This window comes from Scardinius erythrophthalmus (assembly GCF_964197995.2).
Source record: "Scardinius erythrophthalmus genome assembly, chromosome: 2".
Taxonomy (NCBI): domain Eukaryota; kingdom Metazoa; phylum Chordata; class Actinopteri; order Cypriniformes; family Leuciscidae; genus Scardinius; species Scardinius erythrophthalmus.
In genome coordinates this window covers 65,322,599-65,466,777 of record NC_138222.1, presented here as the reverse complement: position 1 = coordinate 65,466,777, position 144,179 = coordinate 65,322,599, and the positions used below count along the sequence as shown (strand labels likewise).

The 144,179-nt window shown below is 40.0% G+C and overlaps 2 protein-coding genes and 1 pseudogene across 6 annotated transcripts; 1 reads left to right on the top strand and 2 right to left on the bottom strand.

Moving 5' to 3' along the window:
- Positions 1-9,566: 9,566 nt before the first annotated feature.
- LOC308687004 (interferon-inducible GTPase 5-like) lies at positions 9,567-10,886 on the top strand (annotated as a pseudogene). Its single transcript has 2 exons — positions 9,567-9,658; positions 9,746-10,886. The product of its transcript is annotated as an interferon-inducible GTPase 5-like (transcript).
- Positions 10,887-32,389: 21,503 nt separating this feature from the next.
- On the bottom strand, positions 32,390-39,064 carry LOC308685839 (uncharacterized protein; the record flags this gene model as incomplete). The annotated part of the gene is made up of 7 exons (XM_081357886.1): positions 32,390-32,458; positions 32,710-32,793; positions 33,745-33,842; positions 36,314-36,383; positions 36,458-36,601; positions 36,970-37,960; positions 39,018-39,064. 7 exons carry the CDS (start codon positions 39,062-39,064, stop codon positions 32,390-32,392), a joined length of 1,503 nt encoding a protein of 500 aa, XP_081214012.1.
- Positions 39,065-57,662: 18,598 nt separating this feature from the next.
- On the bottom strand, positions 57,663-116,467 carry LOC308686994 (uncharacterized protein). Of its 4 annotated transcripts, XM_081359155.1 has the most exons (13): positions 116,351-116,467; positions 104,218-104,275; positions 98,052-98,151; positions 81,180-81,221; positions 80,499-80,620; positions 79,151-79,247; positions 75,542-75,636; positions 68,454-68,537; positions 68,302-68,369; positions 68,130-68,216; positions 66,377-66,431; positions 65,732-65,949; positions 57,663-59,813 (listed from the first exon to the last, which is right to left on the bottom strand). In XM_081359155.1, exons 2-13 carry the CDS (start codon positions 104,230-104,232, stop codon positions 58,145-58,147), a joined length of 2,652 nt encoding a protein of 883 aa, XP_081215281.1. In that variant the 5' UTR covers positions 104,233-104,275; positions 116,351-116,467; the 3' UTR covers positions 57,663-58,144. The 4 variants fall into 4 exon arrangements, with proteins under 4 accessions (XP_081215281.1, XP_081215282.1, XP_081215283.1 ...); XM_081359156.1 differs by lacking the exons at positions 80,499-80,620; positions 81,180-81,221 and having other exon boundaries at positions 57,669-59,813; XM_081359157.1 differs by lacking the exons at positions 66,377-66,431; positions 68,130-68,216; positions 68,302-68,369; positions 68,454-68,537 and having other exon boundaries at positions 57,669-59,813.
- Between the last annotated feature and the right edge of the window lie 27,712 nt (positions 116,468-144,179).

Here is a 144,179-nt window from a genome sequence, read left to right as displayed (position 1 = left end):
GAATTTAAATATACGAGCTTGATAAAAATGATCATTCTATAAGAAAATTTCAGATGGCATTTAAAGGCTTTTGCATCTGAACTCTTCATATCTAGACAGAAATCCACATTAGCACTGTCTTAGTAGCACTTCACTCTCTCTAGGATCGGGGAATCTATAAAATGAAAGCTCTGCCATCATGTTGCTTTTTGTCATTTTTTTCTGCATTGGACACTGAACGAATCTATTTCTTTCGTTCTCCATAAATTAATGAGAACATTTAATTTAATTGAAAGGAGGGTCACACTTATTTATTTATTTAGTTAGAATTCAGTCAGCTTAACTGTTAATGCAATAAAATAATCAATGAAAAAAATAAAAAAAACAATATAAAATTGTTTCTTAACTTGCCTGTGACGTAGCCTATGCAGTGCCCAAATTATTATTTTGGACACACAAATGAAACCCGCCGCTCAATTAAATGAAATGTTCTCATTCACTTATGGAGAACGAAAGAAATAGATTCGTTCAAGTGTAGACATAATCACTAATTTAGTCATTTCGCATGAGTCCGATGCAGAAAAAAATGACAAAAAGCAACATATGATGGCAGAGCTTTCAGCTTATAGATTCCCCGATCCTAGAGAGAGTGAAGTGTTAAGTGCTAATGTGGATTTCTGTCTAGATGCAATAAACATTTTGCAAGAGAAAACCTCAAAAAGGTTAATTATAGATCAAATAAGACAGAAACACACTCATTCACCGGTCATTTTCCTCAGCTGTAGGCAAAGGCAAGTTTCAAATCAGTGCTTCTCCTGGGAGACTAGCGTTAAATTAGTGTTACAGGGTATCCTGTTGTACTGGTTAGGCAGCAGCTCCACCTTGTGGAAAACTTGGGTATGTTAACATGTAACAGGAAGTCAGCAGTTTTTGTGCTATGTGTGCATGTGAGTTCTGCAAGAGATAAATACACGGATCTTAACCCACTGTATGTGTAGCGTCCTTATTCACCAACCTGCAACATGGTGTCAGATAGATTAGGACCCAAAAGTGAGCTTATGTAGCCCATCGCTAACGCGACGCGTTTTGTTTGTTTACTGGAAAGTTAAGTTCGCGGCAAACCAGTTCACATTAGACATAACATTGTGACTGTAATATGGCGTCATCCATTCCGCCACCGGAGCCGATGAAGATGTCTGGTGACCTGAGCAGCAATTGGGCAAGATTTCGAGCAGAGTTTGATGATTACTTGCTGGCGACCGGACTATGTGAGAAAGATGCGGACGTGCAAGCGGCAACACTGAGACGGCTAATGGGCAGTGAGTGCCGACACTTATACAAGCACAACCTGGGTCTCACACAAGACCAGCAGAAAGATGTAAAAGCCATATTGGAAGCACTTGAAGACTACTTTACACCCACTAAAAATGTCATCTTTGAAAGGTACGTCTTTGGAAATCTTAGACAAGAGGAGGGTGAGACTATTGATGCATTTGTTACGAGACTGAGAGAAAAGGCGGCAACATGTGAATATGGAACTTTAAGAGACCAGCTTATAAGAGACAGGCTTGTTCTTGGAATAACTGATGAGGGCGCGAGACGCCGCCTGCTTAGAGAAAAAGACCTCACATTGGCAATGGCGGTTGAGATTTGCCGCGCTGCAGAGATTATGGACAGTAAGTTGAAAACTATGGCGCTGGACACCTCTAGGCCTGGGGAAAGCCTTAATGTGGCAGAGGGACAGCGACGGCGGCCTACCAGCAGGCCATTTGAGCAGACCATCAAACCTGCACAGAGCATGAGAGGGACAGGCGAGTGCAGGTACTGTGGAACTCAACACAGACGTGGGCGGGACCAGTGCCCCGCTTTTGGGAAAACATGCCGCTCGTGCGGCACCCCCAATCACTTCGCTAAAGTGTGCATGAAAAGAGGCCAAAACACACGCCAGTTGCACACTATGGACGCCCCCTCTGAAGAGGACCAAGATGATGATGGTGGCAATCTGGGCCAGATCTACACAGCAATGAGCATAGGAGCAGTGAACACACAGGGTAAGAAGTGGTTTGTCAACCTCCCACTGCAGAATGGGCCCCAGAGATGCCAGCTAGACTCTGGAGCAACCTGCAACGTAATGAGCATTAAGGACAAAATGAGACTATCACCTACGACGGCTCTTCAGCCTAGTCTCACCAGACTGAAACTTTACAACAGTGCTTGGATGAACTCAATGGGTCTGTTCAGTACTCAGTGCGTCATTAGAGGCAAGAGACACAAACTTGACTTTGAAATCGTGAAATCCGACCAGAGGCCACTGCTTTCGGGTTCTACATGCGAGGATCTCGGTCTGATACGCTTCACTATTCCAGAGGAGCTGAATAGTGTAGAGCACATCAAGTTGAGCATGCTGACTAAAGAGAGGTTAATCAGCACGTACCATGATGTCTTCAACGGCCCCATTGACTCTCTGCCTGGCGACCTTCACTTTGAGCTGGACAGCACTGTGGCCCCTGTGCAGTGCGCTCCCAGAAACGTACCAGTGGCCCTCAAAGCAGCCGTTAAAGCGCAGTTGGACCAGTATGAAAGGGATGGGCACTTAGTCACAGTCACACAACCCACTGACTGGATAAGTAATCTGGTCATAGTGAAGAAGCCAGAGAAACTTAGGCTCTGCATTGACCCCAGACCCCTGAACCGAGCTCTCAAGCGGTCCCATTACCTTATGCCCACCTTAGATGATGTGCTGTACAAACTGCCAAAAGCACGTATCTTCACGCTGGTGGACGCGCGGGACGCGTTTCTACAGTGCCGCCTGGATGAGGAGAGCAGCCTGATGACTACATTTTGGACGCCGTGGGGCAGGAAACGCTGGCTGAAACTCCCTTTCGGCGTGTCGGTTGCACCAGAGCTGTATCAGAGGAAGCAGCACGAGCTCCTGGTGGGCTTGAAAGGAATTGAGCCTATAGCTGACGACATCTTAATTGTGGGCTGTGGCGACACAGAGGAGGAGGCCATTCGAGACCATGATGCAAACCTCACCGCATTGATGGACAGATGCAGAGAAGTAAAATTGAGGCTGAGTCTGAAGAAACTGCAATTTCGAGTTAAGGAAGTCCGCTTTCACGGCCACGTCCTCTCGGCCGAGGGCCTCAAAGCTGACCCTGACAAGGTCAGAGCAGTTCTGGACATGCCCAACCCCACAGACACTAAAGGCGTGCAGCGTTTTGTGGGGTTTGTGAACTACCTGTCCAAGTTCATGCCACGCTTATCAGAGGTCTGCAAACCACTGAGGAGGCTGTTGGATAAAGATGTACAGTGGCACTGGCTGCCAAAACACGACACGGCCATGAAGGAGATCAAGACGCTGATTACAGCTGTACCTGTTTTGAGGTATTATGACATTAACAGGCCGGTCACCATACAGAGCGACTCCAGCCAGACAGGCCTGGGCTGCTGCTTGCTGCAGGACGGGCAGCCAGTTGCATTTGCATCCCGTGCATTGTCCCAAACAGAGCAAAATTATGCTCAAATAGAAAAAGAATGCCTGAGCATTGTGTTTGCCTGTCAGCGATTTCACTACTACCTGTATGGGAGAGGTGATGTTACAGCAGAGACAGATCACCGCCCGTTGGTGTCCATTTTCATTAAGCCCCTCCTCAGTGCACCAAAGCGTCTCCAGAGCATGCTCCTTACGCTTCAGAACTATTGCCTCAAAGTGGTGTACAAGCCAGGCCCGGAAATGTACATCAGTGACACGCTCAGCAGAGCTGCTACCCCACCACAGAGCACAGACACACAGTACAGGCGGGAAATGGTCTGCAGCCTGCAGCAGGAACAGTACGACACCGCAGCAATTCAGCAGACAGACTATCTGAACGTCACCAGCCAACGCCTCACACAAATCCGACAACACACAGAGAAGGATGAGTGCCTTCAGATGCTCAAGACTGTCGTGCTTGAAGGATGGCCAGACTGCAGAGAGGAGACGCCCATAGTGATTAGAGGGTACTGGGCCATCAGAGACGAAATTAGTGTGCAAGACGGCATACTCTTCAGAAGCCAGCGTGTTATCATTCCTAAAACTTTGCGACCGGAAATGCTGAGACGGATCCACTACAGCCACATAGGGGGAGAGGCTTGCTACAGGCAAGCTCGTGACACTCTATTCTGGCCCAACATGCAGGGGGAAATCAAAGACTTTGTGCAGCAATGCTCTGTGTGTAATGAGTACGCACATGAACAACAGAAGGAGACCATGATGTCACACCCACTACCCACACGTCCCTGGCAGATAGTGAGCATGGACCTGTTCAACCATGCAGGAAAGGATTTCCTGCTCGTGGTGGACCATTACTCTGACTTCTGGGAGGTCGATCTGCTTCCTGACCTCTCAGCTGAAACTACGGTCCTGAGGTGCAAGGCTCAATTTGCACGCCATGGCATACCAGACCGGGTCATTTCTGACCGTGGATGTCAGTTTGCATGTGGAGCTTTCAGGACATTTGCAAAAGAGTGGTCATTTGAGCATGTTACCTCATCGCCAAGACACCCAAAAGCCAATGGGAAAGCAGAGTCGGCAGTAAAGATTGTAAAAAACCTGTGCAGAAGAGCCACGTTTGCTGGCGAGGACCCATGGAAAGCTATTCTCCATTGGAGAAACACACCCACCGAAGGACTGCACTGCAGTCCTGCACAGCGGCTGATGTCTCGGAGACTGAGGACGCACCTCCCTGTGGCGGACCAGCTCCTGATGCCCCGGGTCATCAATGAGATACCGGACAAACTGTGTGTGAAACGCCAGATGGCGAAACTGAGCTATGACAGATCAGCCAAAGATTTACCTGAGCTGAACATTGGCCAGCCCATCAGGATGAAGCCACTCCCTGGGGACAGGACTGGCCGGTGGAGAAAAGGGGTGTGCCTGCAGCAGGCGGGCCCCAGGTCCTATGTTGTTAATGTGGAGGGGACAACATACCGTCGCAACAGGGTCGATCTTAGACCTGCGGAGAGAGTCCCCTCGTTGTCATCAGGGCATCTAGAACATTCCCCTGAGCATCCCGGGGACGCACATGCCACAGAGGAGGGCTCTGCGAGCGAGGACAGCAGTGAAGAGACAGGCACCAGTCATGGGGGTGCAACCCATTCATCACAACCCAGTTGCACGCCACACCGAGCGGAGCAGGGCCAGGCATACTCCCGGAGTGGCAGGCTAATTAAGCCTCGGGATAGATTGAACCTGTAAGTGGGGCAAACTGAACAAGGAAAACAAGAACACTGCTAATAGCTGTCATATCGGTATTTGTTTCAACAGCTGTGTTGGGTAACTTAGGTTTTGTTCTGTTCATGGTAATAGCCTGTTAATAAGTTGGGGTGTTCTTTGCAGAGTTAACAGGTAGAGTTTAATTACGTTCAGGTTTGTGGGCAATGCCATTTAATGTTTGGATATCTTACTACAGGAAGGGAGATGTTACAGGGTATCCTGTTGTACTGGTTAGGCAGCAGCTCCACCTTGTGGAAAACTTGGGTATGTTAACATGTAACAGGAAGTCAGCAGTTTTTGTGCTATGTGTGCATGTGAGTTCTGCAAGAGATAAATACACGGATCTTAACCCACTGTATGTGTAGCGTCCTTATTCACCAACCTGCAACAATTAGCCTCTAGTTTAGCGCCATCTACTGTTTTAGAAGAGGAAGTTGCTCAACTGCATTTGTGAGAAAATCTGCCTGGACGCATCTCCATAGATGAACCGCTAACAAAATAATCTATTCACATTATGTTCTCTCTTTTAAAATGTAAGCGAGTGTAAATGTCAGCATTATCATATGTCTAAAGAATTGAAGTCTGTCAGGTAAAATAAGAGTTTATTGATGCAGTTCAGTCTGTCTGCTATTTTATTCCAAGTTCCAACCGTTACTCCTGATCGGAGGCTGCCGTAAATATTTAGTTTATGCGTAGAGTTACGCTTCAACTAAGTTTAATGGTGCAACACAAAAATATTTAGAAGTGCGTAAGTCGTAACTTAGTGCCCATTTACGTCAAAACTAGGCTAAGTTGTAACTTACGCACAGCCAGTGGTGGAATGTAATGAAGTAGCCTACAAATACTTCGTTACTTTACTTAAGTAATTTTTTCACGTATCTGTACTTTACTTAAGTAGAATCAATAGCGCATACTTTTGACTTTTACTTTGTTACATTTTGCAGCAATTATTATACTTTCCACTCCACTACATTTCTACAACATCCTGTTACATTTTTGTTACATTTTCTGATCAGTTTTACTTTTCCCCCTGCCAAAACGTCTTCCTGACCGTCCGTTACACTCACCAGTGAAGTTTGGTTGCCATAGATCAGCTTTTCCTAACTGGGCTGCCGCGTGTCATCCTTTGGCTAGCGTTACATTATATAATCACGTTCTTCTTCATGCAAATGCTTTTAAACCATGCAAGGGCGAAAAGCATCGACTGTCCTGCTGACACACACACAGGACGCACAAAACGACGCGCGCCAGAACGCTCTTTAGCGCGTGAACAAATAATAGGCTAACACGCAGTTATGGACACCAAAATGTCCGTTTTGTTGAGTATGCTCATGAGAGCAGTCTTAAATTAGTTAAAGTATTAAATAAACGTAAAATGCAACACGTATCAGATCCACATGTGCAGCAGTGACAGCAGAATCAATGCAGCCTTCATTCACAAAAAGATGCCATTAAACAATTATTTAAAATATACTGTATTTATGTTGTTTCTACATTAATTTGGAGATTATCTGTGAAATTATTACATTATAAAATATATAAAAAACAATATATTTTGTGCAATTATAACAAAATTATCCCAAAATAAAAACACAAATACACTGTGATGCAGGGGCGTGTCTAGAAGGGGGGCACAGGGTGGCACTGGAATATGATTGGCCCTCCCTGGTTCCCCACCAACATCATTGGGCTAGATTTACTGTAAACCTGACATTGCCCAAAGCCATTGGATCAGAGTGCTGTCAATCACTGCATGATTTGCGATCCGCAATTTATCGCAAAGTGGAATCACAGGTCCGTGTTTTTCAAGCAGTAGTAGAGACGAGAGACACCTCCTCGATATGTCACTGTTAATGGTAGGCTATATACACACACTCAATTACAGTATATATTTTGAAATATCGCACCGTGTTAGATTACTTTCATGTGTGGCTGATCAAGCTCTTGTATGTGGCCAGTAACGTTAGATTAGCTAACATAACTTCGGCAGAGTAGCCTACTGAATAGAGATGACTTGTCAGTGTTATTCAGCGGCAGCGCACACCACCACCAATATAAAATAGATAAATATTACTTTATCTGGTGTTTTGAAGACTAAAGGCACAATCATCTTTTTCCAAAAAAAGCTGTGATTTACCACGGTAAACATTAAAATGTGAAAACGCTAACTAACACCAAAGCTACGTGCAACTGTGTAATTTAGGCTAAGTTACTTAATGGATTTTTGTTTATTTTTAGGCAGAATTGGGTTGGGGGGTTGCACACACACACACACACACACACACACACTCTCTCTCTCTCTCTCTCTCTCTCTCTCTCTCTCTCTCTCTCTCTCTCTCTCTCTCTCTCTCTCAATGCTTGTGTTGAGAATAAAGAATTTTAAATGATTAATTAATGCCTATTTTATGTTTATTTATTTATTAGAACAAAAATGTGTGACCCAGTCCATGCAAAATACAAAATTATTTTCAGGTTATTGTGCAGTGCCACATTTAATACCATCTATATTAGGCCACTGGGCATTAGAAAGCATTGTGAAATTGTTTTTAATATTTTCCAAACAAGTAGGCCTATTTATTTCCAGTTGAATTTTCTGATTTCCTATGGTCCCCCCCTCACTGGTTCTTGCGGTCCCCCCTGTGCACTTTAAATAAGTTGTTTTAACTTAAAAAAATATAGATTAAATATATGCATCATTAGTCTTTAACAAATAAGTTAATTTGCATTATTTGGCTGAGGATGAGAAACTCCTCCTCCTATGTGGTTTGATCAACAAAAACTCCCTGCACAAACTTAAAGGGTCATGAAACCCTAAGCCAAATTTTCTGAGATTTTAACAGAGGTATGTGGGTTGAAAACCAATGAAGACAATGTTAGCATCTGTTAGATTTAATAGGTGGGGGAAAATGGTTAAATCTGAGTTTTCTTTCGCTATTTTCGTCTTCCAGTTTTAAAATCTTCATCGCGTCCACGTCACAGGCTGTGAGGTGGCAGAGCGCTATAGTACCTTGATGACTCATCGGTGTCTCATAATTATTCATGAGATGAGTTTTCTTATCCTATGAGAAGACACTGTCTCTTAATTATTCATGACACCACGTGGATCTTTCCAATGACAGATGTCAAACTGTGATATCGCGTAGTGGATGAGAGGGGCAATCATGGGCTAAAATGTTTCCGTGGTGCAAAAGTTCCAGTGCATTGCATATGTTTCCCCGCGATGCTGCCAGGGCTACTCTGGCTGCGGGCGGTCGTTGGCCATCAACAACGGACACATCTAAACTATATATGTGTAGCAAGCATTTTTCTCGAGAGTGCTTCGAGAACTGGACTGCGTGGACTTCGGCCTTGTTCACCAATGCAGGTCGCGTCTCGCGAGTGATGGGGTAGGCTACCAAGCTACCTGAGGACTTTTCTATCCCTTCAGAAGTATGTGTGTGTCTAAAATGTAACCCTGACAGTTTTACTTGCCTTAAGCACTCGTTATTAAAATTTAGACATTTCGATAATACCTCAATTGTACGCTTAATTCATGTTATTAAATATGTCATATATTTAAATTTGTTTGGGCATATGTCTTTGGAAATTAATAATTTTAAAATATATGCATTTATAGTGTGTATATAAACAAATATATATTTTATAATGACGTAATTATACTTGTACATTCATTTGTTTTACATATAATTACGATTACTGTAGCAGGGCATTCAGTTACCTTTAAAAGGACTAAAAATAAGGTGTCAGTGTATTTCATTAGACTTTAACTTTGCCAGCTATAAAAAAATCTAGCATTTCCTCACGTTTTACCACTGATTTTTAGTGACAGTCGATATTATCCCCCCTGCCGTACGTACCACACCCACTCCCCTCCCTTCTTCTCAAAGCCATGCACGCCCATTTAAGTTGCATTTTTCAAAAAGATTGTGAGCTAGACTTGAGCTGAAAGAGCGGGGTTTCATGACCCTTTAAGAAGGCATTTTTACATTTGGAGTGTTACAGTACACAAGTTATGGAAATCCCATGTGTGTTTCGAAATAGTTTGAGGTACGTTGAAAATGCATCTTAATAACACCTTATCATATTACCAAATAATATATGACAAATGTCATTTGAGAAAAACAATTTTCATTGAAATAAAATAATAATAGTTACAAATAATTTACACTTCAATAATGTTAAAATACATGTAAAATAATAACTGCTTTTGACCTCTGTGATTGTCTTTTGATTTTGTAGTTAGATTTGTTGTTCTTTTGTTTCATATTGGTTCATAGTTGTTTCATATTGGTTTCAGATGCAGATTTTTTCCTAAAAACGTTGCCAGCGTTTTCTCAAGCCTCTCCTGTAACTGAAGACAGACACACTATAAACAGGTCTCCTGCTGGATCCAATAAATTACAGTAATTACAATTCATTGTTGTAAGTTGCATTACTAAATGATCTAAATAATTATTATGTCACTAATTCTGAGCAGTTGTTAAATGAATGTATAAATGTGTTGTTTAGATCATGGCAACTCAAGATCCTGCTGTTGCTGAGGCAGTAAAGGCATCAGGCGAGTCCACCCTGGAAAAAGCTACAGCAAAAGCTAAAGCAACATTTGATCAGTTCTTAAATGTGTCACTTAGCATCGCCGTGACTGGAATGCACTTAGAGAGATAAGTGAAGATGATGAAGGAGCAGCACCTACTGGAGTTACCGAAACTACAATGGAAGCCACCATGTATGAACATCCTACAATGCCAAATGTGAAGATCTGGGACCTGCCTGGAATAGGATCACCAAACTTCAAAGCAGATAAATACCTTAAAGATGTCAAATTTAAGGACTATGATTTCTTCTTTATCCTTACCTCAGAAAGGTTCACACAGAATGACATCATGCTGGCTAAAGAAATAAGAAAACAGAAGAAAAACTTTTACTTTGTTCGTACCAAGATTGACTATAGCATCAAAGAAGAGAAAAGGAAAAAGGGATTTGATAAGCAGAAAGTTCTTTCCAAAATAAGAGAGGACTGTCAAAAAAACCTAAAAGAAATGGGAGAACCTAAAGTCTTCTTGATATCGTCTTATGGCTTGGAGAAATATGATTTTGAAATACTTCAAGACACTCTCGAAGAAGAGCTTCCAGCCCATAAGAGATCTGCTCTTCTACAAGCCTGGCCAGTGTGCTCTGCAGCAACTCTTGAGAAGAAGATCAAATACTTCGAACGCATGATCTGGGCTGCATCTCTTGCCTCTGGTGGTATAGCAGTGGTCCCTGTGCCTGGTCTATCAGTAGCATGTGATGCAGGCATAGTGTTGGGTTTCTTCTCAAGGTGCTACTATTCATTTGGTTTGGATGACAGATCACTGTCAAGGCTTTCAGAAAAAGTGAACAAGCCCCATCTGAAAGATATGGCCAATTCAAAGTTAGTTGCAGCCATCAAAGAAAAAGCTGTGACCAGAGTTTCTGTTTCTGCTTCACTCACTGCCGTTGCTGCTGTTGAATATTTAGTTAGTCTCGTTCCAGGTGTGGGCAGTGCCGTTGCAGCAGGAATATCCTTCAGTACGACTCAGTACCTCTTGAGAGAAGGATTGAACGATCTGGCAGAAACTGCTCGAAATATCAGAAAAGAAGCTGGCCTGAATACAGCCTAAAACGACAAGCTCCTTGAACATAATTAATCCTAAGAATGTATGTGGTCCTAGTTTGTTCTCTTCACTGATTTATGTCCAATAAAGTATGAATTGTTTTCTTTTAGAGTGTGTGGGGGTTTAGCAAAGAGAATACACCTCCTCATAATATTAAAACAACCTATGCTAATGTGCATGTAAACTATATACTGGAATATATGATAACGTTAAATAGTTGACAATTGCTCTTTGAATTTTTCCATTGTTTTTTTTTTTTTTTTTCATTACTTTTTTCCAGTCATTTATAATGTCTCATTTATCATAAAAATAATAATAAAAATGACGTAGGGGCCTACTTTCAGTTGAAATCTGGATTCTTTTCCACATTTAATCATGTAATAATGTCTCATACTGTTAAGTGAGCATGCAATTTATTCTGTTATAATGCCTCATATATAGGCTGATATGATATTAACCACAAATGTAACCTTGTAAGTGGAACATATATGCAATTTATTCTGTATTAACATGTATTAATGCCTTTCATGTATAAGCATGTTACTAACCAAGTTTATGACTTAGTAAGAAAGAGTGTTGTATAAGAAAGACACTACAACTTGTTTTGTAAGAGTTTTTATTGTAATAATGCATGCAAGAAACGACAATAATGTACTCATGTTTAAGCATTTAATAAGTAGATAGAAATATCACTAAGTAGTGAAAAGCATATATCGTAGTGAAGTAGAAATGGAAAGTATTACCTGTTCCTTTACAGACCAAGCGTAGAAGATGACAAAGAATCCGAGCAAGGAAAAGAAGAACAAAAGCAGAGGAAGGCTTTTTATAAGAAGTTCTTGGAGTAACTGAAAGGGTTAACAATAGATCAAGATTTTGGATTGGATAAATTGTCTATAAGTGATTGAATATGTGATAGAAGTATTAAAGTACAGTATAATATGTCAACGTCAGATGCTGTAAATACCCTGACAGCCTCTCCTCAGTTCAATTGTCCCAGCCTGCCACCTATTGCTGAAGCTTGTGAACTGCTTATTGTATGCTTTGTTTTTTATTTTATTTCTTTTTATTATTTAGTATGTAAACCAATTGATTTTGAAATAATAAAAAAACTTTTTAATCAGTATAAAATAACCAGCCTGCTGTGATTCTCTACTGTATAAAGAGTTGAGCTGAACTAAACCACGGAGCAGTCTTTCGAATGAATTGTAAGTATGGAAATTCATATACTTATTGTTTAGAATGAATTCGACTTACTTTACCTAACCTGAGAATAAATAAAATAAGGTAGAAGGTGTTTGAGAATACGCACCATAAAACATATATATTATAATATTGGCAGAGGGGGATTACAAATTAATTTAAAAATTTGTAAATTAATTTCAAGAAATTAAGAAAAGACAGATAATGTTCCTAATAGTTAATCTTAAAGATTTGTATTCAAACAATGATGAAATATTTTATTTATTCAATAGAAAACAATTGTAGAACTAGTTTGAACACTATAAAAGCCAGATGTGTTTGAGGCCTCAATGGCGTGTGATTACAAAGGTCAAGAGTATCTGAGAAGTTTGTGTGGCCACTGCACAGTTTTTGCTTAGTCAGTGATTTTTTCAGTAAATAACCCTAAAAATGCTAAGTATACTTGCAGCCAGAATAATTATCATTATACTTCAAGTGTGTTAATGATTAGTTAACTTGAAGTGTGCTATTTTGAAACAACTAATTTGTACTAAGTATATTTTAGTTGTAATAAAATTGTATTAAAGCATAACTTTAACCCTCCTATTACCTTTGGGGTCGAATTGACCCCATTCAGTGTTTAACGTATCTAAATACATACTTTAAAAAAAATAATAATAATTGCTTCATATTTAAAGACGTTTCCTAATTTAATGGGGACATAAAATTAACATGATGATAGGTTTTCAATGTTCTGTACGTACTTTTGTAACATCTGTGTTTTTTGGGGTCAATTTGACCCCAGGCTCATTTTGCAGTATGTAGCGACAATGACTGACATAAGGTCACATGCTGTTCAAATTAGTATATCCTGTCTCCAAACACATCTTTTTGTGTGCTTACGGGTTAATAATCACCCCACAACCAAATTGCCCCATGGGGGACAATAAAGCTAAACTAAACACAAAGACCAATTCGCCAGCGCCGGTCTGACTGACTTCCCCCCATTTCAGCGTGGAACCCTGGTGATTTTATAACTGCGTGACCAGCTTCAAAGACATTCTTTGAAATGTTACACACACACACACACACAAAACACCCTCGGGACTCTGCAAACCCACATTCCAACACATACAAGTCACTAAAAGTTGATATGTATTCCTATGTTTCTTTAAAGTGTCGTCGTTTGCCATAACGGAAACACTGACAATTTTATTGTATGTTTAATCAAGCTTTATTTGTGTGTAATGATCAATATGAACGTAACGTTATGTGTGTCCAAAATCTACCTGTAATTCTTGGTATCTGTCTGACCGTCCTGTTTTAATTCAATCAGTCCCACCTAAGTTATATATGTAACATCTTTAGTTCAATATGTATAATCTTAAGAGGAAATATGAATTATTTCATTCAGAAGACATATGGTGAAAGTAGGCGTTTTCTTCTTCACACAAAGAGAATTTCCCCGCCTCAGAAAAGACAATCTGATTCGCTGTCGTTCCAAGAGAAGGCGTAAACAGATGTTTGCTTAAAAGGAAGAAACCCCCTCATCACACTCTCTTGGCTCTTCCTCTCTTCCTCCCTCTTCCTGGATCTTCATCCTCTTCTCCACGGCTCCAAGAAACATCTGAAAGGCTCCGGCCTTCTCCTCGCTCGAACAAATGTTCGAGCCATAGCAGCTGTTCTTTGCAACTAAGTTATATCTTGCCTCTTCCTTCACGGAAGACGAAGACGAACTTTCTCGGTAACGTTACATTTCAGTGAGCCTTTTCAAGCTTCCCGCGACACCGGAAGACGCAGCGGCAAACAGGACCTCGTCCACGCTTTCAGCATCAACCAAACAGAGAACAGACGTGCAAGTATAGGTTATTTATCTGATAAAAGCTGTTTTCCCGGTGTCTCGTAACTTTAGGTTTCTGTATGTAACAATTACTAGCTTTCCATTTTCTTTCTTTCTTTCTTTCTTTCATGTCATTTTATTCTTATCACGTATGTTATTATTGTTTAAATGTTTGTTGTGTTTATTGTTTGCATTTTTACGTACGTTTCTATTCGTAGCTCATATAATCTAGTTAAGTTACACTTATTAAAATCCATTCATACTTTTCACTGTCTTTGTGTTTGAAAACCCACCATTCTAAAGTCACTGAAATAAAAGGTCTTAAGCTACAAGCTCGATATTAGACTACATTCCGTAGTTTTAATTAATAAACTCATAAAGTTTACTGTTCGTGGCCAGAACCTAAACTTTATTGGAGTTTGTTCTTGACTGTGATGATCTTACAGTTATTCGCTGGACGAATAACTGATGATTAGACCAGTCATAGAACGAGGTAATCTCGATAATTGATAAAATAAATGTACATGCGACTTATGAATTATGACCATGAGTTATGATTGTTAATATTTCCAAAATTCCCTATATCCTTGAGCTAATTCAAATTAACCCAGAGTCGTATTCGTTACAAGTATAAAACATATAAGAAATATCACATTTTTTGTTGTTCACACATTGGTGATTAGGCACATATCCCACATTTATTTTGGATGATATTGAGGTCATTATAAGTTGAGATTTTATGATCTTCAAAAACCTTCCCTATGCTTTAGGGCCCTAACCTGACATTACCATATATGCCTACTTGAAGTATGCAAGAACCACTGATAGTTCACACGATATAGTGGAGGGGGGAATCATAATTCTCACAAGAAATTAGATATTTCCAGTGCCAATTATATATTTCCTGGGAAGGGAAAACATAATTATTGCAAGAACTTTGATATTTTGTTCCGTGGGGGAGGGGGAAACAATATAGGGGAGGAGCAAATGTATGAAAGCTTCCACAGAAGCCTTATAAACTATTTCTCTTTGTGCTTTGTGAGCTCTCTCTTTATGCTCTTTCTCAATTGAAAATTACCTCTTAGCAAAGTTTTTTGTTTTTTTGGGGGGGTTCTATATGGACCTGTTCGCCAGCAAGACACCAGTCGACCTGCCTGAAATGCAGGACAACGCCATACCAGCCATCCCGTCAGTGTTGACCAGTGAGGTCAGGCATGCAATCCAGAACATCCAGAAAGACCGGGCGCCAGGGCTGGACGGAATCAAGGCCGAGCTGCTCAAAGAGGGTGGACCGATGCTTTGGGCAGCATTGGCCAGCCATTTCAGCCGCTACATGGCGCAGAGAAGAACACCAGATCAATGGAAGACGGCCAAGACAGTGCTGTTGTACAAGAAGGGTGACCGCGAACAGCTGAGGAATTATCGGCCAATCTGGCTCCTGCCGACCGTGTACAAGGTTTTCACCAAGGTGCTGTACAACCGACTAGCCAGGCAGTTGGACGAACAACAGCCACCCGAACAGGCCGGCTTCCGGTCTGGCTACAGCACAATGGACCACATCCACGAGCTGAACCAACTGCTCGAATGCTGCCGTACAAGATGCCCTTGGTGCTGGCTTTCGTAGACAACGAGAAGGCCTTCGACAGCGTAGAGATCAATGCTGTACTGCTCACCCTACAACAACAGAGCATCTCCTACGAGTACGTGGACCTTTTGCGGGAGCTGAACAGCGGATGCACCACCAACATCACCTTGTTTGACTGGACACTTCCCACTTGAAAGACAGGGTACAGCTGTGGCCAAATTAGAAATTTTTGCTGCTTCAGTTGCTATGATGTTGATTCACATTATTCTAGATTATTGTGCATCAGAGGCATTTTACATCATTTCAAAAAGCTTTATCACAAAACCCCAAATTTCACTGTTTTTGTCCTTGGCACCAAATTACCAGCTAACATCATTTTACTAATCATATCATCAGCACATGATTGCTATAAAAGGAAGGAAGAAGTGCTTCCAATCATTGTGTTCTTCTGTTAGCAATGGTTTCCTCCAAAGAAAGATGGAGGATAATCTTTGCATCAAAATGGCCTCCATTTACCAGATCATCAAGAGCTTCAAGTATAGAGGTTCGGCTGCAGTGAAGAAGGCTTTAGGATGTCCCAGAGTGTCCAGCAAGTACCAGGAACTTCTCCTCCTGAGGAATCAGCTAGGGAATTGTGTCACCACCAGTGCAGAACTGCTCAATATTGGCAGCAGGAGGGTGTGAGAGCATCTGCACACACAGCGAGGCCAAGACTTTTGGACAATGACCTGGTGTCAAGAAGGGCAGCAAAGAAGCCACTTCTCTCCAATAAAAACATCAAAGATTGGCTGAAATTCTGCAGGAAGTACAAGAATTGGACAGCAGAAGACTGGTGCAAAGTTAATGTATCTGATTAGAATCTAAAAATCGATTGTCCAGAGAAGAAAAGGTGAACGCTACCATGAGTCCTGTGTCGTGCCAACAGTGAGGCATCCTGAGACTATCAATGGGAGTGTCATATTGACCCCAAACCTATCCTTGATAAAATATATTATTTAATAAATAAAAAGCTATTAAAACACCAAATATATATATATATATATATAATTTGAGTTTTAGATCAATCAGTGACATTTTATAGTGATTTGCTAATTTGGTCATATAAAAAATATTTTCATGATTTGTTATCACAACTTTTAATCTTTTGTCAAATCAACTTAGATAATTAATGTGGTTCAGATAACATATTTTGAAGTTCTATTTATTAAACTCATTTTTTTAATTTCAATGAACTCAAAATTTTAAGGCAACCAGGTAACTTACATTTTTAAGTTAAAAATGTAAGTTACCTGGTTGCCTTAAAATTTTGAGTTCATTGAAATTAAAAAAATGAGTTAATGCAACAAAGAGATTGGTTTAATAAATAGAAACTCAAAATATATGTTATCTGAACAACATTATCTAAGTTGATTTGACAAAAGATTATGGTTTAATAAATAGAACTTTAAAATATATGTTATCTGAACCACATTAATTATCTAAGTTGATTTGACAAAAGATTAAAAGTTAAGATAACAAATCATGAAAATATTTTTTTACAGTGTAGTTGTGCAATAGGTATTCTGGATGTATAAGGGGTGAGGTTGGGGGGTTGGTAGTGTTTTATTTAAAGGGCTATTTAAGTAGTCAACAAAGAAACATAAAGTACCTGAAACCTTTGGGGAAAAAATCTAATTGTGGGGGTTTAAATTGCTGGGGTCAAATTGACCCCAGAGGGTAAAAAATGTTGGCAGATTTGAGGGTAACCGGAGGGTTAAGAAACTTCAAGTTTTTAATGTGTAATTATTACTGTGATTTTTGATATTATACACTTTATATTATTTGTAGCACTTTGTGTATAAGAAAGGGCCATTACAAATAACAAGTATTATTAAAACAAACACCGTCCAAATGATTCTTATTAATGCTTTAATTGACTGTTAATTTGAATGACAAATACATTTATATTTTCCAGAAAATTGACATCCCTAATTGCAATTACACTGCAGAGGGAAAATATAAATATAAAAAACATTGACACTCACAAAGACTTGCATACACAAGTGGACAAACACTTTGGCCTTACATGTTTCCCTTTTGTCCTAGTTCTAAAAACATTAAGAAACAAAAACTCTACTCTAAATAGAAAAAGCCCAAATATATTCCCAACATGCTTAATCACTGGAGAATAGCAAGTGCATCAAGATCGAAATAAAGATAACCAAACTAGAAATTACTTTATCATGAAAAACCAGAATATATTTAAGAGAAAGTATTCACAGTGCTTCACTTTTTCCACTTTTTTTTTATGTTACAGCCTTATTCCAAAATGGATTAAATTCATTATTTTCCTCAATTCTACAAACAATACCTCATAATGACAGTGTGAAAGAAGTTTGTTTGAACTCTTTGCAAATTTATACAAAAAAAAAAAAAAAAAAAAAAAAACATATGTACATAAGTATTCACAGCCTTTGCTCAATACTTTGTTGAAGCACCTTTGGCACCAATTACAGCCTCAAGTCTTTTTAAATATGATACAAGCTTGGCACACCTATTTTTGGGCAGTTTCTCCCATTCTTCTTTGCAGAACCTTTCAAGCTCCATCAGGTTGGATGGGGAGCGTCGGTGCACAGCCATTTTCAGATTTCTCCAGAGATGTTCAATCGGGTTCACGTCTGGGCTCTGGCTGGGCCACTCAAGGACATTCACAGAGTCGTCCCGTAGCCACACCTTTGTTATCTTGGCTGTGTGCTTAGGGTCATTGTCCTGTTGTAAGATGAACCGTCTCTCCAGTCTCTGGAGCAGGTTTTCATCAAGGATGTCTCTGTACATTGCTGCATTCATCTTTCCCTCGATCCTGACTAGTCTCCCAGTTCCTGCCGCTGAAAAACATCCCAACAGCATGATGCTGCCACCACCATGCTTCACTGTAGGGATGGTATTTGCCAGGTGATGAGCGGTGCCTGGTTTTTGCCAGACATGACGCTTGCCATTCAGGCCAAAGAGTTCAATCTTTGTTTTATCAGACCAGAGAATTCGGTTTCTCATGGTCAGAGTCCTTCAGGTGCCTTTTGGCAAACTCCAGGTGGGCTGTCATGAACCTTTAGCTGAGGATTGGCTTCCATCTGGACACTCTACCATACAGGCCTGATTGGTGGAGAGCTGCACAGATGGTTGTTCTTCTGGAAGGTTCTCCTCTCTCCACAGAGAAACACTGGAGCTCTGTCAGAGTGACTATCGGGTTCTTGGTCTCCTCCCTGACTAAGGCCCTTCTCCCCCGATCGCTCAGTTTGGCCGGGCGGACGGCTCTAGGAAGAGTCCTGGTGGTTCCAAACTTCTTCCATTTATGGATGATGGAGGCCACTGTACTTAGTGATGTGACATTTGAAGCGAGGCGTCGGAGCGTGTGTCGAGAAAAAGTGGGCGTTCCAGATGAAGCCACGATTCGAGGCTTGTGTTGTTAACGTGAAAATCACGTGACTAATGACAAACGAGGCCTCGGTTTGTGTGGATACGTCATCGGTTCGGTCTGAGTGTCGCTTCCGGATTAAAGCCGGTTCGAAACTCACGCCACCTTGTGGGTGTTGTCAGCAGTAGTAGAAGCAGTTGTAATAGTGTCAGAGAGTTAGAAAACTATCATTGTATTGTGTCATATGTGAGGGCTGTATATTATTACATTATCAGGTTAGAATAGTTATAGTATATTATTATTATAGTAGGCCTCACTATATTATAGTCTTGTTATATTAATTAGATAAGATTATTTGGATTGCTCTGGATTTTTGGATCTGGACTGGACTGCTTTTTGATTTGGATTGCCCTTTTGGATTTGTTTGCTTTGACTCTTCCTTTTTCCTGGTAATGGAGGAGCAAGAAAGAGGGAATCCTCCCCTGTCTGGGCTCAACAGAAGCATCAGTGTCCTCATTTGTACCACTGCCATTTTTACATTTCCCTGCATCCTCTGTTCCTTGTGAAAGGATCTTTTCCAAGGCTAGAGAGATTTTGTCCAAGAAGAGGAATCATCTAAACCCCAACACACTTGAAATAATTCTGTTTCTCAATAAAAAAAAATCTATTTTTATTTTCCTTCCTTCCGGACTATTCTGTTGCAGTTTACTTTAATCTGTTATCTATAATCTGTTAAATTAATAAATGTACTTTATTACACTCCCTCTAACATAAGCACTGCACTCAACAGTGTCACTGTTGTTGTTCATACTGTCCCTATCCAAAAAAATTATGAATAATTAATGAACTGTGTGTGTTACTCTGGACAAGTAAATTCAGACAGAGAAAGATAAAAAAAAAATTATTATACACAGTAATGGACAAATGTCTGATCATGTATTTTTATTATTGCAAATAAAAGGTTACAAACATCAACAGTGAGTACAAAATAAATAAATAAATATTTTTATTTATAAAAGCATTTTTATAAAATATATATTTTTTTAATACATTTTTTTTTTTTTTATAAAATTAGGGAGTTAGGGAGGGAGGGAGGGAGGGCGCGACACTGGTTCAGAATGAATTAATTTTTTGTCTGCTATTTCTTTGCACAGTAGCTAGGTGTCAGTAGTGAGCAATGCTGAATGAAGCTTCGAGTAATGAACCTTTAGCTGAAGCAATGGGCTGCGAGGTCTCAGTGGTTCAGGAAGCCTCATTTTGCCATCACTAACTGTACTCACTCGGACCTTCAATGGTGCAGAATTTTTTTCTTTACCCTCCCCCAGATCTGTGCCTCAATACAATCCTGTTTTGGCAGTCTACAGATAATTCCTTGGACTTCATGGATTGGTTTATGCTCTGACATGCACTCTTAACTGTGGGACCTTATATAGACAGGTGTGTGCCTTTCCAAATCATGTCCAATCAACTGAATTCACCACAGGTGGACTCCAATCAAGTTGTAGAAACATCTCAAGGATGATCAGTGGAAACAGGAGGCTCCTGAGCTCAGTTTTGAGTGTCATTGCAAAGGCTGTGAATACTCATGAATGTGATTTATTTTTATTTTTTTTATACATTTGCAAAGATTTCAAACAAACTTCTTACATGTTGTCATTATTGGATATTGTTTGTAGAATTTTGAGGAAAATAATTAATTTAATCCATCTTGGAATAAGGCTGTAACAACAAATTGTGGATAAAGTGAAGTGCTGTGAATACTTCCCGGATGCATACTGAGCACTAAAATAACATACTGAGCATTATAAACTCTCGCAATTCCTAGTAATCTGTGTTTATCTGCCCAGTTCTAGGTTTTGCAGTTCGACATTTAATTCATCAAGAAACTTTTTTAGCTCCTCTTTTGTCTCCTTTATTTTTCTCACAAATCTCATGATCTCAGACCGCAGCTCTTGCACATTTCTTGCATTGTTAGTTGACCCAGTGGTTTGGTTGCTTTCAGACTCTGTATTGGTTGCGGCAATTTCTGATTCTTGTTGAGTCGCTATTAAAGCATAATCTCTGCGGAGGTTGTGAATTTCTTTGGCGTCGAGGGCAATAAAGAAGATATCAAGAGCTACAAAAAGTCCAGTCAAAATCCCTGCTGCTGCTTCAGCCACACGAACGATTCTTGCAGCCTGAGCTGCAACTCTCCCAACACTTGAGACTTGAATTAAACGGACAAGCTCTGAAATCCCCCCCAGACCTCGTCCAAGTCGAGCTCCGACATTTGCCCAATCTACCCCAGATTGTGCATTGGACCATGATTCCCTGCTTTCAGAAAGCACCTTTCGAGTTATCACTGCTATTTGGATGTTTTGGATGCAGCTGCTTGTGGAGATTATTTTTTCCTGTAACTCTGTTATGATCATTTTGATCTTTTGGCGGTCTATGTGCTGGTTAACCATCTTTGTTATGTTGCTCACACCAGCTGTTACTCCACCAGCTACCGCTACACCGACTCCCACTCCTGTTACTATCAGAGAAGCTCCAAGAGTCAACGGAGCCAGAATAAGCCCCACTGCAGATGTGATTCCTCCAGCCAATCCTACTACACCTCCTGCAAGGCTGCCTACGGTTGTGTTGAAGTGGACCTTCTTCAAACTATTGGCCAGCTCTTCAAGTACATTTAGCCTCCCATAAAGCTCTTTAATAGTTTGTTTGCTCTGAAAAAAATCAAGTTTAATGAAATAAAAAATTTGTTTGACGGTTCAGTGTTTTGTTTAATTTCATTTTGCCTGTGTCTAAAACATGGTTACTTTATGACTTTAGTAGACTACAGCAAAACGTATGAAAGTTACATTTTAATTACTCAACTCACCTTTTCATAAAGGTGTTTAATGATAAAGGGCCTCATCAAGATCTCACTGACAGACGGGCGGTTCGCTGGATTGATCTGAAGTGTGTCTTTTACCAGCTGACGAAGGTCCTCAGAGAAGCTCTCAGGAAGAGCTTCATAGGAGCATTTGAGAATCTTTGAAATAATCTCAACTGTGCTTATTCCTGTAAACTAAATACAGACAAACATATGAGGTCACTAGTTGTCACAATACAGATTGTATCAAAGCAGTTTTAAAGAAAAAGCACGTTTCAAGATCCACGTCATGTTCAAGTTTTTCCTTAGCCCTTGTCAAGACCCAAATTAGCGTTTGATTACTGTAATCAAGGGGTTTTCAAAGTGTGGTGCGTGCCTCCCCCTGACATAGAATTTTTTTTAATGGATCGTTCACCCAAAAATTAAAGATCTGTCATTTACTCACTCTAGTGTCATTCCAAATCCATGAGACTTTCGTTCATCTTCTAAACACAAATGAAGATATCTTTAATGAAATCAGAGTGATTTCTGTCCATCCATTGACAGATACGCAACTACCACTTTGACGTTTTAAAAGTCCATAAAGGCTACGTTCAGACTGCAGGTAAATGTGGCCCAAATCTGATTATTTTTGCTCACATGTGACTTAGGTCTGTTTTCTTATGACAGTGTGAACAGAATCTGATGTATTCAATTTTGATTTATGCCACTTCCATACGTGGTCCAAAATCAGATGCAACCTGATCAGAATTATTGCGGCAAAAATGCAGGTTAAGTTGTTCTCGGGTGGACAATGTACAACAAAAGCAGGCATTATCTATATGTATCTTCCAGTGATGTACAACATCACGCAGTGGGATTTGAATAACAAACAAATTGTATAGGCGATTCTATCTTTTGGAAGACCAGGGGCCCGTTCTTCGTACATTGCTTATTACATCCGAGATCAAATGACACATCCAAGATGATATCATCGTGCGAATCATGATCCGGCTAACTCGGATCTTCAAACACACTTGCCGGATATGATTAGTATCGCTGGATCGAGTTATCTGAGATAATTGCGCGTTCATGCGCTGGTTAAAAGGGGATATGTATCGATAGTAGAAACATTGATCAGCATCGCTGCTATTGGCACCTCAGCGTGGACAAAGAGCGCGCACAGTTTTTCTCCTCAGCAGAGCAAGAACTAATAGTCGAAGTTTATTCGGAATTTTAATGTTTAATCAAAACACCAGGGAACACCTCAAAGTCTGCAAAAGCCAGGAGAGAGGGCTGGCAAAAAGTAGCAGACAATTTAAATCCGTTAGAAGTGGCCATGTTAGATGTTTTTTATCACTTATTAGCCTATATTTTTGTATTTTAATAATTGCATAATTACTTTGTTCATTGTAATGTCAGAGTCACCACACTAGAACATGGGAACAAATAAAAGTGAAGTACAAAAAATATTCTACATAATGGTCATTTTTAGTTATTATAGTCTCTTTTATAAAAGGCACTGTTAAATAAATGGTGTTCTGTTTATAAAAGCAACCAAGAAAAAGGCTGAAAAAAAGAAAAGATCTTAGCCTACACTATAAAATAATATTTGCTGCATTATATTAAGGCTGTATAGTCATTTCAACTGTTAAATCTTTAGTAATTATGAATTGCTTTGATTTGTGAAAGTGAAAACTGATAAACTTATGTTAATGTAAAAATATTTTGCCATGAGTTATAGATCACATTTTCCCCAGTGTAGTTCATTGTAATTACATTGTGTTTTCCTCTTTTGTGCACTTTTACATAATACACCAACACTTGTATCTGTTACCAAGAAAGTGGTGGCTGAAATATGTGCAGTAAGTGGACATTTTCTAACTTTGCAAAGGAAAGAAAGTATAAGACTTTTTAATGTCCATTTGTTTCCATTGCACTGGACAGTGAATACACCCTCTCAGATAACTGTCATATGGAGGAACTAGCCTACCTGCAAGTGCATAAATAACTTTACTTCATTTATACTTGTATGCTTTATGGCTGCAATATAAGTTGCAGGATTTCACATCTCCAGAAAGGCCTACAGAAGAGTCTGCACAGACAGAGGAGACATAGGCCTACAGGTGGGCAGTGTATAGACAACTTTTCCTTTTTATTTGTTGCATGAGGCATGTGTCTAATATCTCTTGTTGCAGGCACTTGACCACTGGCTTTTCTTTACAAAGAACAAATAAAACTCAAGGAACTAAGCATATTTGTCTTTTATTAAACATTTAATGAAAAGGGTTTTTTTTTTTTTTTTTTTTTTTTTTTTTTTTGGCAATGTTGTGTAATATGGCACATGCAACAATGTCACAGGCCCTGTCAGGTGTGCAACCCTCAGACTTTTCAGACACTGAAATCTTCCCTTTAGCCAAAGTTCATTTCATTGTGTGCCCTTGTCCTGGCTAGAGCTGCATTGTAACTGGTTTGGGTCAGGGAATGGAGTCATAAAACACCTGTCTGCAGGAATATGTCATAATCACCTATGAAAAAATGCAGTTCTGTTAGGATCAGCATAAGTGTATGTAATACAGTGAGCTTGATATTTAATTGTGGAACTTTCCTACCACTTTCAAATAATGTGCATAAATGTGAATCTCTGAAAATTCTTAAGTCATGCAGATCCTGGCCATTTTGCTTTCACTTTTTTTTAATTTGATATAATATTACTAATCTGGAATATTAAGAATCACAGTAGTAACTGGGCTGCACATTTACATTGTGAACCCCCTTTCTGTTCACATAATGCCCTTCATTGAGGCCTTGATGGCAGTCTATGGTTTAGCCTATAGTCTATGGTACCAACCAATCACGTTAGTGAAGCCTGAGTGACATATAATGTAATCGGCATGGTCATGATTGCATGATCTTCATAAAAAATTATGATAGACTAAAAAAAAAATGCTTAAGGGGCTTGGAAATGTCACAAAAAAAAAACACTAAAACCGTTTTAAAATAAATGTGCGTCTCCAACAAATTAATAATGTAAACGACAATCTCACGAGTCACTAGAAAAAAAATATATCTCAGAAAGTGCACTATCGCGCTGCGCTGGACTTCCCGTATCAGCTCCGCTTATGAAGCCGGGATCTAATCCTGTTAACATGAAATAAGCTGCTCCGAGCAGGTTTAAGTTTGCGCACTTGTTGCTATGACAGCAAGTCCAGGATGAGCTTTGAAGAACCGAACAATCCAAGATCATGCCAAATCGCCAACAATCAAATCCAGCTAACTGAGTTAGCGACGTACGAAGAACGGGCCCCTGGGCTGCATTTCCTGATAACGTTGTCTCTCAGCGCGCTACGAAGACTCTTCAAGGTATAACTTAACTAAAGGTATACCATTTCTAGGCGTGTTCCCCGAACCATACCTTAGGAAGCTGCTTAAGATATACATTCTTACGTGTGACGTTGCCGGGTGCTGTCCGTGGCGATGCTGCTGAATTTGTTTATATATCGATGGCTCTTGAATCAATAATTATCTTGTGCAGTAGTCAGGTCCGAATCTTCAAGATTGTGTAACCTTGTAGGCTTTTTTGAGGAAAAGTTGTTATACCACATTTTTAGAAAGTTCAATGTCTCCTGAATAAGGATCCACCGTATAACATTGAAATAAGGGTCCCATTTTCTTGTAATTGTTATTGAAACAATAGGTGCATTATTCACAGCCGAAACACTAGAGGTGGATAGGGTAAAATCTAAAAGTTATAGATATCACCATAAAACCTTTCCAGTTTTTCACTTACATAGCGACAGACATTTTTTGTATTACAAGTTTTCTGAAATGTCATGTTCACATATGCAAATGAGGCATACCAGTATACACATATATATATATATATATATATATATATATATATATATATATATATATATATATATATATATATATATATAATTCTAGGGTCAGGCATACCAGTACGCGGTTCTCCCTTTCGGGCTAGCCCTGTCTCCTCGCATCTTCATGAAGGTTGTCGAGGCAGCCCTTGTTCCTCTCGACGACTGGCTGATCCTAGCTCACTATCGAGACAAGGTTTGCGAACACAGGGACCTAGTGCTCCGGCACCTAGCTTGTCTGGGCCTTCGGGTCAACTGGGAGAAGAGCAAACCCTGATCCGTGCAGAGGATCTCTTTTCTCGGTATGGAAATCGACTCGGTCGCCATGTGCGCACAGCTTACGAGCGAGCGCGCGCAGTCACTGCTAACTTACCTTCGTCAGTTCGAGGGCAAGAGTGCGGTTCCACTGAAACTATTTCAGAGGCTCCTGGGGCATATGGCATCCACAGCTGCAGTAACGCCACTCGGTTTGCTTCATATGAGACCGCTTCAGCTTTGGCTTCGCAATCAAGTCCCGAGGTGGGCATGGCAACACGGCACGCTCCGAGTCCCAGTGACTTCGACCTGCTGTCAGACCTTCACCCCGTGGACGAACCTTAGTTTTCTATGGGCTGGAGTGCCCATAGAACGAGTTTCCTGGCATGTTGTTGTATCAACAGATGCCTCCACAATGGGCTGGGGCGCCATGTGCAATGATCATGCTGCCGCAGGCTCCTGGACAGGACCCCAGCGCCTTTGGCATGTCAATTGCCTCGAGTTGCAGGCTGGACGTCTTGCCCTGCACCGCTTCTGTGCGTTGCTCAGGGGTCAGCACGTATTAGTCCGAACAGACAATACCACGACAGTAGCGTACATCAACTGACAAGGTGGTCTGCGCTCCCGCCGTATGTCACAACTCGCCCGCCACCTCCTCATATGGAGTCAGAATCATCTGAGGTCGCTTCAAGCCATTTATATCCCGGGAGACCTGAACCGTGCAGCTGATCTGTCTCGGTTTCGGCCTCTCGCTGGAGAATGGAGACTCCATCCCCAGTCAGTTCAGCTGATTTGGGATCAGTTCGGGGACGCACAGGTAGATCTGTTTGCCTCCTACGACTCGTCCCACTGCGACCTGTTTTATTCTCTGACCGAGGGCACGCTCGGCACGGATGCACTGGCACACAGCTGGCCGCGGGGCCTCTGCAAGTATGCGTTTCCCCCAGTGAGCCTTCTTGCGCAGACCTTGCGCAAGATCAGGGAGGACGAGGAGCAAGTAATTTTGGTTGCCCCGCATTGGCACAAACGTACCTGGTTCCAAGAACTAGTACTCCTCGCGACAGCACCTCCCTGGCCAATTCCTCTGAGAAAGAATCTGCTTTCTCAGGGACGGGGCACCCTATGGCATCATCGTCCCGATCTTTGAAACCTCCATGTGTGGTTCCTGGATGGGACGAGGCAGGTTTGAGTACCCTATCACCAGCGGTGGTGGCTACCATCACTTCCGCTAGAGCATCGTCCACGAGACATGCCTATGCGTTGAAGTGGAACCTCTTCGTCAACTGGTGCTCTTCTAAACTTCAAGAACCCACGAAAGGCCCGATCAGTGTCGTGCTTTCCTTCCTGCAAGAAGGGTTGGAGCGAAGGTTGTCTCCCTCCACCCTGAAAGTGTATGGTGCCGCCATTGCCACACATCATGATGCAGTTGATGGTAAGTCCATTGGAAAGCACGACCTGATCATCACTTTCCTGAGAGGAGCGAGGAGACTGAATCCTCCTCGCCCTCCTCTCGGTCCCTCTTGGGACCTCTCAGTGGTTTTAACTGCCCTACAGAGTGCTCCCTTTGAGCCTCTGCAATCAGTGGAGCTTAAGTTCCTGTCAATGAAGACAGTGCTCCTGGTTGCATTGGCCTCCATCAAGAGGGTAGGGGACCTGCAGGCATTTTCGGTTGACGAAGCGTGCCTGGAATTCGGGCCGGCTGACTCTCACGTGATCCTGAGACCCCGGCCTGGATATGTGCCCAAGGTTCCCACCACACCCTTTCGAGACCAGGTAGTGAACCTGCAAGCGCTGCCCTTGGAGGAGGCAGACCCAGCCTTGGCACTGCTCTGTCCAGTACGCACCCTCCATGCTTACGTAGACAGAACGCATTGTTTCAGGACTTCAGACCAGCTCTTTGTCTGTCATGGTGGGAAGCTGAAGGGAAAGGCTCTCTCCAAGCAAAGGTTGTCTCACTGGATAGTGGTCGCCATTGCTTTGGCTTACCAGCAGCAAGGTCGACCATGCCCCCTTGGTGTGACGGCCCACTCCACCCGGAGTGTGGCATCCTCTTGGGCTCTAGCGCATGGCGCCTCGCTAACAGACATCTGTAGAGCTGCAGGCTGGGCGACACCTAACACGGCCTCTGGGCGACCCCCACGTGTGTAGTCCACTGTAAGCCTCTCTGAGCATGTGTCTTTCCACCTGATATTCCACCTGCGGCTGGACACCCCAGTGATTCTCAATATGCAGCCCCCTGGGGTCATGTGTATTCCAAGTCCCCCCCTTCGGGCTGGGCATAATTGCATATTTCCACTGATATATGCTTCCCAGTGTACCTTGGTACCTTGGCATAATTCCAGCAGCCATTAAAAACTGTCCCTTTCATGTTAATGTTGTTTTTTTTCATTGTTTACATGTTTAAATATTCTGAGAATGCATACTTTAGTTCTAATGTTGAATGTATAAACTGCAATAAATGCATTAAAATGTTTTTTTTTTTTTTTTTGGCAGCTATTTTGTTTTTATTGTTTATGCCAAAACAGTGATGTTTACAACTTGTTATACGGCAGAAATGGATTCAGCACCTAAAAATCATATAGAAACAACACTTGAAGTACTTTTCCTCAAAAATGCCTACTGCATCTTATCCAGGGCTATTTATCTATTTTGGGACTCGACTACAGGGGCTGTTTATGTGAGAAAGCGGTGTTCTTTACAAAAGAATCAATTTATGAAATAGTTGAAATTGCATTTATTAGGACTCATGGGATATTATAAAAAATAATACAAACTATAATAGCCTAGCCTACATATTTTAAAATTGTATCATATATTGCTGCCATAATAACCATTTCAAATTTGTACATGTTATCTTCTCTTTCCCATTTTTGTTCGCTGAGGTGGAGCTGCGATGAAATATTGTTCTTGGAAATACTTTCCAGCATTTCAGTAATCAAAACGTACATCTTACGTATGGTGCTCGGCAATGATCAAAAAGGATTTAAACTTCTTAATTTAACTTCTAAATTTCTAAACTTCTTCGTTTTAGGTCTTAGTTTTTGCCGTTTTAGTCTGGACGGGAGGTACAAACGTAGCAAAAGGTCTCCATTTCTAAAAGAAAACGCAGTAGTGTGGATGGGGCCTAAGAGGGGTCCAGACCAACCTTCCGAATGTATGACTTACAGAAGGTTAAAGCTGAAGTCGGCAAGATTTTTGTGATCATATTCAGTGAAACCAAAAGTATGTTCTGACAGAACAACATAAATCAGATGGTTTTCTACCTCTACCTAGAGCCTATTTGTTTGGCAAAAATCCACCGCTCCCAGTTCTTCTAGTCCAATCAGTGCAGGGCTCTGTGAAATCTGACTGTCAATCACAGTTCACGCACACGCCACAGATCCCCCCTCCCCCCACATGTACACGTCTGAAGTTCGCAGGTGTGTTGGATTGTATGCAAAGCGTGATGGCGGAGAGAAAATCTACTAACAAGCTTCCAATTCCTCGGATAACAACCAGAGCTAGGAGGCCCAAAACAACCAAGGAAAAGAAAACACATGTAGAAAAGAAGATCGATGCTGAAGAAACGGGCGCTTTCACAGAAAATCTGGTGACGAGCGGCGGAGCACGAACTCGATGGGAGGGTGCTCGGTGGTAGTGGGGGAGGGGCATGAGAGTTGTAAACATTAAACATTTTGACTAAGTCCCCTCAATATGCCAGTCTTGCCGACTGCAACTTTAACTAAGAACGTTTGGGAAACACGTATTAACGATAAGGTACAGCTTAAGGTGTAACTTCAGAACGACGTAGCATTAAGAAGGTTTCGGGAAACGCAGCTCAGAACTTTATTTACATTCACAAACACACATGCATGAAAGGGAATACAGTACAGGTCAAAAGTTTGGAAACATTACTTTTTTTATATTTTTGAAAGAAGTCTCTAATGCTTATCAAGGCTGCATTTAATTACATGTATATAATAGTTTTCTATTTGAATATACTTTAAAAAATAATTTATTCCTGTGATGCAAAGCTGAATTTACAGCATCATTACTCCAGTGTATCACATGATCCTTCAGAAATCATTCTAATATTCTGATTTATTATGAGTGTTGGAAACATTTCTGCTGCCTAATATATTTGATGAATAAAAGGTTAAAAAGAACTGCATTTATATATATATATATATATATAATATAAATATATTAAAAAAAGTCTAATAAAATAAATCTTCTTTACTATCACTTTTTATAAATTGAACACATCCTTGCTGAATAAAAGTATTAATTTATTTCAAAAAAAGAAAGAAAAAAATTACTTACCCCAAATTACTGACCAGTATTGTATATTGTTGTTACAAAATATTTCTATTTTTAAAAAAATTCTTTTTTTATTATTATTATTATTATTTACTTTTGATTCATCAAAGTATCCTAAAAAAGTATCATATGTTATTAAAAAATATGAAGCAGCAGAACTTTTTCAACTTTCAACTGTTTCCAACTTTGATAATGAATCATCATATTAGAATGATTTCTAAATGATCATGTGATAGACTGGAGTAATGATCCTGAAAATTCAGCTTTGCATCACAGAAATAAATGATAATTTAAAGTATAATAAATTGAAAACCAATAATCACAATATTACTTTTTTTTCTGTATTTTTGATCAAATAAATGCAGGCTTGATGAGCAGAAGAAACTTCTTTCAAAAACATTAAAAATATGTTTCCAAACTTTTGACCTGTACTGTTTATGAAAAACTATTATGGGGCACTTTAAACCCAGATGAGATACGTCCCTAAGGTACTTTCTCCCCTCTACTGAGGGAGAACAGACTCCACACCAGCTTTGCCCTCTTCGGGCCCTTAGGGTGTACATAGAGCACTTTAGCCAATTCAGGCCGACTGCTATTGAGGTGTGGGCCCACTCCACCAGGGGAATGGCCTCCTCTTGGGCTTGGCCTAGTGGAATATCCATCACTGATATCTGTTCAGAGGCTGGTTGGTCCTTGCCGAAACCATATCGAAAGTGACATTTCCGGTTACTGATGTTACTTTGGTTAGAGTCGACACTGCTGCTTAATTGTGTTTTAGCACAATTTTGTACCATACCATACAAATTATTGTATGGCTCAAATACAATAGTGGCTCAAAAACATAAGTGTTGAATAGGGGTTGAATAATTATGACATAACTATATTACAAAAAATATATTACAAAAAATCCTATATAATGACATTATCACATTTGCCACTAAACTGCTATAAACTGCTTAAAATATTTTTTTAGAAAAGCGTTTACATTCATAAGTTATTACAGAGTGCATTATTACAGGGGTTGATTATTTTTTGATTGCAAGTTTGAACCAAACATAAATTCAAACCAAAATATATTCAAACACCTTCAACATTTCTCACATTATCACAGTTTATTCGCTATAGTTTAGAAAATCAAGCGTAGCGTTAGTTCTGGCGGGTCACGTTAGTCAAGCTCGCATCAGCCTACTCTCAGCTGATCTACATCTACCTATAGGAACATGACGCCTATCACCGTATACATATATAAGCTCCTTCAGTATTATCAGCAGCTATCACGTTTCTCAGGAGCGAATTACCCTCCTCCATCCCCAGCTCCTCCTCTCGTCCAGTCAGGATTTGGCATTCTGATTTCCCTTGAATCAGAATAAATTCTCAAATTATGTTGTACTTTAAAATATTGAATTAATTATATCTGCATGCATTTGTTGGTTCTGTTCTGTTTACCCCAAAGGGGGGTTATTGCTGCTCTCCCTGCTCTTATCCATGCTAGGCTGCATGGATGCGCAGGGAGTTCTCGCCCAGAACAGAATCATACCGCCAATCCAAACTGTATGCTAATTGTCAATCATATTTGACGACAGTGGTCCTGACAGAAATGGTAATACAATATGACAAGAACTCAGATTTAAACTGTGTTCAAATTTATCTTGATAATGTCAGATAACTTTGAGCAAAACATGGTCAGGTCAAAGTGTCAGAAACATTTTTGGTACCAACATTTTTATACATTTTACTGGTAGTCACTGTATGAAGAATGTTTGGGTATAATATGTCACGGTTTACTTTATTTTGCTCTCCACACTTACATAAATGAACTATAGTGTCCTGCACCCACTAGTAAAAAAATATCACAAATCTGGTATCTGAATCATTTTTTTTTGACTGTATCTGATAAAAGAAAATCTTACCGCACACTTCCGCATCCACATCTCATAGATGACACATCCCAGACTCCAAATTTCCCTGCGAAAAAGCGAAGGTTACATTATCAGTGTTCATTCATGGAAAATATATAATAATAATAATAATAATAATATAAACATTGATAATTTAATATGTTATTACGATTTCTCATCATAAGGGTTGCCACTCAAATTCTCAGGTGCAACGTATGAGAGAGCTTCAGTTTCTGCTGTCTGTGCATTATTGGACCTGACAAAAACAGAAATACATGGTTCAGATCACAATGGACTATTTATTTTATTACGTGTTATTTAACGTACAAGTCATGTCTTAAATCAAAGGAGCACATTCAGTACCATTCACGAATCTCTCCAAACTCTCCAAGGCGAATGGTTCCACATGCAGAGAAAAATATGCTCTGCCATAAGAAAACACACATTGAGTTTGTTATAGCTGCAATATTAGTTTGAAATAATAAAAATGACAATCTGATTAAAGACTGTGATTAATTAAACAAAATTATTTAAAAACAAATGTATGCATGAAATTATATACACAAGAAGATCTGTAGATGAAAATTCACCTCTATTTTCTAAATCCGTGTTAATATATAAACATGCATTTAGGAAATTTCATTTCATGCCAACTTTAACTGTATTGCATTTATACCTTGGGCTGCAGGTTTTTATGTAGAATCTGTTGATCATGAAGGTGCTTTAATGCCATGCAGATCGTCACAGTCCAGTCCAGAATCTAGAAACATGAAATACGTGAAAAATGTGAAATTAAAAATGTGGAAAATAGAATTGCAGTAGTTCTGTATTTTTAAGGCTATGGAGAAATACCAACATATACATATATACATACATACGTATAACAAATATTGTTATACGTATGTATTGTTGTTATGTAATAATACATAACAAATATTTTAACATAACTAATAACAAAAACAAATCATATTCAGTGTTTTACATAAACGTTTATGGCAGTAATGGATTCCTTTTTTTTTGTTGTTGTTGTTAAGCATGTTCCTTCCTAATTACTGTCACGGCTTCACCAAGCTCTCCCTCAACTTCCACACATTCACCATTCACAAACTCTTCACTCTCTACACCTTATTACCACACTCATCAAGGACTGGACTCATACTCAGCACACTCTCATACCAAAACCAAAGTATTATTTTCAACAAAACATCAACAACAAAATCTCTGTTAATTCTCAGTAAGAACTTATGTGGACTTCAGACAGAAATAAAGTCAGTCTAATCAGTAATAAGTGAAGCTGGTAATGCTGTTTGTGGAGTTGTTTAATCCTCCTCTACTGAGATCTTGAGAGATGTAATGTGTTGCCATGCATTTTACCCTTTTTTGCAGTGCCGTGCTAAAATTCAACATCTGTCTGACGTTGGAGCGTTTCGACGTCAACCCGAGTTTCATTTTCCACCTCAGTCCGACTGACTTTGGATTAGTTGAAGACTTTAAAGATTCCAATAAGAAAAACAGAATATAGAAAACAACCACAACACACAAACACTGCAACAAAATCCCAATATTAGTTCATATTTACAGATAACATGTTAAATTTGTAGATAAATGCTTTAATTTAGGGGGAAAATGGGGAAAACCGTTAGTTTAACAGTTAGTTCTCTAAATCATGGTAATGGGTTAAATTTCACCATCTGTAAATCTACAAACATACCTCAGAATATACAACTGTTTCCTGCAATGAAAGTTTTGTTTTCTCTGCGAGATCTCCACCCTCACAGTGCTCCAGTAAAAGGTACAAGCAGTCACGATCTGAAAACAGATTCATTCATCACAGTGTGCTTTAAAGATATTTATTAATATCTACACCTAATTGTGAATACTATGGAAGTAAAATAATGTCAAATGTTTTTGAAACAAAAAGCCTGTTGAATTGCACTACTTGAAAAAAAATAGGCATTGCATTAACCATGCTTGCATTTTAATGCATTGTATTTTTAGGGCTTGCATTTTTATGGGCTGAAATTCAACATGGTTGAATATTTAAGCTGTGAATATTTCAATTAAAAACATTTCAAACACATTTTCATTATTAAAAATTCAATAATCCATATTCACCTTTCATATTTCACTTCCAAAATATTCAAACTGTTTAAAAATACAACCTATAATATTCAACAGGCGATTTTCGGTCCATTTTATTTCGCTTTGCAAATTCGCTTCCACAAATTCAGTGGTTCAAATTCGACAGTAAATTCAACGGAACTGCAGGAAAAGCAGTAGATTGCCGAGCATACTCTTCATCTGCTGTTAGTCTATCTCACCAGCAGGGGGTGCAAAAGCGCGTGTTGTTGACGAAGACCAGCAACAGTTAGAGCAAGCCATTCATTCATAAAATGAAAATGATTATCTGTGTCAGTAGCCTATGCGGAAAAGATGATAAAGACACAAAAGCTGTGTTTATGTTTCATTCAATAACTTCATTGTTACTTTCCCTGTGTAGCCTACATGTCATCAGCTTTCTCTACATGAACAGGATTATAATCGGTTTCCCTCAATCACGCTCGAGGATTCCCTTTCTGTCGGGACAAAACGCTTAGTTGATGGACTAATACAGTGATATAAAAGACCAAACTCGCACCTTATTGGGGATGTAGGTTGTAGGCTACTATATAGGCTAGATCGACTAAGAATACGAACGTAACGCGCAAAGTTTCATGCAGAGCGTTTCGTGATATACTGGCATAAAATCAACACTTGATCAATACTAACACTTTCTCTTCTCTTTTCTCTCTCTCTCTCTCTCTCTCTCTCTCTCTCTCTCTCTCTCTCTCTCTCTCTCTCTACAGTATGCCTACGTGTATTGCATTAGCTTAAACTGGGAAGAGTCATAGCACTTGCATATTGTTGTCCTCCTATTGTTAGTTTAACTGTAAATCGCTTTGGATAAAAGCGTCTGCTAAATAAATGACTAAATTTAGCCTAATAAATGTAAAATTGGCTTGACATTGGACATTCGCACATTTAGGGACCGTCTCAAAAGTTGCATAAAACATTGGCATACACGTTTCTAACTTCAATAGCAAACTTTAATTTATTTGAATAAATATCAAAAATCCAAAGGGTGCGCAGTATGCCTGACACTACATGAACACTTTACAGTTGGTTTTATGACTGTCGTTCTATTCAAATGCTGAAGTTAGAAACGTGTATACCAAAGTGGTACACACTATAGAGATGGTCCCTAAATGTGCGAATGTCCAACGTCAAGCCAACTTTATGCCAGTCTATCACTGGGAAACACTCAGCATTAAACTTTGCGCATTATTCTGAGTCCATCTGCTTGCCTGCGAGTTTGGTCTTTTATATCACTTAATTAGTCCATTAAGCTACGTTAAGCATTTTATATGTCCAGCAGGGGAATCCTTAAGTATTGAGGGAAACCCTAATAGCCTGCATGCAGCACATTGCCACAATATAAAGTTAAGGCAACTAAACAACCAAGAGAAATATATGTCAACCTCAAAAATGTAAAATTGGATCTGTACATCCGCATCGGGGAATAACATTATAATCTCGTTCACGGTAGAGAAAGATGCTTGTAGGCTACACAGGGAAAGTAACCGTGAAGGCACTGAATTTAACATAAAACAGCCGTCATAATAATCACAAATACACTTACATTACTGTAAATGAGTTAAATGAATGAATGACTTGCTCTAACTGTTGCTGGTCTTCGTCAACAACACGCGCTTTTGCACCACCTGCTGGTGAGGTCGACTAACAGCAGATGAAGAGTATGCTCGGTAATCTACTGCTTTTCCTGCAGTTCCGTTGAATTTACTGTCGAATTTGAACCACTGAATTTGTGGAAGCGAATTTGCAAAGCGAAATAAAATGGACCGAAAATTGCCTGTTGGATATTATAGGTTGTATTTTTAAACAGTTTGAATATTTTGGAAGTGAAATATGAAAGGTGAATATGGATTATTGAATTTTTAATAATGAAAATGTGTTTGAAATGTTTTTAATTGAAATATTCACAGCTTAAATATTCAACCATGTTGAATTTCAGCCCATAAAAATGCAAGCCCTAAAAATACAATGCATTAAAATGCAAGCATGGTTAATGCAATGCCTATTTTTTTTCAAGTATAGTGCAATTCAACAGGCTTTTTGTTTCAAAAACATTTGACATTATTTTACTTCCATAGAATACTGTATAGCTCTGGATGTAGATTAAGATGTGTTAACAAAGTGTGACTTTTAAAGTTTCTTTTAACCTCTGATGATTTCCTTGTGATGGACGATGTGTGGATGATTGAGCTTTTGGAGAAAGTTTGATACGGCATCCTAAAAACAGACACAGACTGTGTGTATCAGAATTTCAGTCTTTAAATTCATTAGAAACAAAGTATCCATCTTACCTGGTTAGCATTCAGCTTTTTAATGACAAACTGATCACCACCTTCATTTTTCACCAGCATCATCTTGTCTTGTTCACTCACTAGTTCGTAACCATGATCTTTTAGAACTAACTGTTTGCTCCCCATCTCTGAAAGTGTCTGCAACTGTTGAAGAAAAGCATTGGTAAGAAGATTCACTGACATTTTTATTTTTTATTATTATTAAACAGGTCATGAAAAGCATTTAATTCTGTACTTTTGTAAGATTTTTTAAAGACCATAACAAACAAATTGTTGATGTTGTCACCAGATTAAAATGGAACACCAGAATAAGTTTTTATGATTAAACTGTAAAATCAATTCAGCTATTGGTACTCAAATGCAGAAATTAATACTTCAATAATGTTGGTACATTCTGTCTGAATTTTAAAATCACTATTTATAATCAGAGAGAGAGAGAGAGAGAGAGAGAGAGAGAGAGAGAGAGAGAGAGAGAGATCAGGGGGAAGTCACTTCAAAAATAGATTAATGACTCTCTCGATTGTAAACTCAAAGTTTTCAAATTTCTTGATCTCGTCTCTGTTCTGTCTGAGAGCTTCCTGAATCTGAGTCAATTCATCAGTTTTTAACTCCTTCTCAAAGATTCTCTTCCTCAGATTAGAGACACAGGCCTCAAGTCGTCTTCGCTCTTTCAGAACATCTAATGTCACCTGAACACTTTTTCTGTTCTCTTCTTCCAGGAGTTTGAAGAAGTCGTTCATGCTTTCGTCTCCCATTCCCCAGGCTGATCTGTAGAGATTATAATACTGTTTGTCTCTTTCTTCTTTCTGTCGGTTGTTGAATAAGAAGTGAACAGGTTCGTTGTCTTCATCTCTTCTGCAGGGTATTTCTGCAGTGTTAATGGCATTGAGAGCATCTGTTGGAGGTCCTCCATCTGAGTGTGTGAGTAGAAACACTATGTTGTTCTCTATATCTCTACCAAACAGAGACAGAACTGAGTGAAATATGTAAAGCTCTTTTCCAGAGAGACGATTCTGAGACGCCTTCATCACAAAACACACTGCATCAATATAACCAATCCCATCATCCTTATCTGAAAATAATCTGGTCAGATACTCATCAATCTCTCTGTCTTTCTTATATCCTTCAGTGTGTCCGTATCCTGGAGTGTCAATGATGGTCAGAGATGTTGGGTTTTCTTCAGCAAACGCCTCATAAACAGTGATCTCAGACGTCTGGGATTGTGACTGATCGTGATGTTCTTCTTCTTCTGTGATTTGATAAAACTCTTGATCCTCAAACTTCACTCCCAGTAAGTAGTTGATCATGGTGTTGATCATGGTGGTTTTCCCAGAGCCGGTTTCTCCCACCATCAGGATGACTTTGTTCTGCTTGTTTCTGTCTCTTCTTCCATATGTCCACTGTCTGACCTTTATCTCAGTCTCATCAAGATATTTTCTTTCAGTGTTCAGACGGTAAAGTGCTGGAGGACCTGGACTCACTAGTTCGGCATCATGACGTGATCTACACAAGAGAGAATTGATTTAGAATTTATATGTTATGATTTTAATCAGTCATAATTACTCAGTTATTATAATAGGGGTTGATAAAGGATTGTTATTGGCTCGTGGTCAGTATAAGAGTGTTGGCCCGATTGACAGAACAGCCTTTTGGACCAGTTCAGTGCTAAACATTTCACAATCCTTTATCTTGTATGATGTTTATTATTTTTTTGCTGATTCGACAACAAGTTTATGTTATTTATGTGGCTAACACAGATTCAGGAAGAAGATCTTACCGCTTCCCCTCTGGTCGATTCCCATCACCTGTATTTGATAGTAAGCATTTTCAAAGATTTTAATAATGAATAACAGACAAAATAAATAACTTTTGACTTATTTTAATTTTATTCATGACATTCGATTTCTGTGATTACAAAATAATAATGTGGTAATTTACAGACTCACATTTAAAATTAATAGGACGGTCTTTACTGTGATCTGAAGCACCGCTGTCATCACTGCAGTCAGAGTCATTGTGAAGTTGATCCTTCTTAAAAAAACAAACAAACAAAAAAAAAATTTACTGTCTCTTAAGCAGTGTTGGGCAGTAGCGTTGCTACAAGTAGTGACGTTACTAGTTTACATTTCTCTAGTGTAGTTGTAGTGTCGCTGAATCAAATAGCTTTTCAGAAGCTAAGCTCTACATTAGCTACAGAACCAAGCATTTCTAAATCTCAAATCGGACATACGCCTGCTAAGTATCACTGATGCTGGATCAGTAAGTGACGGTGATTTCTTCTTGTTGTTTTTTTTAACACACACACACACACACACACACACACACACACACACACACACACGCACGCACACACGCACACACGCACACACACACACAGCCTTGTTTTCAGCCTAGGACATGAATGCATGAACTTCATCATTTGAGAAAAACGATCGTCATATCATAAAAAAACACATACATAATAAATACATAGATGCCCTATTGACCTGCTTCGTGTGCTGCTTGGGGCTGTCGGCTGTACAAATCACCACACAATTGAAAACAGGTCTCAGGGAATTACCTTTCACAAGCAAGACTGAAGATTTGTTTCTGGTTGTATTTGGTCATGATATAATTAGTAATAGTAACATTAGTTGGCCAACGGAGTCAGTCAGACTTAAATAGCTAGCGATGTCGGTATATAGTTAACTTGGCTGTAAAAGTTGAAACATGAGTTCACATGATTTATATTATAGTTTTAGCTTACATTATATTTGATGTTATAAAGTAAATTTCCTGAAATCTAAATATTCATCTATATTTTCTTAAAAAACGATGACAAGTGCTCGTTTCGGGTACTAGTCACTATATCATTTACTATTTTTATTTTCAGAGGAGAAAGGCCGCAAAATTTAAAAATACTACTGTTATTGTGCCACAAAATGTAGTTTTAAGAGTTTTTCAGTCAACAATGTAGTTGTTTAAAGCTCAAATCTGTGGTTTATTTATAAATATAGCACCTATTTAAAATTTGAACAAAAAGTTGTGAGATCCAGACGATCAGAAGGCGCTCAGCGCTCATGTTCACCGCCTGGAACAGCCTTTCCTCGGTTAGTGCTTCTGACGTTTGCTGCTGGCTCTGATGGTCTAGTGGTTAAACATTGTGTATATCTAACTTTAACGTTGTAGCCTGCTATATGTGTGACTAAATGTTTAACTGAATCATTTACTTTATTTCTTGACTTGTATAGCTTCTTATACCTTTTAGTCTACTTATAATGTTATAATGGCTATTACTGATCAATAAAACTGAAATTTAACAAAAAGAGACAAGGTTGTGTAATTTTATTTTATATAATGTTAGCCTATGTAAGAATATTTTAAAATATATGAATTAGTTTTATATAAATTCTCTTCACTGTATGTAGGCCTACATAAAATAAAATGAAACAAATCGATTTTTGTTAAATGTCAGTTTAATAATGAATATTATAATGTTTCTTTTTTTTTCATATTGTCTATATTATTCTGCAATTGATATTACATTATATTTGCTGTTCTTCTTCTTATTATTGTTATTATAATATTATACCACTTGTGATTATCAATCTATTATAGTTATGCTGTTAAATTATTGTACCAGCAGTCACTATTTAACTTATTTTTTCTTGTCTATATTGTTTAATTTATATTTCATACTCTATTGCTATTATTATAGTATTATACATAAACTATATGCTATTATCAAAATATTATTATTGTACTTATGATATTAAATAATTATACTATTCATTACTATTTTATTTGCTGTACTGTTTGTTTATTTTATTGACTATACACTAAACTATTTACTATTACTTCTCTCTTTATATTATATTTACTATTTGCATTGCACTGTAGTTGTACCATATCATATGTAGGCCTATTACCATAAAGGATCCATATATTATCTTTGTTATTTCTAAAATCGGGTCAATGACTGAAAATGCTTTTTCCACAATAAGAAAAGTTTATTTAATTTAACGTGAAAATTAAATTATATATCAGTATGGGGGTCTTCACAATTCTTATCCAAGAATTAAAAGCCAAATACATGACAAGCCTGACAAGTACGGAGCCCCTGAGGGGACCTGTGAAAAAAAAAAATATATATAGGCTAGGACTTTACCGCACGAGAAACTTTCGGTTTGCGTTATAGCGTCATTAATACAAATGTGGAAATATGGATGATGTATATATCATTTATGTTGTTGTTTGACGTTTTGAAGTGTATATTTTAGCAAAAATCTCTCAAGCAAGGTGCTATTAAAGACAATACTTAGAGGCATATTTTAGTCACAATTCAAATAATTGTATTAACTTTGAATATAGGCCTACTTTTAATAAACTTTGTATTTGTATGTGTATTGATAACATAAACAACAGGCTAATAATATTCTGCTATTGAGATGAAGGAAACATTTTTTTTTTAAAAGAAGTAAAGTTCACAAGATTGCTATTTATCTTGATCATACTGTTCATACCGTCATCAGCTCTTCCTCAGTTCCGCACTGCAGAATAAAATAGTCATCCTCTGCTGCAGTTGTACGGATTCTTAGAGCATTTATTGCAACTACATTTCATATTTTTCTCATCAAACAACCAGATTAACGAATGGTTCGACACAACCCGTACCGAAGAGCCTACAGGTCTTTCTTCTGTATAGATATACTGTATTCAGGGTAAATGACGACTGTCTACCATGGTCGCCCTCGTCCAGTAAGTTTTAAATAATAATAATAATAATAATAATAATAATAATAATAAATTAAGATATAAATAAATATAATTCGTTGTAAATTCAATATTTTAAACAATTGCTACAAAAAGGTAATAATTGACTGTATAGTCCTAACGTTCATGCATGAACTGTCATTCAGACTTACTGTCTAACAACCAGAGAACAGAGAACATCAGAGATATTAAAATACATACTCTTCAGAGTTTTATGATGTAGGCCTTTTTTTATTAAAATGTATCGGCCTATAATTTAAATCTCAAGGATGCGCGCTTGTGCGTGGCACGCTCAGTCATGTTGAGAGGGAAGCCCCTGTATAGGGCACAATGGGCACAATAAAGGGCACAATGGGCTATTTTTATAGACTACTATGTATTTATTATTATTATTATTATTATTATTATTATTATTATTATAAGTGGTTACTTATTTTTCATTTCTTGTTGTTTTCTGATTCCATTCATTTAAGGATTTGGCTATGGGGAAGTAAAATACCAATAGCCTATATGTTATAGTGTTTATAATGTTAATGTTGCATTTTATTTACAGGTCTTTTACACTATTTCTGAATAGACTAGCCTAATAATATAATGCATGTTTCCCTCTCAACATGACACAAGCGCGCATCCTTATAAATTCTAGGCTAATACATTTTTAATAAAAAAAGGCCTACATCATAAAACGCAGAAGAGTATGTATTTTAATATCTCTGATGTTCTCTGTTCTCTGGTTGTTAGACAGTAAGTCTGAATGACAGTTCATGCATGAACGTTAGGACTATACAGTCAATTATTACCTTTTTGTAGCTATTGTTTAAAATATTTAATTTACAACGAATTATATTGATTTATATCTTAATTTATTATTATTATTATTATTATTATTTAAAACTTACTGGACGAGGGCGACCATGGTAGACAAACAGTCGTCATTTACCCTGAATATAGTATATCTATACAGAAGAAAGACCTGTCTAGGCTCTTCGGTACGGGTTGTGTCGAACCATTCGTTAATCTGGTTGTTTGATGAGAAAAATATGAAATGTAGTTGCAATAAATGCGTTAAGAATCCGTACAACTGCAGCAGAGGATGACTATTTTATTCTGCAGTGCGGAACTGAGGAAGAGCTGATGACGGTATGAACAGTAGGCTATGATCAAGATAAATAGCAATCTTGTGAACTTTACTTCTTTAAAAAAATGTTTCCTTCATCTCAATAGCAGAATATTATTAGCCTGTTGTTTATTTTTTATCAATACACATACAAATACAAAGTTTATTAAAAGTAGGCCTATATTCAAAGTTAATACAATTATTTGAATTGTGACTAAAATATGCCTCTAAGTCTTGTCTTTAATAGCACCTTGCTTGAGATTTTTGCTAAAATATAGCCTACACTTCAAAACGTCAAACAACAACATAAATGATATATACATCATCCATATTTCCACATTTGTATTAATGACGCTATAATGCAAACCGAAAGTTTCTCGTGCGCACGCGAAAGTCCTATATATATATTTTTTTTTCTACAGGTCCCCTCAGGGGCTCCGTAGACAAGACATTTGACAAGTCCTTAAAAAAATATTTTATAAGTCTATAACTATCGACATTTTAAATAACTAGAGATTAAAGAAATTTAAAGATTAAATAACTTTTTGTACACCACATACAAACCACTGAAATCGGTTGATACATTTCATTTTTTTGTTGTTATTATTCAGAAAAACCGCAGCTCACTCGTTTACTTGCATTTAATTGCAGCGCAGTCTTGCCGTCAGCAAAATGGCGGACGCGTTGACGTATCGCAGCAACCATAGGCATCATATATCTCTATATAATATCAGCAACGGTCCAAAGCGGCCAATAGGGTTTCTATGTATTTATTATGTCTATGATAAAAACACAGAGAGACTCAAAGGTCTGCATGGCAACCCGTCAAAATAAAAGTTTGGTTTAACCTTTGAAGAAAGTTTTGCTTAAATCATTACACTTGAAATAACTGGTTATTGAAATTTGATTAAACCATTAAAATGGAATCAAGAAAACAAAAAAAGAAACGAAAACAGTAGGCTATTTGGTATTAAAAAAATATATAAATAAATAAATAAACAAAATTCATAACTATAATTATGAAATTAAAATATTTTTTTTAACATATTTCATAGTGCCCATAACATGTTTGAGCCAGTTACAAAGCTCAAAGTGTCAAACCTAAAGAGATATTCTTTATAAAAAGTTAAGGCCACGCCTTCCTAAAACGCTTTGCCGGTGCCGCCATTTCGTGGAGACGCTGTGTTTTTCGTTGTGGAAGGGAAATAGGCTAAATTTGGTGGTTAAAAGTACTATTTCAGCAACAAATTACAAATTTCAGCAGTAAATTTAGAGTCAGCGTGAAGCTTATTTGATTGGCTACATAAAGAAGAAGGACTCGACCCTCCTCTTCACGCTTGCAAAACACAATGAGTCGTAATTCGTGATTCGTGCCAAAACTGGAAGCACAGCTAAAAGAAAGACGCAACTGTACAAATAACAGTAAAATGCTGCGAATATTTTTCTTACACTTGAAAGGCAATTTACACCTTTACAAATCTTCTCTTTCGAATGCAAATTTAATTTACGCTTACAATCTTATGTACAATTTCCCAAATCTTTCCCTGCGCTTGGGATTCTTTATGACATCATATTATCTTCATTAAAAAAAAACCCTTTTAGTAATGATTATGACACAAAAAGAAATACAAATAATAATGTATGGCCTTTTGTGTCTCGTATACAAAAAAGTATTCCCAAAGAGAAAATAAATCATCTTACCTGGAGAATAAAAGCAGATGACATGATGACCGATTCTAATAGATTTCCATCCGTTTTCTAACAGTATATTGTCAGTAATGTAGACTTATGTCCAGTGATATCTGCGTGTGTCTGAGCAATCTCTAAGGAAATAGTTACTGCTCTCTCCTTTCCTGTGAGTCAATGCTACAGTTGGTTAATGATCTACTGCAATTAAACTATAGCACACTCACTATCATGACTCTCTTCATCAGGACAGTTGTGATTGGGTCCAAAGGGAAATTTCAGATCAACAGAATGTGTTATATTGCCTTTATCATATTATATATGTAGGCTATATCATGTTATATATATATATATATATATATATATATATATATATATATATATATATATATATATATATATATATATATATATATATATATATATATATATATATATATGTGTGTGTGTATGATTATGATTATAATGATACAGCTTTTTTCTCTGAAGTCACTGAATTAGAACGAATGTATTGCCACACCAATCAACGTCCTTCCGTAAATTCAATACATTGCATTATTGTGATATTGTTCATTATGATACAGTATATAGACTCATCATTTAAAGCATCCTAGATCAATTTTCCACTGAGGAAGAATTTGTTAGGAGATTTGTGAGATGTTTTCAGTCACTGGTTTTATTTGATTTCATCGCATGACTTACATCAATGAGAGTCTGACTATCATTCTCACAGTTTACTTTCAACATCGTGCATTTCCTTATAAAGAAACTGCATTTTATATCTCATGTATCTCTGCTTGAGGTTTGACTTTGGACCCTGGATGAAAATGAAAGCATTTATAGGTGTTTTGAAGCAGTATAATATATTTTATTATGAAACTTTGAACCTTTGTTTATTTATAATATGTAGCTTATCTGATAATACAAAAGACAAACTGCAACGTATGATTCTGACAATAATTAACCACATTTCTCTGTCCTCAGATCACTGCAATAGGTTCCACCGCTGTACATTATTGTGCACAGATACTGTTCTTATGTACATCAACATTTATTATTATTTCTATAATACATTCAGAGCTATTTAAAGCAGCCCCTTATAAAAATAAGTATACTTCAAATTCAAATAATATTTTTAAGAATACTTTATGTAGTAGTAAGAATACTTATTATAGTAATATAAATGCACTAGAAGTATACTGGTAAGTTTTCAATACTGCTAGGGACAGATGGCTACTATCATACTAGCAGCACATTTTTTATTTTATCAAAGTACACTTTTAAGTATACTCTTAGTAAACTACAAATTAAGTAGACAAAGTTCGGGAGGAGCACATTCAAATAATTGATCCAATTATCACATCATTCCAACCAGCTCTCAACAATCAGTAATCAACATGTCTATCCAATCAGCACGAGTGGAGACATTTATACTCATTTGACTCACCAATGTTCCTCGAGTTTTTCAGCATTTGGTCCTACGAAATTGCCACGAGATGTCAGAGATTCAGCTCTTCCCGTCTGATGACGAGTCTCTTCTCTCCCAGGATTCTACACCTCAGTCCACCGATGTCAGGAGCACCCCCGCTCCACTGGACATCGTCGAGGAATCCCCGGAGCCACTATTCGGGCCACTTCCCGTACACCACGACGCTGAGTCTTACCCTCACCTCCTCCAGCAAGACACCCACCAGCACCTCCAGCATCCTCTTATACCTCAGCCCACCCAATGATTCCTGCAATAGAGAAATGGACAGTAGTAAGTCTAGGACAAGCGCTCATCAACGCAGATGTCCATTTTTCTAGGAGATTGACAAAAGCTCAACTGTACGACTTGTATGTCTCCCTTCAACCAACCTTTTCATCTCCAAAATCAACTTCTCCATCCAAGATCGCCAACAACTCAAGCACAAGCCACAAAGCCCCATCTTCACACACTCAAAAAATTCCCCACCTCGCTAGACCGAGCCTCCCTCGAGCACAAGGCCGCGGTCGCAGGCCTTCAGAAAGCTTGGGCCGCACCCTAGATTCTCCGGCTGCTAGGCCTCTCTCTCCTCTTCCTTCCACCCAGCTACGAACCGCAGCTTTCCCCAGCATGGAGCATCCATCGGCTATTTCAGCCCCCCTCGATACAAGGAGTATGACTCCGCTAGTGGCACGTGCCCAGCCACCACAACCACTTCCTCAAGCTTTCTCTAATCCTCTCCCTTGTCCGTGGCCTGCAGCCCCACCATCAGATCCTAGCGTGAGGCTGCCTCCGCTATCGGTGCAGGCCCAGATGTCCTATTTCCACCAATTTCCCTCTTTCTCTAACTACCCTGTTCCTTCCGAGGCTTCAGGGGCCAATCTGAGCGTGAGTCTGCCTCCGCTAGCGGCTTCGGTCCCGGCCCAGCTTCCTCTTAACACTGCCCCACAAGCAAAAACGCCGTTCTCTCTATACTCCGCAACACCGATGCCCATCCCACCAAATGCTACAGCCTTGGAACCAACCCCAGTAGCCAACAATATCAGATCACAGATCCTATCAGAAATTCAAGCTATTGGCACCAGAGGCGGACTCATTCCCAACCCCAGTACCTCGTTATTCAGAGATGATATTCCCATAAACCACCCACTGAAAACGCTCCATGACGCCTCCCTCAACTACATTCTTCAAGCTGTCTTGCCCCAAACCTTACAATCATATTTGACAACATTGAGATGTTTTAAGTCATTCCACCTCACTTACAGTCTGCCTTTTCCCGATTTCTCTCTCCTCACCATTACTTCATTCATATCTTATTTAAATGGCTTTAAACCTCCAAGCCAGCTCCATTAAGGGCTACCTAAGTGGAATACAGTTCTTCCATAAACTTATTTTCGGCTCACCATCTTCTGAAATAGCAAATTCACAAACATCTCTTCTCATCAAAGGCATCCAAAGAACCCAACCCACCTGCCAGGACACCAGGAAACCCATAACGCTAGACCTCCTTAATACAAGGATACTCGATACTACTCCATCAATACAGCACGCATTCTTGACACTATGTTCATACTGGCTTTCTTTGGTTTTCTCAGATGTTCAGAACTCACCATCACATCCAGCTTCAATCCAAAAAATCCACCCCAGAATGACAGATCTTTCAGTGCTAGACGGCGACACCATCTCTTACCTCATTAAACAAAGACAGACAAAATGAAAAAAGGCCATTTGATTTACATCTTTAATCTGCCTGCACCAATTCAGCCGTATTAAAACCCTCTCAGCCTATCTATATTTAAGAAACGTACAGGCTGACCCACTCTTCGTCGATGACTCCAACCGCCCTGTCACTTGTTTTTGGTTTCAAAAAATCCTTAACAATATCTTAATTAAATCCGGTATTCCAGCTGATGTTGTGGTTTAATTATTTTCAGGGGAATGACTTCAAAGATATTTGATATCAGAAAAAATTTGACTTTATTAAAAAAACAAAGCCGAGTGTCCCTCTGCAGAAAAGACCCTCCAGAAAGACCCTCCTGCAAACGTATATACCTACATCCTTCTCCCAAATATGGTAATGCATTCTATAGATTATTTTGAAAAATAGTTTGTACCATGTGACTTTACTGAAATAGAATTATCTGCTGCAACAACACAGCTCTCAGGTTCTAAAGTCAAGCAAAAGTCACTCATAGACAAGGAAATAATAGTGTACAAAAACCAGCTGAATTACTTATTTTCTAAATAATAAAATCTTCAACACTGACCACTTCTCCAGTCATTCATTCCGATAGAAGCAGCAACCACAGCCGTGCAAAAAGGCCTCTCCCAGCACCAAATTCAAACGCTTGGTCGCTGGTCATCAGAAGATTTCAAGAATTACATCCGATCCAACCGCTTCCACATCAAAGAAGCTCAATAAACACTTATCAGATAAACTTCAGCTCCAGCTCGTTCTCCCACTCAAATCCACAAGCTATATTTTCCAACTCAAACCACTAAAGTAGAGGCTATTCAATTCCAGCACCACAGCAGAGATGTCCCTTCCGCTCCCGCAGGAGCTCAGTTTCTCTGGAAACTTCCTCAACTTCCGCAGCAGTGATGTTCTCACCCTTCTGACGCCACGGCCATCAAAAAACTATTCCCATGATGCAAGAAACCCTCCTGATCCAGTGACCAAATTCCCTCTATACGATAGGCACAACTTCAGCTTTGCACACTGCAAAGTTTTGGGGGATCAACATCATTTCTGGTGGCTGTCCCGCGTTAGTTTGCAAATTTTGGGGCAGTACTCTGGGTTTGGGCCCAATATCCGAGCTCGGAGCCCTCTATCCGGACAGCACGCCAAATATGCATACCATTTATTCTATCTAACTTATTTGTAAGTGTGAACTTGTGAAATGAGTAATGGGTGTGTTTTGGGCTTTACGTGCAATAAACCAATCGGAGTCTCTTCTCCCATTCCCTTTAAATGCCAGTTGCGCTTGCACCATCGTGGATCCGTTATTTACATGGAGGAATTTGATACTGAATGCGTCTCCAGAGCGCAAACGGATCTGCTTGTGTGTGTGTGTGTGTGTGTGTGTGTGTGTGTGTGTGTGTGTGTGTGTGTGTGCGTGTGTGTGTGTGTGTGTGAGAGGTTAAAGCTCAAGCAGATCATCTACGTGACAAGCTGGATTCCACCATATGTACACAAAATTAACCTTTTATATTTTAATCCTTTTTTTATATATATTTGGCATGTTTGTGTGCAACTGCGCATCCCTGTGTGTGTAATAAGCAGAGTGTGTGTAATAAGCAGGGTGTACGCACGTTGTGGACCCGCCTATAGGTGCATATTACTAATGCACCCATTAAATGAAAAAAAAGATATTGCACCATTGACTTTAGACCAGAGACTTTTGTCCAGATGGGATTCAGAACGTTGATCAAAACACAGATGTTGTAGATCGAGTTCATCAACAACCCAAAGCTTAACAGTCCTGTAGCTCGTCCTGGATTGACATATCATTCAGCAACCTTAGGCAGTTTTGATTTACATGCTGTTTAATGTTGATGACTGCATTATTTTGATGAAGCATGCATATAGACCAATTGAATGGTGATCAAAACAAATAATTCAGTCAGTGGAACTAACTTTACTCTGCCAGTAAAGGACACTGGTGTAACGTTAGCAATGATGTACATCTGAGACGGAGAGAAGTTATCAAGAGAAGGACATAAAAACTAGAACACAGCCTCTTTAGCCAATGAATAGGCTAAATGCCGCGCACTTCCGTTCTGATGCTTCCGGACTCTTCAGCCAGCTTTAGTACTTCCGGTTCACGTTAACGTTTGCCGCAGCCATGTCGTTTTTTACGCGATCGCTTCAGGACCTGCCGAGTATGACGGCTAACGATGTACATCGGATCATCCAGGCCACATCGAAGACACCAACATCAAAAAAGGACAAAGGTTTTAAATTGTATGTGTCCAGCTATATAAACAACTACGAAGGTAAGTTAACAAGCCTGTTTTGTTTACAAAAAAAATTATACATGCTAACGTTAGCTCCTTGGCTCTTTACTAGCCAAAGTTATCACAGTGAGGAAGCAACGTTAATAATGTTAGCAGAGTGATAGGTTAACGTCATGAATATTTTGTGTTTCTGAAATGCAATACCCTAATCTCTATGTTAATCACAGTTTCAAACAAGGAGTCAGGAGAGGTCACGATTAGGTCTGAGTGCTTCAGATCTATGAGGAAAAGCCAGAAGCCTCACTGTCTGAGTGTAAGGGAAAGTCATTCTGCAGGTTCAGTGCAGGTTCAGTTCAGGTTCAGAAGAAACAGGTTCCTTTTTTTGTCAAAATAAAGTTTCTGTGAGTCATATCATTGCTGTGAATTAGATCCAGATAAACACCACCATATTGCACTGAATCATATGGTACCTGAGATATCATGTGAAATATGAATACAGTGTGCAAGAAAGAATGCAAAATTAATGACTCCCACAGAAGCTATATTTTGTTAAGAGTTCTCATAGTTTCTTCATTACTTATTCTGCACTGCTATTTTAAAATGAGTAAAGTGAGATTAATCATGATCTATTATATATGACATGGTCAACTATAAGCTAAATAAATTGTAACAATCCCTGTATCACTTTACACATTTTAAAGTTCACTAACAGAAGTTCACAAATTTATTGTGTAAAAAGCTGTCTCTCTTTAATTGCAGTTGTAGCTGGTACATTTTTCTAACAAATATTTGTTGTTGTAACAGATTGTGCTGAGGGATTCAAAGCCGGTGGAGTTACTGAGGTGCCAGTGTACCTGTGTGGCAGGTACAGCCTTGTGCAGTCATGTGGCAGCTCTACTGTACCAGACGGCGCACTACTCCCAGCTGAGGCTTACGTCAGTTCCCCCAGTGTTCAGCTGCACAGAAACTGAACAAAAGTGGCACAAACCAAGGACCATGGTAGCAAGCCTTTTAATGACTCTTTCATTTTATGTATTAATAACCAGAGGTGTCAAAAGTATTCACATTCATTACTCAAGTAGAAGTATAGATACTAGGGTTTAAAAAGACTTCTGTAGAAGTTGAAGTATCAACTCAAGCTTTTTACTCAAGTAAAAGTATAAAAGTACTGGTTTCAAAACTACTTAAAGTATAAAAGTAAAAGTAATGTAAGGAAAAAAATGCCATTAAGGACAAAAGCTTAGGCCGCGCCACAGGGGCCTTTATAGAGCACTACCCCAGCTCCTCAAAAAAACACATTTTTCTAAAGGCCATATTTGACTATAATTATATTAAAATGTTGATGTTGAAAAATGTGGGATGATGCACTAGGCTACCTGTTTCAGCCGTATATGCCCATAGAAAATTAATTTTCTAAATAAATAAGCTAAATAAGTGGAGGAATCAGGAAATTAATAGGATAATGTATTAAGGTTTTTAGTCTATATTGACCTTAACTATATGTAAATTAATTAATTCTGTAATGTTGCAAATAACTAATAAAGACATGGTGGCAGTTTAACAGAGACTTGACTTTACTCCGCTCATAGTGCAATGCAATAGTGCAATACTGTCTTGTTCCTTGCTTTTTGAAGAAGCCAAACACATGTCTGCATCTTTCATTAAAGGGATATAGTTCACCCAAAAATGAAAATCATTTACTCACCCTCAAACTGTTTCAATCCTGTATGAATTTATTTCTTCTGATGAACACAAAAGAATATATTTTGAAGAATGTCGATAACCAGACAGTGGATGGACCCCATTGACTTCCATAGTAGGAAAAAAAAAATACTATGGAAGTCAATGGCTACCATCAACTGTCTGGTTATCAACATTCTTCAAAATATATTCTTTTGTGTTCAGCAGGAGAAATAAAATGGTTTGAAACAACTCGAGAGTGAGTAAATGATGACAGAATTTTCATTTTTAACTAAGTGAACTAATCATTTACAGAAATTAACTGTTGGCATACGTTTCACATCAATACTGTCCAGTTTGTCCTGTTGGACACGACACACAGCAATACTGTCAAGTGTCACTTGTGACCATTGCTCTGAGCCATGTTTTCAGTGTCCTAAGAGCACTGAAACTTCTTTCAGTCCAGCTGATGAGCCTGGGATGATTTGATCAACAGGCCTCTCATTTCATCAAGACCAACATCCTTCAACAGACCAAGCAATGTTATTGTTTTATGTTTTATGGGGACTTTCCATAGACATAATGATTTTTATACTGTACAAACAAACTGTGTATTCTACCCCCTATAGACTAACCTTACGTATCACAGAAAACTGTCTGCATTTTTACATTTTCAAAAAACAAAAGTCTGATTTATAAGCTGTTTTCTGAAGAAAAAAAGAAAAGAAAAAAAATTCCCCAGAAGGACAAGGATTTCGGATATTGACATCTTTGTGGGGATATTTTGACCCTATAATGTAGACAGATGATGATGATGATGATGATGATGATGATGTGAAACTTGTGCTCCAGTAATGCTGGGATTTACACACATGATCATGTCAACATTCACATCTTCCTCCACCAAACACAAACCACAGATCAGATTTCCACTGTGAGTAACATTTATTATGAGCTTCATAATGAAACCATTGACACTTTATTTTTTTCTTAGTTGTCTAGCCTTTTTAATTCAATTGTTTGTTCTATGTGTCATGTGTGTATGACTATGTATAGTTGTAAAACATGTTTCTATGTATTCCTGTAGCCTCTTGGCCAGGTCATGTTTGTACATGAGAAGTGGTTCTCAAACAGTTTACCTGGATAAATAAAGGATAAAAAAATTATAATAATTACTATAATTTTACCCAAAGCTTCTCTTTTAGTCTCTTAGTCAAGCCAAAAAAATCTAAATAAATTAACAAAGTAATTTGATTATAGTCTTGATCAGAGGCAAGTATTGGTTCAACTCTTTCTGAGTGTTTGAGTCTGTTATAAACTGCTGTCAAATACATTTATTTTCTTTGTCCCAGAGGTTCTTTAAAGGGAAACTGTCAACAAATAATTTGAGTGAGGAAATGCTTACAAATGATTTAATTACAGACACTAAATATATAAATATTTATTATTCAATTATGACTGAAACATTAAAACATAGTTTTTGAATTAGATGATGGTTTATAAATGTGAAAAGCCAAGAAAAACACCTCTAATAAACACTTAATAATTTCAACAGTTCTTCATTTATACAGAATATTTGATACAGAATAAAACTATGTTATGTAATTACTCAAACAAGCGAACTAGAACAAGCAACAGTATCATTGTCAAGCTTTCACTAACAGACTAACAACACAAGGTTATGACAAATATAAAGCTCATATAAAGAAGAACGAACTAAAATACTTTCAAACCATGTTAAAGGACAAATAAATGCTGACAGAACATTCACACATGTGGACAGAATTAACTCTTTAATATCAGATTGAAGTTTCTTCCTCTGTTACGGCGTACTGACTCTGGTCTTCAGCAGATGAGACTGAAATACACACAAATCATTCATTCAGTGAGAGAGAGAGAGAGAGAGAGAGAGAGAGAGAGAGAGAGAGAGAGAGACAGAGAGAGAGAGAGAGAGAGAGAGAGAGAGAGAGAGAGAGAGACAGAGAGAGAGACGGAGAGGGAGAGGGGGAGAGAGAGAGGGAGAGAGAGAGAGAAGTGTTACCTCTCGCTCTGTAACATTTGTAAAGCAGCACGACTGTTGCTAGCAGATACGGAGAAGCGGCCAGAAGAGAACTGAGGATTTTGAGGACAGAAATCTGAGCTGAACGAGACACTGGAAAACAGAAACACAAGAACATTATTGAGCAACATTACAGAGCTCTGAAGGGCTTTCAGAAAGTTTCTCCAGGAACCCAAAGTTTGTGAGTGAATATAAAAGCTCATATTATTCAACCACCATTCCCCTCTTACAGCTCTGTGTTAAAGGAAGAGTTCATTCACAAATATATATTCTGCCAATTTACTGACCTTCATGTTGTTCAACCCTGTTTCAATTTCTGTCTTGTGTGGAAAATAAAAGATATTTTGAAGGAACTTTTAATTTCATTGAATTGTGTGATGTTTTTTTATTAGGTGTTGATTTCACTATATTTCAGCATATTTTGCATGTGGTAGCTTTTGATAGTTCAACTTAGCTATGTAAAACAAACACAGTTCTGTCATGAACAACTGTCATCATAGAGGATGATGTGATTGCAGACTGAGTTAAAGACCGGTCCGCCAGCGCCATCTAGAGTTTCATGACAGAACTTTGTATTTGTCAACACCTGATTGTCTCCAGCAGAAATAAGAGACAGAGACTCATATATATGAATAGTGTGGCGTATCTCATCAGATGCTCATGAATAAAATAACCTCTGACTGAGATCCAGCTGTGGAGTGACTGTCCTCTCTCTGTTTTACAGTAGTAGAAACCCTCATGTGACTTTGAGACAGTAGTGATGCTCATCTCTCCTGTCGTCTGATCCTGGATCAGTGATCCGTCTTTATAGAAATCAGCGCTGAGGATCGGGGAGTTTGTAGATCGATGTAAACAGTGTAGAGTCAGAGTCTCTCCCTCAATCACAGGATCAACAGAACTCTCCAGAATCACCTCACCGTCTACAAACACAAGAAACACATCAACAGATGTAGTGACGACACAGGCTGTGTTAATCAGAGCCATACTTCAGTTATTAATAAGATCTGGAGGGTCAAAATATTCACTACCTTTAATCTGAGAAACTTTTATTCAAGGATTCATGATCAAATGTGACGCATTGATCAAAAAAGACATTTATGTTACAAAAGATTTATATTTCAAATAAATGCTGTTCTTCAAACTTTCTTTTCATCAAAGAAAAAAGCATCACGTTTCCCACAACATTTTTTTTTCAACATTGATAATAATCATAAATGTTTCTTGAGAAGCAAATCATCATAATAGACTGATTTCTGAAGGATCATGTGACACTGAAGACTGGAGTAATGATGCTGAACATTCAGCTTTGAATAAATCACACTTTACAATATATTCACATAGAATTTTAGTTTTATTGTAATATTTCATATCTACTAACACTGGAAAATGAACGTTTGCATGCATTTTTGATCAAATAAATACCAGCCCTGGTGAACAAACATATTTCCAAAACAAAAATACCAATCCCAAACTTCTGAATATTGTATTTTATTATAGAGTTTAAATCTTGATATTCACTATATTGATATTCTTGATATTCTGATATTCAGTTAGTTTATGCATAATCATATGACTGAAAATTACATTATATTCACATAGAAAAGTGTTATTATAAAATATAAGGGTTATTATATAATCCAATACTTAATGACAATGTAGTGTATTTTATTTTATTATAGAGTTGATATTCAATGTGCTGGGGGTTAAAAATATGATATTTTCAGTTAGTTTAATGCATAATCACATGACTGAATTCTCAATTATAATAATTTTTAATCTGAACAGATTGTTATTTATTATGTTATATAGTTGTAAGAGTGATTGGACTCACCATGTACAGTGATGTTTCGAGGATGCCGTTTCTCTCCAGATTCAGACTCACACCAGTACACTCCAGTGTCAGATGTGCTGAGAGAGTCCATTACACATCCAGATCCTGTTTGATTTGCACAAGTTTGTGTGTGTTTGTCTGTGTATCTTCTCACTGTCCATCCAGCAGAGTTACTGTGATCCTCACAGCTCAGAGAGAGAGAGTCGGATGAGAAGTGTTGACTTCTGCTGGGCTTGATGACCAGAGACACTGAAGCAGAAACTCCTTTAACATTTACCCACAGTGCATCACTGTATTGTGTGTAATAGACTGGTTTCCCTCTTCCAGCTCTACACCAGTACTGGCCTCCATCAGACACTGAATCAATCTTCAGGCTGTAGGAGTTTGTTTTCTTCTTCTCTGTCTCAGGGTTCAGTGTGTGTTTAAGTGTGTACATCACTTTTAGTGAGGCACAGATATTATTAAACCCTTTCATTTATGGAGTCAGATGAATTAATGAGAGAATACATAACTAAATGTATTGTAAATTTAACCAACCAATACTTTGCACGAGTAAGGACAGAACACGTGATAACCTTCCCTGTGTATTGGCGGACCGGCAGATTGGACCAATTTCACGGGCCTTACACAACCTAACACTTTTTGACTTTCTCAGTTTGTGTAAATCCACTTGTGGTTCAGAGTATTTTTTTTTTTTTCACACATTAATTTCACACATCTAGTACAATTATGTGTATACTTTATAGTAATACAGTGTATACTTTTTGAAAGTGAAATATGACAAAAGTACTCACAATTAATCAATTAATAATTTCGGAACATTGACTCTCAGTCTTTATTCAACTTTTCTTCAAGTTTCTCAATATAATTAATGTAAAGTGCCTTTGCATCCCCCTTCCATTATTATTAATTCATACAACTAGGCCTATAGAATATAATCGCATAGTTCCAGTAGAGGCTCATTGTAACGCAGTGTGACAACATTGAGTAGTGAACCGATTTATTTATTTTGCACTACAAAAATCCTTAATAACTTTTTAATTAATTAGTCTTTTTTCAAGAGTAGCCTAGCATTGGGTTTTTTTTAATGTATGAATGTTTTTTTAGCGATTTATTGATTTTTCAATTACAAAATTGTGAGACTTTTCTAATTGTTTATAAATTGTAATGTCCTAATTAAAGCTCCAATATGTAGGAATTTTGTAATAAAATTTCCGAAAATAAGTTGCACAGTGTGATATATTTCCTCCAGTTGTGTACTTACAATATTACAAAAGTCTCCAAAGATTTTTTATTTCAGAGAAATTCCGATTATAAATAACTGGCCGTCCCGGAAAAGAAATGAAGTGCCAACAAAACGAAAGCGTCCATATTCTGATACACGCAGACTGTGTGACAAACGGAGGAATAAAACCCGGATAAATATCGGCAGGCGTTTTCGAGAGGGAGAGAGCTGCGCGACAATCTTGGACTTGACAGAGACGATCTGCTCTCGCGAGTGTATTGTAGACAGGTAAGACATGCAACTGTCAATAATAGCACTTATAAACAAAGTTATATTGCTCTTTGTACTTTGGTAAGGCTTTTTATCACGTGTGGTGACCGAGATTATGGCAGTACAATTAAATACAATCGGATATGATGTTAAAACAATATATTTAGTCATTACTTGCAAATGTTCGTTCAAATTTACTTTTAGATATTGGTTTGAACACGTTAAACAACACGGCATTAACCATAAAAACGTAAAACTGCACAACATTAACCTTGACAAATAGCTGTATGTTGTAACGGGATAATATAGCATAACATTTCACATTCCTTGCAGTTCATTAATTATGATGCCATAAAATAATACGATCAGACATACAGGTAATACAAAAACGAATAAATTACCTCATCCGTGATCATGATTCATTAATTTCATTTAGATACATCGCTAGATGGTGAAAACGCATTAAAAACGACATCTCACATCGTCACCTCCTTCATAGCGTCATCAAGCTTCGCCTTTGTTATTGTTGGAAACTGCGCCCTCTTGTGGTCAAAATCAAAAATCACATAGTGGAGCTTTAAGTAGTTGAGGCCAGGAAGAAAACTTAAATTTAGGGATCGTTGAGGAAAATTTAGTTTCACTTTTGATGGTCTTTTTAACACATTCTGTTGACTATAAGTAACATTACACTTACATGTCCACTAGCTCTCATTACAGTATTATTAGAGTATTAGTAGAGATTAGTATACAGTATTAGTAGAGTGGGGTTAGGGTTAGTAAAATAAGTTGTAGTAGTTGCAAAGTTACTTATATTCAGTGAATGTTCAAAAGGGACCAACAAAATAAAGTGTTACCGCACATTTACATTTACAGTATGAATATATTTTGCCAATAAAATAATTACATTCTCTATATATTCTAAATTATAATTATAATGAGAAAAAATGCAATTATCACACAATGTTAATGCAATCTCTGATTCAGTTTTTGAAGTGAATAATTTTGACAGATTTAACCAAAATTAATAAGGGGACATTTAAAAAAAAGATGATCAATTTCCTCAAGACAGTTTTGATATGTCCCACAGTTAGAGAACTGCTGAAACTGTGGATTGATCACCAGAACAGACTCAAACCAGATTAACCAGTAAAGCACAAGTCAAAAAATGTAAATTCGCGTCAGATTTATTTGTACAGTTGTTCATTACGATACACAAAGCAGATTTAGATCTGGACATTAGAGAGAAAGAGCACAGAGAACTACATCATACTGTTAAATGATTATTATCATATCCAATTTATCATATAAGCGCAACAAAACACATTACTGTAAGACAGAGATACAAGAGTACGCTGGAGTAATACATGAGAACTAGAGAAGAAGTGAAATGCCTGAATAAAAGAAAGTATTTTTAAAAGAAAATATTTATAGGACATTAGTGATAATGTGGTGAAAGTAGGCATTATGATTATAAACCTGTTACGTGATAATATCTAAAGTTAAAATAAAGACACAAAATAACAGTGCCAACTTAAATTGTTATAATCATTTGTCATTTTCAATATATTCATATATTCAATAATTTCATCATTAAACTCAACAGACCCTCTTTTTATTTGCTTTAATGAAACAGCATCTGTTCTGCTTATTCATCTTGCATTTTCATATTTGTTGTATTTTTTTTACCCGTGAAACGATCTAATAAACCCCTCAGCTGATTTACAGCTCCCTTGTTTTTCCTTTCTTCTTCAGCTTTCTTCAGCTCCTCCAGGTTCTTCGTCCATTCATCTTTTCCCTCCTCCTTCAGTCTGTCAATCAGGAAATCCAGATGTTGAAGAGTGAAAGCGCTGTCTGCTTTTAATGCGATCTTAGACAGACTCATGATGATGGTATAAGCTTCACGGAGCAGGAGGGACTTTTCTTTTATTTTCTTCTCCAGATCGCTCTTCAGTTTTTCTTCTATTTTCATTTTTTCATAAGACTCTTCACTTTCTTTCTTAAGACTTTCAAATTTCTTTTTATCAAAGTTGGTGTCATTCTGGTCACCAGTGCGTTCATACTCCTGTTTGAGCTCGTCAAATGTCATAATGACATCCTTTGTCTTCGTCACATATTTTTTGTCCTCTTTGACATGTACACTGGAAGGACACTTTCCTGAACACACAGTGCAGTGGCCGTTACTCATGACCCAACACTCTGAGAGATTATCGGAAGAGACCCAACAACATCTCCACTCATGACAGTTTTCCTCACAGACGGAGCAGCAGGTTGCCTCACTGTTCCACCACCACTCATTTACAATGGGGACTTTTTCTCTGAAAACTCTCTTGACTGGAAACTCAAAGTTTTCACATTTCTCAATCTTGTCTCTGTTCTGTCTGAGGGCTTCCTGAATCTGAGACAGTTCATTCATTTTTGACTCCTTCAGATCTATTCTGTCTATCAGATTAGAGACACAGGCTTCAAGTCGTCTTCGCTCTATCAGAACATCTAATGTCATATCAACACTTTTTCTGTTCTTTTCTTCCAGGAGTTTGAAGAACTCATTCATGCTTTCTTCTCCCATTTCCCAGGCTGATCTCAAAACTCGATTATTCCGTTTGTCTCTTTTGTCTTTCTGTCGGTTGTTGAATAAGAAGTGAACAGGTTCTTTGTCTTCATCTCTTCTGCAGGGTATTTCTGCAGTGTTAATGGCATTGAGAGCATCTGTTGGAGTTAGTCCATCTGACTGTGTGAGTAGAAACACTATGTTGTTCTCTATATCTCTACCAAACAGAGACAGAACTGAGTGAAATATGTAATGCTCTTTTCCAGAGAGACGATTCTGAGACGCCTTCATCACAAAACACACTGCATCAATATAATGAATCCCATCATCCTTATCTGAAAATAATCTGGTCAGATACTCATCAATCTCTCTGTCTTTCTCGAATCCTCCAGTGTTTCCGTATCCTGGAGTGTCAATGATGGTCAGAGATATTGGGTTTTCTTCAGCAAACGCCTCATAAACAGTGATCTCAGACGTCAGAGATTGTGTCTGATCTTGATGTTCTGCTTCTTCTGTGATTTGATAAAACTCTTGATCCTCAAACTTCACTCCCAGTAAGTAGTTGATCATGGTGTTGATCATGGTGGTTTTTCCAGCGCCGGTTTCTCCCACCATCAGGATGACTTTGTTCTGCTTGTTTCTGTCTCTTCTTCCATATGTCCACTGTCTGACCTTTTCATCAGTCCCATCAAGATATTTTCTTTCAGTGTTCAGTCGGTAAAGTGCTGGAGGACCTGGATTAATCCGTGTGGCATCATGACGTGATCTACAAAAGAGAGAATTGATTTAGCATCAACATATTATTTAAATCAGCTATTGATTACTATATTTCCTGGTTTGCAGTGACTTCATGGGCCCTATTTTAACGATCTGAAACGCAAGTGTCAAAGCGCAAGTAACTTTGTGGGCGGGTCTTGGGCGCTGTTGCTATTTTCCCGGCGGGATAAATGACTCTTGAACCAGGCCCAAATCTAAAATGGGTTGGTCTGAAGTAGCTTCATTATTCATAGGTGTGGTTTGGGCGTAACGTGAAATAAACCAATCAGAGCATCATCTCACATTCCCTTTAAGAGCAGGCGCGCTTGTTCTAAAGCGGATTCCTATCATAACGGCATTGTCTATCTATCTATCTATCTATCTATCTATCTATCTATCTATCTATCTATCTATCTATCTATCTATCTATCTATCTATCTATCTATCTATCTATCTATCTATCTATCTATCTATCTAAATAATGTATGATTTGCAAAAATGAAAACTGCTGCTTCTGTGTAGATGAGAGAATCAAAGTGTATGCGCGTTGTGCACACGCTACATTGATTATGGCCAAGCATGCGCCCTTAAAATAGCATATGAATAACATGCGCAACGCGCCACTGACTTTAAACTATTTTTTCCTGGTTAGTGGCGCAATTGTTTTTTAAACCTGCAAAATAGCACCAGGGATTGTTTGTGCCTTAACACGCCACCTTTTTTGCGCTGAACCGCCCAGGGAGCGCAAGTTCATTCCCTAGTTTAGCGACGTGCTTCTGTGGAGGGAAAAGCGCGCTTTGCGCGGGTGCAAAATAGGAATGATACATGCGGCGGTGTACAAAGTCAATTGCGCTGGGTGCAAGATAGGGCCCCATAACTGTTAGTGGAGTACTTTTTTTTTTTTTTTTTTTTTTTTTTTACATTCGTTTCCATACACTGATTATTATTTTTCATTCTCTTTTTTGGAGTTTTGAAGTTTTTGAGAAGCTTGTAACTTTTTTTTTCTTTCTTCCAAGACAAGCAGCATTACAGTATATTGATGTGACTTAAAGGTACAATATGTAAGATTTTTGTAATAAAAATAAATAAATAAAAAAACTTGCACAGTGTGATATATTTAACCCCCTGAGGTCGGCGGTATCACCAGCTCGCTTTTTTTTTTATCAGTGTAAAAGAAACTCATAAATACTCTGTTGACTTTGATTTTCCATAGGAGTTTCATACATCAATCGATTATGTTAAATGTGTATTATTTTTGTGTATACTCACATTAAAAACAAAGTGTTGTGTTTTTCGCCAAATAAAGAAAAATAAACACGAAGCGAGTTCTGCCTTCTCTGTCAGTGTAGTCCATTCTGAAACGCGTCCGAAAATGAACTGTAACTCAGTGAATACTCAGTCAAACAGGCATTCAGACACACAGGCATGAAGCTTGAATTCTCTTCTTTTAAATGAAGTAATTTATATAAAAAACAAATATTCTCAGTTCATGTAATCTGTAAGAAAAGAGCGAGATGTCAGTCGTTCTCATCTCATCTAATTACTTGTAATGTGACTCCGCCCTTGGAGAGCGCGCGCTATTCAAACGCAAATGACTGAGGCAATCCATGCAAACTGTGAACGCCAGCTCGAGAAAACAAGTTTAATCAGATCATTGTAGCCTACTTGTTTACACCGTCTCACAGCGCTGTGAGGAATAATAATAATGGAAAATGTCCCTCAGAAGTGCAGGTATATCGAGGGGCGAGCTGAGGAATGGTGTAGTAAGTTTTTTTCCTTCTCACGTAAATTGGGTTTCTGTTTATGAATGAATGAACGGCAGAGATGCACACTGTTTACCACAGCTGGCAAAAGACAGTTTAAATTTAAATCGCGTGTGTGAATGAATGATGATGTTTTAGCAAACTGTATTGCTATACTGAGATGAGTAAAATCGACTGAAATATGTTGAAATAAAAAAGTGTCTAGGTTTTGACATAAATGCAAATATAAATGTAATTTTACAAAATATTATCGATTTTCAAATACTGCTGTATTGAATGAACATCTTTTAGCAAACTCTATTGCTATACTGAGATGAGGAAAAATATCAAAAATTATCAAAAATAAAGTCATCAAATCATACGTTTTGTATACTTTAGTTTTTAAAAAGAAAGATTACACTTGAATTATTGTAATTGTAACCTTTTTAATAAAAAATATATATTTATAAGGTAGATGTAAACAAGTAAATATAATTTTTTTCTTTAAATAATTTGTATTTTGTTTTATTAGTGACAAATTTGGGGAGAGGATACATATTCCAAAACTGAAAATACAGTATGAGAATTAACTGCACAATTACTAGACTTGTTTACCTTGGATATTACACAATTTGCAAGCACAATTTGTGAAAAAAAAATAAAAATTGCGATGCCTCCAACTGTGAACCAATTTGGTAGTATATATACAGTATATGTGTGATATGAAGAGTTCAGATGCAAAAGAAAAAAAAACTCTAGGCGATGACATCCATTAGTCAAAAGTCTTATTGACATATATTTAGTATGTGTTTTGTGGCCTTATTTCAGAAACTTTCATTTTTAGTTTTTTCAATAACCATGCATAAACATTATTCTCTCAAAAATGAAAACATGTACATACATGTGGCTCACATATTATGGTAGCCCTGTTTGTGCTAAATAGAGTGTAATTTTTTTTTGCCATTGATATGTTTTTAAGCAAGTGAAAAAAGCACAAATGTCAGGGCATGTCAGAACATCTCAAGGACCCCAAAAACACCCCAGACTCCAGAGGGTTAATGCAGTTGTGTACTTACATTATCCCAAAAGCTCTAAAGGATTTGTAAATCCAGAGCAATTCCAGTTTTAAATAATGGCTCATTCCTTGTCATTGACATTACAAGTAATATCAATTATGTAATATCCGCGCTATCCTCAGTTTCCACTTGTAGAAACCACAGATTATATACATGTGGGCTGTTTCTCAATTCCAAGAACGCAGAGAACGGACTTGTGTTCTCGTGGAGACCGGTCTTGCCAAGCTTCCTTGGAAGAACGAACTCGGAACCGGCCGCAATGACTTCTGGGACACCAGGCGAGTACTAGCTCAAGTCTGCATTCGATGCATCCACGGTATCAAGAACACATCCGGGTTCTTTCATGTGTCCTCTGTACTTGCGTTCTTGAGAATTGGGTCTGAACTTCGACGGTTAATAATGACGTAAAACGAGAACACAAGGACGCAAGATCGCTGAAGAACGCATATTGAGAAACACCCATTGTCACATTCACTGTCTGTCATCGTCTTGTCTTCACTACAGTTCCCAGAATCCTTCTTGTTTCCACACCTGAACTCACTCCCTCATTACCCACCTGTTCATCATCATCATTTGCATCACCTGTCTTGTGTTCATCTGTCTGTGTATTTAGTTCTCCCTGTTCTTCTTTCAGTTGTTGGTCAATGTTTGTGTAGTTAGCACTCTGTTTGTGCACGCACACTGCTCCATGTTTTCTTCAGCTTAAAGCAGACATATCATGCTTTTAAATGGTTCCTTTTTACAAATAAATGATACATTTGTAGTCTATATAAAGCGGAACTGCAATGCTTGGGTCTGAATTCCTCATTATTATAGCTCCACAGGCCCCTTTTCTACCCCTTTTCTGAAAGCAACTCGTTTTGGTGCGGTCTCTTTAAATACAATTGAGACACTTCATACCCCGCCCACACTCCAGGTTGCAGAGGTTCAACTCGGTTCAACTCCACCCTGTTCAGCCATTTTTGTAGTCTGATAGCAGAGATACGATTATCTAGCGGCACAGAAACTTTTTATTCACACATTATTAACAAAATGTCATCAACGGAAGACTTGTCCAGCCAGCCTTACATGTTCGAGCCAGAGTCGGAGCCGGAGCAAGATGAAAATGAAGACGACGAACCTGCAGAACAACGTCTTCATATGGATGTATCGCAATGGTGTGTTACTGTATTTACACATGAAACTTTGGTCTTCCGACCTTTTACCACCGTGTCGATTTATTTTGATTAATATGTGCGAGGGAGAGAGAGCAAGACAGCGTCTAGTTTGGAGACGGTGAAGTCTTGTTTACACTTTCCCCTGGCTCCGAAGAGAGAGAGAGTGCGCGCGCGCGACCGGGTCTCTCTCTCTCTCTGCTCGTTCTTTCAGTTAAACATGCGTCACAAGCGCAGCAGTTAATCTACATTAGACGGTGTAATGAAGCGTGTGGGTTACTACATCCAACAACCGAACATTTTAACTTACCCTCTCGTAACTTCTGCATCCTTTAGCTTGGACTACACAATTGCAGCGAGAAATAATAATGGCGGATTGCTCGAAGTGTTGAGCCGGGAGTCAATGTCCTTATTTGGCTGTTCCTCTGCAAATACTGTGACGTATTAGTTCAAAAAACGTCATAGAGAACAGAAAAATTGGAACAGGTTGAAAAATCTGACCAAAACAGAATATAAAGTTATCAACGAAGCACCCGAAGAGAATAATTTCATCTTTTCTGTACTTCTTAACACTCCAAATATACAACAAAATGCATTTAAGGGCTAAAAAAGTGCATTTAGCATGATATGTCCCCTTTAAATAAAAACTGTGTATTTTGGATCTTTTGCCTGGAACTTCATCTTCTTCAACCTTGAGACGTTACACATAGATTCCTCATTAGCGGCCGTTTCAATGGACCGCTATATGTAAACCGCTAACGAGGTTCTATGTATGTACTCTATATCTATGATACAATATCTCGCACAACACTGTTGTGTCATTCAGTCATCACGGTTCGCGATTACTGATTGCGAGTGTCTCGCATGTGTTTTAATAGACAGGTAAGCAAATATATATTACTTATTGTACACTTACAGTTATATTGCATTTTGTTTGTACTTATATACCCATTACTTTCAAATACTGTGGGTTCATTCACATTTTCTTTTATGTACGATTGTTTTAATCATGTAAAACTGAGCAGTTTTAACTCTCCAAATCTTTTGACAAATAGTCACGTATCAGTAACAGGCTAAAGCATTATATTTCACGATCCTTGCAGTTAATTCATTATGATGACACCAAATAGTGTGATCAAACGTTCAGATGATACAAAAACTAATTCATTCGCGGATATATAATTTATATGATTTGGGAATTCAAGACCTGGCCAAGCTCTGTATGTGTTTGCCTCATCTGTGCGATGGCTTTGAGTAGAGTGGATTGGACCTTTTCTGGATCATCTACTCTTCCCTGTCTCATCAGGTGAATCTCTCTGGCATCTTTCACGATGAAGGCGATGTCAGCTATGACTAAGATTCCACTCAACACTCCTGAAGCTGCGGCGACTGCTCGCCCGACACCGGCAGACTGAACAGCGATTCTGCCGAAACTTGCCAACATTCCAAGAGTCACGAGTTCTGTGACACCTGCTACTGCAGCTCTGCCTATTCTCCATGACATTTGCACATTATCAAGAGTTGAGCTAGGGGCAAAATCACTGAACTTTGTAAGTTTTCTCATTACCTTTCTCAGTGTTTTGAGTGACTTAAGAATCGGTTGCATTTTTGTAGTCTTGCTGAATTTATTCAAAGCTCTCACGGAGTGATTTTTGTTTTACTGAATTGGTAATGTTGGATGCAGCACCTGTTACACCCCCTGTAACTCCAACACCAATCCCAACTCCTGCTACAATCAGAGACGCTCCGAATGTAACCGGTGCCAAACATGCACCAACCAATGCAGTGGTTCCTCCAGCGGCTCCGATCACTGAACCTGTCAGACTGCCTACAGTGCATTTACGGTGGATCTCATCTAGTGAATCTGTTTCTGTTTTCCACTCACCAAGTATAGTCTTAAAGTCTTTATAGTGCCTCCTGTAGGCCTCATTAAAGTTATTGATGGAAGTCAAATACCTTCGCTGCAGTGCATCTAGAATCCTCCTGTTTCTGTCTACTGCAGCCCTCAGGAATGGTTTTGCCAGAATCTCATCAGCTGAAGGTCTCATATGAGGGTCAAGGCTGAGCATCTGACAGATTAATCCCTTCAGATCTTCCGAGTACCTATTTGAGATTTCAGGTATGGTTCCACTCAAGCTATTGGCATGTAGACAGCGACGCTCTATGATGTTTGACTGTCACATAAAGGAAAAATAAAAGTCAGATTAACCTCAAGATTATTAAACATTTAAAATATATTAAAAACTAAGACCTTTAATTATGTGACTGAATTTATAATTCAGACACTTTTCTCCAAAGTAACTTGCCATAGAAGAACAAAGGCAATTTGTTAAGCAAAGCCAACAGTATTTGTAGGACACAATTCCAGACTTATGATACCGAAGATTAAGAAGCAAGCTAGAGAAGAAGAGAGAGGAAGGAGAAATGCAGAGAGAAAAAAAAGATTTCTGTGTGTGCAAATGTAAACTAATATTTACTTTTGGCAAACTTTTCCTCAATAGCAGTTACCAAGATCTTAAAATAGGTTAGGACTGTTCTCTTTGTTTTTACATTTTAAAGTTAATTGATTGAGCCATAGGATTAATATATATATAGACTCACCAACACATCCAGCATGCAGAGATCATGAAGCAACCATCCCAACGACCATATGTCACTAAACAAAGTCAGTATAATTTAGTTAGTAACTTCAGTTGATATAGTGTCACATCTATGTTCTGTTTTGCATTGATTTAGTTGTTCCTGTTTGCCTGCTAGATTGTGTTATAGTTAATCTCCTTGATTGTTAATTAGGTTACACATGTCCCCATTATGTTAGTTATTGTCATCCTCTGTGTATTTAAGCACTGTGTTCTTTGAGTTTGGTGTCATTTCAGTTTACAGGTCTTGTTTCCCTGTGATTCTCCTTTCTATTCTCCTGTATAATCTTTAGCCATTTTCAAGAAACAACTCAAGGTGCATGTTTTTTAGCAAAAACATTTCTCAGCAAAATGGTTAAATGTAAATGGATTATTGGATTAAAGACTACTCAGAGCTATTCTTCATTTTGCGCAATTATTATAACAGTCACTCATTACTAGGGCTGGGTATTGACACAAATTTCACAATTCGATTCGATTTCGATTCACAAGCTTGCAATTCGATTCGATTTCGATTCGATTCAATATAGATTATTTTGGATATCAGGTACAATACATTGCAAATTTTCTCAAGAAAAACAGATCTCTTAACTATTATTGTAAACTATGGGAGTCAGTTGTAGCCTATAGGCTTCATTAGCCTACTATAATATTGAAGGTAAAAATGAACTGATTTGTATACAAACACTTAAATTACACTTATGTATTTTTATAATAATAAAGTTATATGAAATTATATAAAAATTTAAATGGTGGCTGTCATAAACTTTCCAGATGTATTCAAACATGCATTAAATATTGAAGAGCATTAAAAATTATAATGAATATGTAATATGGTGCATATATTTAACAAAACGCTCCTCTCTAGAGTTATTTTTTTCTAGCTGACTAACGAGTTTATGGTCATTATGTTTTTTCTGAGGTAAATGTGATGTTACATGACATTGTTTACTAACGTCGGTTGAAACACTGATTGAGCGATTCCATGTGGCATGATACGGACTTCGATAATTTGTACTCTGTTTTAACACACTTTCAGATGCTCATTCATGTTTATTTCGCGCTGTAACTGATATTATTAAGGTGGAAGATGAGATCATGTGCTTCTCTCGAGCTGAGCCAGAGCGATCTCACGCCACAGCGCCAAAACGTAATTACGTTTTTGAATTTCAGAAAAAAATGGACGTAATTTGAAATCTGAGACTTTGTTTCATATCAATAGTAGGCCTAACAAAGCACAATGATTATTGCGTTTTATTGAATGGGATGCACGCAACAAACAATGTTCCATTCATTCATCAACTGAAAACAGGATGACTAATCGATTCTTGGGATATCGTTTCGTAAAAATGAGAATCGATTAAAATCGAGAAATCAATATTTTTTACCCAGCACTACTCATTACATATAGTTAATTGTATTGTTTTAGATGACCTTCATCTGAATACTTAACTTTCATGTTCTTTAACACCCGGTTTGACAGACAATTCTTAAGTCTCAGACTAATATGCATTATTGAGCTGTTTTAACTGAAAGCATGTCTTAAAATATGCACACCAGTAATTTGGACACCAGTAATTTTTACTAGTAGTTTTTTTTAGACATGTTTATAAAGTCTCCTAATTGAACAAAGGCCTAATCCTGGTTTAATTTAAAATTGTCTGTGAAACCAGGCCTCAATGTATGCATTACCTTATCTTTTACAAAAAGCATACCTTTTTGAATTGTGTCTGTGTCTTTTATAGATTTCTGGGCTGACATAGAGATCTGAACCCACAAACGATGTTGCATATTCATCAGCTCTTAAACAGAAAAATCAAACATGTAAATTCAAATGGATGGAACTGACAAACTCTTTTCAAAAATCCTATTACTATTTAATTTCACCTTTGCAGCACTTTAGAGAATCCAAAATCTCCTAGATTGATGTAACCATCCTCAGTAAGAAAAACATTCTAGAAGAACACCATAAATCATCATATGAACACAGAAACACATTCATGTTAATTAATGATTAAATGACCCTGGTCAATGTCTACCTGTGGTTTTATATCTCTGTGGAGAACATTGTTCTTATGGAGATACTGCAGAGCCAGACAAATCTGAACAAACCAGTCAAGGATCTACACACAGAAGAAACAAGAAAGCAGTAATTTATTCCATGCATTGTATTTGATTTAATTGGTATATTTGAGTAAAAAAAAAAAAAAAGGTTGCATATTTGCCATTAGTCTACCATAGTGAAAAAAATGGTACTTGTTTTACAGTATACCCCCAAATGTATCATTCAGTGTTGAGTATTAACAGTGCTGAGTGATATTAGCTCTTCATGGAGTACTTTATAGCTAACTAACAAACTGTAATCATTGGATATCTTTTCTGTAATAAATGTGACATTAAGGTCACTTGTCCACCTAATTGTTTTTAGCATAATTTTTCAATTCTTTCGAAACAAGCACAGCATGTTTTAAAGCATTTCTCTGGTCACTGAGAGATGGAAATTTGGGTAAAACATGGTGCTAATCACTGTCACTTTTTACAAAGCCATCTAATCACAGCTGAGGACAAAGACCCAACCGTCACATTCTGTTACAACAATAACAGATGACAATACAAGCACATTCATCCAAAACAAGTAAGTACTTTACAATGTTTTGATATTTTTATATTCAGAAACAAACTATTTGTGAAATCAGATGCTAGTAACAGTTCAGCAGATATTCCGAATCATAGCAACTAAAGTGTCTTAAGGTCCTTTCACACCGAACACGAAACAATTGTTCCCCAAGTCAAGACTGACGAATGGGGATTGCTTGCGAGAGCCTAACTACTTCGAGTGAAACTAAACGAGCCAATGCACATTGGCATGCGATAATTGCACCAGCTACTGTGCATCGCGGCGCGAGCATATAATGAGCAGCATGTGCGTCACATCCTTGTCTTTCGCTTCAGAGCCAAGAGGTGAATGCTGTTCCTGCTCTGCAATCTTATCTGAGAGTGTTTTAACTGGGCTGGGAAAAGATTAATCGCAATTAATCGCATCCAAAATAAAAGTTTGTTTGCATAATATTTGTGTGTGTACTGTGTATAATTTTGTATATATAAATACACACACATGCATGTATATATTTAAGAAATATTTGCATACATATACTGTATATATTATATATAATAATTTATATTATATATAAATATATATATTTTTATATATAAATAACACATTTTTCTTAAATATATACATGCATGTGTGTGTATTTATATATACAAATTTAATTATACACAGTACACACACATATATTATGTAAACACAAACTTTTATTTTGGATGCGATTAATCGCAATTAATCTTTTCCCAGCCCTAGTTTTAACTTCAACTTTTAACTTCAGACAAGTCTGCTTCTTCAGGAGAATGCCTCTTTAAGTCAATCTCACAGAGAGCAAAACAGCTGTTTTCACAGCTCAGAATGTTAGAAACAGCTATTGTCCTGTTTGTGAGGCCGCAGTCATCCCTGGGTGCTTCAGCACTAGAGAGAGCGGTTTCCTGAAAGAGCATACACGGTTTGACATTGCATCTTTTTCAAGATGTCATTCAGTCCCTTTGCCTATTCCCAGGGGCGCAACTACCCAGTGTCAGAGGTGTATGCAGCAACAATTTTGGCGCCCCCCCCCCCCACCCCACCCAAAAAAACAACAACAACAACAACAACAAAGAAATAAATAACTGTGGCATGTAGCCATGTACATAGAGGAATGAGTGATAGCTAACAGATGAAATAAGTATAAAATTGTCATTTATTCTTAAAATTGAAGTATACTTCTGCAGGGCTGAATACACTACTGACTGGACCTCTCTCTCTCTAGGGGGGTTCGGGGGCATGCTCCCCCGTAAGAAAATTTTGTGCTTTTTAATGTTGAATTCATCAATCTGGTGCACTTTGAGAGTTCAAAATTAAAAGCTCCAACCCATATTCAGTGAGCAAATTAAACAAAGAAAAAATTCAAACCTTTTTTAGTAACAGTGTCTGTCTACATTACACTACTACATAGTAATAATATTAGTCCCATGATAGTAATAGCCATATATTGTTAAACAAATGCACTGAAAACTAAAGGAAACTTTCATAATTAGTTTTGTACTAATTTCTATACTTCAAATTAAAGATGTAATTGGTTCAGCCCAGTGTCAATCAAGAAAAGGATCTACGTGTGCTGATCTACGTGTGTAATAATTTTTTTTTTTTTTTTTTTTTTTACCAATTTATTACAACGGCACTAACCCAGCGCCGCCAATTAAGCAAAACAAAATAAAACGAATGGGCCGTCGATGTACGAGTTTTGTGGGCCGTTAAGACAAAAAAAAAAATAATAGCCTATTAGATCAGCCCAAAAAGCACGTCGGCCCACCGGGAATCTCCTAGCCTACATGCGTGGACGTCACACTACCGGTTGCCTTTGACCATCCACTTATTTAGCTGCTGGCGCATCAATTGACATGCCATCTCCTTTTCCCTCTATCTTTTTCTATTTTTAGTCCCGACAGCTTTTTTGCTTTATCCATCTTTTTCGACTCGTAGGCTACGTGCTCGCTCAGCGCTCACGGCGCCCCCGCCTGCTCGCGATATTATCCCCCCCCCCCTCTCTATGTCAAAATTATATGATGGAATCTTATGAATATCCTACTCTAGCCTGTTAGTCCTCTAAAAAAATATATAACATTGAGGAAATGCAGAAATTATTTAGAAACGCACAACAGTCTACGTATAGATAAAAAAAAGAAAAAAAAAAAAAAAAAAAAAAAAATCGCTTTGGCGCCCCCCTGGTGCTGCGCGCCCCTATGCGCCGCATATAGCGCATACCCACTTTTTGCGCCACTGCCTATTCCCCAGTCTAGTTCCTCTTCTGGTGCACCAGAAAAGGGCTAATTTGGCTAATAGCTCTCGTGATCTGAGGATTACAGTGAGCGTTTCCCGACGAGACCACCTCCTAGGGCCCCTCACTCCTCTAGGGCGTCACAAACATGCTGACACTGCGTTCGAGGGTGGTTTATGACCACGTCGGCATGTAGTTCGTCTTGTCTCTCTCATGAGGGCTTGAGCACTCAGCATGCCATATGCCATCGAGTTTTACGTTCAGTGTCTCGCATGCCTAGCAGCTTTCGGATGGGATTACTGCATCAGAGAGAGGGCTGTTACGCTCTGGAAATAAAGATGATGCTGAGTTCCACTGTAATGGTGTGTGTGCTCATGCTGAATCAGATTCAGACTTGACAGCCACACTTTCCCGGGCTACTCTGGGGGCGCAGTGCGATGCGTAATCGCCTTGCCCCGCCCCCGTGGCTACCGGATGTGTGTGAAAAAGTTTGGCAGTATGGAAGCATATTGGCGCCAATTTGAAAAGCCAAACACGCCAAAATCTGCAGAAAAAGTTTTTCCTCTCTCACTCCCCTTGGTGGTGGGGCGCCTTTGCTTATTGCAGACCGCCTCTTCCCTGCATGTGAGGGCCACCCTACAAGTCTGTGGAAGGCCAAAAACATGGGGGTAGATCTAAGTCGGGGTTGAGCTGCGCATAGTGACTGACCGTGGTTTAAGTCACAGCACTGGCCCTCGGTCAGACGATGTCCACGGAGGTGGTCTAGAAGTACCCCAGGGGTAAACCTTGCAGTGGTGCGAGACATCGCCAAAGTTCGCTTTCTTGATGCATCTCACGAGGTGGCCTTTTTCGGAGACACTGTTGGAGACTGTACCCAGCGGTTTTCCACAGTTCAGAAACAGGCTGAGATAACCAAGAGCTTGGGTACACAAGGGTAGTTCCAAGTTGGGGTTGAGCTGCGCATAGTGACTGACCGTGGTGTAAGTCACAGCACTGGCCCTCAGTTAGATTATGTCCACAATGGTGGTCCAGAAGCACCCCAGGGGTAAACCTTGCAGAGGTGCGAGACATCGAGGTGGCCTTTTTCGGAGACACTGTTGGAGACTGTGCCCAGCGGTTTTCCACAGTTCAGAAACAGGCTGAGATAACCAAGAGCTTGTCCCAATGTGCTACCAGATTCACTCGTTGGCTTCCCCTCAGTCTGTTTGTCGCCAAGGGTGTTAGTCCCCTGCGAAAAAAACAAACAAAAAAAAAAACAAATGTCACAGCCAGGTCTACTGTGATGTCAAGCTTTCGCAGGAAGATGGAGCCACCTGTCTTAGCAGCCCTGAGACCCAGAGTCAGGTGCTCTTCCCTGGTGGAGGGCCGGGCAGAGAATATTTTTGTTTATTCACATTCTGTTCCGCCGCTGGCGTCTCAGTCATACCCCTTTTCCACCAACAAGAACCAGGAGCTGGTTCAGAGCCAGAGCCAAAGCTGGTTCAGAGTTGGTTCGACTGACGAGTTTACTAAGAACCGGTTTGCCTTTCCACCGGCTAGAGAGCCACAACAGAGCCAGATCTTACGTCACTGTATACGTCTCATGTTGCCCAGCAACCGTTAGTGCGGTAGCGCCAAACACAAACACGCCAGGCTTGTTCGAGATGCATCGGCTTCTCGCAGATCGATCGCCGCATGACATCAAAGCACTGCGATAGCGATCTAAAGGCACAAGGAGTCGTATGCTCTCCAAAACACTCCCGCAGCTCCGATCGGTCCTCGCCGCTCCGATGCATCTCGAACAAGCCATCAACAATAACGGACGTTGCAATACTATGGATGCTCATGGGTTTGCAAAAATACATCGCAATCCAACGCGTTCGTGCAGCTCGCCGTAACTTACACAGACGGATATTATAATCGAGCTGCTATTAGCTCGACTAGCTGCTATTTAAAAATGGCGGTCACAAGTTTCTATTCGTCTTGTTGGTCACGGTAACCCCGCCCCCAGCCCCTGACGCAAGCGGTTCTTTCTTGGCTCCGTTCTAGACCCTGCAATGATTTGGTGCTACTTAAGAACCAGTTTTACTGGTTCAGAGCTGGTGCTCTGACGCTCTGGTGCTCTGAACTGGTGCTTTGGCGGTGGAAAAACAAAGAACCGATTTGAAACTAGGCTCTGGCTCCGAACCAGCACCAGCTCTGCCTTGGTGGAAAAGGGGTATCAGTGGTACCCAAATTCTCAATAAGAGCAGCTTCTCTGGGTCACAAGAGGGTGCGGAGGGCAGTGAGCGATGCCACCAAGCCTTCCCACACACCATCTGCCCCACCCTGGAACCAGTTAAGTGTGGCACAACACACTAAGATTCTGCTTCGGGCCGCCTCAGTGCCTCCCGAGCCCCTGTGTTCCACCTCGCTGCCCCATCCCGGGTACATCTGTGGTCCTGTTGGTCCTGCTTGCACGGTGCCTGGGAGCCTAGCGATTCCCAGCACGTTTTGCTGGCTCATCCGTACCATCAGACTCGGCTATGCAATTCAGTTCACCCGGCGCCCACCCAAGTTCAAGGGCATCCACTTCATCTCTGTGCAGAGTTGCAATGCCCGTCTTGTGGGCAGAGATCGATGTCCTACTGGCGAAAGACGCGATTGAGCCGGTCCTTCCAGCCGATATGAAGACAGGGTTATATAGCCCCTACTTCATTGTACCCAAGAAATGCGGTGGGTTACAGGCAATCTTGGACCTGCAAGCCCTGAATTGGGCCCTGCACAAGCTCCCGTTCAAGATGTTAATGCAGAAACGCATTTTCTAATGCATCCGTCCCCGAGATTGGTTTGCAGCGATCGACCTGAAGGACACGTACTTTCATGTCTCGATTCTTCCTCGACACAGACCGTTTCTGCGGCTTGAGTTTGAGGGACGGGCATACAAGTACTGAGTCCTACCCGTCGGGCTGTCCCTGTCGCCCCGAGTCTTTACGAGGGTCGCGGAGGCAGCCATTGGTCCACTCAGAGAACACAGCGTTCATATTTTCAACTATCTACAGTAGACGACTGGCTGATTCTGGCTGAGAGCAGTTGTGCGAACACAGGGACATGGTGCTCCGTCACCTCAACCTGTTGGGGCTTTAAGTCAACTGGGACAAGAGCAAACTCTCCCCTGTGCAGAGGATCTCATATCTCGGTATGAAGCTGGACTCGGTCAACCAGACAGCGCAACTCACAGAGGAACGTGTCCGATCAGTGTTGAACTGCTTGAGTACAATGAAGAGCAGGACAGCAGTCCCACTGAAACTTTTTCAGAGGTTGCTTGGGCATATGGCATCTGTAGCCGCAGTAACGCCGCTCGGATTGCTTCATATGAGACCACTTCAACACTGGCTTCACGGCTGAGTCCTGAGATGGCCGTGGCAGAGTGACACGTACTGGGTGCACATCACCCCCGCACAGTTTTAAATAAATTCACTATATGTCATTAATATACAGTATTCTTTAAAAGTTAAGGGCTTCTTGCCAATGGGAAAATTACCTCTTTAACATTCATCATTCCCTCGCATTGTCAGGGTTCTGTCACTTCGGTCTAGTTAGTTCTTGGTTTTGTGACAGAGCTCTGACACTTCTGTATTTTCTTGTCTTAGTTTCATGTTCGGAGCATGGTGTTCGGATTCCGGCACTAATGTCATGTTCGGTATCGGTTCTGTGTCGGGATTCGGATATTCATGCTCCGAGTGTTTAGGCTTGTTGGACTTGAACCAGCGCTGCACAGACGGATCGGTTTATGACATCAAAGTACCGCGAGAGCGATTCAAAAGCACACAGAGCCGTCTACTCTCTAATCGCTCTTGCGGTACTTTGATGTCATTCACCGATCCGTCTGTGCAGCGCCGGTTCAAGTCCAACAAGCCTAAACACTGCCTCCCAACCTTCAGCCCGTGGTCTGACCCTTCGTTTCAGGTGGACGGGGCCTCAACTGCATTGGAATATTAATTGCCTCGAGTTGCTCGCAGTACGTCAGTGCTGACTGAAAATGTATTTTCCCTTGTGTCTGTATCTCAAAGGTTTATCCATTTGGCTTTAACCTCTTTCCCTGCACACATACAACAATAAATTAAGATAAAGTTTGGTACTACACCAGAAACAAACTATAACGCTTAAGATGCTTTTGACAAAATACATCATAAAATATAATTAGAGAATCACATACATAATTAGCATCACATACTATAATTAACAGCTCTAGAGCGAATGAGCTCTCTCTGACTCAACAGAGTGCATATAACACTCACCTGTTCTTCTTCAAAACTTCCTTCTTGTGTTTGCATTTTCTTATATAGATCTCCTCCTGCACAGTACTCCGACACAATGTAAAAGTATCCAGATTCTTCATCATAAAAAACATCCAAAAAAAATTAAAAATGATGTATTATCATAGAATATTTTCATTTTCAAATATAGGACATTAAATATGTATAAACTACCAGTCAAAAGTTTGGGAATTATCTTATTTCCAAAACATTTTCAGATTTCTCATTACTCCAGTCTGCAGTGTCACACTGCTTTGATCACAGGAATAAATTACATGTTACAATATATTCACATAGAAAACACTTATTTGATACAGTAACAAATATTTCACAATATTACTGTATGTTTGAACAAATAAATAAAGGCTTGGTGACCCCAAAATCATATTTATTCTAAACTTCTGACTGGTGGTGTATTCATATGCCTGTATACATTTACCTTTAAGAATAATCTCTTACACTAAGATTCAGAACTTTCTGTCATTGTTTATTCACTTATTAAACTAATTTGTCAAAACACAGTTTTAAATAAATTCACTATATGTCATTAATATACAATATTCTTTAAAAGTTAAGGGCTTCTTGCCAATGGGAAAATTACCTCTTTAACATTCATCCTTCCCTCACATTGTCAGGGTTCTGTCACTTCGGTCTAGTTAGTTCTTGGTTTTGTGACAGAGCTCTGACACTCCTGTATTCTCTTGTCTTAGTCTGTGCTCCTGGTTTCATGTTCGGAGCATGGTGTTCGGATTCCGGCACTAATGTCATGTTCGGTATCGGTTCTGTGTCGGGATTCGGATATTCATGCTCCGAGTGTTTAGGCTTGTTGGACTTGAACCGGCGCTGCACAGACGGATCGGTTTATGACATCAAAGTACCGTGAGAGCGATTCAAAAGCACACAGAGCCGTCTACTCTCTAATCGCTCTTGCGGTACTTTGATGTCATTCACCGATCCGTCTGTGCAGCGCCGGTTCAAGTCCAACAAGCCTATTTTCTTCTGTCATGAGCGAATTGAATGAGTATTCGCTCATTCTCGTGTGTTCTTCTGTCCGTGTGTTTTGTGCTTTCATGTCATGTTTTGTCTTGTGCTGTTGCATGCAGCTTGTGTTTTACACTGACTGTGTGCTTTCATGTTTTAATGTTTTGTCTGAACACGTGGCTTATGAGTATCCTCATTAGCTGCGTGTTCATGTCTTGTTCTGTGTTAGCACATGGCTTGTCATGCGTTTTCTAACCCCATCCATCTTGTTACCTGATTATTGGTGCATTTGCCCCACCTGTCCTCCCTCGTTATGCTGGGTACACACCAAAAGATTTTTTACATCTTATAAGATTTTCAAAATGTGATAGACCACAAACATGAGGACAACAAATCCTAGATTTAAGCGTTTTGCTCCTATAGTGTGTGGTGTGCCATGATGTGACAAAGACAGCTTACCACACACCAACAGATTTTCAACCAGAGTCTTGACTGAACACAGGAAGTCTCGCAAAATCTCGCGAGACTTCAGAATAAGCATGACGGACGATATGCAGGAAGAAACAGTGATGCTAATAGTTGTTTGGAATAATTTTCACAGAACACGTTGTATAAACATTTGTGCTGTTGCCACAAATCAACAAGCTGATCCTCCATCTCTGCTGTCCACATCAATTTCACTTTGTGCAGCGCAATGATTGCGTTTGTTGTGCTTCGGTCTTCCATCATCTCGCTTTCTGATTGGATATTGTTTTGTTTCACGTGATAATCTCCAGAGCGTGTGTATTTGTCCTCAGGGTTCACCCCACACATCAGGATTTCTGATCGTAAATATTAAACGTTCAAACGTAAAGCCAGCTTCCATTGAAAATGAATGACTTCCGGTAACTTTGGAAGCTCAAGTCGGCGGCGGTGTGAACGCACAGCACTTCTCCGCAGGCGCGCGCGCACTCGTAGACCAGACAGAGAAGAGAGAGAGAGAGAGAGAGCGAAAGCAGTAGGCCTACTACGTTACCTCATCAAAGCGCTCTGCTCGGCTTTAGGAAGTTAATGTCACCAAAGAAGTGTGTTTTTGGTTGCCAGGGCAAGACAACCCTGCACAGATTCCCAAAGAACTCAGCGTTAAGGGACCAGGCGTTTGTTTTTTGTGCAAGACTGTTTGTTCCCTGCATTTCGACGATAAACAAAGCCCAGATCGACGGATTTGCAGATCGTCTAATGCGTAAGGATCGAGCAGTCACAATGGTAAAGGTTTGCGGTCGCTAACGGTGAGTAAAACTGCTTCAAAAATGTCTCTGTGTGTTGTTAGATCCGATAGCTCGGTTAGCACAGCTTTAGCTCCGCCCACACGGCCCGCCTCCAGACGCTCGTTTTTTTTCCGGAAAGACTCGGTACAGCCTATCTGTCTTTTATAAATATAATAAACCTAAAGACTTTTTGGAGATATGAAGGATGCAATACTACTCTATAGGTACTCATGATTAATAGGAGATTGAGTGAAAATGAGCATTTCACCCCCCCCCTTTAATGTACCCTTTAATTAGAAATTAAATATTAGAAATCACTTTATATTTAAAATATTAAATAAAATAGAGTCACACCAAGGGACAATATGATAAGATAATCTGTAGAACCATCAAGATAATCGGGACGCAGTCAATCCTAGATTGTCGGAAGGGGGGAAATCGGCCAAAAATCAGCCTGATTATCTTTTGGTGTGTAGCCAGCATTACTGTCCTCCCTCGTTACCTGCCTTGTTCGCTCCATTTATTCTTGTGTCGATCGATCGTCATGTTGACTGTTACCTTATGTGTCAACTTAACTTAAGTCTCTTATTTAATTTTTTTCTATTTTTTTAATGCAATTTTTGGGATATTTTGTATTGTATTTACATTTAACTAATTACTAGATTTGATCAATAAATAATAAATAAATAGTAATTTAAGCACATTCCTCACATTCTTTCAATTTAAATTTAAAATAACACAATTTTATTCATAACCCTTTTAATTCAGCTCAAAATATCTTACAATGGCCGTCTTTGCCGACCTCTTGTGGAATAAAATAAATAATATAACGATATTTCATGAGTCTTGCCACTAGATGGGCTTATAGCTCTATATGGAGCAAATGAGCTGTTCCACTGGGTCCTAGACATCATGTAGACATTATAAAATCCTTTTTTGGTAGTTTTAGCATTTTTAGTTTGAATTTTGATCATTTAGGTTATTTCTATGTGAAGCATAGCTCGCTTTCCCTTCATTCCTACGGGGGTCAAATTGACCCGCGAGGGAAGGATTTGTTTTTTTTTTAGATTTCAACCACAACCCTTTTTTAATTTTTTTTATTCTTGGACCCCTCTGATGAAAATTGTTTTAAAAAAATGAGTTTCAGGTCAAAATTACTTGTATTTTTACCCCGTACATATTAAAAGTATATAAAAGTATACATTACACATTAAAAGTAAATGCACATCACTCATCTTTCCCCATCTTACCCCACATGTTCACTGTTAGTTGTTTCACACTTTCTAAAAAAAAAAACTAACATTTACTTTCAGACTGAAGGAACATTGTCATGCTTCTCTTTCTATAATTTAAACAGACACACCTTCAAAGGAGTCTTCGTAACCAACGATAAATCCATGCTGCAGTTTCTTCAGGATGTTAATTTCGTTTTTGGCTGCACCAAGATTCAAATTCACATTCTGCAAAGAACACATTTCATCTATGTGATGTTTATCTATAGGAGCTTATTAATATGTTCAATCAATCCATCCATCTTCCTAACATTATTTCCGCTTGTTGCAGGTGTAAGAATTGATAAATTAGGAAATTCCAGACAGTCTGTTTTGGGGGTGGCCAGGCCCTGAGAGGACAAAAGGACCTCTCTAGAGATTACCATTTGAACTGGCCCTCGTGCACCATCGAGACGAAAGTCTCACCTCTGAGTCATCTTAATCTACATCTCTTTCCCTCTCCCCTCACCCCCTCTCTCTCAGGCTCAGACGATCACCTGGTTTCACCCAAGAAAATGTATAGTTTAATGTGAATGATTATCACAGAGTATTTTCATGTTTGGTATCGTTTAAAATGTCACAGAGCGACTGGTACAATACTCTCATCTCAGAATAAGTAAAACACAAGGTAATAAGGGTTTTGAAGGTTTATGGATAACTAGCATACAAGGAGGGGTTGGTCTCTCAAGCAAATGGTCACACACCCCCAAGAGTTGCTACAGTGTACATCTGAATGCAAATTTCTATTGTTAGCACATGGTTCCAGGTGAAAGGTTTGTCTATTTAATGGAGTGCAGCAGGGAGATCGGGGCCTTTTCTGTACCTCAGATCGGTCCGTTAGGCTGAGAGATATAGATCTCTCAGCCTCACGTATTTCTTAATGTTGGGTTTGCATCTTCTCTCTATTCCAGAGCATTTGATGTTTTGTATCGATTATCTTTGAATTGATTATGAAATTGGCATGATACATTTACCTGACATAATAAATTGTTACATTTGATTATTCTAACTGACTTTGATATTATTTTCATTGAAGAGTTAAACGGAATAGTCAAACATTCACTCATGATTAATGATCCACAGATATCATTAAAACCTTTTCATTTATGGAGTCAGATGAATTAACGAGAGAATACATAACTAAAATGTATTGTAAATTTAACCAACCAATATTTTGCTTGAGTGAGGACAGAACACGTGATAACCTTCCCCGTGTATTGGCGGACCGGCAGATTGGACCAAAATATATAACGGGCCTTACACAGGGTTCACTTCACACACACATTTGGATTTGGCACAGGTTTTATGCCAGAGTTGGGACACATTCAGATACACGTACAATTTTTTTGGCATCGAGCCAGGGACCTTCTTACTGTGAGATGACAGTGCCATCCCTAATTAATACGTTCAATACTTTAAACAATTCTTGATTGTACTTACATCTTTGTTGATCTCTTTGACCACAAGGGAATCTTCATCTGGACTCTTCACCAGAAATGCTCTTCCTGAAATCCCTTGTCCAAGTTCTTTTGTTATGGTGTATTTATGTTTTTTTAACACTTCTACAATCAAGATTCAAATCGAAAATTACCATTAGCAAAACACTAAAACTGTATAAATACAAATATTACTCAAAAAATGATTGGCAAAAAAATGATTTACAATATATTCAATAGCCACTAATTATTGTAGCTTATTTATTATTAATGCTAATTATTGAATACATTTATTTAACACTAATACTTATTAGTATACAATACTAATGTGTTGTGGTTGCATTTTTTTGGTGTGCAATGTTCAATATAACATAATATTATATAAATTAAACTACCATTTAATTTACATAATATTTTATAAATGTATAATATTATATAAATATTTATATACAATTTATGTGAATAAAAATTAGAAGGTAGAAACAACTGTGACACAAACGGGATCAGTTGCAGCCCTCTTCAATTAGTTTTAATGAATTAAGCTGGTTGTTGAGAGAAGTCTTGGTTTTTACTTCACCACAGCTAAGAAAGGCCAGAAGACTCAGTTTAAATATGCAAATCACAAAAGACCCTCACAGTCATTGTTATAGGAGCATTCCGACTTTGTATGACTAATTACACTCACCTGCTCTTTCTGTTGCTCTGCTATCATTTTCATTGTTTTGTGCTGTTATGAAAATAGGACAAGAGGTTCAAATTCAGTACTTAAAGAAACAGAACAGTAAATTGTTTTACACAATGCAGCACATAACAACATTCAAAGCACACGCTGGCTTTTTTCGGTCAGTTTAGCAACAAAGTGGACCGAGATTATTGAATGAGGCAAAGTGATTGTTAAAATGAGCTGTTTATTGGATAGTTTCAGTTGTGCCTTTCTCAGTGCTCAGTCGGGCTTCAAGCAGCAACAGTTCAACTGCTTCATCATTTCATGATGTTAAAAACATTGAGATGGAGACATTTCCTTATCTCTAACTTATTTGTGAAGGCAACAAAGGACACAACATAGGGACAGAAAAAAAATTGAAAAAATACTATTAAACTAGATGTACCGCATGGCGGTACAAAATATGACTGCCGGTCAGGCCTGCACTGGCTTTCCACAAAAATAAATGACGTGGAGCAATTTGGCTGTATTGCATGTTTATGTATATACCTAAAAAAGTAGTAGTATGTGCATGTCTGTCTGTGTGTGTATGTGTGTGTCTGTGTGTGTGTGTGTCTGTGCGTGTATGTATGCGTGCGTACTGCGTACATGTGTGTGCGCGTGTGTGTTTGTGTGTGTGTGTCTGTGCATGTGGATTTGTATGTGTGTGTATGGGTGTGTGTCTGTGCGTGTGGATGTCAGTGTGTGTGCATGCTTGCGTTTGTTTGTATTCCTGCATGTGTGTGTGTGACAGTATCATCCTAAACCAGCAACCCTTCGCTCAAAACCACCATCTACAGGCCGATGAGTGTACAGTCACTAAATGTGCACATAAATGAATATATTTTATTAAAATTCAGTAGATGACGAAAAAAAAAAGAAAAAAAAAACTTTGACAATCCCTATATGACAATCCCATAATATGACAAAAACTTTGACAATCCCATAATAAAAATAACTTAGTATAATCAGTAAGTAGCTATTCCTCCAACATGCCCTCAACAGACATGTCAGCAGACCTAAATGTGCACAATGATTGACAGACAGATAACACTTATGATTGGCTAAAATGATTAGCTAATCTGAGTCTTAAAGGAGTCATAATGTTGTTTTAACTTTGGTACCCAATGCTCTATTATAGTCTTTCAGGCACTTCTAAAAAAGAAAAGTGGAAAAAAAATCAACACAGAGCCCCTCAGACCCTTATTTCTAAAGGCATTATTGTCTCGCGAGATCTGATGCGATGTTTTGGCTGTCGTGGACGGTCATTATAATAATGCAAATGAGGGGCGCGTTGATTGGTTGCAGGAAGGAGGGGGGTTGACACCGCAGGTAACTCTTTAGCATATCATTACAAACTGACATCATGGAGCAAACCGCAAAGTGTCAATGAACTCGACCCGCCGCGACATATGGGATTCAACCGTACATGTTTAAGCCGGACTCTGAACCAGAGCTGGAAAGTGAAGATGTAAAGCCGATGGAAGGACGTTCTACATCAAGATGTCTCTGAATGGTAAAGACAATCATTTTGACTGCGACATACATTAACATCAGTAACGAGCAAAAACGTGTGTTGCTATTTTCTCCCACATAAATTTACCTTTTATTTAATGTAGATTACATTAACGGAGATGTAGTTTTTTTTTTTTTTTATCAGCTTACAGTGGTTTTGAGATTTTTACTATCAAGTGGTGTTTTGCCTTGTTTTACGTTGTGGTTATTTAGACATTTAATGTTTTTCTTCTTTAGACATGCAACGTGATGTTATACTTGCATTTAAACATTTTTAGCCACTGAGCATGGACTCCTGTACCGTCACTACTGTAGATGCTAGTGTAAAACAAAGTGGAAAGATGTGCCTAGCATTCGTAGAGTCCATTCCCCGTGTTTACCTCAATAGCCGCATTAGCAGTTAGCTGCTATTTCTTAACCACAGTAGAGCAATACAAACAGTCTTACCTTTTCAATTTCTGGCAAGTCCCTGATGGTTGGGATGGCACCTTTTCCCAAACGGAGCTTCGAGGCCAAGTTCGCCTGATTTTGCCCCAAATTTGTAAATGATTCCGGTGTAAAATGTTTAGCACACACACCTAACGATACGCCACTTGAAAGAGTTGTTGGGACAGCGTCATTAAAAATGAATTTCCTCCACTGTTCCCTGATAGTTTCGTCCGTTTTTGGTAGATAAAACACATTTGCATGTTGTTTGTGGCAGTCACAGAGCATCTCAAGTGTAGGCTACACTCGGTTTCTCCATCTTTCTCGAGTCGACTAAACTGAATCTGAGGGGGAGAGGGGCGGGCTTCCCGCGGCATAGGTTTGCGGTGTCCATATTTGGTATATCCTCCCCCGTCTTGACGTCAAGAAGGGGAAGAAATCAAAATCTCGTTTTTTCGTGCGCGTGCACGTGGCCTATTTTACAAACCCTGAGGTAAACAAACGCTTCACTTTTAAATATCGGCTTCCCGGCCAGTGTACAATCATTATGCAATCATAACATACATTGATTCTCGTGGAAAAGTGAAATTTCTACATTATGACTCCTTTAAACTATTCTTAAAAAAAAAAAAAAACTGTCACAAAAATGATGGGCATGCTCTCTCACCAGACCTATTTCAAAAATATGTCAAATAGCAACATCATTGTATTCAGTAGGGCTGTCAAAATGGCTGAAAACTAAATTTTCAACCTTCATAATATATTTCCAAGACCCTTGAGATGGTACATTGACTTACAATAGGTTAAATGACACGTCTGCCATAGCCTAACGGGGTCTGTATCGCTTTTACTGGCACTACGTAACTTCGGGGTTCGGGTAGTAACCCGAGCACAAAAAGAACTACAAAATTTCCTCACTTCCTCAAATTCGGACATTATGCGTATGTTTTGTCATGGCCTTAGCAGCAGCGAAACCCAAGAAGTCAAAGGTTTTGTCGGAGGAGACTCAGAAGAGGAAAAGGGAGAGTAACACGTCCTCCTCGTACTCTCCCTGTTTCGGGAGGAGACTCTGAAGATTCTTCAAGCGACAAAAACAATTATGGCTGAAAATAAAACATAAAAATCGGCATTAAAATTGGATATATAATGTAATATTTACTGCGAAGTCGGGAAATTGTGTAACAAAACTGATATATGTCACAACTAGGGGTGGGAGATATTGACAAAAATGAATATCTCGATATTTTTTTCCCATATCTCGATATCGATATTCAGACGATATTTTTGCCATCCTTCAAAGAAATGTGTGCAAACTGGCAAAGAAGGTCCAGTTGGTCTTTTGACTTGCTGCATTTGACTTACTATTGTAGGCTATAGAAAAAAATCTGAGTTAGCCCCTACTTTGTGCACTTACAAAAAAAAAAAAAAAAAAAAAAAAACGAACTAGGCACCTCTTGCAACAGTGATTATTAAATCAAACAACAATATTGTTGATGATAAATTCAAAGTAAAAAATGTTCTTTTCAAAACGCTATAAATCCCTCAGTTTTTTCCCCCAAAACGCTAAATCCATCTTTTTTTTTTTTTTTTTTTTTTTAAAAATTGATGGTTTGTCCTTTTAAAAAAGTATTTTGTCTTTTATTTTTCGTGTTTGCATTTATGAGGAAAAAACAATATTACGTGACAGTTCTCCATTATGGATGCGAGCGCTCTGAAAGCGCACTATAAAAGACTTTCAAACTTTCACAGAGACCTCAAAACAGAAAGCACAAAGCCTTTCTTTAAAACGAATTTCGTTTTGTATTAATTGCATCTTAGTTTTAATATTTTTTTCATTACCAATTTCTGGATTTAATACATAAAAATAAAAATAAAACTATGTAGCCTAATAAATGTGCATTTCTCCGGTGCGTTCACTAGCCTACTGCAAAGATCGCGAATCAATAGAATAGCCTATCATAAACTTCATCTTTGCAGCCGACACAGAAATTAATAAACAATTAAAATGTCTTATTGCAATATTTTACATAATCATTACTTTTGCTGGTTCTTTGAGGCAGCTTTTTAGGTTTATGGCGTTTTGGAAAAGAGCTCTTCACGTACAAACACCGTTTCACCAAGGCACAGCAGCCCTTCAGCACATAAGAACAAAAAGAGAAAAAGCACGGACTTACTAATTACGAAACTTTGATGTGGTTGAACAGCTGAAACAGTCACAAATTGCAACTCAAACCTTCTCAGTACGAGACGAGTTATGAAGGAAGAGAACAGCATTACAGTTTTCAGCGCGTCCTCCTCTGATTGCTGTGTTGTGACTGAAAAAGTGCGTGCAGGAGCACATGCGCAAAACGTAGGTTTGTAAAATGTCCTTTTGTAAAATGACATATTATAAAATAAAAATAATTCTTATATCATTTTACAAAACGGTTTTCCGCATGTGCTTCTGCGCGCACTATTTCGTGCGTTTTTGACATAGGGGTTTTTGACGACACGGGACCATGGGCTGGGCCACTCGTTGCTTCCGGGAATAGTACTGCCCTACAGTGTTAAAAATCGCTACATATAATTGTTTAGAAGGTTATAGTGTGCGTTATTTGTTTTCTCTTTAACTTCGTTCAGCTCTTTTCATGTTTGGGGGGTCGGATTGTACAAATTATGAAATATTCGATATCCCAATTTTGCATATCGTCCAGACAACAATTTGGATATTATCGTCTAAACGATATATCGCCCACCTCTAGTCACAACATACTGCTGTTATTTGTAAGCTTCAGTTTGTTTGTCCTTTTACACATTCATATGTGTGTATTATTGGCTTATACGATTTTAGATACAAATTTGTATGATCCCACATAATTATCAGGACATAAATAAGCCTAGAGGTTGTAAATAGTGTAAACGAGCAAAATTTGCAAACTATTATGATAAATTGCAATAATCATGTCTAATGACATCATAACGGCCAATGTTATAATGTGACGTACATTTAACTTTATTGATGTCATCTGGCATTTAAACATAACAATCAAAAAACACAAATGAAATTATACAGTAGGCCTAGACTATAGGCTATTTACTTGTGATTTAGCTGCAATCATATAAAAACGTTATAAGCCAGCAAATTCGGTAGTTTACTTTATTATTATAAAGTAGTCTAACACTTGACACAAACTTATTATTATCCTATCACCATCATCATTAGTTCAGTAGACTATGCAGTATGCAATAGTCTTGTATAGCTGTATAGCTGTGCCTGTTCCATGCCCGCCGCTTCTATCCTATCGAACAGGTGCAGGTGTACTGGGTGGGTATTTACGACAGTGCAAGTATTCCACAGCGACTCTAGGGGACGCTGTTTGACAAAAACACAATTTCATCACAGTGTGCCTTTAAATATTTGGCAAAATTCGAATTATATTCAAATTCTAAAAGCAATACTTGATGTTATAGGGAAAAAGTACTGTATTGTCTCCTATACCCACAAGTAGGTGCAAAAGAGCGCATTAAGCAAATATAAACCAAATCAAGCATCACATCTTTTATTGAAATGACATTTACTTTTTAAAGTGCATTAACTTTTCAAACAATTGTTCTTAAAAAATATACTTTCATTAATGTGCATGCAAGGAAAATCAGGTAACAATAGTACATAAAACTGTGTTCGTGCATCAGTAACCTGAGAAAACACACTTCAACAGACAGCGTAATGTACTAACGTTACATGAACATAAAATAGCAAACGTCTCCGTTACGTATGGTAACCCTCGTTCCCTAAAGGAGGGAACGGAGACGCCACGTTGGGACCGATGAATATGAATCTCGCTAGAGAGGCCAATCTACTTCGAGTGAAACTAAAACGATCCAATGCACATTGGCATGCTATAATTGCATCAGCTGCGCTTCATCGCAGCACGCGCATACTGTATTATTAGCAGCAGGTAGCCTATATCAGGTTTTCGCTGAGGAGCCGAGCCGGTGACCTGACTGTCCTAGTGCAGCAGATGTGGCGACGGGACGTGGCGTCTCTGTCACTGTTGTTCCGTGATAAACCATATAGTGAGATTATTGGATAACACTGGGAAAGCATGTCCTTCTGTTAGAATAGAGAATGCTGCGGAACCCACATTTTTCCCCGAAGGAGTTATGTGGAGATATACATATGGACTAACCCGTATTGCATATGAAATACTGGGTGACTTAGTCCAAGGGAAAGACACAGGTTTCCGTGTAGAAGCAGCCATGAAAGAAAACACATATGGGGTCCCCGTAGGTTGGGGGTGAGAATGAGAGTGATTGAATATGTAAAAATAAATAAATAAATAAACAAACAAACAAAAGAGAATAGAATATAATTTTTTATTTAAAGGAACACTCCACCGTTTTTTGAAATAGGGCTTATTCACCTTCTTTCCTACATTTAGATAGGTGGGCAAATGCATTTTTGTCTCAGTGCATGCATTGTTTTAGTTTTTAGTTTTAGTTTGGGTCGGCGCTAGCTTAGCTTAGCATAATGAATGGAATCCTTTGTTGCCAGCTAGCATGTCCTGAGTAAAAGTGATTAAAAAAAAAAACCTAATTATTTTTTTTGTGGCCTGCTTATTCACAACGAGTACAAATAGCAATGCAGATTAACACTAGGCGATTTCCTAGGCAGATATTGACTTGGGACTATATTAGGGGGAAGCACAGGCGAAGCACAGCTACTTGAGCGCAGAGATATCACGCGACACATGAAATCCCACGACTTCCGTCAACATACCGGCGTGAATAGTAGCTGGCAGTGATGCGTGGGTTGATCCAAAATGAGCGGGTGCCTGCAGTCACCCGCGGTTACCCATGGTTACCCACGGTTACGAGTCATCCAAAAATATTTTTTATGATATTCGGGTCGCGGTCAGTCGGGTCATTTAAAATAAAGATGCCAATTAAACCTTTGTAATTTATATAGCACAATTTTCAATTAAATACATAGGCCTACACTTTATTGGCTGAATAACTGGCAAGAAGTACGATGATGCACAAGCTCAGTCTGCAGGTAGAGATGGAGGCGGCAAGAGAAAAGGTAAAGACTGGGGAGTGGAAGCTGTGGGAGTGTGGGAGACATTTGCCGAAATAATGAAAGATGATGACCAAAGTGCTGGCTTTGTCATGTGTACTTCTTGCGATGCTATTTACACATTTGATAGCCACAAAACTGGCACGACCAACCAGGCACGGCGCCAGGATTCCAGTTTTGGATGAGCCAGACCAATTGTGGGCGGGCCTTAACCCTCAGAGGTCGACAAACGCGCCGGCGCGTTTTGCTGGATTTTTTTCACATAGCAGCAACATAAACTTAAAAAAATCCGTAATTTGTGGTCATAAAAATAAAATAAATACATGATTATAATCTATAGAGTGTCTTCTTTTTTTGTGTACACTCACATTAACATCAAAACCTTGTTTTTATTTTTAAATAAATAAAATAAACAGGGTGCGCTTTCAGCTCACTCTGTCTCCGCAAAAATCTTTCTGAAACAAGTCTGGAAAATGAACTGAAACTCAGCTAATACTTATCACACAACCATGAAACATGCGTCTAAAGAAAGCTTTAAATTTCTACTTTTAAATAAAACAATTCACATTCAAAACAAATATTCTCCTGCAATGTAATCTGTATGAAACTAAATAGAAGTACAGTTTCTCCCGTCTCATCTAATTATCGATAATGAGTTCACACCCACTCGCAGAGCGTGCTATTCATAAGATAATGTGCTGAGGTGATCTATGCGAAATAAGGTAAACGCCCCCTGAAATGCCTTCAAACCTCTATGCTTCAAACCAGCAAGTTTCATTCATTCACATTCCTGCGCTGTTGGAATATGACACGAGTTCAGATTTTGCTCAGAAGAAGAGCAGGACTCTGACGAGTCGACGAATGTTTGTATTTTGAGCGACGAACGTTGAGCGACTTGATCCAGCCGTGGATAATATTTCGGGTGAGTAAGTCTTTTAAATTTACTTGCATTAGTTGACACGTGTTCGCATTTATGAGGAAAAAACAATATTACGTGACAGTTCTCCATTATGGACGCGAGCGCTTTGAAAGCAGCAGACTTTCAAACTTTCGCAGAGACCTCAAAACAGAAAGCACAAATCCTTTCTTTAAAACGAATTTCGTTTTGTATTAATTATATCTTAATTTTAATATTATTTTCATTAACTTTGAATTGGTTGAACAGGTGAAACAGTCACAAATTCCTCTGCAACTCAAACTTTCTCAGTACAAGTTATGAAGGAAGAGAACAGCATTACAGTTTTCAGCGCGTCCTCCTCTGATTGCTGTGTTCTGACTGAAAAAGTGCGTGAAGGAGCACATGCGCAAAACGTAGGTTTGTAAAATGTGCTTTTTAAAAAAATGACATGATAAAATAAAAATAATTCATATATCATTTTACAAAACGGTTTTGCGCATGTGCTTCTGCACGCACTATTTCGAATTTATGTATGCGTTTTTAATGAGCAAATTTAGAACATTATGTTCCTCCACATAGAGGAATTACAATAAAACACTGAAAAACAAAACCTCCTCTACTTCTTTGTTCAGGCTGTGATGGGCCATTAAGTCATTGGGGGGGTGTCTATGTCACACCCTGGTCTGAATCTCATTAATATTTATAGCCATTACCACTCCCATGCATAAACCTCTTCTGACAAAAAAACTGTTTTACAACGTTTAAATCAATGTATTGTTTTATGAAAACGATTAGGCAGGATGATTTTCACATCATTTTGAAGAAAAAACACTAGGGAACAAGATCCATTAGTCAAAAGTCTTGTGGACACATATTTACTATATGTTTTGTGGTGTTATTTCAGCAACTTTCATTTTTATTTTTTCAAATAACCACGCATAAACATTATTTTCTTGAAAACACAAAGATTTACAAGCATGTTGATCAGATATGCCCTGTTTGTGCTTTATAGAGTGAATTTACACCTTTGCCATTAACATGTTTATGAATAACTGAAAAAACAACAAATGTCAGAGCATGTCAGAACACCTCCAGGGCCCAGAAAACAGCTCAGACTCCAGAGGGTTAAATTAAAAACGTTAAATAAAAAATAAAAAACGTTATCCAATCACTGCTTAACTTAATAAAAAAAATTGACTAATATAGCCTACTGTTATATTATCTGTGTGTATACATAATATAGATTTTAGCTTGATTATCTTTAAATATTTTGTTGCATTGTTAAAAGTTTCGGTGCATAGGACGGACCTCCGCGATCGCTCTCCATGGTTCTGACCAAAGAAGAGCGCTTTGGAATCTCCATTAGGTATCAAACGCATCATACGCATCATACCTGGGCTGCGTTTCCTGATAACTCTTAAGGTATAACTTAACTAAAGGTATATCATTGCTAGGCGTCTTCAGGGCTATTATCCACTCGCGAGGCAGAAGCGCTGGCGCCTCCTAGCAACGGCGCTGTTTTTGGTAAAACATGATTTTGACGACTTCATTAAGTTTTGTTTTATAGAAAACTCTTTTTAAAAGATTTTTGTTTTGTATAAATTGTATCTTAATTTTGATCAATGTTTTATAAATCAATTGCCTGTATTTAATGAATAAGAAGCAAATATATAGCAGGCAATGTAATGAGGCACAGGCACGATCACTTGCATTGCATGTGAATGGAGGGCGCCGAAACTCAGCTTGTGCCTCACAGATTTGAGAAATATAGGCTATATATTACAGAAAGTTTGAAAGGTCTACTTTTAAACGAAAATATTCAAACCAAAATAAATAGGCTACTCTCTGATTATGTAATCCACATGAAATGTGCATTTCTCTCTGGCGTTCATGGCGAGTCCGAATTGTCAACTTCATCTTTGCAGCGACACAGAAAACACCAGTTTATTACTAAACAATTAAATGTCTCCTATCTAATTTAGACACATTAATAATCATTACTTTAACCGGTTCTTTGTGGCAAGCTTTATGCGTGCGGCCATACCGCTTATTATCCTGTAGGACATAGCCTATAGCATATTTAAGTAATTAAATTAATATAAAGGGGCGATTTGTCCACGAATGGCTTAAATGAACAACTACTAGTCGACTAGAAAAAAAATTCATTAGTCGGAGGCAGCCCTTATTCCACATATTTTCTAACCAACAGGCCATTCTGAGTTGAGCGAGCGACCCTGCGGAATGAGTCTGATCGGAACAAACCCGAACCTCACTGTCTGCTGAACTTGCACAGAAACATCAAAATAGACATAGCCAGCTTTTTAAAATTGTTGTTAAAACTAAACATTTAGATTATTTACAAATTATGAGCTTATTGACGATTTTTTATAATTCTTGACAAAATTAGAATATATTCTTCTTTTCTTTTCTTTTTCAACAATGCTACGATGAGCATTTACTACTTTTAAAAAATGCGGGTCAGGAAGCGGGTCGGGTACAATATTTTCTTTTTCTTTTTTTGCGGTAGTTGAAAACGTTGGTCGGGTGCGGGTTGTTTATACATTGACCCACGCATCACTGGTGGGCACTGAGGGGCCAGGAGAAAGCACAGTAGCAGTGGTGGGCACTGAGGGGCCAGAAGAAAGCACAGTAGCTGTGGTGGGCACTGAGGGACCAGGAGAAAGCACAGTAGCAGTGGTGGGCACTGAGGGGCCAGCAGAAAGCACAGTAGCTGTGGTGGGCACTGAGGGGCCAGAAGAAAGCACAGTAGCTGTGGTGGGCACTGAGGGCCAGGGGAAAGCACAGTAGCAGTGGTAGGCACTGAGGGGCCAGGGGAAAGCACAGTAGCAGTGGTGGGCACTGAGGGGCCAGGAGAAAGCACAGTAGCAGTGGTGGGCACTGAGGGGCCAGGGGAAAGCACAGTAGCAGTGGTGGGCACTGAGGGGCCAGGGGAAAGCACAGTAGCAGTGGTGGGCACTGAGGGGCCAGAAGAAAGCACAGTAGCTGTGGTGGGCACTGAGGGGCCAGGAGAAAGCACAGTAGCAGTGGTGGGCACTGAGGGGCCAGGGGAAAGCACAGTAGCAGTGGTGGGCACTGAGGGGCCAGAAGAAAGCACAGTAGCTGTGGTGGGCACTGAGGGGCCAGAAGAAAGCACAGTAGCTGTGGTGGGCACTGAGGGACCAGGAGAAAGCACAGTAGCAGTGGTGGGCACTGAGGGACCAGGGGAAAGCACAGTAGCAGTGGTAGGCACTGAGGGCCAGGGGAAAGCACAGTAGCAGTGGTGGGCACTGAGGGGCCAGGGGAAAGCACAGTAGCAGTGGTGGGCACTGAGGGGCCAGGGGAAAGCACAGTAGCAGTGGTGGGCACTGAGGGGCCAGAGGAAAGCACAGTAGCAGTGGTGGGCACTGAGGGGCCAGGAGAAAGCACAGTAGCAGTGGTGGGCACTGAGGGGCCAGGGGAAAGCACAGTAGCAGTGGTGGGCACTGAGGGGCCAGGGGAAAGCACAGTAGCAGTGGTGGGCACTGAGGGGCCAGAAGAAAGCACAGTAGCTGTGGTGGGCACTGAGGGGCCAGGAGAAAGCACAGTAGCAGTGGTGGGCACTGAGGGGCCAGAAGAAAGCACAGTAGCTGTGGTGGGCACTGAGGGGCCAGGAGAAAGCACAGTAGCAGTGGTGGGCACTGAGGGGCCAGGGGAAAGCACAGTAGCAGTGGTGGGCACTGAGGGGCCAGGGGAAAGCACAGTAGCAGTGGTGGGCACTGAGGGGCCAGGGGAAAGCACAGTAGCAGTGGTGGGCACTGAGGGGCCAGAAGAAAGCACAGTAGCTGTGGTGGGCACTGAGGGGCCAGAAGAAAGCACAGTAGCTGTGGTGGGCACTGAGGGACCAGGAGAAAGCACAGTAGCAGTGGTGGGCACTGAGGGACCAGGGGAAAGCACAGTAGCAGTGGTAGGCACTGAGGGCCAGGGGAAAGCACAGTAGCAGTGGTGGGCACTGAGGGGCCAGGGGAAAGCACAGTAGCAGTGGTGGGCACTGAGGGGCCAGAAGAAAGCACAGTAGCTGTGGTGGGCACTGAGGGGCCAGGAGAAAGCACAGTAGCAGTGGTGGGCACTGAGGGGCCAGGGGAAAGCACAGTAGCAGTGGTGGGCACTGAGGGGCCAGAAGAAAGCACAGTAGCTGTGGTGGGCACTGAGGGGCCAGAAGAAAGCACAGTAGCTGTGGTGGGCACTGAGGGACCAGGAGAAAGCACAGTAGCAGTGGTGGGCACTGAGGGACCAGGGGAAAGCACAGTAGCAGTGGTAGGCACTGAGGGCCAGGGGAAAGCACAGTAGCAGTGGTGGGCACTGAGGGGCCAGGGGAAAGCACAGTAGCAGTGGTGGGCACTGAGGGGCCAGGGGAAAGCACAGTAGCAGTGGTGGGCACTGAGGGACCAGGGGAAAGCACAGTAGCAGTGGTGGGCACTGAGGGGCCAGGAGAAAGCACAGTAGCAGTGGTGGGCACTGAGGGGCCAGGAGAAAGCACAGTAGCAGTGGTGGGCACTGAGGGGCCAGGAGAAAGCACAGTTGCAGTGGTGGGCACTGAGGGGCCAGGAGAAAGCACAGTAGCAGTGGTGGGCACTGAGGGGCCAGGAGAAAGCACAGTAGCAGTGATGGGCACTGAGGGACCAGGGGAAAGCACAGTAGCAGTGGTAGGCACTGAGGGCCAGGGGAAAGCACAGTAGCAGTGGTGGGCACTGAGGGGCCAGAAGAAAGCACAGTAGCAGTGGTGGGCACTGAGGGACCAGGGGAAAGCACAGTAGCAGTGGTAGGCACTGAGGGCCAGGGGAAAGCACAGTAGCAGTGGTGGGCACTGAGGGGCAGGGGAAAGCACAGTAGCAGTGGTGGGCACTGAGGGGCCAGAAGAAAGCACAGTAGCAGTGGTGGGCACTGAGGGACCAGGGGAAAGCACAGTAGCAGTGGTAGGCACTGAGGGCCAGGAGAAAGCACAGTAGCAGTGGTGGGCACTGAGGGGCCAGGGGAAAGCACAGTAGCAGTGGTAGGCACTGAGGGGCCAGAAGAAAGCACAGTAGCAGTGGTGGGCACTGAGGGGCCAGGGGAAAGCACAGTAGCAGTGGTAGGCACTGAGGGGCCAGGAGAAAGCACAGTAGCAGTGGTGGGCACTGAGGGGCCAGGGGAAAGCACAGTAGCAGTGGTAGGCACTGAGGGGCCAGGAGAAAGCACAGTAGCAGTGGTGGGCACTGAGGGGCCAGGAGAAAGCACATTAGTAGAAATCCCACGACTTCCTTCAACATACCGGCCTGAATAGTAGCCGGCTATTTTTCCTACAAGTCAAGTCAAGTCAAGTATATTTATATAGCGCTTTTCACAAAACAGATTGCATCAAAGCAGCTTCACAGCATTAAACCAAAATAACACAACAAGGTTACTACAGTACATGAATGGCAATGAACATGGCTAATTTTGTGAGAGACGAAGAGGGTGACTTCTCAGACAGTCAAGAGCCAGAGCCAGAAACATACCTGAAATTTCAGAAGATGAGCTGTGTGCTTTGGAAATAGACCGACAGGAGGAGGAGGTTGCGATCGCTTAACAACCTGAGGACGTGAAGATGAGAGCCAACACGAACTGGTGGTGTGAATGTGGGGGAATATGCCAATCTATGCCGACTGAAATAGTGTCTGTGCTGTGGAGAGTGGGACAAGCTTCTGCCATCGATGACCAGGCTAAACGCGTCAGATCAAGATCACAGGTACCGAGGATTTCACGCCGTTGATCCATCCTGCAGTAACTTTTACTCTATTTTTTTTCCCGGTGTGATAAAGTGAACTGGAAAAAACGCCCCACGCCGAATGGACCAAATGGACAGCTGTCCACAGAGTCCGCAGATTATTTTAAACATGAGGCATGTATAGATCGACCCATATTATACCTTTATTCACATTCACATATTATACCACATATTCACATTTCATGTGTTGCGCGATATCTCTGCGCTCAAGTAGCAGTGCTAAGCCTGTGCTTCCCCCTATTATAGTCCCAAGTCAATATCTGCCTAGGAAATCGCCTAGTGTTAATCTGCATCGCTATTTGTACTCGTTGTGAATACGCAGGCCACAAGAAGTAATTAGGTGTTTTTTATTTTTTATATCACTTTTACTCAGGACATGCTACCTGGCAACAAAGGATTCCATTCATTATGCTAAGCTAAGCTAGCGCCGACCCTTTCAAACTAAAACAATGCATGCACTGAGACAAAAATGCATTTGCCCACCTATCTAAATGTGGGAAAGAAGGTGAATAAGCCCTATTTCAAAAAACGGTGGAGTGTTCCTTTAAATATAGCTTTAACTTTGAATACAGCAACATACAATTATTTAACAGATCAAGTATAGATAATGTAGTTTATGGAGTGCCCCAGTTCTGCTGTTTATCTTTAACTCCGACAAACCTCACCTGTCTGTAGTATTAATAATCATGAAGAAAATAATTAGCTGGTTCAGGTGTGTTTGAATAGGGTTAGAGGAGCTAAACTCTGCACCCAGGGCCGACATGGCACATCCTTGTTATAGATTAAATATGAAAGTAAAACGGTCAGTAGGTGGTGGCAAGTTACTGTCTTTACGAGTGAGTCATTCATTCAAACTTCTTGTTCCAATCGGGAATTCTTTGATGAAACACTGTTGTGTTGCTCGGAGAAGATCAATTCTCGCGGTGCCAGGTTCAGAGGTAAGTGCATTGAAGGTGAATATGATGGATCGCCAGACAGGCACAACTGTGACAAGTTGCCGTTAGGATGAACATTTTTACGAAAAGGGATCGACAGGTAGAGGTAGCGGTAACAGGTTGAGTTGCAGTCACACGTGCAGTTTAACGGTGTCATGACACGGAAAGAATTTTGCCAGCTGAGCTGACTGTTATCTTCACTTATATGAATGAGCAACGCATGAGTAGTGAAACTAGAACTACAACATTTGGAAGAGCAAGTGCAGAAAGGGGAAAGAAGAGTGAAGAGAAAAACAGCAAAAGCGTCCAAAAGAGTAAAATATGAGCAAAAAATGTAAGAGAGCACAAAGTACAGAGTAATAAAATCAAGGAAAATATTTTTTTAAGAAAACATGAACATAAGTTTAAGTTTTGTGCAATATATTTTTACATGTGTTTTTTACATTTTTGATTCATGCTTATTAATTTTTTATTCATGACTGCAATTATTTTGACGGAATATTGATCCCATATTGAAGGTGTAGGATAAAAAGACACACCCACGAAATGTATTTAAAAAGTAATAATAATAATAATAGTAATAAACAGTAGGGTTGCAAAATTCTGGGAATTTTCAAAGATGGAAACTTTCCATGGAAATTATTGGGAATTTAAGGGAATTAACAGGAATTTATGGGAATAAACGGGAATAAACTGGGAATTTTCAAAGTTGAGGGTTGGCTCTTCATAGGGAACTTAAATATAGTTGAGGAAAGTATCTTTTTAGCATAATCTTGACTAAAACAAACAGATGCCATTCAAATACACTTGAATATCCATGCCATTCCTCAATCACTTGCACATAGCACACTGCTTACTGCATGGCTATTGAGACCACACCCCCTACTGGCACTGTGCATGAGACCACACCCCCTACTGGCACTTTGCACGCCTCCATCACATGTACAGAAGCCCAAAGCACAAGACTATTGAAGGCAAAGTGAAGTTAGTTTTGATGATATTATGGGGAAATATATTTTTTAAATGTTTAAATTGCAAATATCACATACAAATGTATTCATCTAGTAGATAGCAAGCTGATAAGTTAGATGCTAAATAAGCTAGCATAGCTTTATTTACCACATAAGTAGGGCTGGGCGGTATGACGGTATATATCGTTACCGCGGAAGAAAATGTCAACCGTAACAGATTTTTTTATTCCGTGTATACCTTGACATGTAAATAAGTAGGCGTGGTTAACTCACGTGCAGCGTGCGTGAGACTGAGACACTGATATTTTAAACATGAAGAAAGACCAAGAGGATCCACAAAAGGAATTACGTTTTCAAAATTAACGTGATATTTTCGGGGGGGAAGATGCAGAAGTCAACTAGAGCAGTGCAGCACACTGAAAGTTTAGAGAGACGCACATGCTCGCAACAAGGCTTACTTGACAACACGTTCATATATCAATATTCTAACGAATAGAAATAACCTTAAATAATGTATCTGTCCGTCTCTTATGTGTACAGTTACTTTCAGAGTGGACGCGCAAGCGGTTGCCGTGGTAATGAATATTTCCAAAATTCCCCAGCTTAAGTTCCCATGGAAATTTACCGGAAACTTTACGGAAATTTACCGGAAATTTTCCGCCCCTTTGCAACCCTAATAAACAGTAAGTTAAAAAACAGTTATGTAATGGCAAAACACTGAAGCCAGTAGTTTACTGTACAATTGAGTTGTGTGGGTCACCATTGGGCTGACAAACCAACAAAAGTTTTTTTTTTAGCTAATATGTAATGTAATTGCATATTTTTGGTATCGGATCTCATAAAATTGGTATCGATAAAAGGTATTGTTCAGGAACCACTATCAGTCAATTTTTTTTAACAATACCCAGCCCTAATTACTAGGGATTTTAAATTATGTTTTTTCAGAAAATTGACTTTGACTATGAACTTTAAATATGTGTAGCGCTGTCATTTTTTCTCGGATTCCATGAAATCATAAATCATTTTGAAGAAAAAAAATCATAAGCTCAGAAGAGAGAATCGAGATGCATTTTAGCACATTCAATTTATGGATCAATCGATATTAAATACACATACACAGGACTAAATGTAATATTAATTTCCCTTTAAACATGATTGTTTTCAAATAAATTTAGTACAAACTCAAATTGTCATTTTCTGAGGGTGATTTGATGTTTAAAGCTGCTAACACAAAACTGATGTTGCTCAAATTCATAATGAAATTTACTTACCGAATGAAGGAGGTAGTCCAATGCTCTTATTTGAGGAATCACTGAAACCACTGTCAACACAGACAGCACTGGCATCAGGGAGTTTGGGATAGTGATGCATCTTTAGGGGGGAGAAAATGCATCCTCTTAATAAAGAATCTATGAAATTCACATATTAAATATTGTTGAATGAAAACAAATATTAAAACTAAATATTCCTTGTGAAATCTGTGGTAACTTGTTATTGAATTTCTGATTATGAAACATTACAGTTTTTTAATAGCCTGGTTAAAACCAGACCATTCTCAGTAGTAACTGAGTTATGGTCTGGCAAAGCTTCATTAATAACTCATTTCCAAAGGGGCGTCACCAACGGACGTCGCTCAAATGCCTCTGGGCACAATTGGATAGACCTAAAACTCCTAAAACCAATCAGAGCGATCGTCATCGTGTAAAGCCATATGCTGCGTCCCAATTCGCCTGTTACACTACGCCATAAAAGTATTTACTCTTTTTGTGAAGAAAATGTATTTATTTTTGAATGTGTAGCAAAAAAGTAGGCAAGCTTTGAGACATACTACTTCGTCATCTTTATCGGACGGATCTGTCCGATCATCCTGTCATGTAAACTGCCCTGTCAATCATCTTGTCACAGTTAAAATCCTCTATTAAATCTAATTTAATTTCCTACCGTTTCGGAGAGAAATGTAGTAGCACGTTCATCTGCCAGTGGGTCTTTCATGACTGTCCTCATGTGTTTGCAATTTGAATATAATAATGCATGTAAAAGTTGGTGGCTTAACCAACGGACGTCGCTCAAATGCCTCTGGGATATTGGATGGAACAAAAACCTACCAGAGCGATCGTCACCGCGTAAAGCCCACCCCAATGTTTCTGATTGGTGCCTCGATTTCGACGGATTAGAAATGGGCTTGAATAAGCTCTTTGCCAGACTACTTGCAGAGCAAATCTAAATTTACTGGAAATTGTCTGGGTTTTCCCAGGCTAGTTTTTGAATTGCTTACACAGTAAAAGTGTTACTTGAGGCTCACTCAGTGAAAGCATTCACTCATGTGCCGAATCTTCAGACCTATAGTCTATAAAACTACAAGCACATCAGGGGCGGCGGCAGATCATTTTTAACGCATGTGCTGAGGGGGTGCTAGATCATTGACAAGGGGGAGCTGCGCAATTATAGGCAATATATATATATGTATATATATATATATACACAGGTGCTGGTCATAAAATTAGAATATCATCAAAAAGTTGATTTATTTCAAGAATTCAACTTAACAGGTGAAACTAATATATTATATAGACTCATTACATGCAAACTGAGATATTTCAAGCCTTTATTTGTTAGAATTTTGATGATTATGGCTTAAAGCTTATGAAACCAAGAAATCAAAATCCCAGAAAATTAGAATATTACTTAAGACCAATACAAAAAAAGGATTTTTAGAAATGCTGGCCAACTGAAAAGTATGAACATGAAAAGTATGAGCATGTACAGCACTCAATACTTAGTTGGGGCTCCTTTTGCCTGAATTACTGCAGCAATGCGGCGTGGCATGGAGTCGATCAGTCTGTGGCAGTGCTCAGGTGTTATGAGAGCCCTGGTTGCTCTGATAGGGGCCTTCAGCTCTTCTGCATTGTTGGGTCTGGCGTATCGCATCTTCCTCTTCACAATACCCCATAGATTTTCTATAGGGTTAAGGTCAGGCGAGTTTGCTGGCCAATTAAGAACAGGGATACCATGGTCCTTAAACCAGGTACTGGAAGCTTTGGCACTGTGTGCAGTTGCCAAGTCCTGTTGGAAAATTAAATCTGCATCTCCATAAAGTTGGTCAGCAGCAGGAAGCATGAAGTGCTCTAAAACTTCCTGGTAGACGGCTGCGTTGACCTTGGACCTCAGAAAACACAGTGGACCAACACCAGCCGATGACATGGCACCCCAAACCATCACTGACTGTGGAAACTTCACACTGGACTTCAAGCATCTTGGATTGTGTGCCTCTCCATTCTTCCTCCAGACTCTGGGACCTTGGTTTCCAAATGAGATGCAAAATTTGCTCTCATCAGAAAAGAGGACTTTAGTCCACTGTGCTTTATTAAATCCAGAGTCAACGCAGGCGTCTACCAGGACATTTTCAGAGCATTTCATGCTTCCTTCATTTTCCAGCAGGATTTGCACCTGCCCACACTGCCAAAATAACCAAAACCTGGTTCAATAACCATGATATTATTGTGTAATTACTGTGAGATTTCATGTAATATTCTAATTTTCTGGGATTTTGATTTCATGGTTTCATAAGCTGTAAGCCATAATCATCAAAATTATAACAAATAAAGGCTTGAAATATCCCAGTTTGCATGTAATGAGTCTATATAATATATTAGTTTCACCTGTTAAGTTGAATTCTTGAAATAAATCAACTTTTTGATGATATTCTAATTTTATGACCAGCACCTGTATATATATGCTTCCAGAAATTATTGGGGGGTGCTTTGGTCTTTCTTGGGGGTGCTGAAGCTCCTGCTAGCCCCTCCCTAGCGCCGCCCACGAAGCACATTATACGCCTTACACTCAGTTTGCAATTGTAAAACAAAGTTTTAGCAAAATGCTCTACAGTATTTTATTTGCTTGTATGTTTGCTGTGACTTTTCTGTAGCTGTTTTTTTCACCATTGTTGAGATTGTAATGCTGATTTTTGATGTTTGTGTGTGACTCTAAAGGATGCTGTTTAATTTTTTGTACATGACATGCTTAAAAATCCATCATTATAACAGAGGAGAGTTGCTGGAACTCTTGCTGTAGTTTCACAGTGGTGGTAAAGTCAAATTTAAGTCTGTTAATAATGTAACACTTTTGATAAGGGATTGAACACTGAGATCAGTGAATCAAGCGTGATATAACGCTATAATCTCTTTCTCTTCACTATCATTTACAGGATAAACATGAACATCAGAAGGTTGAAAGATTTAGAACAACTTACTGAGAAGTATCTGGTGTAATCACTCAATCAATGTTTCATCCGCGGAAATAAAACAGCTTGTAAACATGTCACGTAACATTACATTTACTTTATTGGAGTTGTGTGGATTACTGTTATGATGATGGATGCGCTTTCAGTGGCTTCAAAATCTAGGGGACCATTCACTGCCATTATAAAGCTTTGAAGAGCAGGATATTATTTTATATAACTCTGATTATGTTTGACTGAAAGAAGAAAGTCATATACATTAGGGGTGCAATATCGGCCGATATGGTCGTTTTTTTTTTACACATCGGTATCGTTCCGATGTCAAAATATGGCCGATGTGAACAGGCCGATATTTGACGTTTGAAGCTGAAGATGAAGTTGATGTAGAGAACGCGCCTGAGAGAAATACACATTTCATACAGATGACATAAGCAGAGAACAGTCTGTTTTCTTTAAAAATAAAAGTTTCAAGCTTTCTATATATGTCTCAGGTCTGTGAGGCAGGTAGGTTTCGGTTCATTTATGAGACGCGCTGCTCCAGGTTCACGCGCCGTCGCATCTGTCCTGATGAAATATTTTCTATTTACTTAATCCAGGCAATTCGTTGATGAAACACTGATCAAAATTAAGATACAATTTAAACAAAACGAAATTAAATTTAAAGACAGGCTTTGTGCTTTTCTGCTTGAGGTCTCTGTTAAAGTTTTAAAGCAGTTTTTAAGTGCCGCTTTCAGAGCGCTCACGTCTGTAACGGAGAACTGGCCCGCCGCCCGTACATTGTTAATGCAGTCCAGTGCGACTTATGTTTTTTTTCCTCTTCATGACACATTTTTGACTGATCGTTTTTGACTCGTGGATATTTGAATATATTGCTTGATATTTGATACCCGTTCGAATTTTGTTTTTCTCAAAAGTGACAGCACGTGTGATTTGTGGATTACTGATAAGCACGAGTTGAGAAACAGGCGTTTATTTATTCATTCTCAGTGTTGAGAAACGTAGCCTTCATGTGTTATTGTGTTAATAATAACTAAAGTAGCCTAACTAATTATGTAACATATTTATTTTTGTATGAAAACTAGCGCGTTCGTTACTTATGGATTAAAAAAGTAGGCTACCGTTGTATCAGTGCTGCGCGAGCTCTCTCTCACAAACACAGACGCGCGCACAGAGAGAGAGAGAGAGAGAGAGAGAGAGAGAGAGAGAGAGAGAGAGAGAGAGAGAGAGAGAGAGAGAGAGAGAGAGAGAGAGAGAGAGAGAGAGAGAGAGAGAGAGAGAGAGAGAGAGAGAGGATAACTGTAAAATGAAAAATTGACGGGCTAGGTTTAAATTTTGTTCTTGCTTGTTTGTTTTTTTTCTTTCAAAATGTCAGAAAGCATTTTGTATTATCCATCCGTGTTTTTAAAATTCATTAAATGACGGACGTTTTACTGTTAACACAGCCCATATGTCAGATTCGTCTTATAGCCTACTTGTTATTATTTTTAGAATAAGTGATTCGTTATGCTATTATTGGACTCCTGTCTATTCATTGTCAACTGTTCTCTATATGTTTGTATTGGCTAACATTTATTCAGCTAATGTGTGTCCTGTTTAAAATGTGCAATGTTCAAATGCAAAGACAGCACGTCACAAGAAGCCCTTTTCCCTGTGGTATTTTTTAGTATCATATTTGGATATTGGAATAATAAATGAAGTAGCCTATCTTAATTGTACACATTCCTTTTTTTTTTGTTTGTTTGTTTTTTTACTGTTTTATAAGGGTTTCTTAATTTTAGACAAGTTGACCAGCACACATTGCAATGCAATATAATGCATGTGTGTCCTATGTGTGACATATTTTGCACACAGGTAAAGGTGCCCAATATCAGTAATTTCTAAAGTAAAAAAAATGTGTTTTGGAAAATAGCTCTTTATTTGATAATCATTAAAATTTGTTTTCTATACAGAGATATCGACATCGGTAAATATCGGTATCGGCCATGACAGCAATATTAAAGGGATAGTTCACTTTGAAATTAATTTTTGATATGTTTTAGCTTACCTCAAGGGCATCCAAGATGTAGGTGTCTTTGTTTCCGCAGTAGTTTCAATTTTGATATTTTTAGGTCAAACCGTTCTTGTCTGTCAGTCATATAATGCAGGTCTATGGTCACTGGCTCAAAGAGCATGCACAAAGTCCAAATGAAAACAATTCCCCATCGTCCAAATGAAACAATTCCCCATCATAAGTACACATTGATGGCCTAAGACACGAAACGAGCGGTTTGTGTGAGAAAACGAACAGTATTTATATCGTTGTTATCTCTTGAAAACAGCACACGTCCAAATAATCTGACGGCGCGGGCGGGTATAGATGTATACACTAGATGTCGCCTTCGCTACTGCAGTTCATTGGGACGAAACCGTAGCCAAGGCGGCATCTATATATCTATACCCGCCCGCGCCGTCAGATCATTTGGACGGTGTGCTGTTTTCAAGAGATAACAACAATATAAATACTGTTCGTTTTCTCACACAAACCGCTCGTTTCGTGTCTTAGGCCATCAATGTGTACTTATGATGGGGAATTGTTTCATTTGGACGATGGGGAATTGTTTTAATTTGGACTTTGTGCTTGTGTTTTGAGACAGTGACCACAGACCTGCATTATATGACTGACAGACAAGAACGGTTTGACCTAAAAATATCAAAATTGAAACTACTGTGGAAACAAAGACACCTACATCTTGGATGCCCTTGAGGTAAGCTAAAACATATCAAAAATTAATTTCAAAGTGAACTATCCCTTTAATATTGGTTATCGGTATTGGCCACAATTTTCACATCGGTGCATCCCTAATATACATCTAGGGTGGCTTGAGGGTGAGTAAATCATGGCATGATTTAAATTTTGGGGTGAACTATCCCTTTAAGATGTGTTTACTTTTACATTTAAGGGTTATATTCTCATCTGTCAACCTTTTTAATTGTATAGTATTTAAAATAGTATTTCCATTTTGCACAAAGGCAAAAAAAATAAAAATATCAACAAATATTTTGGTGTACGGTGCCATACTTGTTACAGAACTTACAATTGATTACAAATTCAATAAAAGATCTATCAAATCATCATACATCAAATGTATTAAAATTAAACTATTGCAGGTTAATAGTTTTACGTCTTCAAATAAGGTTCATGAACAAAAGTTTTAACTCACAGGGTTTTCTTCCATCTTGTTTCCTCGTCACAGAAGACCTCCACAACTCTTCAGTTATCTGCAAAACACAAAATAATTCATTACAAATAAACACTCATTACTCAGATTTTTTCCCCAATTTTTGTATTTAAACAATTTGATATATAATATAATTATTGGTCTCTCTCTCTCTCTCTCTCTCTCTCTCTCTCTCTCTCTCTCTCTCTCTCTCTCTCTGTGTGTGTGTGTCTATCTATCTATCTATATCTACATCTATATATATATATATATATATACCGGTATATACACACACACACACACACACACACACACACACACACAGTAAAAAGATGTGTTATAAAACAAAACTGTGTTGAAGGTATTTTGTGTTTATGACAAAATAAGATGTATTTTAAATGGTCTCCTATAAAAGCTCTAAAATAAATAATACAATAAATGAAAACAAATGAATAAAATATGAATTTTTAAAACCTTAAAGATTGAAGGGTGTTTTTTGGCAGCCAATCACTTCATACCTCTTGTCTTTTTCAAATGCTGCATTCACTGTGGTTTTCACACTTAGGTAAAGTTGGTTTTATATTCGCACAGTCGCACTTTTTTGCTTAAAAACTGTCTCAATAACAAGCGCAATAAAGCACATTTTTGCTAAATAAAAGCAGCTACATGATCTTTAGGACAAAGATGGTGAACTACAACACTCTCCACAATCGATCAAAATGGGCAAATATTGTTTTAATGGCATACAAAGTTGCAACTGCTCACTGAACATTCAATGTGTGTGGTAAAGAAGATTAGGGACCGTCTAAAAAGGTCTATTTTTTTTCCATTGTGTGCAAACAGACAACTACATTTTTGCAAAGTACAGATGTACCAGCACATCTCTCTCACATTATGTGTTCTAATGCTATTGATTGTACTTTAGCAACAATAAAAAATGCATTATAATGATTGTATTTAGGAAACCTGCCTCACTTTACATAATGTATACATATTTTTTAGAATAAAATATCATTAATTCACCAAAGGGATTTTTTACTATCCGAAGGTTGTAGCATGTTCCTAGTGACCACACTGACTTACTACAGGTGAAATTTGGACAAAAAGTCCCTTACTGTACATACAGTTGACAAATATGTTTTTTTTTAAATTACTGTAATTCACCCTAAGTATTTTTTCGTGTTCCAAAGGGTGTAGTGTTTTCCTAGTGACCACACTGACTTACTACAGGTGAAATTTTAACAATACCTCCCTTAGTAGGGATGTCCCGATCAGAGGTCGACCGATTCATCGGTTTTGCCGATTAATTGGCACCGATAGTTGATTGGTGGAACTATCGTTATCGGCAAAAATACACCGATAGTTTTTCCTGGTTGCGTCCGTTGCTGGAGCAGCTGAGAAGCGCGCGCTGTCATTCATTAAGCCTTGTTTATACTTTCGCCTGGCTCCGCAGCGCGAGTCTCCGCAGACTGCGCGCGCACCTCCCCAAACGGACGAGGCGTTTATACTTGACGCGCTCGCTGTTGTACTATTCTGTGAAACGACAGGGGGCGACTCGAGTAATTGTCCTCTAAACCATCAGGAATCAGAGGTGAGAAGAAGAAATCTATACACACGCGACAATGTTTATTTTAGTACACCACCACCAACCACACTACAAAAAGAATCGTGTAAACCCAGTAAACCCTGAGATTATTACTCGTGACAATAAAACAAAATATATGGATATGAGAATGTGGATACAATATAACTAAATTAACAATATCTTACATATTTTCTCATTTCAAAAACATTGCATTAAGTTTCGTGAACATTTTTATTAAACATGGACCTTTATGTTCATAAAAAATACTTTTTATGCAATTGTATGCTCATTTTTATAAATGTAAGTACCAGTAACTCATTTAGACGTGCAAACTGGGTGCCGGTGTGGTGAGAAGTTCGAGCTCGGCCAGATTCGGCGCGAAGTCGTTCATCTTCGGATGCGGCGCCGTGCGCGTTGTTACAAAATCTGCCGTGCACACCGCCAGGCGAAATGGGCCTTTGCGCACCCAACGCGCGACCGCCCACACCTCGATGACGTAATTTTTGCCGCGCGCACCTTCGCGCTCGTGCGGACGCGTCGAGTATAAACCAGGCTTTACACAGTAAGAGAGAGCTGAGAAGGGTCTGCTGGCATCACGCAGTACAAGAGCGACCTCTAGAGGTGTAATAAAACTATTGCTGATGCCTCGTGTTGTTAATTTCCACACGTGATGCTGCGTGCTGCACTGAGAGAGCACATGCTGCGCGAGGAGAGCGCTGACATCAGATGCACCGACAGCTAAAAGGTAGCCTATAGCCCTATTCGCACGGGATTAGTATTACCCCTGGACCTCTGTAATTAAGAAATTACCCCCTGACGTCTGTGTTTTTGGTGGCTCATTCACACGGGCAAATAAATGTTCGTAATTCCCTCGAGTTTACGGACTTTACAGCATGCGCCCACCCATTCACACTTCACTAGCTGAACGTGCTGAAACGAAGATCGCGCTGCAGTATTGCAATTCAAAAAAAGAACTTATTTAAAACCAATTTATTAGAGAAATATATTATAGAATTTCATAGTATTGTATAAATATATAATAGATCTTCTTTTTCTTTTATTCTTTGTCCATATTTACAACAAGCCTGCCTGAAGAAGGTATTATGAATACCGAAACGTCGCGATAGGCTTGTTTTTCTATTCATTTTATTTGGTTTATTTCATTTTATATCATTTTTACTCTTTCACACTTTGATTTCTTGAGATAGCCTACTTACAGGATGGACGTCTTTAGAGGCCGTGTGAGACAAAGAAATGCTCCACGATACAGACTACTAAATTACACTACCACAAAAAGCGTCCAAACTTTCCAAAAGAGCTTCCATGTTGCGCCAAAATACTTAATTTGACGTTTCCATGACAACGGTCCGAGTTGAGCTTCCGGATCACGTCTTTATTGTAGTTTGTTTTCTCTTTTGCAGCACTTCATAGTTTTTATTGGAGAAAAACTATAATCGGATTGGAGTAGATCATATCGAGAGATTTTATTGTTAATATAGTTTTAATACAGACGTAAAATGGACTGTTAAACGGCCCATAATTGTTATTACGTTCTTTAGGAAACGATAGGCTCACAGAAAAGCAGCCCAAATCACAGACATGGGGATTCGCACGGGACTGGTATTATCAGAGGACCCCTGTGTTGACCGAAATACGGTAGGGAATTTTCGGGGGAATTTTTACAGACATTTTTACAGACATGGCAGATTCGCACGGGATAAAAATCACAGACGACCTCTGCGATTATTACAAATTACCGGAGGTCCCTAGGCAGGGGCGGTTCTAGAGGCGGGACCACAGGGGCCCTGGCCCCTGCTGAAATCTGATTGGCCCCCATTCCTAGGAGTGGGGGGAAAAATCGATTCTTAGATGCATCACGATGCGGACGTGGACGATTCTGAATCGATTCACAAATGTCAAAAATCGATTTTCTAAAAATATATATATATTTTTTCTAGGGCTGTTTTCGACTAAGGATTTTCATAGTCGAATCTGATTCGTTAGATTTTGCCGTAGTCGACTGAAAGTCGAACCTTTTTTTTTTTTTTTTTTTTTTTTTTAAGATAGCAGCTAGATTATTTCCATTTCAAACAAAAGAGCTAAAAAAAACTAAAAGAAACACATGGTGATACATTTTTAAAATAAAATACATTTTTATTTATTTATATTAGTAAGCTACAGGACATCGTCTTTCAAAACATGACCTGCGCGAAAGCGGAAAATATTTTTTTGTACCCAGCCCTTCTGAAAATGCGAATGCGTCTCAGCTGTCCCCAGCACATTTCAAACCAAACTGACGCCCATGTACCGTATATTTTCCACACTATAAAGCGCACCGGATTATAAGGCGCACATTCAATGAATGGCCTATTTTAGAACTGTTTTCATATATAGGGCGCACCGGATTATAAGGCGCATAGAATAGAAGATACTGCAGTCAAACGTTTGACTGGGTTTGCGTTATGCAGTGGTCACCAACCTTTTCATAAGATCACATCCAAAGTCAAATATAAACCAAGATCTACCACTTGCAAAAAAAATATGAAAAAACAAGTGGCTGAGCTGTAAAACCTTGTTTATACTCGACGCGTCCGCCTGAGCGCGAAGCTATGGCGCGAAGGTAATAAAAAACTAATATCCGTCTGCTCGGGCAGATTCTGCTTAACAGCGCGCGCGCCTCCGCATCCGAAGATGCACGACTTTGACCCGAATCTGCCCGAGCAGACGGATATTAGTACATCTCATCATCACACCGGCACCCAGTTTGCGTGTCTAAATCAGTTGTATGGTCTGGTGTTCAGTCTAAAACAAAACAGTTGCGTCAAGTATAAATGCCTCGTCTGTTTGAGGAGTTGCGCGTGCAGTCAGCGGAGGCTCGCGCTCCGGTGCCAGGCGAAAGTATAAACAAGGGTTAAGTCAGCGGTTGTTTTACAGACATTAACATAAGGCGCCAGATCCATAAAGGCGCTCCGGATTATAAGGCGCACTGTCGTTTTTTGAAAAAATTAAAGGCTTTTAAGTGCGCCTTATAGTGCGGAAAATACGTTAGGCTATTCGACTATGAGGTTCATAGTCGAATCAGACCTCTCCGAATCGAATCGTCGAATCCTCGACTATTAGAAGTCAGCCCTAATTTTTTCCTAATAAGGTAATATTGACGGAACGCAAAAGGCGGAACTCTAAGGCCGGTGACACACTGGATGCGTGGCGTTTCTGTTGCGTGTCAGCTGCGTGGCGGCTGCGTCGCGTTTTCCATGTCTTTGCACACCAGAAGCGTGTCTGACGCGGCGCTGTTGCTGCTAGGTGACATATTGGTGACATATTTACATATTTGACATATGGGGAGAGAGTTGTGGAAGGCCTATACTTCATGTTCAACATAAATATATAGCAGCAAAGACAATGTCGGCAGTGTTGACGGCAATATAGACTATAGAATATTGCATTCTGTATTGACAGGTGCAGTATTTGAAAATCGAAAATATTTTTTTAAATTGCATTTATATTTGCATTTATGTCAAACCCTAGACACTTTCAAACATCAAAATGACATTTATTAATATGTATTCGTGTCAAAATGTCATATAAACATCTTTTCCTATTCAATTTTGCTTGGAAACGCTTCTGAGACGCTTGCGTGTCGCGTGAAAAATAGGCGTCGGTTCTATTTCTAGAATGCACGCGTTTTCACGCACGCAGTGTGCAAGCTCTAACCTGTTAACATGGGAGCCGAAATAAAAACGGACACGCCACGCAGCTGAGACGCTTACGCCACGCATCCAGTGTGTCACCGGCCTAAAGCAGACGTGCAGTGCGCGGGCAGTCTGTGGCGCGCACATAACAGAGTCGCGCACATAACAGACGCATGATGGCTGAGCGCCAAATTCGAACGCCACCCTCTTCGTTAAAAGCTAACGTATGGAAAATTGGCAATTCCATTGTTACCTATTTAGTATTTTTTGTATGAGAGCTGCTTTCTGTATTGTTTAGTTTTCACATCAATATGCTGTGTAAACCGATCTGTTAACTGCCCTGCAATATGTGCAATGCCAGTCACAAAAAGTTAAATTTTGACTGTGCTCTCTGCAGATGTTCATTCACTTTTTTAAGCTGTTTTTGATTGTGGTATACAGCAAACATTTCAAGTCATAACTCTTTATTATTTAGTGCGGCTTTGTATGTTACTAATTATTCAGAATATGCGCAAGTCCACAAGCATTACGTTTGTATGAGAGCTGCTGGTACATAATTCTATATTTTTGAACGAAAACTGTTTGTGAATTTGCTACAGCTAAATGTTTTTTTGTCTGAAGGATTATATTGCTCATTGGAAATAACAAGAGGATGTTGGTTAGAAGTCTATTATTAAATGCTAGAGATTCAGAATATGCTGAAGTTTGTATTAATTTACTACAAGTTTGCTGCTAGTACAGGCACACATTTATTTTCTCTTTGCAATGTTGGGACATATGCTGGCAAATGTAACCTTACAGTTGACTTGCCAAATCACTTCCACTTGTTTCATTAATAAAATTAATATAGGAAGTATTGGAAGTAAGTTCGTCATGGGTCATCATAAATACTTTAAAAGTAGTAAAAAAAAAAAAAAAACGTTAATAATCGATAATCGTTACCCTCTGAATCGTAATCGAATCGAATCGTGAGGTGCCTGGAGATTCCCACCCATCAATCGTTGACGAGAAGAGCAACCGGAGAATTCTTCACAACGATCACAGATGCAATTCCACCCCAAAACAATTAACAATAATTTACTGTTTATAAGCGACGACGTGATTATGAAACTTAAAAGGTGGAATTCAGAAAGAAGTGCATTGTGTCCTTTATGCACAGTATAAATAAATTTAAAAAATCATTAAGAACTTTACTGGCTCATAATTTTATTAGAGCGTTTGAAAAAGGAATGACTGCCGAAATGTATTTGCACCATACTGAATAAATTATTTTGTGTGCTTGAATGTACCCTGTATTTGGCCCCTGAATGTAACATGTGGCCCCTTAATGGCCCCTGTTACAGAAAAATCCTAGAACCGCCACTGTCCCTAGTAGTGCTGCACGATTAATCGTATCGCAATCGCGATGTCAAGCCTACGCGATTATATGACGCAAAATGCTGCGATTTTATATTAAATAAATAAATGAATGTAATTAACGCAGCATCTCTTATTTTTTGGCATCCTTTGGCTAGTGTTACATGATCCCCACTCTTATTCATGCAAATGCTTTTAAACCATTCATGCGCGATAAGACAAGAACATCAGTGAATGTCCTCCTGACACACACACACGGCCCACAGATAGACGCGCGCCAGTATCAAGTTCTCTTTCGCGGTAGAACGAACAACACACATGTATGCCAAAATGAACGCGCTGCCTGTGAATGTCCTGACTGTGACACACAGAAAGACTCGCGCTAATATCGTGCGTGCGCACAAAACAGCATGCCAGAATACAGTTCTCTTTCGAGCTTGAACGAACAATAACACACACAATTATGCCAAAATGTCTTTTTGTGAGTATCTTCATAACATAAGAGCAGTCTTATGAACGTGAAGAGATGTGACTCGAGAGAGAATGAGGCGCGTGTGAGATCCGCGTCTCTGACAGCAGCGGCTGGTCTTAAAGGGACAGTACACAGTAGCCACTAATTATATCTGTCGCTAAAGTTAATCAAAGAACAAAGGGAACAGAGAAAAACACTCACTGCTCTTGACTAAAGAGCTTTTTTCTTTAGGCAGAATATCACTAATCTGTGTGTGCATTTATTTTCCTTGTCCAAGCAAGTTGACTCATGAAACCATTTGTTTATTATATCGCATATCGCAATATTGACCTCAATTATCGCAATATGATTTTTTCCCCAAATCGTGCAGCCCTAGTCCCTAGGTAATACTAATCCCGTGCGAATAGGGCTTAAGTATACACTACATGTTCATATCATTATAAAGTGATTAATTTGTTAACTAAATGCTGCATTAATAGAGAAAGAACAGCACAACAGTATGTTTGTTTGCCTTCAAGGCTGAGAGGACGCTAACATTACGTACCTCAAGCGGTTAAAAAACTGACAAAAATAAACGGAAGTCCGACCCGAATGTTTAATGTCACAATTGTTACCATCTATTTGCATTAGTTTATATCCAGCTGGTCACTTTTATGCATTTAATATGCAGAGAAGCTGCATATTTAAAGGAGTCATAATGTAGAAATTTCACTTTTCCACGAGAATCAATGTATGTTATGATTGCATAATGATTGTACACTGGCCGGGAAGCCGATATTTAAAAGTGAAGCGTTTGTTTACCTCAGGGTTTGTAAAATAGGCCACGTGCACGCGCACGAAAAAACGAGATTTTGATTTCTTCCCCCTCTTGACGTCAAGACGGGGGAGGATATGCCAAATATGGACACCGCAAACCTATGCCGCGGGAAGCCCGCCCCTCTCCCCCTCAGATTCAGTTTAGTCGACTCGAGAAAGATGGAGAAACCGAGTGCACACCTGAGATGCTCTGTGGGTGACTGCCACAAACAACATGCAAATGTGTTTTATCTACCAAAAACGGACGAAACTATCAGGGAACAGTGGAGGAAATTCATTTTTAATGACGCTGTCCCAACAACTCTTTCAAGTGGCGTATCGATGTGTGCGCTAAACATTTTACACCGGAATCATTTACAAATTTGGGGCAAAATCAGGCGAACTTGGCCTCGAAGCTCCGTTTGGGAAAAGGTGCCATCCCAACCATCAGGGACTTGCCAGAAATTGAAAAGGTAAGACTGTGTTTGTATTGCTCTACTGTGGTTAACAAATAGCAGCTAACTACGAATGCGGCTATTGTATGTAACGTTACCTTCGAGGTAAACACGGGGAATGGACTCTACGAATGCTAGCCACATCTTTCCACTTTGTTTTACACTAGCAGCTACAGTAGTGACGGTAAAGGAGTCCATGCTCAGTGGCCAATCAACGCGCCCCTCATTTGCATTATTATAATGACCGTCCACGACAGCCAAAACATCGCATCAGATCTCGCGAGACAATAATGCCTTTAGAAATAAGGGTCTGAGGGGCTCTGTGTTGATTTTTTTTCCACTTTTCTTTTTTAGAAGTGCCTGAAAGACTATAATAGAGCATTGGGTATCAAAGGTAACACAACATTATGACTCCTTTAAAGCTAGAGACGTAAGATAGCAAACTGATATGTTCATACAGCTGACAGAAACATAAACAAATCAGAAAAGCATTCGATTTCAGTTATTTTTTCATCATCACTTTAATACGTGTTTGGTTATTTTGATTAGATAATCAAGTGTTTATAAAAGATAAGCAAAAGTGTGAGACTATACATTTAATATGTAATTTCAATGCTCTGGCGTTGTAGATATTTAAGCATGACTGTTTGGATTTATATGAAATTATAACACTTACAATAAAATTCCATATGTAACATTAACTAAGGTTAATAACTTCTAGAATTGTTAATTATTTGTTTATTAACATATACTAATACATTTTTAAATTAAGGTTTTTTATTTGTTAACCATAATTATTGCACTATCAAACTAACATGAATGATCAAGGTGCAATTGTATTGCTCAAATATTATACTGATCAAATTTTGTTACTTTTTTATTAATTAAGTTGGCTTGAAAAAGAAGAGTTAAACAGTTACATTTTAAATGTAACTGGTTTTATTTGTTATTTAGAGTATTACTTTTTGTTTCAGTTTGAATGATTGTCTTTTATTGACTTCAATATTTATTCATATTATATATTTATTTAATTTAGCATGTTTTCATGGTTCAATACAATTGTATTATTTTTATAATAAAGTTCAGCACTGTTTTACTTGGAGTGCTATGTTTGTTTTTATCCAGTATTAATTTTAAAAACTATCGGTTGATTAATTGGTTATCGGCAAGTATGGCCCAACCTAACTATCGTTATCGGTAAAATCCACTATCGGTCGACCTCTAGTCCCGATACCACTTTCTCACTTACGATACGATACCGATGCCGCAGCTTTGGCTATTTGCCGATACCGATATCAATTCCGATATTTTTACTTTATTCTTGAGCTAATACTACTAATAATAAAATATACGGAAACACTTTGCTTAATTAGCCACATAAAAATATCTCACTCAAATGGAGAACAAATACTTCTCCAGTATATAGTCCACAACAACAGGTGATAATGAAAGACTGCCACCCTTTATTCAAAAGACCTTTAGATATGTTTGGTAATTGTACCTGAAAGAATTTAAAATTAATTTGCTATATTTTAAGATCAATATATTTGTTTCCTTAAAATTTTAATTAACTTTATTCTCATATGAATTATAAATAATTTATTTCTGTATAAAATAATACTACTTTTAATTTTTTTTAAACAAATCTGTTTTAGGATAAGAAATGAAAACCAATGCAATATGATGAATGTACAAAAGATGAGATCATTTTTGCTTTCGCGTAGTTCGATGCTTGAACAGTTTGAATCCATTCGCGCGCGCGTCCAAAGCAAATAGGATGCGCCGCGCACGTATAATGATAAAGCGAGTGTTTGAAGCGATATAGGCGCGTGTTCAGAGCTAAGCTACAGATTAGGTGTCCCTAAAGAACCATGTCTATGCGCGTATCTAACAGTAACGTTAGTTCCGTATTACATTAATTAATGTGCATGTGAGTTTTATTTATTTTTATACCGTGTATTCTCCATGTAAATCCATGTACCGGACGTACGTTCAGTACGAATACATGTAGGCTACCGTTCCACCCCTAATAGGTATCGGATCATAGGTATCGGGTAATTTTTTTTTTTGTCCCCTCTGATATCCGATCTAGCGTTTTGGGCCAGTATCGGCACGATACCGATGCCGTGGATCGGATCGGGACATCCCTATCCCTTAGTGTACAATTATCAAATATGTTTATGTAATGAGCATATTATTACATATGTTTATTACATATGTTTATGAAATAAACTGTAAATCACCTATAGTGTTTTTTTATATATATCCAGGTTGTAGTACTTTCCTACAGACCAGACTGACTTACTACAGGTGAAATTTTGACTATAACTCCCTTACTGTACGTACAATTATCAAATAAGTTTATGAAAAAATTACTGTAATTCACCTAAAGTATTTGTTCATGTTCCAAAGGCTGTAGTGCTTTCCTAGTGACCAGACTGACTTTCTACAGGTGAAATTGTGACAATACCTCCTTTACTGTACATACAATAATCAAATATGTTTATAAAAAAAAAGAAGGTACAGCAGTAAGGGTAAAAATAGAGGTTGTGAAAGTTATCCCCTGTCCTCCTTAATGACACTGGTTTGATGTCTCTGCCTTGCTGCTGGACAAAGCTATTACAAAAACAATGTTAATTTTGGACATGCGATACCCATTTCAAACAGTAGGGGTAAAGGAGAGGTTGTTAAAAATGCCCACTGAGGCCCCCTACCGAACTGCACTGGTCTCATGTCAATAGGCCCTTCTAAATCAAAAAGCTATTACAAAAACAGGCTCTGCGTTTTACTTAAAAACGAAGAAAAAGTGCACTTTCCCCACGGTCCCTTACTCGCATATCCGTCAAGAGCGAGCTTTCCCGGCGAAACTCACATCGCGGCGGCTTTTGAGGGACAGTGCTTATTAGATAGAGCGAAAATACGGAAAATTAAGCTTGTGAAACATTGTTAGCCTTGCCTTTTTAAAGGCAATAGGGTTTAAATAATTTTTGGCTTAGTCGTTTAGGAGTTATAGCCATTTTTCAGCGAATGTCCGGGGAATATCGAAAACAAAACTAAATTTACCCCGCTACGAGAAGTTCACGAGTACGCGGAAGTCCGCGAATATGCGAATATAAAACCAACTTTACCTAAGTGGTTTTCACTTGTTATTAACCAGATAAACTGTATCTCTGCCAGACGTCTACAGAAGCTCTTATTGATTTCAAACAATACTTTATTAAACGTCACTGGACTACATAAAACAAGTTAACAATACGTTTCTGTGTTCTTCCAATCCAAACACCACCTCAGCTGTAAAAACACAGGAAGTAGGCCTAACTCTGGCAAATACACTATAGCCTACATGTAACACGAAACCCGTGTGACTGACTTTTTTCTCTGGTTTCAAAGACATTTTATTCACTGTCTATTTATATTTTCATTTGTTTCTTGAAAAGTTACGATATTAAAGGCAAAAAAAAATGCACATGGCCATATAAAGACACACTTTAGCCTCAACAGACCAATCATACATCTCTGTGGAAACGGGTCAGTAATATCAGTAAAATGTAGCTTCAAGTTTCTCTACAAAGGGCTCATTTTGAGTAAAAATTATACTGTAGACTCTAATCATATAGCCGAATCACGAGCTCACGCTTATTTCTATTCCAAACAATATCAAATGTTTCCTTTCGGTATCGATCTAAAGTTGGTTTGACGTTTGACATTAGACAGATATTCATCCGCTAAAAACTTCAATAGATCCTGATTGGGTGAGTATAATGTATAAAATGTGGTTTACCTGCAAGGTATTAGGACGTAGAACTGAACACAGATGACAGTTTATTTGTTTTCTTCTTCTTCTTCTTCTTCTTCTTCTTCTTCTTCTTCTTCTTCTTCTTCTTTAGTTTTTTATGGCGGCTGGCAAACCAACTTAACGGTGCATTACCGCCACCGACTGGACTGGTGTGTGAATCAGGAGATATTGGAACTCAAAAAAAAAAAAAAAAAATTAAATCCTTTTTTCTAAATCTGTGTCTCTCAGAAACTTAATAACATATTGATAAATATTACTGGATGTTTTCCCTAATAAACCTTGCATTGTAAAATTATTCTGATTGACCATTCTAAGAGACTGAAAAAGCTGGTTTCTTACTTTGTGCAATGAAATAAAATATGCTCTACAGTTTCTAAATGATTACAATGTTGGCATTTCCCTGTTGGATGTTTCCCTATTATCTTCAATGAAGAATTGAGCCCGGTGTGTCCTATTCTTAACCGTGTAATTATACTTTCCTCTCTTCTACTCCTACACTCTGTCCTTCCTATAGCCACTTCTGGTTGTATATTATATAAATGTCTCCCATTTTCATGACCCACCCAATACTCCTGCCATGTTGATCTTGCATATGCTTTAATAAACATTTTAGCTTCAGATTTACTATATGGTACTTGTAATATTCTATTGTGTTTCAGTGTTTGTTTTTTATCAACCTCCTCATTCCCTTTCACTCCTACATGTGCAGGTACCCAAAGAAACCTGATTTTTAAATCCTTTGCATTTAACTTATATAAAACCATACAAATCTTATGAATTATATCATTTCTTATAGATTTCCCAGATTTCATGCTTTCTAAAGCTGAATAACTATCAGATATAATCACTGAGTTATTTAAATCATTTCCCTCTACCCATTCCAAGGCTAACAAAATTGCAACCAGCTCTGTTGTGTATACTGATAAATTATCTGTTATTCTTTCCTGACATATTACCCCATTCGTTGGACTATATACTGCTGACCCAGCATGTCCTGTCTTTGGATCTTTGGAACCATCTGTAAAAATGAATGTATATTCAGAAAAATGCATATCCAGATAATATTTAACAATATCCCTCACTGCTACTTCCTTTGATTTATTTTTGATTTCCTTATGAAGGCCTAAATCTACATCTGGTATAGGGAAAAACCATGGAGGAATAGGAGGGACTGAAACTGTTGAACAATACTGTAACTTATGTAACCCTATATTCTCAGCTTTCACATCACCAATCCACCCAAAACTTCTGAAATTGGACTTACTATGTTCCCAGCAGTCTTTTAAGATAGCTTTAGCTGGATGGCTATCAACTTGTCCCTTCACATTAACCCAATATGCTAACATCAGTTGTACCCTTCTGATCCTCAAAGGCATCTCACCCATTTCCACTTGCATAGAAGACACTGGGGATGTTTTAAAAGAACCACTACATATCCTTAGAGCCTGAGCTTGCATGACATCCAATGCTTTGATATTAGACTCTGCTGATGACATATATGCTATACATCCATAATCAAAGACAGACCTCATTAGTGCCCAATATATATTTTGTAAAGATGCCCTGCTTGCTCCCCATGCTTGTCCTGATAGACAGCGTAGTATATTAACAATCTTTTTACATTTATTAACCATTTTTTCCAAATGAATCTTCCATGTCAATTTTTCATCAAACCACATCCCAAGAAACCTAATAATCTTCTTTTGCTCCAGAGGCTGACTATACAATTTTAAGGATACAGGTGTAATCTTATGCTTTTTTGAAAAACATATGACTTGTGTTTTAGACACTGATAATCTAAATCCCCATTTATTTGTCCATTTTTCCACTTCATTAATTGCATCTTGCATTTTTGATTTAACATAAGATTCATTACGGCCACGAAACCATAATGCTCCATCATCAGCATACAATGATTTCCCAATTTTATGGTCAATATTTGAAAATATATCATTAATCATAATGTTGAATAATAATGGACTACATACACTCCCTTGTGGAGTTCCATTCTCAACTGTATATACCTCAGAGAATTCTGCACCTACTCTTACCTGTATTTTCCTATTAAACAAAAAATCCAAAATCCAATTATATACTTTACCACCAATTCCTAATCGTTGTAATTTAATTAATAACCCTTCTTTCCAAAGCATATCATATGCTTTCTCAACATCAAAAAATACTGCTATTACCACCTCCCTATTAGTCTGAGCTTTCCTAATATCTGATTCTAAACATAATAATGAATCCATTGTACTTCGGCCCTTACGAAACCCACTCTGATATGGGGAAAAAAGGTCATTGCTATCTAAATAATGAGTCATTCTATCTGTAATTATTCTTTCCATTATTTTACACAACTGCGATGTTAAAGCAATTGGTCTATAACTAGACGGGTCAGATGGATTTTTCCCTGGCTTTAAAATAGGTACTATAATCGCATGTTTCCACACTGATGGAAGCTGACCAATTTCCCAAATTTTATTAAAAAATTCTAGTACTATTTTTAGTGTCTCATCTGTCATATTTGCTACCATTTTATAACATACCATGTCTTTTCCTGGAGTAGTTTGTTTTGCATTAATGACTGCTTTTTTCAACTCAAACACATTTAAAGGTACGTCTAATGGATTTCCTGAATGTTCTTTCTTTTCTAAAACATCTGGGAAACTTTCTAACACTTTCCTTCTGTTCACTTGCGCTTCCTTAGTGAGGTTCTTCTCAGAACTATGCACTTTCCTAAATGTTTGAGCTAAAACTTCAGCCTTTTCTAAACTATTAACTGCCCCTTTATCACCACTATTTAATACAGGTAATTCATAATTCCTTCTAACTCCTCCCATCCTCCTTATCATTCCCCATATATCAGATAACTTCACATCCCTTCCTATACTATTACAGAATTTCCTCCAAAAATTGCGCTTTTGTCTTAATTGTTTTTCTTACTACTGCCTGCTTTCTTTTATACTCTATCAAAGCATCTTGAGAATGATATTTCTTAACAAATTTAAAAGCTTTGTTTCTTGCTTTAACTGCTTTACTGCACTCATCATTCCACCATGGTACATTCTTACATTTCCTATTTCCTTTACTTTTAGGTATTGTTTCCTCAGCTGACAATATTATTTCATTTACTAATGCATTATTAAACTCATTTATTTCTATTTCTTTAATCTCATTAAGTTTTAGACATTTTGCTGCACAAATGATCTGAAAAATTTCCCAATTTGCATTCTCTATTTTCCACCTTGGAATGTTCCTAATCCTTTCTTGACATGTCCCTAATCCAACTTGAATTAGAATAGGGAAATGATCACTACCTATTGTAGTTTCCTTATCTACATTCCATGTACTAATACCTGCTATTACACTGGACACAAATGTTAAATCAAGTACTGATTCAGTATTATTTATACTGTTAAACCGTGTTCCCTCACCATTGTTGAGACATACCAACCATTTATCATCAATATATTCTTCTAAAACTAAACCATTTGCATATGTACTATTGCTTCCCCATAACGTATTGTGTGCATTAAAATCCCCACACCATATTACCTCATTGGTTGGTGATCCCACAATATTTTCCAAAATACTACCCTCTATTTTCCCACAAGGATTATAATGATTGATTACATCTATAGAACCTTTACTAGTCCATATCCTTATCGTAATTGATTCATTATTTTCATTTATATTTATATTTTCATAACTTAAACCATTTTGTATGAAAGTTACTAATCCTCCCCCTCTACCATTCTCTCTATCTCTTCTGACTGCTGAATATCCCTTAATAGTAAAATCTAACTCTGATTTCAACCATGTTTCTTGCACACATATTATATTAGGTTTCTCTTTTACCTCATCTAAATATTTCTTAAATTCTTGGCCGTTTGCTATCAGACTTCTAGCATTCCATTGTAGTATACCTACATTTATCACCATTTAATCTATACCAGCATTGTGCTGGGTAGACTGAGTGTTTGTACTTAAGTTATCCCGAACTGTTTCCCAAACCATTCCTTTTATCCCCAAGTATTTTTCAGCTGCTTTCACAATAATTTTAATCCTTTCAGTACGACTCGTTGTCTGTGCAGAACAGTTGATAATTTCAACCATAAAAATCACAAAATCATGTTTGCTGACAACTAAATTGTCTTTCCTTATCTTTCCATCCTCATCATTTATTATTTCATTTCCAATGCCCTCATTTTGATTTGGTATTACATTCACTCTGGGGACCAACTTTACTGCTTCAGAGTAGCTAATACCTTCAGTTACCTTAATTCGTTGTACCTCTTTGGCTCTTTTACTAAATTCACATCCCTGATATGCTGCACTGTGCTCCCCTCCACAATTGCAGCATTGATTGCGAACTTTGTCACATTCATCATAATCATGATCTTCTTCTTCTTCTTCTTCTTCTTCTTCTTCTTCTTCTTCTTCTTCTTCTTCTGGTGTTTAATGCATAGACAGTAAAAGAAATGGACACAGCGACCCCATTGGAACTCAATTGAGACAAGTGAAGCCCATTTTCAGCGATTTCTTAGCACTTCCTTTCCTGACGCGCAGACTCAAACCGAGCAAAGCGTTACATGGACCACGTGAGCAAACCGTCTGTCTTCTAGTAGCTGTGCCAAGAGAAATCTGAATCATTCCCTTCCGAATCTTGCAGAGACGGAGAGTGTGAGTAGGAGCTGTCCATAAGCGATGAGCAGGAGAAACTTTTAGTAGGTGTTCTGATTAATTACTTTGCCATTTTCCCTCCACTTCTCCCCGATTGCCCGCGAGCTTATCCTCCTGTCCATACAGTAATCTCTCTACTGTGCGACAGAGAGTCGAGTGGTTATGACGCAATCGTTAGCCTACTTTTACAAAAACTGCTTCTACGGGCCATAACATAAGCTACAAGGTAATGGAGCATTTTATACATTGCCGTGTTTCTTTAGAAATAAAAAATTGACAAATGGAGTCTTCAAACGCCTCAGATGTAAAGTTATTCGCTGTCAAAGTGACGCCAAAATGAATGGAAGTCAATGGGATTGCTAACGCAAGTGAAGTTCCGCTCAAGATGGCGGCACCCGGCCGACTTCAACTTCCGGTCGACTTCCTTCCCGCCTGGTTTAATGGCGGATTGGCAGACCAACATAAATGGTGCATTTCCGCCACCTACTGATCTGGAGTGAGGAGTATACTTGGCTTTGGAAGAAATGAAAAAAAAAAAAAAATTACTTACCGGTATATTTATTATTCCTGTTTTATTTAGATATTTAAATATTAATTCATGAATTCTTGATTGTCTTGACCCATTTCCTAACAATACTTTTATTGAAATGGTATCAACTCCCATCCTTCGTAACTCTTGTCTTAACTGTTGTCTCTCCCTTTCATATGCAGCACTTTCTAAAAGAATATGCTGCACTGTTTCTAAATCACAGTTTCCTGTATCATGCTCCCTATTTTATAAAGACTATAATTTAATGCAGTGTGACCAATTCTTAACCTTGTAATAATGACTTTTTTTTTTCCTATTTCCATATCTTTTCCTCTCATTTCCAATCCGTTCCTGAATTTGATAAAGATGTCTTCCTTTAGAGTCACTATTCCATATCTTTTGCCATCTTTTACTAATTTAAATTGCTATTAATCTCTTGATTTCTGATTTACTTAATGATACATTAATTTCTATTTGTGGATGATTTAATGCTTTCTTTGCCAACTTGTCTACCTCCTCATTACCATCCAGACCCACATGTGCTGGCACCCAGAGGAAGAATACCAACACCCCTAACTGCCCTGCTCTAAATAAACCTTGCAAAACTTCAAATATTAAATCTTGCCGAGATTCAGATTTTCCACTCATAAGACTAGTGAGAGCAGCCATTGAATCAGTACATATCAGTTCTTGCTGGTTGAACTTCTTCAATCCACTGTAGTGCTAATATGAGTAAATACTGGCACATGATCCGATAATCTTTTTGCAATGTTTATATTAAATGTAGGAATGAATACTGCTGCTGCAGTTCTACCCGACTCTGGTTCCTTTGACCCATCTGTAAATACCTGTAATACTGAATAATACTCTCGATTTACATACTGTTGAACTACTAACTTAGTTGGTATGCTTATTGGTTTTGTAGCACTAAGAATGTAAAACGGGACAGATATCAGTGCACCCTCCCCCCCCCCCTTTTAAATTGTTATAGTTATTGTTAGTTACTTGTATTACTTTATTGCATTGTGTTCAATTTGGTGGAACTCGGAGTCGTCAACAGGGGGCACCCGGCCTCCTGGAGCAAATTGTGAAACTCCTGAAACCCTCCGGAGGTTTTGGTGGACCCGAGTACAGCGACGATGTCCCCTACGCAGCTGTTTCTGCTCTTCAGAGCATATACGAGCGGTGACTCTCTCGATTAATGCTAATAGTCCAGGCAAAGTAACTCATTTTGGAGCCAAAAATAGAACTGATTGTAAAATAATTTTTTTCAGCTTAGATAATTTCTATGAGGTGTCCAGAACAACATACTAAAGGTCCTAAGAAATCCTAGTTGAGGAAATATGTTAAATTCTCATCAATCCGAGATGTGTGCCAATAAGGCCAGGCAACAATACACCCCAATGGGGCTATTTTTTTCCTTTACTCCTATCAAAATGAAACTTTACACAATGAAAGTACCCATGAAAAGTAAAAAATTTTGTATTACAAGTTTCTTTGAAAATGTATTTGAATATGCAAATGAGCTATACACTAATCGAACATGCCCAAAATACACCCAAATAGGCTTAATTTTTTCCTTTACTCCTACCACAATAAAACTTTACACAATGAAAGTCTACAAGAAAAGTAAAACATTTTGTATTAGAAGTTTCTTTGAAAATGAATTTGAATATGCAAATGAGCAATATACTAATCGAATGTGCCCAAAATACAGCCTAATGGACTTATTTTTTCCTTTACTCCTATCACAATCAAACCTCACTCAGTGAAAGTATACATGAAAAGTAACATTTTTGTTTTACAAGTTTCTTTGAAAATCTATTTTAAATATGCAAATGAGCTCAACACTAGGTCTAATTGACTTATGGCCAAGAAACCATAAAGTCACAAGTAGAAAAAACAGGGGCCAAATAACTAACACATTCATGTCCATTCAGTAAGTTAACCTATGCATAAACACGATAAATTTGAAGTCACTTGCCACACTTACCTGGGTCACTTGCCACAAAAAGACTTATATTGACCTTAAAGGGTTAGTTCACCCAAAAATGAAAATTCTGTCAGTAATTACTCACCCTCATGTTGTTCCAACCCCGTAAGACTTTCGTTCATCTTCAAAACACAAATTAAGATATTTTTGATTAAATCTGAGAGCTGTCTCACTCCTCCATAGGCTTCACGTCACCACGTAGGCTCACTATTGGCCGACGCTGGTCATGTGTGTGATGCGTGTGACGTACAACACAGAAGCGCTGTGCTAAAACACTACGTGAAGTCACTCAGGCCCATGGAGAAGAAAATAAATAGTGGAATAAAGTCGTTAGTTTTGTTTGTTTTTTGCGCACAAAAAGTATTCTCGTCGGTTGAGCCACTGTAGTCACTTGGACTATTTTAACGATGTCTTTAATAACTATTCTGGGCCAGCAAGTTTCAATCACTTAGAAGCCTATGGAGGAGTGAGACAGCTCTCAGATTTAATCAAAAATATCTTAATCTGTGTTCCGAAGATGAACGAAAGTCTTATGGGGTTGGAACAACATGAAGGTGAGTGATTTCTGACAGAATTTTCATTTTTGGGTGAACTAACCCTTTAAGAATTGATTGCACAATCTTGCCTCCAGTTTTTTTTTGTGAACAAGCCTTACCTAATGACATTTCCCCACAGATAACATCAGAAGAAAGTCAGAATAGCCATCTCAGTCATTAGTAACGTGGTGAGATTAAATTTTGGTCTGGTAGATTTACAAATGATTGGTATTGTTGGTAAGATTACGAGATTACAGGCAGAAGTCATTCTTACCAATTAAACAATTCACTCTCACACAGAAGACAGATGAAAAACCAGATAGACACACTTTCCAGACATTTTAGCTCTTTAAAATAATTTTGCCAGACACCAAAACTGCTTCTATTTTTGTAGTTAGCAAGTATTTCAGACCAGGCGGGCCACACATCAGACTTCCACCATTTGTAAAGTAGCTTTGCAGTGTTATGAGAAGCTAGCAACAGCAATATCTAGGTTAGTTAAAGAAAAGCAAAACAAAAATAAAAGAAAATAAAAGAAAAAAAGAAAAAAAAGAAACCTCCCCTGTTCTTGCTACCTTGTCGTCGTGGGGAGGCTTGTGTGCCTCTGTGACCCTGAAGACTATACCGGCGGGGGTTATACCCCTGGCAGGTAATACCAAGCCAGGCAGTTTTCAGGTTAGAGGCCAGTCTAAAAGCAGCATTGCCATAACCCATTGGCAGTAGGATGATTGGATGAAGATTGGGCCGATGTATTTGTCATAAATATGAATGGTGTTTCTGCCTATGCAAATTAGGACATATTCAATAAGTGTGGCGCTCATGTGCATATTCAAATTCATTTCAAAAGAAACTTGTAATACAAAAAAAGTTACTTTTCATGTATACTTTTACTATGTAAAGTTTTATTGTGGTAGGAGTAAAGGAAAAAATTAAGCCTATTTGGGTGTATTTTGGGCATATTCGATTAGTGTATAGCTCATTTGCATATTCAAATTAATTTTCAAAGAAACTTGTAATACAAAATTTTTAACTTTTCATGGGTATTTTCATTGTGTAAAGTTTCATTTTGATAGGAGTAAAGGAAAAAAATAGCCCCATTGGGGTGTATTGTTGCCTGGCCTTATTGGCACACATCTCAGATTGATGAGAATTTAACATATTTCCTCAACTAGGATTTCTTAGGACTTTTAGTATGTTGTTCTGGACACCTCATAGAAATTATATAGGCTGAAAAAAATTATTTTACAATTAGTCTGTCGTAAAACGCTATTTTGCCTGGACTATAATGCTAATGCTCGATAAACACCTAAAAAAGATGGCCGTCAACAGCTTTCGAAACTATCGCCCCCGGACTTCTCCTTTGACGCGTGTGACGCGCGTAAATTTCGCTTCGAAGTTTAGATTTTACGCGCGTCAATTTCGCTCTTGACGCGCAAATGCACACAAAGTGGTCACGCGTATAACTAGACGCGGCAGGCGCGAATTTTGACGCAAATTCGTGTTTGGTGTGAATGCAGCATTACGCGCCAGACGCTCAATTCGCGTCATTCACGCGAACTAGACGAATTCGTCCATCGAATCCATCTTTTTTAGATGTTTATCGAGCATTAGCATTATAGTCCAGGCAAAATAGCGTTTTACGACAGACTAAGACCGCGCTAAACGCCTCATTCGTGCCGCAAGAACTCCAGACGCGCGTAAACGCGTCTTACCATTGACTTAACATTGAAATCACTCGCGCCAGACGCATATTCGTATTGGTGTGAACGCAGCATTAGTCCACGCGCATAGAATTATATTTAAATATATTATTTCTATAAGTTCTACAAAAAAGGACAAAATAGATAGGCTGAATAACCTGATCTATGACATGTTAAATGGTGGTAGTCTAGTCTATGAACAGTAGCTAAACCCCCCTAAGCCCACAGAAATGGTTCGACCCAAGCCTTCAGCAGCCAATGACACTGACCCGTTCAAAGTGATTTTAACTCATATTTCACGCGTCCTTTTTCGCCTGGTTGGAAACTTCACACACGTTTGTACTGCCTGTTTGGGTTAACTGTTTACACATCAAAAGCGTGCGTTTTGTCCTAGTCAAAACACACGTTTTCAAGGCCCATTTTTGTTATTATATTTCGGTGACCGAAATAAAGAGATAAAATAGCAGATCACACGTCGAGGACGTGCGTTTTGATGCAAAAAGCGCTCGTTCCTAGCGCGCGTTTTCAGGGACCACAAAGTGCACGTTAAGAACGCGCGCTTTCATGGCAAATAAAAAAAAAAATTGTCTGTCAAAACGCACGCTTTTGACGTGTCAGTGTGCAATCAGACGCCTGACCAGGCGTTTATGAATACTTTGGCTTGCCATACGAATTTGCGTCTACCACGCCGCGCTAAACGCCTCATTCGCGCCGCAAGAACTCCAGACGCGCGTAAACGCGTCTTACCATTGACTTAACATTGAAATCACTCGCGCCAGACGCATATTCGCGTTTGGTGTGAACGCGGCATTACCCTCATTTAGCATTACTTTGTCAGCCATTTCATGTAAAAAAAACGATTTCAGTGCTGTTAAATAAGAACTCCAATTCAAGGGTAAAACACTTTTATTAATCATTTTGTGAGTTTATAGTGAGAACACAGTAACGATACTGGTTACTCACGTAACCTCGGTTCTCTCTAGAAGAGGGAACGAGTATTTGTGTAAGCTAGCTTACGCTACGGAAATGTCATATTTTTCTCGAGATACTGAAGCCAAAAAATTATCCTTAATTTCCACGCAGTGCAGCAGCGGCTAGCAGAGCTAGAGCGGCAATCCTGCGCGCTCATTGGCTGCCGCGTGGCAACTGCTTTAGCCTACCAGTGAGCCAGGCGTGACATCACGCTCTATGAGTGCGCGCGCGCCCTCGCGCATCACAGCCCGCCAGAATGGGCGGCGTCAGAGCGTATATAAGGAGGGCTCGGAGGCTAAAACTCTGGTTTCTGTCGAATGAAGCGACATGAGCTCATGGCGTGAGCACGGCAGGGTACGCAAATACTCGTTCCCTCTTTTAGAGAGAACCGAGGTTACGTGAGTAACCAGTATCGTTCTCTTACGAGAGGTTCTCTCATATTTGGGAACCCCATTGTCAACGCCGTGCGCGCCTTGCATCCACACATAACTCCCGGGAAGCCCGAGGAGCATAGAGGTGGAAAAAACAAGTGAGAGCGGCGTGGCCGGTCTATATAATACTGACATACCCTGAAAGTGCAGCTCGACCAGGAGAGCTAAATCGAGTAGCTAGCCTGCGTACATAAGCAGGTCATAGACACAAATTAGACTGACAGAAGTTTAGCCTGCAGGGCGGGAACTTCCAGGTTATAGAACCTAACAAATGTAGAGGGGGAGGCCCAGCCCGCCGCCATACAAATGTCATAAATGGAAATTAAGCTGGACCATGCCCACGATGAGGCCATGCCTCTGGTGGAATGAGCCCGTATGTCCAGAGGGCACTGCAGGTTTTTGGACGCATAAGCTGCTGCAATAGCGTCCACTATCCATCTAGATAGCGTCCGTTTCGAGGCAGTGAGACCCTTAACACCTTAACGCCCTAACAGGGCAAAGGAGGTTACTATCATCCTCACTGCCGGACAGCGGCAGGGCTAAGAGGGAAATAAATTGAGCTCTGAAAGGAGTACCCACACCTTGGGGACATAGCCGTGCTTCGGTTTGAGAATGACTAACGAGTCATTAGGTCCAAACTCAAGACACAACGCGCTAACTGATAGCGCATGTAAGTCACACATGCGTTTTACTGAAGCCAGGGCTAACAGAAAAACGGTTTTGAACGTCAGGTATTTCAACTCCACAGAGTCCAGTGGTTCAAAGGGATAAGCTTTTAGGGCCTCTAGGACCAAAGACAGATCCCAGATAGGGACAGAGGGCGGCCGCGAGGGATTCAACCTCCTGGCCCCTCGTAGGAAGCAGGTAATGAGTTCATTCCTCCCTAATGCGCGGCCACGCGCCGAGTCGGCGAACGCAGCAATCACTGCCACATAAACTTTGAGCGTGGAGGGGGACCTGCCCGCGTCCAGTAGCTCTTGGAGGAAGCTCAAAACTTGCGGAACCCCGCAAGATTGAGAGTTTAAGCTCTTTCCTGCGCACCATTTGTTTAAACACTGACCATTTAGACGCATAGAGCCACCTCGTCGAGGGGGCTCTGGACTGCGCGATCGTGTTAACTACCCCTTCTTGCAGATCAACGAATATCTGTTAATTTCCCACGCATGCAGAGACCAGTGCTCTGGATGGGGATGTAGAATCGAGCCTCAGGCTTGAGAGAGAAGGCCTCTCCTCACCGGAATCGGCCATGGGGCTGTGTCTGACAGCTTCATCAGCTCTGGGAACCAAGGTTGGTTCTCCCAGTGCGGGGCTATAAGGAGCACCGCGCAACGCGTCTCCATGATCTTCGCTATCACTTGTGGCAGCATCGAGATCGGGGGGAAAGCGTACAACGGGACGCTGGGCCAGACTTGGGCCAGCGCGTCCTCGCTCTTCGAGAAGAACCTTTGGTACTGAGCATTCTCGCTCGTGGCGAAAAGGTCGACTTCTGCTTTGCCACATCATCTGGACTGTTTGGCAGTGTAGAGCCCATTCCCCAGGGGGAACTTTGTCCCTGGACAGTCTGTCCGGGCCGTCGTTCAGGCGTCCGGGCACGTGCGCGGCTCTCAGAGAGCGCAGTGAGCTCTGAGCCCAGACCAGAAGGCGCTCTGCCAGAGCGCGTAGGGTTCTGGATCTGATTCCGCCCTGACGGTTCACATAGGACACCACTGACATGTTGTCCGAGCTGACTAGCACATGGTGCCTGCGCAGGTATGGGAGAAAGTGCTTCAGCGCCTTCTCGACCACCAGCATCTCTAGACAGTTTATATGGAGGCTTTTTTCCGGGTCCGACCAGGGGCCGCAGACCGGACTCCACAACCCAGGTTGGACGCGTCTGTCGAGACCACCTTGCGGTGTGAGATGACCCCCATCGTAACTCCCTGTTGGTACCACTCGGCTGCCAGCCAGGGCTGCAGGGCTGAGACACAGCCCTGAGTCACGCTGACTCGAGCGCAGCCTGAAATCCACGCTTTGCGGGGCACTTTCGAATTCAGCCAGCATTGAAGCGGGCGCATTCGTAGTAAACCCAGCTGCAGAACTGCTGCAGCTGATGCCATATGGCCCAACAACCTCTGGAATGCTTTCAGGGGGAAACACCTGCCTTTTTGAAAAGACGCGGCGAGGTGTCAAACATGGCGCGCACCCTGTGTTGACAGCCTGGCCGTCATAGCCACCGAATCCAGTTCTATTCCCAGAAAAGAGATTGACTGGCTGGGGGTTAGTGAGCTCTTGGCCCAGTTCACAGAAAGACCCAGGCTTTCTAGATGACTGCGAAGTGCTATCTTGTGAGAAATGAGTTCCTCTTCTGATTGCGCCAGAATGAGCCAATCGTCCAGATAGTTCAGAATTCGCATCCCCTGTGTTCTCAGGGGAGCGAGAGCCGAATCCATGTGTGACCTTTTGTAACTTTGACCGGATCTAGATTTAAAGGTTCTTGACTACGCCACCTGGTGCCTCTCACACCAGGATATACTTTGCACCTTAACTGCTGAATATCTATTCTAAGGCAAGCAGGTTCGTAGAACTACACCAAAGATGAACTGGACAGAGACGTGCTTTCAATAGAAAAAACAATAACAAAACTTTATTGTACAATAGTATAATACAAGAGGAGTCACACCGTCATACTAGAGGCACAGTACTAAAAAAACGAGAGACCAGACCTGGTATTGGCTGTTACAAGAGATAATACGATTAACAATTTAACTAGAAAATACTGATTCACTGTCAAGGCAGGTTACCTGTCCGGGATACGCGTGACGTTCACCGCCCGTGCTCTGGAATCTGGAGCCCACGATCACGTGCACACACACACACACACACACACACACACAACCACTACAAGCCAATGATTCAATCAATATTGTGAAGTGCAGATTACCACTACAATACGTGGTGCAGTGCGCGAGGACGGAACCAGGAACCTCTCTTATGAGCAGCTACTCTAGTACTCTAGAAAAAGGAAGGAAATGACAAGAAAGTTATCACTAGCAGAGTGGATAGAGAATGTAAAACTATACACCACTAATACAGCCAATACCACATCAGTCGGACAGATCTGTAGACGGAGGCTACGGCAAAATAACCACAATAAAGAAAAGAAAAGATATATATAAAACTTAATTTGAGCAAGGCAAAGCAGCAGGAGCAATCTCAATGTAGACATACGAACTGACACAGTGGAAAAACAGCTCTTTGCGCCAGTCTTCACAATCCTTCTTGATATTGCTGCTTAATTGCGGTACAGCTACCTGGCGGGTGCTTTGCCCGAGACCTTCAGTAATACACAGCACGATTACCCGGAAGCATCTGGCAATCAGTCAAACACCTTCGTTGCACTGGAAGACCACATACCCAAGCAGTAACAAAATGTATCTGAACACCAGAGAATCTCTCTAAGCCCAACAGTGCAGACTGTTTTATAGAAACTGATCTAGACGCAAATGAGTTGTTTAGCCACTCACGGCTAGCTGAGTGACGTCAGAGGGCTACCGTAGCTGCAGAGGGACAAATTTCAACAGAACAGCGAATACTCTGCCGGTTACACTCTACCCCCCCGATTTGTTATCGGCGTCCCGCCGATAAGCTCAATAGGTCATGACTCTGCCTTTCTTTAATAAAAAGAATACAAGATATACAAAATGCAAGGTGGGTAACCTAATACCAAGGACGGAAAACCGTTGTCACTTTACTGCTAGACCCAAGTACTTGAGAGTTAGTAGCCCCATCTGCCCTACTCACCACTGGCACTGGGAGGTGGTGTAGGTTGGCGTGTCTTCCTGCAGTAGTCCGAGCTGTTCTCCGGGGTGCCACTGGGCCAGCTGGTGTCTCGTCCGTGATGGGGGCGACATGCGGGGAATCGGGCAAAGCCAGCCTGGGGGCATCCACTGGAAGAGTTGTGGCAAGCTGGATAGGTGGAACCTCTTCCCGAGAGCGGACAAGAACCCATCGGCCAGGGTTATCACCATCTGCTGACTGGCTTGTTTCCCCCTGCAGTTCCACAGGCCTGTTGGGTGTTTGTGGGTCCTGATCCAAGTGGGCAGGCTTTAGCATGGTTCGATGTACTTGTCGTACTTTGCTTAGGTCCTGTGTTGGGGCCACGGAATATACCACCCCACCAAGTGGGGGTGCACGGATGACCTGATGTATTGTGGCGCCCCAGGCATCTTGGATCTTCGAACGGCCCCTCGTTGTATGGTCTCTGATGTAGACGTGCTGTCCTTCTACCAGTGGCTCACTCCGGATTTTCTGGTCATGCCGTTCTTTTCTCTTGGAAGCAGCAGCTTGCATACGCTCCTTGGCATTCTGGAAGGCCACATTAAGGCGCCGCTGGTGCTCTTGAACCCATTCACACACATGCCCGTGTCCAGGCTCTTGTACCCTGCCAAGCAGGAAGTCCACCGGTAACTGGGGGTCTTGCCCGAACATCAGGTAATACGGTGAGTCGCCAGTTGTCTGATGAACAGCAGTGTTGTAACTAAACACTAATTGGGGTAGGTGCTCTGGCCAGCGGCGCTTCAAATCCATGGGCAGAGTACGGAGCAAATCGTGCATCGTGCGGTTGAAACGCTCACACTGGCCGTTGCCCTGAGGGTGGTAAGGGGTGGTCCGGGTCTTCTGGATACCGTACAGGGCACACAACTGGTAGATGATGGCATTCTCGAAGCTGCGTCCCTGATCAGAATGTAGGCGAGCTGGGACCCCAAAACGAAAGAACCACTCCCGGATGAGCACATTGGCCACAGTTGTTGCCTTCTTGTCCCTAGTGGGCACGGCCTGTGTGAATTTAGTAAAAACATCCGTCATGATCAACACTTGCTCTCTACCATCCATTGCAGGCTCCAGGAAGGTGAAATCCACAGCCAATATCTGGTTTGGACGAGATGCCAGGAGGTGCCCCATGGGTGCATGGGGTCGGAGTTGCGAAGACTTCGCAAGGGTACACCGCTCGCAATTCTGACACCACTGCTTTATATCTTCCCCCATTCCTGGCCAATAGCACCGCAATCTTATCAGCTCTGTGGTACGTTCAACTCCCTGGTGGCCATGGTCGTTATGGAGCTGCTGTAGGACTTCCTCCTTTAGGCATGCAGGTAACAAGAGCTGACGCACCTCTTCACCCCCATCTGGACGGAATGTTCGGCGGTAGAGCAGTCCATCGGCTCCCACAACACGGTCCCATTGTTGCAGCAACACACGGATAGGGCCCGGCAATTTCCTACGCACTGTCGGGTCGGGCAGTCCCTGTGCCAACCAAAATGGCAGAAAGGCCCCGATAGTGGGGTCTGCTGCTTGTAACCTTCTTAACTCCTCGAGGGTGCGGGAGGGGAAGGCCGAGACAGCCATCTGGATTGCCAGTGGTGGATCTTGACATCTGGTAGTTTGTTGTACAAGAACTGGTATGGCTGTCCCTAGTGTGGAGGACTCTGTGGTCTGTCCCAGTGGTCCTACAGGTTGTCGGGAGAGGGCATCTGCATTCCTGTTAGTACGACCAGGCCTATAACGGATGGTATAATTGAAAGCAGCAAGCTCGGCCTCCCACCGCTGTTCAGTCGCTCCCAGCTTGGCAGTCCCCAGATGGCTCAGGGGATTATTGTCCGTCCAAACAGTGCATTGTTGGCCCCACAGATATTCCCGAAACTTGTCGGTCATGGCCCACTTCATTCCAAGGAACTCCAGCTTCATCGAACTGTAGTTCTTTTCTGATGGACTGAGACTACGGCTAGCATAGGCGATTGGCCGGATCTTTCCTTGCTGCTCCTGCGAGAGAACTGCTCCGAGACCAATGTGGCTAGCATCCACCTCCAGAATAAAAGGTAAGTTAAAATCAGCAAACGCCAAAGTGGGGGCACTCACCAACCTCTGCTTCAAGGTCTGGAAGCTGTTCTCACAGACATCTGTCCACACTTTATCAAGCCGTGGCCCTTGGCCCTTCCGGGTCTTAGTACCGCCAAGCTCTGCCCCCAGGCGGTTTAAAGGAGCTGCCAGCTTGGAAAAGCCCTCCACAAATCGCCTGTAATAACCCGCAAAACCAAGGAAAGACCTCAAGTCGGACACGGTGGTGGGACGGGGCCACTTAGCAACTGCGGACACCTTGGCTGGGTCGGTGGATACACCTTCGCGGGAGACAAGGTGGCCCAGATACTGGACTTCCTTCTGGAAAAAACAGCATTTCTCCAGCTTTGCTTTCAGACCTTCTTTCCGTAGACGGCTCAACACTAGATCCAGACGGTGTATATGATCTTCGACATTAGAAGAAAAAACAATTATATCATCCAGATATAGTAAAAGGGACTGGCAATGCTGCGCTCCAAACATTCTCTCCATCAGTCGTTGAAAAGTGCTTGGAGCGTTACACAGTCCAAAGGCCATGCGGTTAAATTCAAATAACCCAAAAGGCGTACAAAAGGCAGTCTTTGGACGGTCTTGTTCGGTCACAGGTACCTGGTTATACCCGCTAGCCAGGTCCAGCGTGGAGAACCACTGAGCCCCCGATAGTGCATCCAAAGACTCCTCAATGCGGGGGAGGGGGAAGGCATCCTTTCTGGTCCTGCTGTTGAGCTGTCTGTAATCAACACACATACGCAGGCCACCACATTTCTTCCGCACAATCACAACGGGAGAGGCATAGGAGCTACTACTTTCTCGTATGACCTGGCTGTCTAGTAACTGTCGCAGGTGGGCCTTAACAGCATCATAATCAGAAGGGGGAGACGCCTGTAACGTTGCCTAACTGGTTGGTCATCTAGCAGAGGTATATCATGAGAGATAAGATTAGTACAGCCAAGGTCACCCTCAAAAGCGGAGAACACTGACTCATGTTTTAACAAGAATGCACTTATCTGTTCTTGCTCAGCCTCCACTAGCACTGACAAATCAAGGGCTTGTATCTGTTTCCTCACTGACTTAGGCCTGACTTCCCCATTAGGAACCTGCATGCTAGCCACAACAGCCTCCATTTCCGGTTGGTCTTCAGAAATGCCCACAGGAAGGCCCTCGACAGTAGCGTGAACCAGCAACCCTAGTGACTGGCGGGGGTATAATGTAGCACGTGTAAACCCCACATTGACTACAGGGATAAAAGCTGTACCTTGTTCTACGCGCACTAGCGCAGGCGAAACTAGGAGACCACTAGGTAAAGAGCCGCTAGTCGGTTCCAACAGGACAGCAGGAGCATCACAAAAGTGAGGGGAGCAGGTGGCTGCCACCAATTTTACAGTGCCTCCTGGTATATGAATGGGCCTTCTACCTCTAACTTTAGCTACACCCGTTTTGGGTGGAAGAGAGCTGAGCTGGACCCGATGACAATGCTGCAAGGCGTGCCGCCATGGGAGTGAAGCATGAACTACCGGTGGGAGATCAAACAAAGAAGAACCATGTTGGCCAAACAGTTCAGCATAACATTCTTGAATAACATTCATCCCAAGCACACCTGGCACAAGGGGAGGGGCTGGCTGACCTGGGGGATCTTTAACCACTAGCCAACCTCTTTGGGGGATTACCTTCCCTAATACTTCAACTGTTAGCTCAGCATACCCGATATAGGGTATGTCTAGACCATTTGCAGCCCGAAGCTGCAACCAATTACACTGTTGAAGTTTATCCTTGAAATGTTGCACAAAGATACTCTCCACCAAGGTAGATACCATAGACCCTGTGTCTAAAAGACAACTGACCACTACTCCCCCTACTCTCACAGCTACCTTCGGGCACTGAGCGACAAGGGAGGTTACAGGGTGACTAAAAGTGTCCTGATTCTGAGAGCCGCTACCATCCCCTCTCAGCGTGTGGCTCTGCACGCTGAAGGGAGCTAGTTTTCCGACTGAGAAACTGAGACAACACTAGCCTGAGCTTGGGCCTGGGGGATGTGATTAGGAGCTACTACTCTCTCATTGTTACACTCTCGAGCGTAGTGACCAGGCTTTAAGCATCGCCTACAAATAACAGTTGACGGCCGACTAACTAGAGGGGGGCGACTGGGGTAGGCTGGGCGAGCTACTCCCTGTAAAGTAGTTAAGGCACTAGTTAAGTGGTTGATCTGTTCTTGTTGCTTCAGCAACATGGACCGCAGCTCTGCCATTTCTGAACTTGCCATACTAATGGGCGATGAGGCTCTGCCTGGCTGAGTTTTGGAGTACTGCAGAGCACAAAGAGAGGGAACTGAATGACTCCTACCCCTATTGAAGTCACTGGGCCTGCCCTCACACTCTCACCGGATGGCAGCAGCACGCACTTCCAGCATGGACATCCCTGGGGTCTGACGGACAAGTCTCTTCAATTCCCTGCGGAGGTCCGAATCAATAACGTGCTCTGCAAACTGGTCACGGAGCAGCATGTCAAACTGGGGTACTGAGTCAGGGGAGACCTGTTTAACTTTATCCATCAGAGAAAAGAGAGCATGTGAGTATTCTTGTAAAGATTCACCGTCTAATTGTTTTCTAGAAAAGAAACTTTCTTGTATGGCAACATAAGACTGGGAACACCCATAAAGTTCTTTGAGAATATTTGCAATCCTTTCCGGGTTTTCCCGATCTGCCCTTGGCCTATAGCGAATCTCATCTTTAGCCTCCCCATCCAGATGATCAAACATAAAGTAAGCTTTGTCAAGTGCACTCAAATGTCTAGTACGCGCACAAACCTCCACCTCTTCCACCCACTCAACAATGTCAATACCCACCCTACCCCGAAATACAGGACACTTCCGTTCCCTAGGGAGATAAATCAAACGTTCATGGGAAGCAGTAGGGATGGGCGATATGGCCTAAAATCCATATTGCGATATACATTGCAGCCTCTTGCGATAACGATATATATCACGATATATAAATTATAATAAAACCATTTCAGAACAGGTTACACAGACCTTAAGGAAAGCCAAACAACTGCTAAATGTATTTTTTTTTTAAGAAAGACAGAAACGTTGTATGTAGTTTTGAGAACATTTATTGTGCAAAACTGTAATTATACAACAAAATGTTGCAGATAAATACAATTCACGTAAACTAGCTGCTGAGACTTTAAGTAGCCCTAATGTTTATATTATGGCTAGCAACTTATGAAACCCCAAATTCAAAATTAGAATGTTGTGAAAAGGTTTTCATAAAGCTGTAAGCCATAATCATCAAAATTATAACAAATAAAGGCTTTTAATATCTCACTTTGCATGTAATGAGTCTATATAGTTTCACCTTTTACTTTTGCACGATATTCTAATTTTTCGAGGTTCACCTGTGCGTCAACTAAAGAAAATGCTTCAAGTATAAAAGTTTATTTACATTAGTGCCATGCCGTAAAAAGTGCAAAACAGTGCAGAAGGCACCAAATGTAGTTTTAGATAGGCTATTTTCTTAAAGGACACAAAAGATGCAAAGAGCATGAACAACTGATGTCTTCTCAGTTAAAAGCAACACAACAACGAAACTTAAAATCGGGCACACAGAGATGCGTTTACACCATAGACTGTAAATAATAGGTTTACACCACTATTTTGTGAATACGCGCTGGTATTCAGTGACGTTTCGTTTTGAGGTGGTAGAACAGATTAGTCGTGTGTGTTACCGAACTGTTGCCACACGCACGCTGTTTAGTTTGCTGCTGCTCGTCAGACGGCTTAAATCCGAACCAAGTCCAAATAATGGTGCACCGATCTTTTTCACCACCTCCGCGTTTCGCTTTCAGTCATGTTTACTCAAGATGACGACGAATATGATACGTTGCAGCTCGTGGCTCTAAATTTCGAGGGTAGATTGTGTCATCAACGCGCATTATCGCGATAGTGCAATAGAATTAAAATCTCTATCGTAGGCCAGTTTTGTATCGTTTATATCGCATATCGTTTATATCGCCCATTACTAGGAAGCAGGGTTGGCAGAATTGTCCGGCTGAGGCGGCGGTGGTTGCTGCTGCTGCAGGCGGCCATTGTCTGCCTGCAGCTGACGGATCTGTTCTCTCAGCTGTTCAACTTCATCCATTACTGCAGCAGAGTAATGCCCACGTTACAGGAGAGGCGGGGGGTAGTCAGTGGCCTTCCCACTGCTCCTTTAAGTCCCACGCCGTGCTCACTGCTGCTTTGCCCTTAACCTATTACTATGCCTTGAAAATCAAAGTATTCATAAACAGACAAAAAAAAAGAAAGGAAAAAAAGAAAGAAGAGAGAAAAAAAAAGACACGTCTCTGTGTGCAAGGATCCTGCCGACTACGCCACTTTGTGACCTTTTGTAACTTTGACCGGATCTAGATTTAAAGGTTCTTGACTACGCCACCTGGTGCCTCTCACACCAGGATATACTTTGCACCTTAACTGCTGAATATCTATTCTAAGGCAAGCAGGTTCGTAGAACTACACCAAAGATGAACTGGACAGAGACGTGCTTTCAATAGAAAAAACAATAACAAAACTTTATTGTACAATAGTATAATACAAGAGGAGTCACACCGTCATACTAGAGGCACAGTACTAAAAAAACGAGAGATCAGACCTGGTATTGGCTGTTACAAGAGACAATACGATTAACAATTTAACTAGAAAATACTGATTCACTGTCAAGGCAGGTTACCTGTCCGGGATACGCGTGACGTTCACCGCCCGTGCTCTGGAATCTGGAGCCCACGATCACGTGCACACACACACACACACACACACACACACACACACACACACACAACCACTACAAGCCAATGATTCAATCAATATTGTGAAGTGCAGATTACCACTACAATACGTGGTGCAGTGCGCGAGGACGGAACCAGGAACCTCTCTTATGAGCAGCTACTCTAGTACTCTAGAAAAAGGAAGGAAATGACAAGAAAGTTATCACTAGCAGAGTGGATAGAGAATGTAAAACTATACACCACTAATACAGCCAATACCACATCAGTCGGACAGATCTGTAGACGGAGGCTACGGCAAAATAACCACAATAAAGAAAAGAAAAGATATATATAAAACTTAATTTGAGCAAGGCAAAGCAGCAGGAGCAATCTCAATGTAGACATACGAACTGACACAGTGGAAAAACAGCTCTTTGCGCCAATCTTCACAATCCTTCTTGATATTGCTGCTTAATTGCGGTACAGCTACCTGGCGGGTGCTTTGCCCAAGACCTTCAGTAATACACAGCACGATTACCCGGAAGCATCTGGCAATCAGTCAAACACCTTCGTTGCACAGGAAGACCACATACCCAAGCAGTAACAAAATGTATCTGAACACCAGAGAATCTCTCTAAGCCCAACAGAGCTGGTTGGGCTTAGACATGACACAGTGGTTCATGTTACTGCTAAAACACCAAGTCTGGCAGGTGAGCACCTGACTAAGGCCCTGTTTACACGAGAACGCTCCCGGGTGAAAACGTAAAAATATTTTATCAGATGTGCCTTTCGTTTAGACGGCGACGGCGTTTTTGGGGCTTAAAAACGCAAAAAAGTGAAACCACCCTCCAGAGTGGAAATCTTAAAAACGCTCCTCCGTCGCGTTTCCGTCTAAACGGTAAAAACGCAAAAGTCTGCTAGACAGTGAAGGCACCGTTCAGTGCTTCACATTGCCACCTAGCCGCCTGGAGTGCATACTACATTGAATTTCACACACTTTTGCGTCACCGTATGCACGCAGATTTCCCCCCCATAACGCTCGTCTAAACGCAGAATAAAAAGTGATCACTTTTGCGTTTTCTCTTCAGATCGTTTCCGTGTAAACGTAGCCTTAGGCATTACAGAATATCTCTAAATGGCTGGAGTTATCTCATTTATCTCTTAATGTTAAAAAAACCGTTTCCATGTGTTTCTCTATACGAAATAGGCCTATAAGTAATATATTTGAGGTACAGATAAAAAATGAGGTAATAGAAGCAGTAAATGAAGTCAAGTATCTGGGAATTATTCTGGACAAAAATTTAAATTTTGATAATCATGTTAAGCACATCTGCAAGAAGGTCAAACCAACTATAAATTGTTTTCGTTTTATCAGAGGGGATTTGTCTTGTCACACTGCTAAACTATATATGCATTCAATGATATTTTCACATCTATCATACTGTATTACATCATGGTCACAAGCATCTCCATCTAAATTAAAACCAATTTTCTCAATTTACAAACAGGCAATAAAAATTATGGATAAGAAACCCATGAGATGGCATCATTGTGATGTTTTGAGAAAGCATAAGCTTTTGGGCTTTGAAAGTTTTATTGATTTTAATTATATTACATTGGTTTATAAATGTCTAAATAATCATGTCTCACCATCATTTTCTAAACTAGTAAGTAGGCGTCAAAGCCATCATCGGGCGAATACACGAGTGTGGCGAGCAGGACGAGGCCGAGGGCCGTGAGAGGGCGGCACGAGGCCGGTGGCGTGATTGCTGATGAGCGACACCTGCGCGACGCACCGGTCTCGAATCTCTCACGGAGGAGCGGAAGCATAAAGGAGGAGCGACGACAGTGAAGAGAGAGAGAGGACAGGCCTGATTTTTATTTGGATGTGTTGTTTCTGTTTTGTGTGTTGCCAGCAGTCGTCCGTGAGGGGCTGCTGGCTTTTACTTTCATTTTTGTATTTGTTTATTTGGTTATTAAAATGTTTAAGTGTTCGCCGGTTCCCGCCTCCTTCTTCCCACAACATCATACCTCGTTACACTGGTGCCGAAACCCGGGAAGAAGGAGGAACGCGCTGTCAAAGAGCCCTCGCCGCTGTGGAATCCGCGGTGCCATCGAGCAGGGCGGGCAGTTTTCGTCGCCATGGACGCTCGAGGCGGGGCGCTGGAGTGAGTTGCCGGGGGGATGGACGAGCTCGCTGCCGGCCGCCTGGGTGCTGGAGGGGCGGCTGCCGTCCGTGAGGGAGCGGAGGAGTCGCCGCCGTTCGCCGTGAGCCGGAGCCTGCTGTCGTCCGCCATGATGGGGAGGAGCAGGGAACGGGGGACTCCTGCCGTTTGCCCGTGTCCGGAGGAGCCGTCGCCATCCACCAGGCGGCGGAGGAGTCTCGTGCCGTCCACCGAGGGCTATCCAGCGCCACCGCCAGGCACCGCGGAGAAGATCGCCCAGTTGGTGCAGGGCCAGATGGCAGCGCGTTGTGGGAACCGGACCAAGAATTTTTTTTTTTTTATTATTATTATTTTTCTCTTCTCTCCCCTCTCTCGTCTCTGTCGCTCCTCATGCTTCCGTCTCCTTTCTCTCGCCTCGTCTGTCCATACCCCCAGGTACCGCAGCCGCCGGGTCCGGTCTCCCCGGAGGAGGGGGAGGGGGGGAGTAGAGCGCAGTCTCGTGGGTACCCCCCGGCCTGCGAGGGGCGATGGGGGTATGTGGCGAGCAGGACGAGGCCGAGGGCCGTGAGAGGGCGGCACGAGGCCGGTGGCGTGATTGCTGATGAGCGACACCTGCGCGACGCACCGGTCTCGAATCTCTCACGGAGGAGCGGAAGCATAAAGGAGGAGCGACGACAGTGAAGAGAGAGAGAGGACAGGCCTGATTTTTATTTGGATGTGTTGTTTCTGTTTTGTGTGTTGCCAGCAGTCGTCCGTGAGGGGCTGCTGGCTTTTACTTTCATTTTTGTATTTGTTTATTTGGTTATTAAAATGTTTAAGTGTTCGCCGGTTCCCGCCTCCTTCTTCCCACAACATCATACCTCGTTACAACGAGCCACTGTCAGAGGTGACTGTCTAGTTCCGAAGTGTAAGACCTCGTTCGGTCAGTCTGCTTTCTCAGTAAAGGGACCAAATCTCTGGAATGCTTTACCCACTGATTTAAAACTAGAGACCGATAGAAATGCTTTTAAAAGCGGACTTAAACAATGGCTAAAAGCAAAACAACAGTGCTCACATGAATTGCCTACTATTAATAGTCTTTGATTCTGATGTTTTGTTGTTTACTCTTCTAGTTTTTTTTTTTTTTTTTTTTTTTTTTTTTTTTTTATGGTATACTGTAGTTATTTTTTGTTAATATCGTTATTATTATTGTGATATTAGTCTTGATATTGTATTTCCTTGCTAAAAGCCTCCCGTGGACAGGTGTTGAAAATTAGCATGTGTGCTATAACACTCATACTAATACATATGGTTCGTCCTATGTCATTGTATGTCCATGTCAAATAAAAATCAATTCAATTCAGTGCAGACTGTTTTATAGAAACTGATCTAGACGCAAATGAGTTGTTTAGCCACTCACGGCTAGCTGAGTGACGTCAGAGGGCTACCGTAGCTGCAGAGGGACAAATTTCAACAGAACAGCGAATACTCTGCCGGTTACACTCGCACTTCGTAAATGTACGGGGTGCTAGAGACAGACCGAACGGAAGGACGGTGTTTTGATATACCTGGCCGTTCGAAGGCAAATCTCAAGAATGGCCTGTGACGGGGTATAATCTGAATCTGAAAATATGCGTCTTTGTTCAAATATCTCAGATCTTATATAGGTCTGAGCGCTCCGTCCTTCTTTTGAACAAGGAAATAACGGCTGTAAAAGCCCGCCTCAGTTAAAGAAGGGTGAACTCGCTCTATCGCCCCTTTGCGTAATAGTTTCGCTATTTCTGTATGAAGCAGATGGGCTGCTTCTGCAACATGACATCATGACTTTGCATAAACATACACGCCACTTTAAAGTCAAAAGTGGCGTGTTATTTATACGCATTTTGAGCTATCCGCGTGTATGTTCACCCCGAAACGAACCATCATCTTCCGCGTGTATGTCTACGCCGTTAAATGTCCAAGCGAAACGGAGCAAAATGTACGTGAAATAATCATGTTGGTCCCCTTTGGAAAACGTGTAGATGTCACAGTTTAACAGCCTTAGACGTGAATCTTACACGTACAATTATCCCCGGACGTTTGCTAATCCTACCATCTAATCATAACCATTTCTTAAAACTACGTAGGCTACAATTATAAAGAAAAACAACAGACAGACAAATATAATCACAATAATTTATTTAATGAGAAAATGTCAAAATCGGTACCAAAAGTTGTTCACGTGACGATGTGTCGCAGTCCTCTCTGGCAGTGGTTTTGTATGAGGTAACAGAGCAAAATTTAAGTTATTAATTCAAATCCATGAAAATTGAATCCGTCTTCGGTTCGGTTCGCTCTGAGGGCTGCGTGGCAGTGCGCGCTTCATTTCAAATGTGATTGTGAATGTGCATGACGCAATCTGTGACGAAGCAGGCGAGGCGAGAGCCAATGAGCGTTTGATATTACTGCCGTAACCATAGTAACCTGTTGTAACGCTTCTTGAGGGCGCAATTTGAATTCATAACAAGCGCGGGGTTTGACGTTTACGGCCAAGATGACGATTACTGGATTTGGATCTTTTTCTTGCAAATAATATATGGATTCTGAAGGTTTGGATTACATCAAGCTAATAAAATTGGTGTATTTTGTGAATCGATGTTGTGTTGTAAGGTTAATTATTGTGATTATACTTGTCTGTCTGTTGTTTTTCTTTATAATTGTTGCCTAGGTAGTTTTAAGAAATGGTTATGGTTAGGTTTAAGGGTAGGATTCGTGGCTCAAACTATCTTTTAATGCCATATTGTTCATAAAAATGCCATTTTCCTACATACCTGACCATTACGTTTTATCATTTTAATATTGTCCATAAAATGGGTATGTTTAGGTGTGGGAGTAGAGTTAAGGGATCTTACATTTATAATCTATACATGGTATTAACCCCAGTGACGGGTAGGTTTAGGGAGGGAGTTGGGGTAGGTCATATTTATAATGTAACGTTAAGACAACGGAGTTGATAAACACGCTGAAAAGCGATTATGCGTGTTGATAGCACGCCAAAAATAGAAATCGAATTAGCGTGTCATACATACGCCATTTCATGAGATCAGTCTGGCTTCTGTGTTCACTTTCGTTTCGATCTGAGCCTGAAAGCACGGAGGATTACGAAGGAACTGTAGCAAATAGCCCCATATTATTGTGTTCAGCACCCATTTCGACACGCCCGGAATAGCTTTCCATGCATTTGCACTCATGGCTAGGGGTCGAATGGCCTCTGGGTCCTGCCCGCTGTGCTGCGCGGGACAGGGAACCTGCAGCGGCAAAACGTGCGGGACGCGCAGTGACAGTGCTGGGATACGGGGGCTCGCTGATAGCGACAGCCGGCTGAGCAGCGCTCGAAAACATGGTCTCTAGGGACTGAGAGCACGCTGTAGTGGGCAGCCCGAGGCGCGGAGGCGGGACGGGCATGTGAGTGTTTACAAGCGAGTGTGAGCGCTGGGGAGCGGGCACAGGACTCTTTATTAAAACACAGCCGGTGGCAGGGGGCTTTGTGAGATCTAGACCCTGAATATGTGAAGCAGAGCGGGCAGTGTGTAGGCGTGGGCACTGGGAAGTGGGCACATTTCCTACTTTTAACACTCGAGCGGCGTGTGCGCGCTTTATGTGAGTGCGCTCTGTGGGATACACAGGGGAGATTGTGCTTGTGTGTAGCCATGAACACTGGGGTGTGGGCATGTTTACTACACTCATAACACTGTCGGCGTGAGCCGAATGACCAGACTTTATGCTCTTTTTGCTATTTATCTGGGGCGCCGTAAAAACTGCGTTTGAGTGCAGGCGAGCGAGTTGAAGAACTGTCTCGTTGGCTGCGGTGAACACTACTGCAGTGAACACTACTGCAGTAGCCTTTACTAAGGGGACTGGCAGAGGAAGACAGATGAGCTTTGACGGTGGTCCGGCCGCGGCGGGACTCAGCCGTCTTTTCCTCCCGGCGCGTGCTAGGATGACTTTGCATGCGCGGGGGCGGCGGCCTGTGCTGGCTGGTGGAGCGAGACCTGGGGTGGCCACGCTGACGCTGCTGTGAAGGCGGAGGACTTGCTGCGAAGGCGGATGAGCAGAGCTGCGTGCAGGAGGCTGTGTATGAGAGCGGCCTGCAGCGGAACTCGAGCAGCGAGGCAGGAAGAGATCCATGGCCTGCGAAGCCTTCTGTACCTCCGA

What these genes read in the sequence shown, in the direction of transcription:
- LOC308686994 (XM_081359155.1), bottom strand. An exon ending in TCAAAGAGATCAACAAAGAT is followed by an intron (nt 79,248 to 80,498) that starts GTAAGTACAATC and finishes TGTTCTTTGCAG; the next exon opens with AATGTGAATTTGAATCTTGG. An exon ending in TTCTCTAAAGTGCTGCAAAG is followed by an intron (nt 68,217 to 68,301) that starts GTGAAATTAAAT and finishes TTTCTGTTTAAG; the next exon opens with AGCTGATGAATATGCAACAT.